Below are 136,991 nucleotides of genomic sequence, written 5' to 3'. Positions count from 1 at the left end.
GTACCGTTGAACTCGACTCGGTCTCCTGAGTTCAAATATATAATCAAAGTCCTGAAATTTCATAGGGAGTAATCTATAGTACACCCGTAAAGATAAATAAATCAAACATTAGTTATACGCGTATAAGTCTTTTTGGATTTACGTATAAACAGAATTTTATGCACAAATCTATTTCTAATGTTCTTCATATATCACCGTCAAAAATCTATCCAGTACAATCAATTCTGTTTGATAAGTATTATTGTGAATGTAGTGAAATAGAATGTAGTGGTGATGTTGCATCATGCTAAGAATGTATTGAGCCTCACACAGAAACCACAAGTACTCAAATACATAATGATATAGAACAAATTAATCGTTTTAAGAGAGAAATACCATTACATCCAGCTAAATATAACATACTGAAAACGAAAACAACCAAACTAGAAAATAAAAATAATGTATTAAAAATGCAACTATAAGAACTTAAAGATATATGTAATGAAACAAATATCAAAGATATCGTGTCCTTTTCTCGAACTGATGACATTTTGCAGAATTCTTAATGGCTCAATTGAAACACTTTAAAAAGCCAAAATGTAATGGTCGGAGTCCGTCTTACGTCATTGTATTATTTGGCAATCCGCAGCTCCAAATGGCTGTAACCATATAAGAAAATCAAATATACAGCACTGTATTAAATTTGCTACATCCTATAACGCTAAAAAGATATGTAGGATATTGTTCGGGAGAAGTGGATATGACAACATTGATGAAAAAGTATTTGGCAAAAGAAGCAGCAGAGTTAAAATCAATATAAAAGACAGTGTCATTTAGTAACAGATGAAAATTAACCTTCATTGACTTATCAGAAACGTCTTGACTGCTTCGTGGGTAACATTGACATGAGTGAGATAAATATAAATGAAATTGGACATCCTAAACTACTGGACTAAATACAAAACTGAGAATTCCAGCAGCATATTTTTTTCACAAATAAATTAACAGAAAAACAGCAGTATACTTTGACTTTAAAAATTCTTGTTAAAGTAGAAAAAATTTTTTTTTTTTTTTTTGTTGTTGCCAGAATTGTCACAGACAACTTCAGTGTAAATTGCACAACATTTCATTTACTAATTGGTGGTCACATGAAACCGGTTGTACCGCATCCCATAGATAGGGAACGACAATTATTTTAAAGTTTTGATTCAAGTCATATTATTAAAATTTTGCATTCAAATTTATTATCTCCGAATCGAAAGTTGAAAAACGAGGAAGGCGAAATTTCATCAAAATATTTACACCTTTTAAAATTACAATCAAATGAAGTAATAAAGCCTGTCCAAAATCTTACAAGAAAGCATATTTGAAGATTCTGGAGCAAGAATTAAATTCAGAAAATAATGTACAAATGGTAGACGTTACATAATGTTTCTAACTCAAATTTCTACATACATTCCAGAAACTCTGATGTAATGCCATTTTTTGCCACAGATGATCAATGCCTGTTGTGGCTTGAAAATGATTTTCTTTCATATTTAGAAAAATGGAAAGTCGTGTGTTGATCAAACAGTGGAATTTTTATAAATGGAAACATATAATGCTGTAAAACTGACTGCTCTTTCGACTGTAGCATGTATTCACTACTTATCGAAAGCTAGTTTTCATTACATTCTAACAAGAAAATTTAATAGTGATGATATTGAGTTGCTCTTTGGGTTTTTTTTATACTCTTCCGCCCTGTGGGCTCTAAGAGGGCTTCTTTTAGCAAGCCATTACGGGTCAGGCCAGGCCTACAATGGGGCGGCCGGATGGTGAGGGACGGGGACCGACATATCCGGACGGACCACCCCCGAAAAATTCCTGGGGATTTTTCGACCGGTCCGAATTCGATCCCTGGTCCCCCAGGGCGGCAGGCTGCTAACCTTGACCGCTCGGCCATCCGGCCGCTTCCACAATGGGCTTCAAGTCAGTTCAAGTTCAATTCTTATTGCCGTACAAAGGTACAAGCCCGGTACCACGTAAGCACAACCGGTCCACAATGGGGCTTCATTCATTCATTCATTTTATTTAACACACATAAAATACAGTGCATGCTTGGTACCGCTGGGCACAACCAAGTAAATACAATAAGTACATCAAAATATGAGTAATAACAGTAATAATACCAATATTAAAATTCAAATGATACACTAAAAGTGAATAAAATGCAATATATAATAATAGTGATACAAATATTAAAATACAGAGTGTTACTATAAGAGTAAAAGAAATATAACATATAATAATCAGAGTATAGTAAATAAAATAAGTATGAAAATAATAATACAACAATAAAGATACATAATGATACATAAATAAGAAATTAGATACAATAAATCAGAATACAGGGAATAATAATAGCAATACAAAATATTAAAAAGCAAAATGAAAACATTAAGAGAAAATAAGATACGATAACACAAAATATAAGTAATAATAACAATAATACAAATACAAATAGTTCAACAAATGGTTAGGCACTATGGCCAAAGGCAGAAGGAGCGGTGCAGATGCTATCTATAGTTTGGCACAGTAGTGGTTTTAAAGTATGCACTGATGAGGTCTATGAAGACTTTATGGATATCCTCATTACCTAGGAGGTGGCTAAGGCAGGGTGGCCAGCTGTGGCCATGCTGCATGATGACAGTTTTAAGGTGTTGGCGTTGCAGGTCCAGCATAGGACAGTCCAGGATGTAGTGCCTGCTGCCATCGACCACACCACAAAGAGCACAGTGGGAGCTAGCCGCACCAGTAAACCGTGCCAGGCAAGAGTTGAACCCGCCGTGGTTTGTAAGAAATTGAGTCAGATTATGATTTGGTCTGTACCACTTGTAGCTGTAAAAGTTCTTGATGTTGGTAACAAAATTATGAGTGATGGAGTGGAGACAACCATCCCATTCAAGCTGCCATGTGTGAATCAAGTTCTGCCAAAGAATGCTTTTTAGGGTGTGAATATTAAAACTATCATAAGAAATGGGAAGATCACTGTCTACAGAGGCAACCTTAGCCAGGGCATCAGCCCTCTCGTTGCCCTCAGTATCTTGGTGAGCACGGGTCCAATAGATATGGTAGTTATTTGTGGAGTTAGTGATAGTGTTGAGAATAGAGTTAGCGATGGGATGATAATTGTGGTTCTGCAGAAGGGTGATGGAGGGAGCACTATCAGTGATTATTGCAATGTTCTTGTTGGAATAGTTATTGGCTGACCAGCTAGTAGACATGTGAATGGCATAGAGTTCAGCTTGAAACAAGTGCAGTGCTCACCCAACCTGTATTGCCCGGTATGGATTTCAATGTTGTTCGTGTAAGCTACATGGCTGCAGCCAACATGGTCATCAGTTTTGGAGCCGTCCGTGAAAATCTCGATGTCTGCGTGTACGGGCCTGATGAAGTTAATGACAGGACGTGAGGAAGGGTTTCGAGAAAGGCTGAGATGAAGGTTGCGCTCAAAATTGTCTGCATTGATGGTAATGTTACCGAGCACGACATTTTGCCCCCATTTAATATGCCAGACTTTGGAGTGAAAGTTTATCAGCAAGTCGATGGGAGGCTTTTTGGATAAAATCTGAAGGCTGGCATTTGGCGCGGTGCGGTAAGCCTTGGTTAGCTGGATGAGGGCACGACGCTGGGTCGCAATAAGCTTGCGTTTAAGGTGCACCTTGTGGGCAGCCCAACCCCAGCTGCCACAGGCATATGTGACTATCGGAACAAGGATCTGGTCATAGATGGTGTTCAGAGCTTCGGTTGAGAGCCTCCTCTTCCTCCTGGCCATGCCAGCAAAAGCATTGGATATGAGACCAATGCGCCCAGAAAGGTAAGAGATGTGGCATTCCAAGACAACCTATGGTCCAAGATGACACCTAGGTATCTAAGGGTAGTTTCCACTTTCAGGCTGTGCCCACCCATCTTTATGGTGGGGACCCGACGATACAGGTGTGGTTCTCCTGATTTGTTGAAGATGATACACTTCGTCTTGCTGGCGTTAAAGTTCAACTTATGTTGTTGTCCCCAATTGTAAATCTTGCTTAATATGTCATTTCCTCTTTTTTCAAGAATGGCACAGGTACGACCCCCAATGAAAACAAGGACGTCGTTGTATTCGAAACTTTCGAAACTTTCTTATAAATTCCCACTGTTGTCCGTCCGCTGTCTTAAACGAATTTCTTGTTATCAAGAAAAATAGGAACAAAGCTCTGAATGGGCCCCTTTTCGCCTACAAAATTGATTACAAGAGCTGTATATCCGTTAAAATATTTTGTTTGTGTTATAAAGGAGGCAATTTGACAATACCCACCTGCGTGCACGCACGGCATACCTAGCAGAACTTTTCTTGAGTCATTGACGTTTCGCAACATCTGAAATGAGTGTCACGTCATTAGGTTCTGATCACTTTCACGCTAAAAATGACGAATTACGGCATAGTTAACAATTAAGATAAGAAAAGAATTATAATGCATTAAGTAACATTTATAAACAAGTTGAAGATTTTTCGTATTTTAACTTAATGAAATTAATTTAGCAATGGATAAAACACTTAGCACTTGATAAAACGGATAGCACTTGAGGATAAAAACAACCAGTGGCGTAGCGTAGGGGGGCGGCAGGGGCGGTCCGCCCCGGGCGGCACTTTTAGGGGGCGGCATTTTTTCACAATAAATAATAATAATATCTTGTAAAAATTTGAACCATTTCATTTCATATTTTTGTCGCACCTACGAAATGAGCAGGGAATTTTTCATTACTTATTCTGTGACGATACTGGGGAATCCCCTTTCTTTAAATGAATGTATAATAATGACATCTTGCTCGTTGTAGCGACTGACAACACCGTGGGTGCATATACTTTTGGAATCAAACTGATCCAAGATCACTTCGATCGTTCAAATTGTGTATACAAAGAAACTACTGCGATCCGATCAATCTCTGTTTGCGTATACAAACGCCATCTAGGATCAACTGGATCGCGATCAAACTAATCCGAGCGGAGGGTAGGATCGTTTGGATCGGATAAAAGAGATTAAAGATGGCGGCTTCCATGGTTGAAGTTAAGCTTACAGTAAATAACGAAGAAATACGTTTAATTGTTGAGAAGAAAACTTATTTATAACTTATAAATGACAAGTAAAAGCATCATTATTAAAATATCCGATAAACTGAGATGAAAAAATAAGTATTTAGAAAAAATTTTGCTAGATTGTACAGCAAAAATGTATGGCGTGCACTTTCACCTTTTCTGCAAGTTTTATTTTTAATTTTGTAAAATTTTTATTTAAATTGTATTTTGTGGAAAACAATTTTATTCACAGAGTAATACGATTTAAAAATTCGTATGAATGAGCACAAACAATTTTATCAAATAAATGTAAGGTTTGCCGACTTTAAAGGGGATACAATTAATCCCGCGTCAGGATGAGCTTAAGGGAACTCGTGTATGTGGGCGGTTGCGAAGGAGGCAAATGATGACAAGTGTTTACATGCGGAAAACCGTTTATTTGGACGAATACATGCTTACATCGGTTAAGTTGATCCAAATCTCGGCGATCTTCTGAACGTGAGAGTTCGGCAGGTAGATCTATCCAGTCCCGGACGGACGAGAAGGTTTGCAGGACGATGGTGACGGGCGGTGGCACACTTAAAGTTCCGAGGGACGACACTGCACACTCTGGTTTAATCCTCAAGAGGCACGTCCGTCATTCCGAAAAACCTCTCTTTTGACCTTGAAGTCCCAGTTTTTATACGTTTTTCCCGTGTCCTGTCCACCTTGCGGATTGGTCCCTCGTCCCTTTCCTCGCTTCCCGATTGGCCTCCCCTTTGTTTCCAAGCGCAAAACGAGACCATGTCGGGTCGCGGGAAAGGTCCGATTCGAGGTGTCTATTTGACACCCTTTTTCGACTATGCTCCAAGATTGTTGATAGAACCACAACACCTGCACTCATAATTTAATCCGTTGTTTGTAATTGATGTCATTTTGGAATTCTAACGATCACGCGATATTTTTCTCTCTCTCCAATTTTTCCCCTTTTCTGAAATTGTTTTCCTAAGTTCAATTTTTTTCCTTTGAATACTTGTGTCAAACTTAAACCTCTTTATGAGCGCGTGTGTCAGAGTTCTACGTTTGGATTGAACATTAACAGGTCGTTTAACACGCGTTGACGTCATCCCGAGACTCGTAGTTTACATTTTTTCGTTCCGTTGTTTTGATGAAGAGTTTTTTTCCCTCTCTCTCTCTCTCTCTCTCTCTCTCTCTCTCTCTCTCTCTCTTATATAATTTATCGTTAATTTTTTTACAACAGAATTCTGCATTTTTGCGATTTCGGACCTCGTCTGGGTCCTCACATAAACGATAATTCATAACAGCGTATGTCGTTTAGTACTAACTACTGTTGTAATATCGAAAAATAAAATGGATTATTTTAATTTAATTAATTGATCCTTGTTAGTTAACATATACAGAGTTTCAAAGATATTATACGTATAATATTTTTAAAATTCAGTATATGTTAACTAACAAGCAAAGACTATTATTAACTAACAAATGTTTGTCGCCATCTTCGATCCCACTTGTATATTTTCTGGTATGACAGAAGCTATCTGTATCACGTGACAAGGGCTGACCCGATTTTACAGATCGATCCATACAAAACAAAAAGTATATGCGCCCCGAAATTTTAAAGGGGCGGAGAAATTTTCCTCCGCCCCGGGCGGCTGACACTCACGCTACGCCACTGAAAACAACATATAATTATTGTTTTAAAACACTTTATTCATATAACTAAGTAAAATCAATTACAAGTCAGTATTTCATAAGTTTAAGGCCCACCAGAGGCCAAGCGGTCTTTGTACCTCGAACACTGGGAGTTGGGTCGAGGGTTCGCGCCTCGCTCGGAAGGGCTGCCCAGGTGGAGTTTTGTGGCTTTCCTCCACGTCTGTAACGCCTAAATAGGGGCTAGTTTCTCTTAAAAAGTTTTTCTGGAAGGCATTCTCCTAGCCCGAGTGTTGCGTTGCCATAACTTCACAAACATTACATACGTTTAAACGTTCATTTGTCAAATGTTAAATTCAAATGATTAAATTTGCTATAATAATAATAATAATAATAAACTTTAATGCTCACAAGACGTCGAAAAAGTAAAAGAAATGAAACATCACGTATATAGATTATTAATATTGGTCGAATGTATTTTATTTACATTTTAAAAATTAAATAAAGTAGTCCTGGTACGATTAAAATTAAATTCTCGCAATTGGAAGACTTTTTTATATTAAATTACATCCGAATAAACAAAGTATCCAATGAAAATTTTTAAAATAATATGAATTTATCTCGAAATTTGATTCTAATGTCGAAATTACATTTATTATGATATCGTCGCAATTCCAGGCTGCAATTTTTAATCATATTTAAAATTTATTTAATTTAAAATATATATTCTCGATTTTAGTAGTATCTCGCCCCCGTACATCATACTTTTCCTGTTAACAATCCAGTCATGCCGGTCAATTATCTAACTCAGTTCAGGAAAAAATATTTGAATTGATATAACGTGACTTCCGGTCAAAGCCGGAAGTTTGTATACAGCTAATCGGAAACCAAAAAGTACAAATTAAATTCTATACATTTTGTTTTAAAAGATATTTATTTCTTTTTATTATCAATTATAAATACACAAGTACTTATAACAGCTCTATTTTCTAAAGAATTTTTTGATATTCTGAAATAAGCATTTCTTTTCTCTTTATCATTATGGTGCTGAGGTATCAAATCAACCTTAAACGCCAAGTCAAATTGCTGAGCAAATTTCCTAACCCAGTGTTATTCACAGCCAGATTTGTAATGCTGTTCCTTCACTTGAGGATGAGTGCCAGACTCATATATTTTTCTATTTTTAATGTGTTGTCTTGAGAACAGAAAAAATTATAAATGTATTTTTCTTTCAATTTAGGCGTATTGAACGAACGTAAACAAAATGTTAATCGTCCAAAAGGCATTTATTCTGGACATACCACCAATGATTTAATGTCCAATCACATTTTCTTGTTTTAATAACTTCTTTTGTAACTTCGGCATAAAATTCTTCCGCAGCAATTTTGTAAAATGCATACGGTTCGTTGGCTTCTGCAAATTTTCTCAGAAAGATAGATCCATGAGCACCCGAAGTCAATTTTATTTTTTTCGGTCTTTGGAAAATCCATAAAAGACTCTCCTCTTCTAGACTGAGGAAAAATAAGACCATCTTCTCTAAGCCCAAATACTTTCTTGTCCTTATCAATTGATGAGGAATCAGCAAATGCATGAAGTGTAATAGCATATAATTCTAAGGGCTTATGGAAATACGGTACTTTCAAATTACTGTATCTAGTCTGAAATGAAAATATATAATTTTTGAAATTCAAATACATTAAACACTGAAAGAACTTTATGAGAATAACTAATTTTTTTTAAATGTTTGATTATATCGTATAATTGATGGATATATCATATTTGGAAAGTGAAAATAACATCATGTTATAGAAAATAATGTAAAAGGTAAATGTTACATCTTCATAAATAAAATAATTTACACTTGTTTTTCTGGAGTTTTATCAACTTTAATATTCAAATTTATAAAACTCCAAGTATATTTCATTTTAGAAAATAATGAATTACATTTTCGAAATCTAGAATTTAAATTATTTAAATTTTTTTAAAAGTAAAGTTCATCTTTTAATTGCTTTTCTGAATTCTCAAATTATGGTCAAATGTTTAACCAAATACAATTATTCTAGATGTTACTGTTGAATGTCTACAATAAATTCCTAATAATTCTAAAGTAAAATATAATTCTTCAAATTTATAGATATGCATTAAGTGTTTTTAATAAGAATTTTTCTTACCATTGAACACCACTACCTGTAGGTAACATTTTAAATACTCTTAAAATATCTCCCCTAGCATTTAAAGATTCAGTTCCACTTTCAAAAGGAAACTTTAAAGTAACATCTATATGTGTTTTTATTCCAGGAAACTTTTAATTTTTATTGTGAACATAATGAGTTTGATGGAATTTCTCTGGTAATAACTGATCTTCTAATAACTTGTGTGTCATTTTTCCTTCAAATTTGACATCGCATTTCTGAATATCAAAATTATCATATTGTGATGATCCATCTTTCAATCTTAAAAAGTAATTTTTTTACATTAATTAAAAAGAATCATCCAAAAGTCTAATATGAATGCAAAATTTTAAAAAACTATACTCACACAAGATTCTCAATTTTCATTCAATGAAATCACCTTTGTTCTTGATTAAGTATTAAATATAGATATTATGTCCTAGTAAACATTTAAATTAATCAAAATTTCCATGTTGGTTTTCATAATTTATCATTTAAAATTGAGTTAATTAACTGTTGATTCATAAACTCCATAAGGTTAAGTACACGGACACTTGGCAATGTATATCAAAACATTCATTTCAATTATTACGTACACCTGTATTTGTGCAGGTTTCGGGCTGCATAGGCCCCTCTACAGCCGACGAAAAAATATCAGTAAAGACTTCAGATCTTTAAGGATTTTCCCCGGAAATCTATGCAGTTTACATCATCACATCACCGCGGTCTCTGCCGGTTCGTGCGAAAGGTCTGGTAAGGCTAAAACCGACACAAATCAGTTAAAGTTAATTCTATATTATTCGGCATAAGTCAGTACTGTTAAACAGTCGATAGATACCTCTATGAACACTATTTGTAAACATTCTTCTCTGACCTCTATCTTACAAGAAGTACACAATATTTTGAACAAACCAGTAGAATTTCGCGAACCCTACTGGGCATTCGAATGTTTTAGAGGGAATGAGGAAGAGGGAATGAGGAGGGAGGGAATGAAAATGAAAAGGGAATGAGGAAATGAGGGGGATGGGAGAATGAGGGAATGGGGGAGAAAATGAGGGAATGGAGGGAGAAATGAGGAAATTAGGGAGGAGGGAATGAAGGAATGAGGGGGAATGGGGGAATGAGGGAGGAAGGAATGAAGGAATGAGGGGGAATGAGGGAATGAGAGGGAAAGGGAATAAAGGAATGAGGGGGAATGGGGGAATGAGGGAGGAAGGAATGAAGGAATGAGGGGGAATGAGGGAATGAGAGGGAAAGGGAATGGAGGAATGAGGGGAATGAGGGAATGAAAGGGACTGAATGAGGGGGAGGAAATGAAAAAGAACGGAAGGGAGGGAGGACGGGAGGGAGGGGATGAGGAAATGAGAGAATGAGGGAGGGAGGGAGGACGGGAGGGAGAACGGGAGGGAGGGCATTCGAATGTTTTAGAGACGTTCCTCTTCGAATGTTTTAAATGTCAAGAGAAACGTCTCTAAAACATTCGAATATAAAGTACGCGAAACTCTATGGTTTGTTCAAAATATTGTTTACCTCTTGTAAGATAGAGGTCAAAGAAGAATGTTTACAAATAGTGTCCATAGAGGTATCTATCGACTGTTTAACAGTACGGACATACACCGAATAATATAGAATTAACTTTAACTGATTTGTGTCGGTTCTGGCCTTACCAGACCTTTCGCAAGAACCGGCAGAGATCGCGGTTATGTGATGATGTAAATTGCATAGAATTCCGGAAAAAATCCTTAAACATCTTGAAGTCTTTTCTGATATTTTTAATCGGCTGAAGAGGGGCCTATGCAGCCCGAAACCTACACAAATACAGGTGTATGTACCGACTGAAATAAATTTTTTGATAAACATTGCCAAGTGTCCGTGTACCTAAACCTTATGGAGTTTATGAATCGACAGAAATTAACATCACGGTGTCGAAGTACGATAAAACTGAAAAAATTGATTAAAATTAGTTAATTTATCTGAAAAAGTAATGATAAAATTTTATAAGTATTTATTTCCAGAAATTTATTATTTAAATTTGAAAAGTTTAAAAGTTTATTGCTTTTTAAAAGCGATTTAAGAATTATTTTTAATTTTTCGTTGTAAATGATTCTATTCGACAGGATAAATGTAACCTTAATTAACTTTTCTCACGTGAATGTAGTATAAAACATAAAAATCCTTGACATACCTTCATAATTATTAATCATTTTACTTGGACGAAGACTTAAAACATGATGAAATCCAGGATGGAAGTTTTCTGAAGAATTGAATGAATCCATCCATGCAAGTTGGTGTTTCCTAGAAACAGTAAATGTTTTCATAAATCAAAAATAATAAAAGCAATTTCAAATATCATGTAAATATATCATCAAATGATACTGCTTAGAGTCTATGTAGAATTTCAAATTATTCGAATTCAGAATTATTCAAATTTACAAAATATAAATAATTAAACAATAATGAAATAATTCAAATATAGAATAATCAAGAGTGAAATGTCTTAATTATATTAATGACTTGAAAAGCTGCTGTTTATTCCAATATTTATCAACAACAACTAAATGTCAACAATTACTCTAATTACTAAACATTTCTAAATGTATTTAAATTAAATTACTTTAATTTTCAATGACCAACAACAACATTTCAGTACATCAGTTTATATGAATATAAATTAAGGAATAAATTAAAAATATTTACTAACTTCATCACTGTTCGTCATAACTGGATAAATTTTCATCCTCATAAATTTCAATTACTCCATACCGAGGGATCATCACCTTTGTCACTTTTCTGTTAGTGTTCCCTTTATATTTTGCATCTAAATATAAGTTTTATATTTTAAATCTTATTTTTACTTAATTTAAATTTATAGCGCTGTTATTAAATAGAAATGAAATGATTAAAAACATATAATACAGCACGATATTAATACTTTTCTTAAATTTTTAATAACATTGAATTTCAGAAATATCTTGAAAAGTAATAATCTAATCATTCTACATTTCTGTGTTAACTGCAATTTTGCACTTTTATTCAGAGTATATAAAGTGTAAATACAGTATATCATCGACCACATGAAATTTTTCAACACATGTTTTGTTTTCATGGCTGTCTGTTAAATCTGTAGTAAACGGGTAAAAATTCTATAATAGACGATCGGTAGTGTGCACATTAATTATCATTATCGTATCGAATGAAAATTAATATATTATGTATGAAAATAAATATTTGACAAAATAATGAATTATAATCTAAACGTTAAGATAATATCTCTTCTTGCAACTATTCAATTCGGTTGTTGAAATAATGTAAGTAGTTCTTGCCAAAGAGTAATTATTCAATGTTTAATAAATTTATACTGTTTATAATGTAAATTAAACCGCGCTTTCACAGTGACAATTATAAAAAACAAAAGATTTTTTTGCATTGAATAGATGTTATCCCTGTAATAGTAAATCCGGAGATTTATTTGTTTATTTTGAATATTTATGGTAATGATACATAAAAAGTAAATGTAAAAATATAAGTGTTAAGCTTTATAATTTAGAAAGATATGTTACAATTAATAATGATGTATTTTAGATGTAATAGCAATTTGTTAACAATTTTGAAATGAAATAATAATTTCAAATTTAACAATTTTCACATATTAAAATGAAGTTGAACAACGTTGAGCGATAGAAATAAAATGAGGCATACTTGCGATTGTATTTGCATCATGAATGCAAGATGCATTTTCACCAGATACGATGTTTTTATCTTCTTTGAATGAATCATTCTCGATATTCGATTCATTTTCCTCATAAATGACTTCGCTCACCAGAGAATGTTTTTCTAAATACAAAAATTGCCATTTTAATGGCCGGTGAGCATAAGCTTTGAGGATCACGGCTTGTAAATGTTCTGGAGCCGATCTTAGATAAGACTCCTGTCAAAATTATAAAGTATTATATTTACATGTTTCAAAATTTATTTTCAAATATTTTCTTTTAAAGAATTTACTAGTCTGTTCCGTACAGATGTATTTTAATTAATTAACATTATTTTAACTGAGAAACAAATTTTAAAAATGAATATTAAGATATATTTTATTCCATATAATTCATTAAGAATTCAATACTATATATTTATTAAAATAATGTGTAATACACACTTTGAAGACATTTAAGTTTATACTCGAATCCCTAATATATCAAACGTTAGAATTTGTAAATTATCGTGTGTTGATTGTATTTTTCATTCATACAATGCAAACAACAAATGACAAGTACAACATATAACAAATATTAAACAATACGTAGTTACAGTTACAAATAAATTAAGAAAAAGAAAGTTAAAAAGAGTCATTTTAGATAAATTGCCAATGTCAACAAAATCAAATATTTCACCTAGAATACTACTTTTTATCTGGGAAAACACGACACCCGAAACGTAAATATGGCTCCATACACACTCAACAGTACTTTTGCAGTAATTTCCATTATTAGAAATATCCGAGCGATGGCCCCTTATCATCATTCGGAATTTATTCAAACGTAACTGAATAATCGCGCTTTTAACGGAATAACCCAAATTATAATTTAGGTATTTTCCCACTTAAATGTTGTATTATAAACAGTTCTTTAATTCTTTAACATGTAAGACGAATCGTAGTTCATTATCTGGTACGATTTAACTTGCATTATCTCATTTAAATAAGTTCTCGGTTGTGAGGTGATTGATGCCGAAATATAAAGGAATGTCCCAATTCATTCAATATTTAATGAAAAAAATAACCCAGTTTTTCTAAGCATATTTTTCAGTCTTTAATAATAAATTGAAAACACTACAACGTCGCTCTTCAGAAGGTAAAGCTAATGTTTTAGACCAAAATATTAAAATATTTCGTATAATATTAATTTCCCAATTCAAGACTTAAAATCGGTCCAGGGGTCGATCGTTCTAATTTGTATAAGCGTTTAAAATACCTTAATTGTATTTTTTTAAAAGTTCTACAAGAAAATCAAGACTCCAAACAGGAATCAAATAATATAAATGGATTTTTTATTACATTCAGTTTTCGTTTTTATGTAATTTCGATATTTTACTTGATTCAGTATTAAATTATTCTGAAGAAAAAAGTTAAGTCCTAAATATTTTAAGCTAAATGAGAAACAAATTCCACTTCAGAATTTGTAAATATACAGACAAAAAAATATATTAATCTAAAAATTAATGATTTGCCAACAGGATAATTGTTGTTCACTTTATTAAATATGTTAATGGAGATTGATAACAATTTCTTTATGCATAGTTTCTGAAGGCAAAGTATAATCGATGCATTTCTTTGTATTCGAAAGAGTATGTTGACAGTTTAATTTCTCACACTAAAAAGTCAAAATGCATTTGTATATGCATTGAAATAAATCTGTTTTTGTTTTCAAAATGTTTTAAATGTAAGTCTATTAAAACAATATTGTTAACTTATTCATTTTCCTCAAAATCAATACATATTCATTTGCATCAAAGTTTATTAATAGACAAGTTCGTGAACTAATTTAAAGCCAGAAACTGAGAATTGAATGTTAAGGGAGTTGAAGAAATACAGTCTACTCCTTTAAAATATTTGAAGGAAAATAGAATGGCAGGTAATTTTATATGATGTTATGTTTACAAAATGTCTGAATGTTTTTAAAGAAAAGTACCAGCTTTGAAATCATATTTAAATAAAAGGAAATCTCAAAATGTCGTTACATATTTATCTATATATTTCACTTCTATTTCTATCTGAATATTATTTGCTCTACTTTAATTAAAACATACATCAAAATTTCCTGATAAACATACCTCAAAGTTATTTCTAGAAGAAATATTACTTCTATCGACCGATTCTGCGTAACCTGGAAATAATTATTCCATAATTACTATTGTAAACAGAATTACAAATACTAATTTATTTTAATGTATCAACAAAATATAAAATAACAAATTTTCAATTCATTTTACAAAATCTACTTCCATTCAGAAATAAAATCATAAAATTCATTTATATTTGCACTAATCTGTTCAATCTTTAAAATGTTGTATACAGAAAATTATACAGTACAGGGAATGTAATTGCGATTCATGTCATAATGTGCTATATGATACTGTGTTTTCATTGAATATTTTAAAAGCTTTCGTGAAAAAATTACGATGAATGCAACTTTTTAATATACAGTACATCATTAGCATACGATAAATGATTCTTATATTTATACATATAATAAACTAATTGATTGAACTTACTTTTAAAACTCATCTTTCAATAAATCGTTTTCGAATAAACAATCGCTTTGAAAAAATTCAATAATACTTCTGACAATGATCAAAATTATATTATTAACATTTACAGTATTGCTAATGTCACAATAGAAAATGTTCATACGTTATGCTTAGAACAGCGCGTGCGTTGAGCATTACGCTCGAGCTTATATTAAATCAGAAAACTAATACAAATATAAGGACACTTATCTATAACTTACATTAATTATAATTTATTGCTTTCATTCGATGAATCGTCACAATTATTTATTAAAACGAAAACGAACTGAATTTTGAAAATATAAATTTTCTGGGATTGAACACATTCGTGGCATTGAAAACTGTTAAATTTTTTCATAATTTTACACGCATATTTAGAAAAGTCATAATAATAGTTTATTCCAACTTGTACGTTTGTTCTCCTATAATATTTAAAAAACACATTCAATAATTTTCATGCTCTTCGACTTCATATCGTCTTTTTAAACATTTATTAACTGACTGTTTCAGTCAATACTTAAGGTGTGTGTTACACACCTATTTACATAATTTTAAGATCGCCTAAAATATTTCTTAACAATAATTAATAATTAGATTTATGAAGAAAACTTCATATTTGCATACTTCATACTCGTTTGTATCCTTGTCCAATTTGCACAATCTGGCATAATGCAGTTACTGAAGCAACTGGGCATGGTCAAAAATTAAGACAGAATCGGCGCAATTATTCAAGATATTACGAGTTCCGACAAGTAAAGAATTTTCGGAGTCCTGCTACAAATAGGCTACTCTTCGATTATTGACAATGTGTGACATGCCATAATAAGCAAAAATTTAAAAAACTAATAAGCAGGCTTTTTTAAAACTCTTTCCGCCCTGTGGGCATCAAGAGGACCTCTTTTAGCAAGCTCATTATGGGTTCGGCCAGGCACACAATGGGGCGGCCGAGTGGTGAGGACGGGTTCCGACAAATAAGCAGGCTTAAAATTAATAAATACAAATGTATTCTGACGGTTTATGAGTTAATTATACTTTCTATTTGCAAAATTTTCTCAAGTTTAACACAAAATAAGAAAAAAAGTGAATTTTTAAGAAAATTGGGGGATTTCCCGGAATGAGAAGAATTTCCCGGGTTAAAAAATAGCCGGGATCACGTTGGAGCAACCCTGTTCCAGATTATCAAAGGGTTTTGCACTAAAGATTTGTACAATTAGCTCACGTCGTCAGGGTTCAAAATCTTGGCGTTATGAACTGTTCTTTGATTCGTGCGGCAGCAGACTTGATATCGTTATCCCTTATCCAAATTTCCCAAATTCAGTTAAATTGATTTTATGTCTGTGGACCATTTACCATGCGGAGCTACTGGCAATAGAAAAGGCCGTAGATTGGTGTATCAAGAATCATCGGTTGGAAGGAATACGGATAAATACTGATAGTCGGAGTGCTTTAGAGGCCATGCTGGATAGGAGCTCGACTCATGCGCAAGTCTATCGGATCCATACTATGTTATGTGATAGTAATCTGGTGGATCATATCCAATTCCAATGGGTTCGGGCACATGCCGGAAATGAGCGTGCGGATTACTTGGCTAAGAATGCGGCTAATGGAAACGTTCCAGTTTTTCGTTATGTTCCTATCAGTTGGGTTAAGAAGGAGCTGAGGACTTTGACAATCAGGAAATGGCAAGAAGGTTGGATCCATAGCGATAAAGGACGAAGGACTTTTACATTTCTACCCAATGTTGAAGAGAGGCTTAGTCAGATGAAATGGTTCAGGCTGCAACGAACAATGATGGTGTGCCTGTCCGGTCACGATGGTCTGGGTAATTATAGGAGAAGGTTTAACTTATGTCGTGATGCTACGTGTGTCTGTGGAGAGGAAATTGAAACTCTGGAACATATTGTGTACGATTGTACTCAATGGGAAGAGGAAAGATATTACCTAAAGTGGACGGCTTTGGATGATGGGTTATCTTGGCCCTGTGAGTTTTATCATCTTATAATGAAGGAAACTACTTTTAACAAGTTAAAGGACTTTTTTCGAACCATTTTAAAGAGCAAAGTGGCTCTATTCCGATGTTAATTCTACTTTCTGAGCGAGGTGCTCAGTTTGGTACTTTCTTTATTTGTTATGTACTGTTCTTATGTTACGTTTTGGAAAAGGATTCCCATGTATGCTAGTTTCTATCCCCGTTGTGCGTTAGCGGTGCGGGGAGACTGTTCCCCGAGAGGGAAAGTGGTGATCTCTAATGAATAATAAAAAAATAAAAATAAATTTATGTCTGTGGACAAAAGTCCTTCAGGCATTATTTTACAGAATACCCTCCACTCTCGACTACAATCCTGGGTATAAAAAATTATCATAGTGCTTCACAATATCGATAATACTTTCTACTTTACATGCATTGATACTTACATTCAATAATTCGATATTTATACCACATATAATAATATTTTTGTTATAGATTTTATACTTCTATTTCTTCTATAATATAAAAAAATATTAAAGAAAAAATACTATTTTTCTTGAAACATTGAAACTTAATAAATATGTATTTTCGAAGCTTCTGAAAAATGTAAATTTATTTACCAAAATTAAGAATACTTTATAACCAGTAGTCTCTTTTATACGCTGAATTGAGAGTACTTGTATAATGAAAAATATATCTAATTTTGTTCTCAACGATGAGAATGATTAAGAAACTTATACCTAGTTATATCTGATGGGAGATCGATCAATTTATTATCTAAAAAATATATATAAACCAAAAGCCTAAAGGAACGGGTAAATTAAGAAATAAAACAATTACTTCGATCTTTTTCTAACTTATCATATTTGGTGTGCTCAAAACAAATCCGTCAGGAAAGAATTCCTAGGTTACAATTAACTTTCATTTACAAGTAATCACCAGGCATTGAAGCATTTGTCCCGCTGACCAACAAACTGGCGGGCGTCCTCGAGGAAATGCTATACTTGCTGGCAAATGAAATCCTGAACTACCTCGCGCATGTTAGTATCAGAAGCAAATAGACGGCTTTTCAATGCCTTTTACAGAGGTTGGAAGACCTGGAAATTGCGAGGAGAGTGATCTGAACTGTAAGATGGATGAGCCAAGTTCTCTACCAAAAGCCGACCAACCTGCCCTTTACATTGTTCGCAATGTGTGGTCTTGCAGTAAAGTAAGCTAACACGTGTCAGCTTTACTGGGTTGCTCGTTTTCATAGTCCTGCGAACATCTTCCGGGATTTGGCCAAACCATTTTGCATTCATAAAAATTACAGCACAATTATATTTACATGTAGATGTAAATATAACTGTGCTGTAATTTTTTGTAAAACGATCTTAAACAATATTTTTACTCAGTACACTTATAATATTAGGTAAATCTAAGAATCGAACTGAAGAGGGTTTTTACACCCGAAATGCATCTTCGTAATACGTACACCAAATAAAATTTTGTTTGTTCCTGTCGTCTCCAACGTTTACTGTTTGATAAGTCCGTAACAAAGCAACACCACTTTTTACATCCTACAATTAATATTAAAACGGAACAACAATCTTGAATACCAAATTTTGAAGCTATTCTACTGGACTTGAGGTGAGTAATGCTTATGTGAAGCTTTCATATACTTACTTCACTTGATTCTCAGGGGTTCCCGCTCCAGTATTATAGCTCCATGTGTCAAATAGCTTCACGCTAGAGTGTACGAGGTCCTGACCCCAAAACCCAGCGGGCGAGCCACGTCTTCGTGGCATATCGCCCACGTTGAACACACCACCTCCGCCGAAATAAATGTTTTTTGTTTTTAATCAAGGAAATCGATACATTTAACAAAATGTTTTAAGTTTTAATTATTAATTTTAATTATATTTAACTATTACAAGAATCTCTACGAACACGCAACTGTAAGATTTATTTTAATACGGTAAGTCGACTTATAAATTAAGTAAATATCGTATACATTTTAGTAATACTTGTTTCTTTTATTAATTCTTTAAAGATACATTATCAAATATACACATAAATAAATCATATTTTGCATTATTGTATTTAGTGTATTTAGGACAGAACGAGTGTAGAAAAGTGTAATCAACATCATCCCATATCACGGAGAATTGTATGAATGTTAAACTTCCATTAAACTGAAACATATTACATGAATCATTGTGAATGTTAATGTTGATTTTGTGCAATAATGTATTCATTAAAATTATGGAATTTACAAACAGTCAGTCTTCAGACTGAAAACTTGGTGTAAACAATAGGAAACATACGTAGGTACAGTCCATCAAGAATACGCTGGTACAAACTGTATAATGTTTGAAACATTCGAATCTCATAAACGTCTGTAAGTTGAATTTTTCGAGAATACAAATCGTCCGGACCTAACACAACTTTGGTTTCATGGGTGCTGGATTAACGAACTTCTACTGTTTAATGAATCAATCTACAATTTCACACGACTTCTTGTCTATTTGATTATAAATGACTTGATAATATAGCTACACATATATTTTAACGAGATGATATTTGCGTGGACAGCCATAAAGGACCATACGTATAATAGTCAAAAAGAAGAATGATTTGAAAAAAAAACAGAAAAAATTTATTCGAAATAAACAGTCATAACTTATTATTAGTCTATGGGTTTAAGACGTGATTCTTTTTATTTTTATGATACTCAATATACACTCAAATGCCAAAGAGAAAGAGAAAATTCCATCTCTAATGAATGTATGAAATTGTGATGGCTGTACTGTACATCTTAATGTACTAGTGTTGGAAGTTTTTAGTATTAAAATTACATTCATACTAATCTCATTTATTTAAATCAGTAAATTGCTGCATTAGAATACCGTAAGTGAGAATTACACTAGTAACAGCTGTTACAAAGTTTCTATCAACATGAAACATTTGCCACCCAGAAAATTTTGGTAAAGTTTCGAGAGACGTTAAATAAAATCGGAAAGTGGATTCTTTCAAAGATTTCACATTCTTCTCTTCAGATGTTTTATATATCGAATTTAATAGATTCTTTGCGGCTGTAGTTACATTCGAAGAAGAGAAACATACGTCAAAAAAAGAAAAGAGTTGAAAAACAGAAAAGCAGATAAATTCAATAAAACGAAGTAATTTTATCGAATTTATTGAAAATTTTAAAAAAAGACCAATATTAAAAACTGTATTTCCAATAATCGAAATACCCCAGAGAAATATTACCGGAGAATAAATAGCCTGAATTTCGTTGATAACACTTACAATCTGATTGTACTTAGTTGATATCAGAACAACTTTCTCAGTCGCATCATTCTCCAGCGAAACAGTTTTTTTAATTAAAAAATTCAAAGAATATTCGAACTCTTTGCATATATAAGAGAAGAACAGTAGCAAGAAATTATTCTGTATAAACAAAAATAAATAGAAGGAAAAGAGATGAATGTACGAAAATATAAATGATATATTCGAAATATAAATAGAATTTTCTTCAAGTCTTGATTCATTTTGAAATGTATAAACAATAAAAAAAGCAACTGTAATACCTATTATGAAATTTATCCAGATTATCCAGCATCTAACAAAGAGGAACCAATCTTTTGAGTTTAACTCTTCTTCTATTTCTAATACTTTATATATCTTTCCAAGTTTAGATAAGAGTTTCTTTTTGTTGAATTGAAAATGGTATAAAAAGAAAATAAGAATAAGTATTGTTATTAGAAAGTAAGAAAGAATAAGGCAATTAATTACTGAAAATTCATATATCAACGTCGCCAACACATGACATACATAGCTAATTAGTGTTATCTTTGCACCTATCAACATGAATATGACATGCAACGAAAATCCATTGTTTAACTTTAGGCCAATGAAGTTCATACATGTTATCAATGGTTTCCATTTATTCTTCAAAACTGTAACTTGATGTTCATTTTCTTTAAATTCCTTTTGATAAGGATGTATTTTTATGGAACTCATTTGCACACAGATTTTATTTCAGGCAACTAAAATTTAAAAAATACATTAAATTAGAATTTATAATGTAAAAATAACGCTCGGACTTGGTTCCTTACAATAAATATTAAATTTAAATAATTCTTACTTAAAAATACATCAAACCTTCAATACAGTCACCTTCGAACAATAGTCACTTTTTTATGTTCCTATCATTTATTTTTTTTTTTTTTAACTCTTTCCGCCCTGTGGGCACTAAGAGGGCCTTTTTTAGTAGGCCCATTATGGGTTCGGCCAGGCCCACAATGGTGCGACCGGGTGGTGAGGGACGGGGCCCGACATATCCGAACGGACCACCCCCGAAAAATTCCTCGGGATTATTCGACCCGTTCGGATTCGATCCCGGGTCCCCCAGAGCGGTAGGCTGCCACCTTTACCGTCGCCATCCGGACGTCATTTTTATGTTCCTATCAATAACCTTTGTTGAGAAGTTTAACTATATGTCTAATTTTGTTCGGAAGAAAACCTTTTTCGTTTCTTCAGTGACTAATCACTATAAAATTTATAAATTATAAAAAAATGTTATAAATGGAAACAAATACAAATAAAATTTGTATTACATTCTTCTTACCCATAAAGACATAATTATGACACAACTAATGTTGGGCACAATCGGGTCCGTCTAAGCGGGCGTGCAAGGCGTGCACCGCACGCGGGAGGCACGTCCAGGGGACGGCAAATTGGTATTGCTGGCAAGCTCAGCGTATGTAGTCGTAGTTAAACAGGGGCGGCATTATCGGTATTGCACACGGGCGCTAAACAGCTAGCGGCGCTGCTGGGCACAATCGATTGTAAACATCCGACTTATCGATTGTTTTTTCTTAGAATCGACAGAATCAGTCGAGTTTCTATGAATTTCACAGAAAAGGGGAAGAAAAATGCTAGAAAAGTCGTTAAGAAACTGTTATTATTTGGTGCAAACATTGTTTTTTTCTCAAATAATCAACTGATACAAAATAGATTATGCATATGTAGCGTTGCCTTATTCTATGAATCCAGTTCATACAAAGTAATCAAAAATTTTACAAATTACATTTCAACAAAATGCAAAATCTCTTAAATATATGTTTTTGACTTCCCGAAAAATTAGATCAAATACATAAATGCATTTTGTATTTAAAAATTTACTTATTAAAAAAATAAGTACGGTATTTACGACATGGAATAAAATTTAAGAAATTCTTACTAAACTCAACAGGAAAATAAAAGCTTTCAATTTCCAAAGTACTTTGTATACGTGTTTGATGGGAAATGCATTACATTATCCCGTGAGTGATGTCGTGGAAAAAAAATTAATTTTGATAAATTGATCGACGTAAGTAAATAAAACTCTTAATATAAATAACCTATGATGTTTACCAAGAACTTCAGTTCTGTTTTAAATCAAATGAAAAATTAATGCAAACATTATTCTATGTGATTATAAAAGACAACTAAGTTTACATTAAAAAAATAATAATAACACGAGTAAAATAAGAGTGAACTTAATAGAAAATGAAATTAAAATGAATTTTATTCAAGAATCAATCAATAGAAGTTTTTTGTTTTATATTTTAAACTCTTATGTCCTATGGGTACTAAGAGATCATTTACTCCGTATCATTGTAGATACGGCCTATTGTGTGAGGTTCCAGGACAGATCGAAACAAAAATTTAATTTCAAATAAATTAGAAGCGAAAACGCTAATTCTATTGTCGAGTCGGATCAAAACTTATGTTAGTTACGTAAGAGGGGGCAGAAAAGAAAACTGTAAGGCCAGGAACACAGGTGCGTAAAATTGTGTGGCAGAAAACTGAATTAGAAATCAGCTTTCAGTTCAGTTTCAGTTCTCTTTTATGCTAGAACACACATACGTAAAAATTCTGGCCGAATAGGAAACATCACTGCCATTAACAGTGCTAATTTTATTAATTTTTCCTCTCATATATCTATCCCTTTATACCTTCCATTTTTTCTCCGCTTCCTCTGCTATAATATAAAAAATTTAAATTAATACATTTGTATTCCGAATTCAAATAAAGAACGTGTGATCTAAACACTAGGCCTATATATCGATTCTACTAGACCTACCTGTTATTTAAAATTTTGCACCTATAACCATCCGCAAACGTTGTTTAAATACATTGTCTTTATACGTGACACTGATATGGTCGAACAGATTCAATAAACCCCTCTATTTCATTTATTTTTTGTTTTTTTCGAGACCGTCGCAATTATAAGGTTAACCCTCATTGCCGCCATTGTTAGAATAAAAACCACGTGTCGACTTTGACGTCACAGAAAAAACTTCTCTTTATTGGAGGAATTGTGGCGTAAAAAGTAGAGACATGCTCTACTCTTTTTTCAGTTCTGTTTCAGCCAAAATTTCAGAAAAATTTTTACGCTTTCTGTTTTATGCTAGATTTTACGCCGAATTTTACGCGAGTGTGTTCCTGGCCTAATTGTTAAACCAAACGTAGGGATCAAGTGAAATGTCGGCTGGAGAAGATGGGACTCTGACACGAGCGTTCATAAACAGTCCATTCTGGATTAAAAAGTCAAAAAAAAAAAAAAGGAAAGATTAAACAGTTAAGAAAACATCACATGTAGTCGTTAAAATCCAAAACTTGACAGAAAATAGAAACAACGGGTTGAATGATTCGGATTTATGAACAAAATCCTGCCAGGGTTGATAAAACGGTATCTTTTTTTTTTAAACTCTTTCCGCCCTGTGGGCACTAAGAGGGCCTCTTTTAGAAGGCCCATTATGGGTTCGGCCAGGCCCACAATGGGGCGACCGGGTGGTGAGGGACGGGGCCCGACATATCCGAACGGACCACCCCCCGAAAAATTCCTGGGGATTATTCGACCCGTTCGGATTCGATCCCGGGTCCCCCAGAGCGGTAGGCTGCCACCTTGACCGCTCAGCCATCCGGCCGTCTAATAAAAAGGTATCAAACAGACACCACAAAATGGACCTTTCTCGTGATTCGAACAAGTCTCGAGTTTTACCTAGAAACAAAAAGGGATACCAATCGGAAAGCGAAGAAGAGAATACAGAACCAATCAAAAGGCGAGATTCGAGGGAAAAATCATATAAAACCTCCGAATCTCAAGGTCAAGACGTCGGTTCTCCAATTTTGGCGGCGGTTGACCAGTGTGTCGCGTCTTCTCCGAACTATTCTAGCTTATCTCACAGATCTCGTCCGAACTAACCTGACCTTCGAAGATTCTGGAGAAGACCATCTCGCCTAAGTTGTCTCCGCCCCGGGGCTGCATCTTTACCAACGTCATCGACTGCAGAGCAACCCTGAACAATCGACGAGCATCATATCCAGCGCCTGATCCTCAAGGCAGTCTATTTTGTTCGTGGTGTAAGTTTATTTTATGTCAAAATAAACGGTTTTGTAAGGATATGTGTCATCATTGCCTCCCAGCATCACCACCCACATACAATCATTCCTAGGTTTTTTCTGACGCGCAATTAACTGCGGTCGCTCACCGGTGGCCCGCTCGCCATTTGCCCCCTGGTCCTAAGCTCATAGGCATCGAATCTCAAAGACCCTGATATACGTTACACGGGCCCCCCTTTCTCTTGTTAACGTCTATTCCCCACATTGCGTCCAGCCGGCTTTACCGCTGGACTCCCTCTTGCGGGATGACCACTACCCTCGCATTGTGTGTGGTGATTGGGACGCTCGTCATCCCTATTGGGATAACGAGTGCAACCGCCCAGACGGCGCTGGCCGCACCCTCTTCGATTGGTTCTCATCAGTAGATTTATGCTGTTGGAATTCGGGGGAGCCGACCTACTTCCACCCAAACGGCACGTCGGCCATATACTTGACCTTCTGCTCCCGGACTTATTGGGTTCCGCCTCCTGGCGCCCTTGCGCAGACACATTAACTAGTGACCATGCACCGATCTCTATCACTCTATCCCTCCCGGGCACCCCTAGCCCGACGACTGCCCCACGTCTACATCGTACCACAAATTGGGGTCGGTACTCCAATAATCTTGATCAGCTTTGGACCTCCAAGGATTCACACTCCACCTCTTACAACCCCTTCGTCGACAATATCCATGAAACGGTAACAATAACATGACAATTCGCTCTATTTCTTCCTCGGGTAAACCGCCGTGGTGGACCCCCGAGTGCGGCCGCATTAGAGAGCAAAAACATCGTGCGTTCCGTCTAGCCTGTGCGTTCCTCTACCGCATCTTCCGTCGTCTGAGGTCCCCACCGATGACCACGGTCACCCAACATATAATTCAAACGACGAACACTCTACTCAGTCCTATACAGCAGATTCCACCCATTAGCCACTGGTAGGGAGCCATTTGACTAAGCTTGAATTGTTTTAAGATTTAAAAAAGAAAAATTTTATGTTATTTTTATGTACGTTTCTTTACAAAGCTATAATTAATTATAATTCTCTTTAAAAGTATATTCGTACAATTGAAGAATATTTTGTACCAGGTATGTATATCCACCGCACATTTTATTTCACCAAGTAAGTTTTTATAATTTTATTTTTAATTTTAGCCCTTATATAATGGCTAGCGATGCAGAATGTAATTGCGATATTGAAAATTTATTCTAAAATGGCTTAGGCTCAAGACCATATAATGAAAAAGAAAACATTATTAAAAGAGAAAGCCCGATGCCTAAACGTCGTTCTAGAAAAAGAAAACGAAGGAAGACGGTCACGTGATCGGGCGGGCGAACGGCCATTGGTGGAGAATAGCGGTTAAGCGCGTCCACAGTCGTTGGCGTTTCGGAGTGAAATTGTTCGTCGTACAACGTACTGTATTTTCGTTAATCGCAGTCGCATTTTAGAAAACAGAGAATCGGGAAGGTTAAAACTTCCTGGACGTTTCGTGGTTTCGTTTATTAATAGAGCGGATGAAGGTTTCTAATAATTTGCCTGGAGAGTTCACCTTTGTCTGAAGGTCTATGAGACATTTGCGTCTAAGATTCGGTACCAAATGGAAATGATACAAGAAATCTGCGCCTATTATTGCCGTTGACACGTTGCAATAAGAAATTTCAGGCGAAAAATTTTCTTTAACCCAAAATCGAGAGTGAGTGTTCGTTGGTCGTAGACATGAATTGCAGTTGTGTTTGCTGCCATCAAGGTCATTTGAGATGCGCGCTTCTTTTGTGACGAGGAGGCTGGAAATATTGATACGTCGGAACCTGTGTCGACGAGAAAGTTTACGTTCGTTCTCTTGTCTAGGATGAACAGGCGACGAGATTGCTCCTGGCAAAGTGCATGTCGCCTCTACGCTTCGCCGCTCTCGTTTGTTGGAAAACTACACGGCGGAGTACATTTTTGTGCCTTTGCGTCAAAACGGTTGTGGTATCAGCAGTAGTTGTTGATACTGCGGTGAGTTGACTTGTTGCGATGTCCTGAACTGCTGCGGGAGCGTCAAGAAAAATGGTCACTGCGATCCCGATGTGCCTGCGTTAGTTTATCGATTCGCTTGTTAAGTTTATCTATTTCGACTAGTATTTTGTTGGTTACGGTATCGGGTTTCTCATGTTGCGACACTGAAGCTACCGTTGCAGGGGTTACTTCCACCACACTGTCCGCTACTTCCGCTGCTTTGTCTACGTCGAGTGGGGTAATTGCGGCTAGGATAGATTGAACGGAAGTCGGAAGGTGTTGTATGAATAACTCTAGTATAACTGCGTCCGGGATTTGAAAATTTTCCGCCCTACGCTTTAGAACACGCAGTAGTTCGGAGGGTTTGCGATCCGGCCAATAGTTCTTCTCCGACCAATAGTTTTCGTAACTCCTGTTGAGACGATTCGCCGGATCGTTTAATAAGTTTCACTTTTATGTGACCGTACGGGTATGTACGATCCGGAGAAATAATAATGTCTCTAACCGTTGATGCGTCTTCCGGTGGTAAATGGGCCACTACGTACTTGAACTTCGTGGCACTTTCCGTGATCGGCTTTGGAGATCCTAGAGCAAATGTGCTTTCGCACATGTGGAACCATAAGGCTGGGTCGGAAAAGTTGTATGGAGGGATTTTTACCGTTCCAATCTCGGCCATGATCTGACGATTGAGGTCTTGAGGAAAAGAACGACGTACCTGATGGAGGTTCCAATGGGTGGATACGGTAGTTTTCTTAGTCGAATTACGTTCTTAGTCCGGGTTCGGGTCACTAACCCGGGTGAGGTCGCAAAACTCAACAACCTATAGAGGTCGCTGCGGGTCACCTCGACCCGCGTTTTAGATATTAATTTTTGTCTGAACAGTTCAACTTTTTTTACTTTTTTCTTTTAAATATTATTTTTCATTCTGTTTAGTAATCTAATAAATATATATGTTTACTTTGTAAGCCTTAGTTAATTATTTATTAACATTCGAATTTACATATTAAATTTTGGGGAAAATTTTTATAAGTATCTGAAAAATTTTAACTATTTAAAAAAACATGAAACAATTAGTGATGATAGAAGTTATTTTTATCATAGAAAAAGTATGTCACTTTATGATTTTAAAAAATTATATTTATTTTATTTACATTACATTAATAATACAAACTTACGCAGACGTCAAGGGTCGCTGCCGGTCACCATGACCCCAAAGAGCAATTATCTCTTAACGCGTTCTGAAAAACTGAGTAACGGTGATATGTTTCGATAATAACAATAAATTTAGGAAGCTACTGTGAGTTACATCGGTAAAACTTAATTATTAACGATTCAGTCGATCATGAAATAGGGGGTGCGGGCAGTGGTGATATTCGAAATATTTAACAAGGGGTTCGCTAGCAGAAAATTTTTCTCTGACAATCACCGACAAATGAAATGGAAGTTTTGAATAGAAATAAATACAATACCTTTTCTTGCAACCGTATATCTAACAATCAGTGGCGTACTTGGAACGTACGAGCCATGGGTGAAGGGCAGGTAACGATAATATTTTAGGGCTGTCGACCTTTTTTTTTTTTTTTTTTTTAGGCAGGGGTAATCTTTACCGCGAAATCGCGCTTCTCCAAATACACACGTGTCATCATCTCGAGAGATACATTATACTTTTTCTTTCTCTGTCCATAGCCCGACACGTGTTCGACAGCCATCTTGTATTATCTCGCGCACGTGGCATTCTGGGATCTCTCTCATCACTGGATCTACTTTCAAGAACTCTCTTGAATCGATCGCGATTAAACCTCGATTGAAACGGTCGAGAGAGATCGCACCAAGACATACTCCCTGACCTTGCTCACAATCTAGATTGAAATGCTCGGTACGAACGGGGTATAAGGCTCTAGTTTAGTAGTATTACAGAGTATAATACGCATATTTTAATATATTTTTTTAAAAAAACAAACCCACTGAGAAATGTTCCGTGTGTTTAACAAGGTTCGGGAAACTGAAAATTTTAACAACGGGTTCGGCCGAACCTGTGCGAACCCGCCGAATATCACCACTGGGTGCGGGTCAGAATGGGTCATGCGACCCCTCCCGGGCTAATGTAGTGTTTTTACTGCTATTACTTTGCTTCTCGTCACTGCGCGCAATTAAAACGAATGAGACGAATCGTAACAAAAATTAAGTTTATTTTCTGCTCGCGTAACAGTTACATGACTCGACGGCGCGGCTAACACAGAACAACTGACTGTAGAGTTCTTATTGGGAGAGTCCGGTCCCGTTCCAGGAAGTGATAACTCTTACCACCTGGGGTTCGTTACGACTGTTAAGATGTGGAGGGTGACGTTCCCCACAAGTCAAACAACCGGATGGCCGAGCGGTCAAGGTGGGAGCCTACCGCTTGGCCATCCCTGAGATCCGGGATCGAATGCGAACGGATCGAAAAATCTTTAGGAATATTTCGGGGACCGGTCCGTCCGGATATGTCGGATCCTGTCTCTCACCATTCGGCTGCCCCATTGTGGGCCTGGCCGAACCCATAATGGGCTTACTAAAAGAAGTCCTCTTAATGCCCACAGAGTGAAAGGAGTTTTAAAATAAGCAAAACGATTCCATTGTTTTTCTTTCCTTTTAGCTCCATCGTGGGTGCCAAAGAAAGTTTCCAGAGCCAGAGCCCTTCGAATGCCATGTTAAATGTTCATTTATTCTCTACATTAGTCTTTTATATTCATTTTATATTAATTTCTTATTCTTTTTAGTATTAAACACTATATTTATTCTATATAAAATGTGTTTTTGGTATACTCTTAATAAGCATTGAACATCGCACCGATCTCGAAATTGACTCGTAAGCGTTGATAGTAAAAATTTATAATTAAGATTCATTCACGCTCCACTTTCTTTAGACTTTGCAGTTTTGCTAAACTACGTTCATACTGTATTTGATTGGAATTAGCATCATCATTATTTCAATAATATTAATATATTTTTTTAATATTCAGCTACCGACTTTATTAAATCTTTACAGTCGGTAATTATTTTCAATCTGATAATTTTTTAATTAATTAATGTTTTTAAAAAATTTTCGAAGTTTAGCAGATGGCGCTGGTAGTTTAAAAATAAACGTGATAAGATGGTGAGGTGATTAGGAAGTGTGTCACGCTGATATTAAACTGTGTTAAACGATTGTTATTTATCTAATAAAAATAGGAACAATTTTGTTCGATCGTTTTGAAACTCATAAGGATCGTTAAATTACATATACAATATGAGGCTGTATAAAATGTTAAATTCCCCTTTGCTGCGAAGTTCAAACTTCTCCAAAGCTGTGAAATATTTTACAACTTCTGATATCCTTTTTTAAAAACTAATCCATAATAAGTTTTATTTTATATGATAGTTTTAATCAATGATACGGTTAAATTGATGTTTAAATATTAATCATTTTAATTTTGTACATTTCTTAGTTAAAAATAAAAAACTAAACTAAAATGTAACCCTTTAGTGTAAATATAAATTTATAATTTCTATATGGAAAGATATTCAACACTTATCATTTTTCACTTTTGTCTTGATGATAAAAAAAATGTTTAAATGTACATGTTTTAATATGCATTGTATCATATTATATATTAAAGCATTATGAACAATGTTCTGCATACAATATGTTTTGTTTGTATATAAATGCATTTATATATTTGTATTCGGTTCCGTAAACATTATTTTTGTAGATTAGGTGGGTAGAATGTGTTTTGGAGTCAAGGACGTGGTTTTAAATCGGTCGAGGATAAATAAACGAGATAACTGCCTCGCTGGAGCATATAAAAATTTTATGACTAAATGAAATATTATTGGTGAATTGTATGATCTTCTGTGACACACAAACATATATTTGACAAAATACAATGATATAGAATATAATTTAGATGCAACGGAATTCCTTGTTTTATAATTTAAGTCTATTTAAATCAATAGACAGATCGGTCATGGGCAATTCACAAGATCCCGAAAAGAATCCTCTGGGACTTTGGCAACATTTTCCTGTTTTCTGCCTAGTGTCATTATGCAATCCTAATTAAGCTTATATTTGTGATGTTCCTACTAAAGTTGATTAAAAATATGTAAACTAATAATATAAAGTTTATTGTTATCATTAGTATTATTTTAGTATCAAATTTAGTGCCACCACTTGTCCATCTTTGAAATTGGCACTAAACCAAAGAACGCTGTGCAATGAAAATTATTTGAAGCAATGAGCAATCTACGTGCAACTTTGAGATTTGGGAGTTTGAAAGCTATGATTTGATAACGACGATACCCTTTGCTACTGCAAAATCCTACATTTGGTAATTTGGAGATAATGAAGGATACTATTATTTAATAGTTACGAATAGATCCGTTGATGAGGATGCTGCTAGATTGAGATTTTAGTATCCAGCATATTGGCAATTGTGGAGGTATGTTGGTACTCGGCATCATACCGAATGGGCTTAAAGCCTGCAGTTCTTTAAGGAAAAATGCATGCAACCCGTCAGAAGTTCATTTGTAGCCCACAGCCTTAAAGGTTGTTCGTCACAGATTTAGATATACGATTTAGGATGCATTAACATGAAAAATTAAATAGAATTCTGAATTACTATTTAAAATATCTATGTAATGTAGATATTTAATTATTAGTAACTTTTGTATTAAAGCATCGATAAATTTTTTGTTTTCTTATTAAACTCAAAAGACAGTTTTGTGATAATTTTTCATTTACAGGTAACCCCCGTATAACACGGCACTTCTCTAACACGGTTCGAGAATTGGAAACATCCCCCGTATAACACGGTGCTTTTATAGCACAGGTTCACTCTAACACGGTTCGGGAATTAGGTAAAACCTTCATACAACGTGAAATGTATTAAAAACTGTTACCAGTTGATGATTTTCATGCTGAGATCATCATATAGGATGAATAATCTCTGGTAAAATATTTACTTAAATAAGTATTTTACCCATAAAAAAATCTACTATATAAAGCTGAAAAACCGGATTCTATCACTGTATACCAAAAAATGACCACTAGACGCACCGCTAGCAATTATCTAAATTAATTTAAATTAACAATATAAATTATTTTATATATATTTTATATTTTTACAGTATAATATTCAGTATATTATTTTTATTTGTAATTTTGTATGCCTTGACGCTTGCATCGGCCTTTTGTGAATCATAAATCCGATTTAAAGAAGGATTTAACAGCATGTTTTTTAATTTTTGGAACCTAACCCCCCTTTTCGCACTAGTTCTTTGTTTCGTATAACATGGCAATTTTTTGGAACGTAACTCCCGTGTTATACGGGGGTTACCTGTATATATGTACAAAATTACTTTTTCAGTAAATTTACTTCAGTAATGATAGAAATTTGAAGTATTAAGGTGATTTTTACCTTAACAGTATTTTAGAAGCTAGAGGAAAGAATGAACATAAGTTGAAAGGTATGGAAAATTTTAACTAAGTTCAGTTTATGTTACTTAACAAACCTTTTTTCCATCTAAAAGTTGTTTTAAATTTATTATATTTTTTAATTAATTGTGTTATTTTATCAGAAACAATCTATTTAAAAAATATCAGTTAATTGTTTTATATCACACTGATTATTTAATTATTTTCTAATTGTAACTATATGAGTAAGCCAATAAAATTTTATTTTCTTATGTATTTCTAGTATAATATACACATATTTTCATGTTATGTTTATGCAGGATAAAATTTTTCATCTCGAAAAAACCATATAAATTGTAATATTTTTAAAATGATGTTAATTTTCTATTTTAGAAAGTTTAAAATTTAAAACACAGATTTGTACAGTTTCTAGAATAAACTATTTAGCATCTAAATTTATAATGTAGCAATTATCCTAGTTTTTTGACTTGGGGTAGTAGTAAATTATTATCTATGAAGATTTGATTACATAGGTTATAGGAGATAAATATTTCTATCTGGATCTAACTTAATAGCTGGCCAGATGAATCAAGCAGTTAGTGTCATTCTACCATTCTAGGGTATTCAGAATTGAATTTAGGAGTTGTAAAAATCATAGGAATTTTTTGCGGAAGGTCTGTACGGATTATGTTGGGTTCCATCCCTTGCCACTCGGCTGCTGCTTTGTGCACCTGGCCAAACCTACTATAATGGTCCCAAAAATAGACCCTCTTAATGTTCACGGGGCAGAAAGGGAAAAAAATAAAACAACCTATACCAATATAATTCGTAAAAACTGAAATGGTGGATAATTTATTAAGGATCATTTTAATTGCATACTTAATCACATAAACTAAATTTATTATTGTAAGCAGTTCATTGAACCTTAAATTTAATAGTTTTTGGTTGGCAATTTATTATTGATGATGATCTTTTTCTTATATGAGGTTGAAAAAAATTGTTTACTGATTTTGAAAAGGTATCCAAAGAAATTTTTTTTGAAAAGAGTTACAACTTATTTCTTTCATGTTTGATGATGATTTTCTGTGGACATTCTTAATTACTAGAGTTTTCAGATGATGCAATCTGTTGAATTATAAATTAAAACAAATTTTGAAATCGTCAGTTGGTCCAAAAGTCAGTTGGTCTTGTATTTAAATACTGTGCTTTCCTATCTACAAACTTTACAAAACTGTTCAGTGAAATCCTTGTTCTATATATAAATTACAATGCTTTAATAAATTTAGTTTAATTCATTTCACAAATGTGCCCAGAACATACAAAAAACAGTTTAAAAACTGACTTCTGAACCACAGTATATAGTAAATGATTAAATTTGAAAGATTAAAAATTTTCATAGATAAATACTGTTTATTTAATTGTATTGTTTATGTTTATTGTATATGTTAATAAAAAATTTAACAGTAAATAAAATAAGTATTTCATACTCATAATTTACTTCTATTATAGTGCAATAGTATTCAAATCTTATATTAAAATTTATGTGAATTTTTACTAAATTGGCAGAATTTTCCAGAAAAAATAGCTTAGCAATAAAAGTATTTTGAAGCTAATTATTGTGTTATTTATTTAAAGTTTTTTTCATAGTTTTATTCAATTGGAAAGATCCACTAAATTTAGAAAGCATGTTAACTGATGACGAAATTATGATGCGGGATCAGGTTCGCAATTATTGTCAAGAAAAATTAATGCCTCGAATATTGATGGCTAACAGAAATGAACGTAAGCTTTTATATATTGTTAACTCTCAACTATTATGTTCAAACAAATTATTTGTAAAGTTATTTTAAAATTTTCTTGCTCTAATATATGTAGGATTGTCTTCATTTTTATGTTTTTACTTTTCTTGGTAAGATCTATGATTTACATTTGATATGTATATATATATATTATTTAACATGTTTATTTTCATAATACAGTAGAGAGTCATTATCCGAATCAATTGGGGACTGGGGTTGTTCGGATAACCGATTATGTACGAAATTATATATTAACCTATCCGATGTTGAAATTTTTCTCTGTTGCGTGTCGCTTTGTGTTGAATTTTCGTCGATTTTAAGCCCAACAAAAATTTTTATAATAATAATCAAGGCTATTGTATCGTTAAGAATTATTTCTTTATTTTGTACAAACAAAGTAAATATTTTGAAGAATATAAAAACATAAAAATTATACTTTAGAAGTAAATCTAGTATCAAAAACGTTCGATTCAGCACAACACAGTCCAACTGAAGAGTGTTCGGATAAACGACTCTCTACTGTAGTTTAATGTTTATTGTTTTAGTAGAAGCTATTTTGATACTTAAAATATTGTCTTAGATTTACTGCTTAATCAAAATACTTAATTTTAGAAAGCTTAGAATTGTGTTAATCTGAAAATGGTTGATATACTTCAAAAGTTATTTTCACTTATAGATTTTGATAGAGAAGTTGTATCTGAAATGGGATCTTTAGGTATTCTTGGTCCAACAATAAAAGGTTATGGATGTGCTGGTGCATCATCGGTTGCTTATGGCTTAATAGCACGAGAAGTTGAAAGGTAATTTTTAACTTAATAATAATAAATTCAAATTATTAACTTACATGAAAAAGTAATCAAGTGACTACCTGACTTTAAAATATTTTATATCTATATGTATGAGTCAAAAATTTTCGATCTTAAAATTGGTTCCTTTTCTCAAAACTGCTTAAGGTTGAGGATTTTTGACTCTTATGTATACATTTAATTTCACATAACTATTTCATGTTTAAAATAAAAGTTTGTCAAGTAGTCTTTTGGTTTCCTTTACTTTTTTGAAAATAAAATAGTTAAGAAAGATTATTTTTTAACCAAGTTTATAAATACTGCAACATGTTTTAGCATAAAGCAAAAATTAAATTTGATCTGTAAATGAATATATGACATCACATTATAATGCTAGTATGCATTTTGAAATACAGAAAAACCCAGGATAAATTTCTCTATACATATTTTGCAGTTTTTAAACTTGGCCAAGATGTTTTTAAATTCAGAAAATTTCAGAAATTCTTTTTCTAATGTCTGGCCATGCTAGGATCAACCTCAGCTTACAAAGAATGCTAACAAATTATTAGAATACAATTTAAAATTCTTGTCCTTGGAACAAAATTATTTAAAACATCTGATTGTTCATAATTTTGTTTCATTTCTAATGAAAATTCAAGTTGATTAGAACTACAGTAGAACCCTGATTATCCAAGCTTCAATTAACCAAGGTTCTGCATTATCCAATGCAAACTTGTAAGTGAGTATACTACTATTTTGTAATTGAGAGACTTGGAGGAAAAACAACAAAAAACAAGTTATTAACAAATTTGGATTTGTGCATCATAGATCCATCTCCTAAGAAACTTTTGTGGTTCAGTTACATGTCCCACAGGTACACCCACATTAAGAAAACATATATTAAAATGCTGGTGATTTGTTTAAACAAATTCTCCTTTTTCTCAAAAACTTCCTAATGGGAGATATATCAGTTTTTTCCACCACTCCCCTCAATTTATAAAAGCTTTGCTGCAAAGTAATTCAGCTGTTTGCTAGTTTGACATGCCCAGCAGACCAACACTAGTTGATCCTTGAGTATTGCTAACACTGTTGCTAAGTTGTTCACAAGCTTTCCACTAAATTTAAATCTCATGCCTCATCAACTGGGAAGATATCAAGCTGAACACAGAGGGAATACAATATTAAAGAAAAAATAGTACAGTATCTTATAACACAATATTGTATAAATATAAAAATCAGTCAGATTACCAAGTGTGTACTGTATTTGGAATTTTTAATTCAAAACAGCCATGGCCATCCATTTTATACAAGTTTTCAATTATTTGAGGTAACATATTACTTTGAATAATCAGGATCCTATGCAGAGATGGAGCCACATGGAGTGGCAAGGGACAGCATTTCACACACTAATGCTCTTCCACCCCTCACTCTCTGCCAGCCCACTGCTACCTCCAAGTTTAAAAGTAAACATGTAAAAATGTCACAAAGCAGTTGACCACTGGATGAAAGAGAAAACACATCAGTCTCAAACACTAGGCTACATGATCAGCCATGAGGTAAAGAAGAATAAAATTTAATATTTGTTCTTATTCTGCCATTTATTTATTTGTTTGTATTGACCATTGTCATACATATTACTGATTTGCATATGACATACAAGAAGCTGCCTTACCGATATGACAGCTCCTGCACAATAATATATTGATAGTGATCTTGGGGCTAATGTGATTTTTTATGTAGTTTCCCAGGCAATGTCAGTGACCCATAATCAAATTTCTAGTTACATCCCTGTTATGTAACTGTTTTATGTCCTTTTCTTTGTTAATATTGTTAATAATACAACATCTGATCTTGCTGATGATTTCAAATGCTAAAGCCTTGTACAAACTAGAACATTTTATGTACCCTGAGCCAAACACTAACATGCACGATAATGTGTATGGGAACTGTAACACCCAAGCATTACAGAATCTACTTGGTAGTCAGTTCAGAGGCGGCTCCTTTCAAAAGTGGGTTTCACTCAGAAATATGAAAGGAATTCTCTCATTCAAGCTTGGCTTGGGGCCACAGTATGGGAAAGGAACCGATCAAAAGTGTTCCAAATGGTGGCACTGTGTTAGTGCCATCACTCAGAATACTTCATTCCTTTCCCACTTCTACCTTTGACTTGCTAGTTGTTACAGAAATTTATTAGAACTTGGAATTCAGTTGACCAGAAAAAGGTGTCCTAACCAGACAGAGCACTAAATCGAGAAATGGTCTGCTTAAAGCACTATTATGTTATAGAAAAAATGCTCTAGTTTGCACATGGCTTAAAATGTGACATAAAAATCCTATGATTCTTTTGTGTTGTTCAAATATTTACTGATGTTTGTTAAAAAAAAATTTTTCTTAATCTATTACTGTAATACTTTGATAGAGTGGATAGTGGATATCGTTCAGTGTTAAGTGTCCAATCTTCTCTTGTGATGCATCCAATTAATGAATTTGGGTCTGATGAACAAAAAGAAAAATATTTACCAAAATTAGGTAAGTTTTCAAAAATTTATGTTTAAATTAAGACAATTCTGATATTTCTGAACAATATTTTCTGTATAAAGCAAGTGGAGAAATAATTGGATGTTTTGGTCTAACTGAACCCAATCATGGAAGTGATCCAGGTGGAATGGAAACTAGAGCTAAATATGATTCAAAGGACAAAGTATATATTTTGAATGGTAGTAAAACATGGTAAAGTATTATACATTATTAAAAATAGTATATATCATCTGTAAAAAAAATTAATATTCATATTTATAATATAGGATTACAAATTCACCAGTTGCAGATATTTTTATTATTTGGGCCAAATGTGATGATAATGTAATACGTGGATTTATATTAAAGAAAAATATGAAAGGATTATCAGCTCCAAAAATTGAAGGAAAATGTTCTCTTCGTGCTTCTACCACAGGAATGATCCTAATGGATGAAGTAGTGGTGCCAGAAAAAAATGTTCTTCCTAAAATAGAAGGACTTAAGGTGGGTAAGTGAGAGTATATTTATTTGTTTTGATTTTTTTAAATATCAAAATACAGCATATAATCTTTTAAATGTACTTCAATAGTTTAATGGGATAAAAACAAATGATAAATATTTTTGAGGGTCGTAGGAAATAGCAAATTCTGCATTTCAGTGATTAATTATTCAGAAGAGAGTCTTGTTTAAACTATAAAATAATTAGTGAAAAATAATAAAAGAATGTGGATTTATTTGTGCATTTCATAGTCAATCAATATGACAGTATGTTAATTTGCTGTAAGTTGAAAATATATAAAATATATAACAAAATTATTTATGTTGTGATCAGGAAGAATTAATTTAGTCATATTTTATAATAGTATTTAATATTAAAAAATTATCTGCAAGAATTATTAGTCACACTAAAAATAAATGCTTTAAAAATTCTTCATGAATTTTTTCCTTTACTTGTGATTATTGCCTAATGTTAACATCTTCCTTTAACTGTTAAATTAATTTGGCCATAGTCTTTGTATCCTTCAAAACAACAATCGCAGAAGCAAGAAATATAAAAAATGCTTGTTATACTTATATACGTATTAAACATTTTTTGGTTACCTTGTTTCATAATAGAGTTTTAACCACCATTAAAATAAAAGACTGAATCAATTATATTATGCTGTAGAAAAACATTAGTAAAATGTAAACAAGAGAACTTTTTTGTGTTTCTGAAATTGTCTTGTTTATATAATTTTTTACTTGTTCTGTTTTTTGATTACAAATCTACTTAAAGCTAATTATTTGAATTCTTGGATAAATTCAGAATGCCAACAGTGGTAAGCAATTACTATAAATGCAAGGAATGAGACTAAGAAACTACTTCCAATATTCCAATGATGAAGTATTTAAACAAGCACCTATTGGTTAAGAAACAATGCTGCCAGACAACTCAGATTTTTTTCTGACGAGAAAATTTTTACTGTTAATGCAAAAATCAATCGAAGGAATGACCACTGGCTTGCCCACGACCCCAAAGATGTCCCCATTATTGAAAAAACAAAATTTCCAGCGAATATTCACATGCTAGGTGTTGTGTCCAGTGAGAGCAATGTCATGCCACTGTATTTCTTTAACAAAGGGGACAATGTCACAAAAGAAGTTTATTTGCGTGTTTTGTCAAATGTCGTAAAACTGTGGATGAAAACTGTGTTGTCTGGAAAGCTATATGTTTTCCAGCAGGATGATGCGCCCGCCCACACAAGTCATTTAGTGCAAAATTGGTTGTCAGAGACATCGACATGCTTTGGTCGAAAGAATTCTGGCCTCCCAACAGCCCAAATTTGAATCCTTTGGACTACTATGTATGGAGCGTAGTTGAAAGGGTCATGAACAAGTCCAGACATGCAAATGTTATATCATTGAGAGCCACTATTGATGCGGAATTTGCCGATATGGACCGTGACACATTAAAGCACGCCTGCGCACACTTCAGACCAAGAATGGAGGCGGTCATTGAAGCAAGAGAGGGATATATTGAGTAAATGTATTCTTTATGACCTTACAATGTAGTTAAAAAAAATTTGTAAACCTTTTTTGTTTTTGCAATAAAAAATGTGTAATTTGTCCAGATTTTGGCACCGTACCCTGTATATATAATATATAATATGAACTTCACTAGATAAAAAGACATTTCACAATAGCATTTTTTTTTTTTCAGCTTTAAAAAAGTATAAATGAAAATAAGAAACTTAATCATTGTTTACAAAGACAATCTGAATTTTCAGAAATGGATTTTATTTAAATAAAGACTGGAATTAATGATGTCTTATTTTGATAAAGACCATTAATTCCAGTCTTTATTTAAATTAAAATCCATTACAATTATCCTAAATTTACTATGAGAAAACATTGAAGAAAGTTCTAAGCTTCAGATTTTCCAAAAATCATTGTTTTAATTTTAATGCTTCAACATTTATCAAAATTTTAAAGATTTTATAAGTTATAATCTAATGTCTACCATTCAAGCTAAATTGGTTTTTTTTTTATTGTTTATATTTAAATATTTGAGATTTTATAAGTCAGAGAGAATACATGTTTTTAATTAGTCAGTCAGTTTGAGGGGATCAAAAGTGGCTCTAAAACTGTACTTGTAATTAATGGACAATCTCTAATGACTGATTTGAATCAATGTAAGATCAGCATATGTATTTTTATTTGTTACATAAATTTTAGATTTATTCAGTCTTGATCACCACTTAATATGAACTGTAAATTTGGATAGGAAAATCATTCAATCATAATTAATGCATTTGCATGGACATCAAAAAGAAGAATGGCCATGAACATTAATTTCTATTAAGCCTAACATGACATTCACAAAGAGCATTTTTTCCAAAGTCTTAACATTTCTACAGCTATGCATTGTAATTCTAAATGAGTTGAGTTGACTTTTTCAATTGTTTATAGATTCTTATATATTAGATGAGGCTAACAACTTAATATCATTTTCATCCAGATTTATTTTATAATTTTGTAGGGTCCATTTAGTTGCCTTACTAATGCAAGATATGGTCTTTCTTGGGGAGCACTTGGTGCAGCAGAATTTTGCTTTGAAACAGCAAGACAATATGCTTTGGATAGGTGAGTTATACCTAAATACTCTTTGGTAATATTTACTAAAATTAATTTTCTGTTTAGGAAACAATTTGGTAGACCATTAGCAAAGACTCAGTTAATTCAGAAAAAATTGGCAGATATGTTAACAGAAATAGCACTTGGATTTCAAGCTTGCCTTCAAGTTGGAAGATTAAAAGATCAAGGAAAGTAAGTAATGGCTATTCTACTTAATTTCAGTTAAACAGCTGTAAATGCAATTATCTTCATGTATATAAAAACATTTTTAAAAATAACTATTTCAATTAATTTTTTTATAGTTCTGAACTTTAAAACTTTCACAATTCCATTAGAAAAAATAGTATCAAGTTTTATTTATATATGTCAATTTCTTTTAGGTTTGCACCAGAGATGGCTTCCATTTTAAAAAGAAATTGCTGTGGTAAATCTTTAGAAATAGCACGAACAGCTCGTGATATTTTAGGAGGAAATGGCATTAGTGACGAATATCATGTAATTCGACATATGATGAATTTGGAAGCTGTTAACACCTACGAAGGTAAAGTAATTTATAGCATATTGTACAGTACATCATTATTAGTAATACAACCACAATTAATGTTTATATTTTAAAGGAACCCATGACATTCATGCTTTGATCTTAGGAAGAGCCATTACTGGACTGCAAGCATTCTCAGAAGATTGATTATGTAAAAATAAAGTAGTTTATATTTTTGATAAGCCAATAAACACTTCAACATAAATGATTTTATTAATTGACAATTTATAGTACAAGACTATTACCACATTTATTTTGACAAATTATAGAATCTGTACATTTCAGAAAGATTGAGTGTGATTGCTTTAAACAAACCTTTAGTGGATGTACCATAGTGAAAGGACAGAACTATAGTACTTGAATAGCCTAACTAAAGGTTAAAGCTTTGTTTTTACAATTCAAAGTGAAGTTTTTTGCTAAGATATAACATTTGTGCATTATTACAATGTTGCTTTTCATTCATTAGCTCGTATGAGTGTTAGCATCAATGAGGAAACATCTCCATTTTTAATAATAACTAAAAACTCTCTTATTTGAGAAATTAAATTTACATAATATGCAATTAAGAATTATAACAATAAGCTGCAAATTTTACAAAGCATACATCCACTTCTCATATTATTGTTAACATTTCTTCTTGTAATGAATTAAAATACTTTAAAGATGAATGTTGTATACTAATTGTACACATGGTAATTGGACAACATGAACCAAATATAAATATATATATAAAAAAAAATACATTAAACACTAAAAGAAAAATTTTAATCGAGATAAAAGGTTTCCTCTTTTTACTGTATTTATTCATTACATAAATCTATTATCCTGTCTCACTGTAATAAAAAAATATCTAAAAATTGTAAATATATTATGAATTACAGCTATTCATTTGGGATACATATTTGATGCCACATGTATGTCTAATCTAAAGAAAAAAAATCAGTCCACTTTTGATGGAGGTTGAGCAATTGATAACCTAAAATTCAAAGTAGAAACTCTCATGTATGAACTTCCTCATTACTGCAAATACCATATGAAAACAATTCATGTAATGATATGTTTCTTCATCTAGATGGTAATTTTTATAAAAAAGTTTAATAGGCAGCATAAATTTTTCTCTAAATCTTATAATTTAATACATAATTCTGAGCTTTTAGCACATTTGTAATTGAATTACCAAAACGTAGAGATGAATTTGGTCCAGAAAAAGAAAGCCCAGACGTTTTATTTTGAACATATTTTCATTTTGTGATACAGCTAATAATTAATTTAATGCTACATGAAACATTAAAAAAAATTATTCAAACAAGATTAGAATTTAGATATTCAATATTTCTTGAAAATCATTACCGACAGCTCAATAAACTGCTAAATGAGTTGATCTTCATCATTTGCGACACTCAGGTGACTTTGAAACCGACCTGACGTAAGAAAGTGCCAGTCATGATGAATAAGGAAATTATTAAATAATTTGTTTCATAGAAAAAATGTTAGAAATAATTTATTTATAAATAAAATATATTTTTTGTTAGCACAAACTGATTTGGAAACAAGTTATTTAAGATATATAAATAATAATTAATTAATTATTTATGCTAGCAGTTTCAAAAAACTACAGATAACAAGTACTTCAAATTATGAATAGTTTATATGAAATATTTTATATACATTTTGGAAAATAATAACACAACTGCTAATTCTTAGCAGTTTGTGCTAACAAATGAGGATTTATCATATATGGGTGTCAATAAATCATTGTTATGAATATAGAACCCATCCCAATTTAACTTTTCCCCACAGCAAACCTTTCACTATCCCTAGATCTGGACCGAGGATGGTTGATCGGGGAACGGCTCCTGGATTGAGATCTGCGGCGCCGGCTTCGGGATCTAGAATCATGTGAACTGGATCTGGCAACAAAAGTACAAAATGCATTGATTTAATGAATATTGAATATAACACAGTATTGCAAAAAGATACTTAAAGAAAGAAACGGTTAAAAAATTCTGATAAAATTTAATGCTTAAACAAATGCTACCCTATTAAAAAAGCACAAGATGCAAGATATCAAATAAAATGATATTGACCTTTTAACCGTTACCACCCTCCCCTGTTACCTGGACCTGGAGTTTGTTCTCTTGATTCTTTTTGCCAGACCACGAACAGGTGTGGCTGAACGAGATCTGGAGCGTGACGGGGAGGACGACTGAGATCGGGCAGAATTAGAGGATGTAGAAGCACTGCTGGAAGATCTTGAACGTGATTCTGATGATGATGATGATGATGATCTTGAATGTGAAACAGAATTCTTATCGTTCTTTTTGGGTGACTCATCTCCCCATCCACTTAAGTCATACTTTGATAGATCTTCATCCTCCTCTTCATCTTCATCATCCTCTTCCTCCTCCTCTAATTTTTCCTAATAAAAATTTTGATGAAATATTTTTTCTAACATTATAAAAACCATTAAACCAATCAAAATATCATAATTATTGACTATTATTGAAATGGGGTCAGAATATATTTTTTAAATATGGAGTATAAATATACAGTTAAATCAAATTAGGATTAGACAATAAAAAAATTCCTCCTCTAATTTTTCTAAAGCCAGAAAATGATTTAATTTAATTTTTTCCTATAATAATAACTATTAAATGAAAACCGTCACACTGTTTGAAGTTCCAAACACTTTTGCAGTATATAATAATTTTTCTCCCTCAGTATATGTAAAAACTATACTTTTCCTATATTTTCTAATAATGGACTGTCAGATTAAAACTGACAAAACATCATTCCAAAAAATTTTCTATGCAGGGTTCCTACTCAAATTTTTGTTTTAATATCCATGACTTCCCCTGACCAACTTTTTACAAATTCTGACCCTCAAGTCCCTTTCAGTTCAGCACATTGATGAAATAAAACAGAATATGATTTACTATGCAAATATGCTATTGCTTTTTTGACTTTTTAATTTGTTATAATTTTTATATTTGCTGAATAATTAAAATTAAAAATAAAATGTTTTATTAAATTAAAATAGTTTATTCTGTTATTCATCCACAATCATAAATCTATGTGGCTTTGGAAAAAAAAAAAAAGCCATTATTACTCATTAAAAAATCCTGTATAATCCATGTACAAAAGTATTTGTTTATTTCTTTTTAAGTTTCCTAAACTTTATAAAATATTAATAAACTGGGAAGAAAAATCAGAAATTATTTTGTTACACAATCAAAATTATTAAAATAAAAAAAAGGATAAATAATTTTAATTTAAATGGTATTATTTATCGTTTCTTGCAGTTTGTTACCATTTTTTTTTTTAACCAGTTCATTAACCACTCAGCAGTGAGCAACTGATACATCCGTCAAGGGCAATCACGTAGCACTGGTGAATCCTACACCCCTAGTACCATAAAAAAGAATACATATATTATGGACTTAAAGAAAATATACACTAGGACGAGCCAACATAACGAACGTCAAACTATGGTTGAAAATTTAAATCATAAATATATACTTAATAACTACCCCAAGCACTTATTAAATATCTGGCAATCACAATATTACAAACACAGGTTTAATATAAAAAACAAGAAGGAAACCAACCATAAACCGTTCCCTTATATATCTAAACATATTTATGAAAAATGCTCCAAATCCCTAAAAAATGACAATATTATTTTGGCCCCTTTGTTAACAAACAAAATATCGCAGCAAATCTGTAATGTTAAAAAACCAAATAATAACAATATATGGGAAAAAACAGGAGTCATTTATAAAATCAGCTGCAATTGTCAACACCCACAATATTACATAGGTGAAACTGGGCGTAAATTGGAATCACGGATCAATGAACATATGGCTGCCATCAGGTTGAAACATAACACCTCCCCTTGGTTTAACTACATAATAAACAATAGTTGCCAAATAGAAAAAAATAACACCAAAATTTTACATTCCGAGAAAAATATATATAAACGAAAGTTTAAAGAACACATAGAAATAAAAAAACATAGCAATAATAGTAACTTAGTAAATCTGTCAAATGGCATGCAAATCGACCAACAGTGGTATTATGTAATAGAGGGCGCAACAGACTAATAGCTTTATGTGTGGCACCCTACTGTGAACGTTCTAGTATTGTAAAAAGCGCAATGCTTTCCGAACAGCCTTAAAGATATATTTATAAAACTAAAATTTGATGTAAAATGTTTGTAATACATCCGGAAAAAATAGTAAGTACGTATTTACTTTTAGAAAAGTCTATATTAGTTACACAGATCTTTGTAAAAAAATTTTTTATATAAGAAAACTTTATAATTATAGTACTACTGTAAGTACACGGGAAAATAGGAATTAAAAACGAATATGAAAACAGATACCAGTGAGAAATGTATAGTTAATAAGGAGGATACGAAGAACTAAAAAAATATAAAAAATGTATTTAGTTAAAAATGTTCTTTAAGGAATTTTTTGTAAATCTTATTATGTACGCACTCGCGTCACCCATGTTAATAAAAAACCTTTGGTTTCCTGTAGCACTGATGAGGGACCAGGACTCATAAAACTGGTCCGAAATGCATTTGATGAAGTACCAATAAAAAAGTTTTAAGCCTGTTTAGCTGTAAGTTAGTCTACCAAATGTTTTCGGATTAAAGAGACAACCACCTATTAAACATATATACAGCTACTAAACAAATTTAATTAAAATCCTGTAAATATTGTAAGTGCCATTACTATTCGAATGATATTATATCAAGCCTAAATTTTGCATAATTTGTAACTGTGATTACAAATATAACTGAAAAATATTTTTGATATAAACACTGGACCATGATGATCAAATCAAAATTGTTAAATTATAAATTTTTCTAACATTTTCTGATCAAGTAATACGTAATAATACTTTTTTATATTGGTCTTGCCATATTCTACATATACTTTCTACATTCACATCCATTTAGTTTTATCTAATTACACTTAAAATGTAAAAAATCTACCGACAAATTAATTTGCTAATAAAGGGACTAACTACTTGCTAATTGAATGTTGTATTCTTCTTTGATGTTGTTTTACGTAATAACACTAAATCAGTAGACATGTCTAAATAACAGGCTTATAAACACTAAAAACATAAATGTTTCAAAATTAGGACTAGATAATTATAAGCACAAATAAATTAGTAGGTCTATACTTTCACTTAGTAGTAAGTTGTAATGGTAAATTACTGAAAGTTGTAATGGTAAATTACTAATCTTTGAACAAGAGCATTCTCAGTCTATCCCATAGGCAGACTACCATTCATTACCATTCACTAAGTATTATATCCAAAAATCAGTTCTTGCTAATTGTCAAAAATAAATTATCTTTCAACTTTTCTTCCTATAAAGTAGCATATTCTGAAACAAATTCTAAATTCATAGTAAAGTTTCCACCTTTTATCCATTAAAAACAATGCAAAATGTATCGATACACGTAATAAAAATTTATCACAGTGAACTTTGAAAAAAATGAGAAATGAGAAACACTAAACCTCGCACTATGAAATCTGGCGCAAAGTGCTGCCTATGGGATAGACTGAGAATGCTCTTGTTCAATGTCACCTGAGCAAAAGTTTTAGTGTTTTTCCAGAAAAATTTAAGTTTCAAAAAATTCTTCCATGAAACCTGATGAATTTAATTAATATAGAATAACAAAATCTGTTTAATAAAGATTAGTAATTTACCATTACAATTATGCAAATTAGATATGAAAAAGATCACTGGGAAATCTCCCGCCAAGATGATAAATATAGAACGATCACTTGACCGAAAGCTAACATCAAGGAATATGAAGATGTATGTTTAAAATTTAATGTTTGTGTACAAATTAATAAATTTTAACAAATTTCATCAAAGATGACAGAATAATTTTCAGCTTACATAAACTACAATAAATGATTATTTCTTCAAAAGAAGTCAATATACACGAATAAATAATAATTATTTAATAATGCTTTTATCCATTTTAAGTTGATATTGTAAAAATTAAGCTAAATTGTGAGACTTAGTTTGATCCTTTGGCATTTTGCAATGCTCTCCTCCCTGTTGCATTTTATAATTTTTCACATAAACAATCAATATTAGTTTTCAAAATTAATCTGCACTATCAGTAAAAGAAGTCTGTAATAATTGTATAAATTGTATAAATAATTGTGTAAAACATCTGTAATAATTGTATAAATATTAAAGACTATAAAAAAAAAATACACAAAGTGATTACAATTTATAAGGTCTGATTTTGAGTGAGTGGTTTTAAAATACAATCTTCCAATGCAATAGAATAATAAGTCTTATATGTAATAAGACTTACTTATTAAACCTAAAACTGTAAAAAACTAAAAAATTAAAACTAAATTTTGGCTGACAGTATTTACATCAAAATATATACCGTATTTTACGGACTATAAGATGCACTTTTTTCTTCGAAAAATTGCCTCCAAAATTCAGGTGCGTCTTATAGTCTGTAACGTCTTATAGGTATTTTTTTAAAAATTGTTTAAAAATTAAGGTGCGTCTTATAGTCCGTAAAATACGGTAAATAAAATATATTGAAGCAACAAGATTGTCTTTGTGTTCCATTTAATGACAGAACATGAAGACAATTTTGTAGCTTCAATATATTTTATTTATTTATATTTTGATGTAAAAATTAAAATTAACTCATTTGATATGGTTTGCAAAGTTTAAGAACTTCTTACGAACTTGATCTTTAGGTATAGTATCAAAAATAAAAATTGATGAATAGCACTTGTGCATTCTTTACATTTCTATTATACACATTCCACACATTAAGTCAACATTTCACTGTAATAGTTTTAATATTCTTATTATTAACAGTGCATCTTTATTTAAATTGTAAAAAAAACCCTAGTGTTTCTCAAACTTCACCTTCCAGTAGACCTGTTTAATAAATTTTAATGTGCCATTTAGCTAATTTGCACTGTTTGCTGTCAATATATTTGCCTAGACTGACAGGGATCTGTGGATCACATATTATTGAAAAATCTGCTATCTGAATTATCTCAATCACCTGGACATGAAAATATCTACTATTCAGTACTACACACTGAAAACATTTTCAGTGTTTTCGGATGATGCTTTCAATGATGTCAAATAAAGAAAACACTTAAGTATCTCAGAATGGATAGATTTATGGGAGATGGCAATGCAACCCTGCAAGGAGGGGTGTCTCCCAGGAAGACCACAGGAAACTGACTCTATTTAGGTGTTAGATTTGTGACGAAAACCTGAAAAACTTTGTGGCCAGCCCATTGGTGAGATGCTGACCTGCAACAAACATTGATGGGGCTAAGTTCATAAGGAAGTCAGTATTAATTACCATGGCCAGACCCAACTTGTGTTATTTTAAAATTTCAAATAATTTCAAAAAATTATAATGTTTTAATGAAATTATTTAAATTGTAAATGTATGTAATTTTTCTTATTAACTTTAGTTAAAATAATTTGACTTAAATAATGTAAAGGAGTGTTTTAGAAGTTAGACAAAATGGCCATGGTGGGAAAATAATTTCAATATGAAAATTTTCCTTTTTGCAATATTTTTTGATGTTTGTTACTTGAAGTTCATCCTTAACTGAAATTTTTGAGTCTTATAAAAATTCATTCTGAGGTCATTGTCAAATAAATTTTGTATTTTTGGATGTCAAAAAGTCCATTTTTTAGTGTCTGTGCAAAAAATAAAAATAATCATTTATGGCACTGAATTCAATTTTATTTCTATTAATCAACATATTGCATCAAGTTTATAATTGTATGATGATGAAAACATGTACTTAAATTAAAGCATTCTTTTAATCTAAAATATTTATGTTAACTTATCAGCTTAGTGTTGCATGGTAAATTGTATAGTAGGCCTACTTACTTATATGTATGATTTAATTTGAATTTTCCAAACCACAATAATAATAATAATAATAATAATTAATCGGTTATAAATTATGGTTTTATTTTGTGAGCAATCATTTTTGGGGAAATTTTGGGTCCTGAAAATATTCTGCATGCCTTTTGATAAGTTGCATTGTACGACATTACTTCTTGCTGCCTGCAGACAACTGCACTTTGTCTACCTAACTGTGAACAAAAAAAATCAACAAGGCAGCCAAGAAGGCAAATTCCCTGACTTTCCATGACTTTTTCTGAACACTGAAAATCCCCGATTTTCCAGGTGCATAGGAACCCTGTTTATGCCTATATATCTTGTGCAGGTTTACATAAGCTTGCATTATATTTTATTTACATGTATGCATATGGGCATATGGGCATATGTAAGAACACATACTCTTATTGATACATACTATGGCTAATTTACTAAATATGTCATATATTTAATAGCATTTTTATTGAATTATTTCATTTATTAAAAAATCTTACCTCTTCAGATTCAATTTTACTTTTAGGTACTTCTTTTTCAATTTTAACTTCTGACTTTGTTTCACTTACATGATTAGAATCAGATTTACTACTTATGCTGCCTCTAAATTTCTTCTTTTTCCTTCCAAACTAAAATAAAAATAAATCTAATTTAACATTTTAATGAACTTAGTTTTAATTTTTATGAGATCAGTTTAAAAATTCCTTAATAAAATTATACATAATTATTATTAAAATTTAGATCATTTTGATATATTTATCAATTATAAAACTTCTATTAATATAAATGATTAAAAATATCAATGAATTAAAAATTAATTGGATAAAATGAACTTCACATTCATAAAAAATGACAAACAACTAATTTTGAATAAATATTTAACTTTACCAAAACTAACTATAATTTAAAATTCTTTTCCATGCAGATACAAAATTAGTAGTGTGGGTAAAAAAATCAATGTGTTCAAAAAATGGAGACAAAGTTAAACAATGAGTGAGATTTATTTGGTAGATATATATATATGTACTTGTGTATACAACTTACATCATCATATTCACCATCAGATTCTTCTCTTTCAATATATTCAATATTTTCTCTTTCATTATAACCACCTCCTAAACCTATATAAGCAAACAACAGCAAAATTAAAAATATGATTAACTGAATAAAATTGATTAATAAATGAAATAACAAATAAATAGAATCTAGATAGTCAATCAAAATGTCAAAATGCAAGATAAGAAATAATTTCTTAATAAGAACATAAGCCACTTTTAACCAATTAAAATAATAATTTAGCACCTAAAAATGGAATTATAAATTTAGAAACATGAAAACAATATTTACAATTATTATTAAATATTTACAAATATTTACAAATAATTAGGATAACAAAATTCAAATCTTTAACTGAAAGTTAACAAAAAAATTAATACAATTCTTAATTCAAATACATCTCTTTGAATATGTAAGGATTGTTTCAAATATAAAATGAATTTAATTTTTTAAAATACTAAAAAGTACAATAAGGTAAACTTAAAAACTTTTTAAAAGAGGTCACAGTTGGTTATTATATTGAATAAGATTTTAAAATAGTTTTATCTTGTATGAACAATTGGAAAGAAAACTTTTATTTTTAACAGTTAATTATCTTATTCAATTTAATTTTTTCTTTTGAAAACTATTTATCCTATATATATCCAATATTTACTTGTATATATACCTGTTCTCTCTTCTACTTCTCCATATTTTGGTGCATTACACATGTTACATTGTTGTCTGCGTGCCCAATTCACATTCCCACACCTAAAGATTTTGATAAAAGTTCAACTGTAAACTATAACAGAAACTAAAATAAATTACATCTATTTTTTCTTCTTTTATTTATTATATTATATATGTGAATATGTTAGGTTCAAAGACCGAAATTGCTCAGAGCGAAAAAACGACCACAAAGCAAAATTTGTGTTGTGGCTTTCATGATATTTGACCATGACGTGCTGTAGTGATTAAGAAAAGCCATAACATGTTCTGAACGTTAGCTGATGCAACCACGATAGAGGATCATATGATACACAGTGGTTTGTAACTTTAAATATGGATTCTAGCCTTGAAACATTTTTATTTACAATTTTTAATGCCAAACAACATTAGTTCTAAGTTTTCCTAGAAATTTAATTTTCATACTTAAAAAAATTTCAAAGAAAAATGTATGGAGAAAAATACACATTTATTTCTTTTGTTTTGCTAAAAAGTGCTAAAGGTCTATCTACTTGTAGGTGCTTGATATACTATACTCGATGAAATAAAAATCAGCTGCTAAAGTTAAAAACCACTGTGCAATGGATTTATTATGGTTAAAAGTCACCACACATTCTGGATGTTAACTAATAACAAGGTGATAAGAAAATAAAACTTTCTTTTTCATTATGATTTATTTATCTTCAATCATCTTATATAAGTAGGTAACAAAATTATTCATCACATACAGAAATGTAACTTTGTTACTTTCCAACATTTAATCATTCAGGAAAATCTGTTGTGGTGCTTGAGATGTCAACATTTTCTAACAACTAATTTACTAAAAATAATTACTTTGTCAGGAACTTTTATTAATAAATCAGTCATTTTTATGAGAATCGAGAATGTTGCAAAATTATTTTCGCTGATTGTTTTCGAACGGATTATTGACGAAAACTGAGGTATCACTGTGTAGTGTACACCCATGTACCTAGCATCAGTCTGAATTATTTCTTTAGCTTCTGTTGTCCTATCCTAAAATCCTCCAGTTATAGGGAAAAACAGAATGGTTTTAGGCTAAAACTTTTTCCAGCAAAACTTGTGGCATGATGAGTAATAAGACCACAGAAAACAGGGTAGTTTTACCCTAGATTTACCCTGAATAATACTACCCAAAACATTACTCTGAGAAGTTTGAAATTACTCTAGAAAAGGTAATTACCATAGAAACAGCAGCACTGGTGAAGAATGAACACAATACAAACTCTGCAAGTGTTTGCAATGTGCCCGTTGACAAGTTACAACCTATCCTTCAAATTGTGGTTGCATCAGCTAATGTTCAGAATGCATTATGGCTTTTCTTAATCACCACAACGTGTCATGGTCAAATATCATGAAAACCACGACATGAATCTCGCTTTGTGGTCATTTTTTTCACTCAATGAGCAATTTTGGTTTTTGAGCCTAACAAATACATATAGAAGTTAATAAAAATATTAATATTAGTCTAATTAAAAATCTTCATACCTTCCACATTGCCAATCGTCTGCACTGAATAAACCCCTACTTTTCTCTGCAGCTGCTTTTCCAATCTCATGACCAAGTTTTTTCCTTTGTGGTATAGTTGACTTTTCTTTTTTAAATAAATTATAATTATTGAAATTTTAAATTTTATAAAATTATTCTTTAATATATGTAAATTATAATCCACAAACTTAATACTATTATCATAAATTTAATTTTTGTAATAAAGATATCTACAAATATAACATACTTACATAATACATTATTTTATGGTTTGAATATTTTTCTCATTAATATAATTTGCATTTTGTTCAAAAAAGAAAAAATTAATTTAATGTTTTGATGGTCACAATACATTTCATGCATATAACAATTTTGATATTATTGATCACATTTGCATACAAACTGGTTTAGATATTTATGTGTCTCACTATCATAAATATGCAATCAATATACATTCTGGAATTGTAAGGTTATGACAATTTTCTGATTCAGTCTTTTCTAAATTTCAATATTAAAATTATAAAATTTTAAATGATATCTTCTATGGACCTAATAACATGTTATTTGACTGTACTTTTCAAAAAAAAAAAAAAACTGTATGTGAATATGCTAAGTACAGTAGTTTTTAAATATTCATCATTGTAAAAAATTCAAAAAATTGAAATACCTATATTTATTTCAGAATAATTCATAATATATTAAATATTTTATAAAAGATATTTGAAAAGTCATTTAATACTTAGTTGCATAACCTTTGTTTTTAGTTACATCACAAATTCTTCATGGTATTAAAGCAATTAATTTCTGATAATCACCAAGTGTAATCTCAGATCAAATTTTTTCAATTTTTCTTTCAACGTTGAAGCTTTTTCATCCATCAATCTTCATTTCATTATCCCTCAAAGATTCTATACAGGATTCAAGTCTGATAAATTGATATTGTTGTTTATAAAACAAGTTAGGGTGACTTCACTGCATGAGCTGGTCCAAGATCTTGTTGGAAAATAGCATTCTCATTTGAATAAAGTTCTTCCATTGAAGGAATAAGAAATACCCTAACAACTCTTGATACTCTGGGAAATTTAAAGTATGTACCTTTAATAATTGTCACACTTCTTGCAGACATGCACCCCAAATTATCACATTCCTGGATATTTGACACATTGCTTTAGTGTGGATGGATAAAAAGCTTCTTTAGTTTTCCACACACACACACACCCTAATCATATGATACACAAAACCTTAATTTGTCACTAAAAATATTATTATTCCAATCTTTGCAGGTCCAATTAATATACTGTTTACACCACTGAACTCTTTTCAGTCTTTGTTTCCTAGAGAGGAGTGGTTTGTGTTTTGAAACAAGTTCATTTTCATGAAGTCTGCAAATGGTTTTACTATGGAACACATTTACATTCTTCTTTTTCCATGATGATATCTGCTTGTTTTAAAAGAATTTTTTCTTACTATTGCCTTTAGTTTATGATCATTTCTTAGAACTTGTTGAGCATTTTCTTCCAAAATTTTCATGACTATTTACAATTTTCTTTTTGGAATTCATTTGTTTTAAGATTTTTGATACTGTATATTCTGAATAGTTAATGATTTTGGCAATTTTCAATTAAGATTTTATTTCATTTTGTAAAATTTGGGTAGTTTTTCTCATTACAGAAGATAAGTCTTTCTTGCTTCCCATTGCAATGTAAATCTCACCCTTTTATAACAAAGGTGTCAGAACATCTTAACTCTTTCCGGGCGGCGATTGACAGAACATTTTTGAATGGCATTCGTCATGCGGCGCATCTTTTGCATTTTTTGGATAATTTTTAAATTGCGATATTTTGCTTCAAAATCGCACTATGTTTAATCTGTTTTTTGTGTTTGATCGAAAACATATTACAGTTTATGTTTGTTTAATTTATAGTTTAATAAAAATTTAAAATAATATTAAAATTTGAAGTTTACAACCAAAAGAAAAAAAAATTAATTTACAGAGAATCGCTGAACTTTGTGCATCTATTAGGTAAACACATCTGTCTTCTTTTAAACAAAACAAACCCCATCTTTCTAGCTAGAGTGGGGGAGAAGTTATTGTCATTATTTACACTATGTCTCTAATTACTTAGCAGGGAGAAGAGTCCATTGTTATTGTAAAGCAACATGTTCAAGTTTATCATCATATATTTCTGCTTAAAATAGTGAATATTTGACACATTTTATATATTTTTTCAATGCTTTATACAATAATACATTAAAATAAGCAATTAGTTAATTTTTTCCTGCAATTACGGAATATCCAAAAATAATGAGTTTTCCGGTAAATTTTTCAGCTAGACGCTTTTGATAAGAAATCTTCTTGTCTAAGTAAAGTCAAATAACATGAAAACTAATAGAATTATGGCTCTAAAATGAAGAATATAGCAATTTTTTAACGCTTATTTACATTCTGATTTTAATCACATGGACTGGATCTTCGCAGGAAAATCCTGACCAGATAGGTCTAAAAAAAACTCTCATTTATTGAAGTTGATTCAGTCATAATATAAATTACCAATTAGAGTGTAATAGGCATAGAAACAAAAACTTTAAAACCAATTAATGGCAAAAAGATCTTTCATAGACTTACTATAGGGAGGTTGAGTTTCCCGGCAATATTTATTGGTAGAAAGTTTTAAAAATATATTTATTCGCTTAAATATTGTCAAATTAGCTAATTTAAGTGCATTAAATTAGTTAATTAGAGCTAAAAAACGATTTAAAAAGCGAATTTATTGTGATTGTTTACATTTTACTTGAAAGGTTGGAGGCGGGGCTTTTCACGGCAATTTTTTCCTTTCACAAGTCTGTGATTAGTTAAAGTAATGTCAACAAAGACAGAAGATACCCAATAAAACTGTATAAGAAGTTTTCCTTTGATTGTTTTCAGTCAACTGTATAGTTAACTGCGAAGATTTGCTGTAGAATGGTAGGGGGTCCTTTTTACCGAAATATTTATGGCCCAGGGGTGGTAACAAAATACTTATTGGCTTAAACAAAGTCAATTGACCTACAGAAAAGCGAATCAAAGCTAAGAACGTGGAAAACTCTAATATAATGCAAATTAATCGAATTTTTTGATTAATTACACCTAAAGGCGTATCTTGCATCACGAATTAACAGCAAGTCATGGTGACATACACCTAAGGGCGTATACCAGCATGGAAAGGGTTAAACAATACATATGTGTAACAAGTGATTTTAACAATTATTATTTTAAATATTAAATTTTTTGAAACAATAAATAATTTATTCAAATTTTTCAAATTTCTTAAAAAGATGAATATTTTGTGGCTGTATGCCATATTTTGTATATATTAATTTAAGTTTAGTTGAAGTCTTCTTCTTTGTTCTTTGTTCTATTGTTATATTTCTTCTAGAATTTTCTTTTCTAACCCTTTCCCCTTGGGTGATGATGACCAATTCTTAGCTAGCCCGGGAGGGGTCGCATGACCCATTCTGACCCACACCCGTATTTCATGATCGACTAAATCGTTAATAATTAAGTTTTACCGATGTGACTCACAGTAGCTTCCTAAATTTATTGTTATTATCGGAACATATCGCCGTTACTCAGTTTTTCAGAACGCTTTAACAGATAATTGCTCTTTGGGGTCATGGTGACCCGCAGCGACCCTTGACGTCTGCGTAAATTTGTATTGTTAATGTAATGTAAATAAAATAAATATAATTTTTCAAAATCATAAAGTGACATACCTTTTCTATGATAAAAATAACTTCTATCATCACTAATTGTTTCATGTTTTTTTAAATAGTTAAAATTTTTCAGATACTTATAAAAATTTTCCCCAAAATTTAATATGTAAATTCGAATGTTAATAAATAATTAACTAAGGCTTACAAAGTAAACATATATATTTATTAAATTACTAAACAGAATGAAAAATAATATTTAAAAGAAAAAAGTGAAAAAAGTTGAACTGTTAAAAAAAAAATTAATATCTAAAATGCGGGTCGAGGTGACCCACAGCGACCTCTATCAGTTGTTCACCTTTGCGACCTCACCCGGGCTAGAAAAAAAAAAAGGAAGAGAGGCCTAAGGGTTAAGTAGTGGAGAAACAGTCACTCTTGGTTTGGACTTCGACAGGGAACGACGTGAAAGGTCATGCTCCAGGTCACAATTGGCAACAACTGGGGATGAGAAGAGGATCTGAAAGACCAAGGAGTAACTCTATTGTGGTTATGATAGAAGCAGAAGCCCATACAAGACACAAAGTAAGATTGACAACAAGAAACCATTTTTCTTCCCAAGGAAACTAAAACTGGCATACCATCCAAGTCGTGAATTACTATGAAGCCTGGGTACCCAACTTTCTGCTAATCTCTATTTTTATGTATTTTTTCCTCTATACCTATCACCTTCTTTCTTCCCTAGTTTTAGTTTAGTATTAGTATGCAAGCCTTAGTTATAGTTAAACAAAATTAGAGTAAACAGTCTTTATTTTTCATCTGGTGAAAAATAAAGAATGTTTTACTCTGATTTTGTTTTTCTTATTTTGCAAAACCAGTCCTAAAGTATAAGTCCTAGTAGACAATTAAAATTATAAAAACTTAGTTATAGTTGTTTATGAGTATTATCTGTACAGATATATATGTTGCAAACCATCAATTGTCATTTTTCCCTTCTTTTTTTTTATCATTAACATAGGCTGTATTATAATTTTTTTGACTGAGGAGTTGGAATCCAAAAGAACCTTGTTCATAATATGCAAAAATAAAAATATATTTTTATGTTTCCTTTTTGTCAGTATAGGTACTTTTGTGTGAACATCACAATTTAAAAATTACTTAGCATTTTCACATACAGTTTTATTTAAAAGTACAGTTAAAAACCTCTTAATTAGGTACATAACAAATTATAAGCAGATGTGACTTAAAATTTTATAATTTTAATGTTGAAAATTAAGACTGGAATTGTATAGTTATGACAATTTTTTGACTCGGTTACATGACTTTTAACAATGAATCATTTAAATTAAGCAAAATATAATTTAATGGAAAACTACTTATAAATATCAGGTGATAAAAAAATTGTACAATTTCTTAAAAATTATAACATTTTACTCTGGAAAACAAGAACAATACAATCAAAGGTGTATGATAAGTTTGATAATTATATCAATAAGACCAGGCTTGTGTAGTTATTTACTACTGTTAAACAACTAATAACCTCTCTCTAACAAGATACAAATTTATATTTTTTCCACTTTCAAAAATAGAAAATCATTCAAAAGCATTTCCAATGTTTCATAATTTGAAAATTATTAACTTTGCACATTTTGTGCATAGTCAATAAATGTTCAGCAATATGAAACAATGATAACAATGACAAGAGATATTTGAAATGTGAAGGATGGAACAGAAGTTTCAAATAAGGTTATGAACACAAATGACTGAAAGTTTGTCATTTTCAGACAATATTTCAAAACATTGAAAATGTTTATTAAAAATTAATAAATAAAATATTAATTCTAAAGTAATAGCTTACAAATTGACAATATAAAACTCCTAAATCATGATCCAATCATTTTACAAACCAATCTTAAAATTCTTTCTTTGGCTTTTAGTCAAGTAAATTTAAAAATCAATATTTGTAAAACTGTATTGATGTGTTGGAGGTGGTGGACTCTGATTAGAGATCCACCACTTCCACATTTAGAAACATATTCTAAATTATGTAACTTTGATTAGTGATCTGGGAGTCATCTTTGACAATAAATTAACCTTTAAAAGAAGAAGATTAAATTAGCAAAAGACATATATAGAAAAAATAGCAAAATCTATCACAATCCACCGGGGAATTTTTTGGCACTTTTGTAAACCCATATCATCAAAAACTGTACTAAGGACAATACTTTTTACAAACTTCCAGTCTTTAATAGATTATTGCTTACCAATCTGGACAATGGCATCTCCTTGTTTACTAAACAAGGTCATTAAAGAAATACATAAAGTTTACTTCCTTTTAAACAAATTTTGCCATCTCCCTTACACTCATAATGCCGATGTCACAAGAGTCAGACGGGGACTACCCAATTTCAAAGAAAGAGTTAACTATTTTGACCAAATTTTAACCTATAAATATTTTAATAGCATCATAAACAATTACAGGCTTATGTTGAAAGTTCCTGTGATCTAGTTAGATCACAATCTTGTTTACATACACATTTTTATTGTTTAATATTAAGTCACAGATCCTTTTTTTCTCGATCATATGTCACCCAAAAGTGCCTCCCTCTAATGTCAAATTCATTTATAATTTATAATCATTCTTTCCAAAGTGTAGCCCGATCATTTACTTACTCTCTAGTTTGTATATTGTATTCAGAACTCATGATTGTCATAAAGCATTTATTCTGCATTGATAATGGTCTTAAATTTGAATAGGTACTATTGAGGAAAAAAACAACATGAAATACAAAATAGTTTCAATGAATTTAAGAAACATATTATAAAAACATATGAAATTCAAATAATAGGTACTAATAAAAACAATAATACCAAACACCTAAAGAAATTGAATGAAGAAAAACTTAATGTACTGTAGCTTCAGATGTTTCAAAATATTTAATGAAATGTATAAAAAAAATCTTGAATTCCGAGATCTTAATAATTTGATAGAATTAGTTTTCTAGGAACTACAACTTACAATGCAATGAGTTTTATTATAAAATTATGAATAATCAGAACTCATTAAACAAAATAAATCCTGTTGTGTCCAGGTATGCCTGTATGAAAAGGACATTATTCCCAGCTAACAGAATTTAAGTATGTTTCATTTGACTCTAACACTTACTACATCAACCTAACTATTAAATTTGATATCATAATGTAATAAAAATACAATTTTTTTAAATATTAGATTTTAAAACAAAATCTTTTAGAGAAATTTATGCATTCTTTTTATGCCACAAAATAGTGGTAATAATGTACTAACAAATTATTGATAATGTTCATCTATATTTCTTGACAAAATTTTAATACTGAAGGACTGCATTTATCAGATGTGATCCTATCCCATTTTGGTATAAATTATATAAATGCCTCTGTACAGAAAATACTTGTTAATTTGAACTCAGAAAGTTCGAAATCCTGTTAGTTCATAACTGTTCTTTTGTCCCAGTTGGGGATAAAGAGATCTATATGTTAAGGAATTCAGTTAGTTCAAAATATGACTACTTCAAAATTTGAAGTAAAAATTCTGTCTGAACTATGATATGCATGTATTAACTCATTCATTTAGATCAAAGTGCCTCCATGCTATAAGAGAACAATAGACTAAGAACAACTCTAATCTGGTCAATATTGCTTTGCTTTTATAGTAACACATTTTCAGATGTCACCTTACACATGGACTACCCTTTTTTTTCTCTTATGTCAAAAATAAAGATAGTTTTTGGGATTGCAAGATTGGGTTACAAGCAACAAATTGAGATATTTGTAGGATCTAGGCTACTAAATTTGGGCAACTTTAAAATAATTTGGACTGCATTTAGAGGAATTCTGCTTTACATTTTATAAAACCTATCCTGTAATCTGTGAGGTTTTTACTGAATACAAGCTGTTTATTTATTTCATCCCTTGAATTTTGAACTAACAAGGATTTCCTGTATAAGGCTTTGCATTATCTCAAAAATAATGGATAGATGATACCAGTTGCATTCAACACAAACACAGCATTTATCTTTTGATGATAAATTGTTCAATTGATTACATAACACAAATTGAAAATTGATTGTATGTTAACCAAGAATTGAATTACTTGCTACCGTATATAAGTCATTTTTCATTACACATAAAATTAATGTATTGTCAATACTTCAAAACTGAAGATAATATATATATGTTGATGTTGTACATATATGTTGTATCATCACTTGTGTTGATGGTAATATGAGCACTCTTCTAATGAGGGCAACAAAAGCAGCATCGACATACCATACAGGTTGGAAAACATCTGCCGAGATGATATGAGGCACCATGTATGGAAAACTGATAATAGTAACCCTTCAGGGAATCTATGTATGCACAAATCCAACAATATTATTGCCATGTCAACCTCTTTCTGATAAGTGAAGCTGATAGAGGAGTATACACTGGACCTCTATTGCTTTAAGTTAAGAAACATCTCTCATCTGTATCCTCCCATGCTATGAGAATATCATAAACATAATGCAAATACAACAGTGAGTAGTAGATGGCAAGCAGGAAATTAAATATTCTGCATTCAACTTCTCTCATGATCAGTTCTGCTAGAACAGCAGATAACAGGGAACTCATGGGGACTCCCTGTTTCTGTAAATAAGCTTTTCCTTTGAAATAAAAGTAGCTGTGCTCCACGATGAAGATCAATACATCATATATATATATATAGTATCTGTTGAGCACTAAAGCTCTTCTTGAAGAGTAGAGAATTGATAAGCATTACAGCTTTAAAAGTAAGCACCAAAGGGTACAAGGATATTATGTCCAATTTGAAGATGATGTATCCTCTGGTTCTTACCACACCAATGCCCAAAGTGATGGTGAATTTAGCAACCACAGATGAGGGAGTAACATAGGACAAGTCTGGGATCAGTGTGTGGAGAAACTTAACTAGTGCCTTTTTTTAAGAAATAGGTAGGATGGGACCTCTTGTTTACAAGCAGTTGCAATGGCCAGTCCACATTATGCATGGGACCACATAACAATATGGGACATTCAAGACACCCAGTTAGGACCAATATCACACCTGATAGGATTATGATTTTCCTCATTTTCCATAGGACCATTGGTGTAGGATCTTCACTTGTCACCAAGGATTGTGATTGGGAAGAAACTTGTTGGCCCTGAGGAGGAAGTCTTCTTTACACAGCACAAATTTCTTGTCCTTATCTGAGACTAGAAGTCTAAAGGGCCCTGGCAATGAGGTGCATTACTGTTCAGTAGTCTACACAATGTTTAAACATAGATACTTGTCTTGCCAGTGAAAGTTTTCCATTTGTGGTTACATGGTTGCAGCCTGGCAAGATTTGAGTGCTGCCAATGAGGACAGGATCAACTGGCAAAGGTTGGTGTTAGTAGAGAGATATATTTAGGCCCCTTTTGAATTCTACTGCAGTAGGCATGACTTCATCCATGTAATTGTAATATGAAGTGTTGACCACAACCTTGCATTGTTTGTAAGCCAAACATACTAACCACTGGAGTTTATTGTCTAATTTCTTTAGTAGTACTTGCATGGTTGATATACAATGAATTTTACTCAACTGATCATAAAATGTAGACAAATCACACACTTGGATAAACTGGAGATGCACCACATAGAGCTTGAGTTTGACTTCTGCAAGATATTTTCATTTGTTCCTAATCAGTTTTGCAAAGAAAGATCTTTCCACATTTGGAAGGGTCACTTGTAGACATGGTGGAAATGCCATGTACAGTACCTGAGTGAGATGCACTTGGAATAATGTTGTGTGTTCTGCATGGTAAAATAGTGATATACATCTGCTATCACACTTTTAACGTGAGTCTATATCCACACACACACTGCAAGACATCACATCATCTAGCAAAATCAAACTTTGTAGCACATTCATAACAGTTTTTAATATGTGTTCCATTTACATTAAAACATTGTATTCTATATATATACAGTAGAGCATCAATTATCCGACACCCGATCAACCATCACATCAGTTAACCGACCACGTTCTAGTCAAGAAATTCAAATGTCCGCTAGTGATGTGCTGCTACAAAATTTGGCTATGTCTTGGCTACTTTAATATTATCTTTGTTAAATTTTTGTGTGTTTTAGCTGGAAACACTGGCTAGACCACAAAAGGGAGGCCAGTATTTAAACCAGGCTTAATTTTCTATTTTTTCTTTATTTCTGTATTTATTTTGTCCAAAATAAAGAAATAATTTAACGATGATTATTATTTAAAAAAAATTTTGTTAGGCTTAACATCGATGAAAATTCAACGCAAAGTAGGTTAATAGTGATATACTAATATGCTTATTACGTGGTATATACTAATATACTAATACACTATACTAATAATGTATTTTTTCATACTTTTCGGTTATTCGTTTTTTCAGTTATCTGACCAACCTCAGTCCCCAATCGAGTCGGATAATCGATACTCTACTGTATATATGTATGTATATATGTGTGTATATATATATATATCAATGTTTATCTGAGTTAACAATTTAAATAATCAAAATGGTTTTGTATAATAAACTTCCCAAAGCCCAATACATTGATACTCAACCAAATGACTGCTGTAATTAATCGGGCTAGAAATACGCTATTATTAATGATTAGATATTAAGTAATTTGGTATTAGAGATAGATGTTAGATGCCATGTCTTATCTAAATTAATAATTATAATTTTTGATAATTTATTAAATAATTTAGAACTATTTGGAAGAAAAGAACTTGCCCAGAGCAATACTCGAACCTGCAACCTCAGCTTACTGTGCGGTGTGCTTGCCAGTTACACTACTTGGATCTCCAAGCAATTCTTCACTTTCAGATGTACTGTACTTACACTTTAGATATAACCATATACAGTTAGTTAAAGCACTGGCTGGGGACAACTCCTATGCCCAAATAAATTATTAAAATTATAATTATTAATGTAGATAAGAAATGGCACCTAAATCTACCTCTAATACCAAATTATTTAACATATAATCCTTAATAATAGCATATTTATAGCCCAATTAATTATGGCGATCGTTTTGTTAAGTAGAAAAATGTCTTTGATCTCTTAAAAGCTACTCTCAGCGTTTACTAGGTAAAATACCTTTTCAAAAAGAAAGAATATCAGTATCAGAACAAATATTATCTTGTTTAAATGTGGAACATTCCATAAATGGAAAGAGAAAAAACAAACATTTCAGAAGTTAGATCTTGTAATTAAATATCCATTCTGCAGAATTTAAATAACTTGTTAGTAGAAAGCCACTGTAGGATATGGTGAGATGGATAAAACAAAAATTAAAATAAAATTAAGTAAATTAAAAAAAATTATAAAATATTTCTTTTTTATTTACTTAATATAAAATATATTAAAATTCAAACATAGCTTTCCAACCAGTAGAGATAAAGTTTCTGTCTTTATAATTGATGCATGTTGTTTTCTTTTCAACCTCATATATTTCCAGTTGTTATAATGGCTTTACATCTATTTACTATCTACTAGTATATTTTTTGTGGGATGGATTAGAGTAGGCAGCTTCATTAAACAGAAGGATTTAAAGCAAATGTGGCCTGGACTGTGGTGTGCAATCCTTTCTTTATATCTGCTAGATATGCACCTATTCTTGAAACTTTATGCTCCCTCTTGTCAAGAAAATGTAAACATCCAGATTAAATGTTATTTATATATTTTTAAAAAAGCTTACCTTTTCCACACCTATTACAGGTAGCTCGTCTAGCAAAATTTACATTTCCACATCTAAAAGAATAAAGTTATCCATTTTAATAAAAATTATTATTATTTTTGATTATTGATTAACAAAAATTAATTATAATTAAATTAAAAGTCAACCAAATCTTAATCTTATGGATATGTTGTTTAATAATCTTTATATATATAATCGAGACGAGTTGATAATAATAATAATAATAATAATAATAATAATAATAATAATAATAATAAGTTGACAAAACTGCGTCAAACAGCTGGTTAGCTCGGGGATGCCTCTTTGGGGAGACGGAAGGATTCATGATTGCCATACAGGATCAGGTCATAAATACTAAAAACTACAGAAAACACATACTCAAAGATGCAACACTCACAAATGACACATGCAGAAAATGTCACATCATGCCAGAAACTATACAACACATCACCTCTGGTTGCAAGCTCTTGGCACAAACAGATTATTTACACAGACATAATCAAGTAGCAAATATAATACACCAAGAGCTTGCAAGGAAACACAAATTAGTAGACATCCACGAACCATATTACAAATACATTCCACAGACAGTATTGGAAAACAACACGCACAAAATGTACTACAACAGAGCCATAATCACAGATAAAACAATTTACCACAACAGACCAGACATCACACTCATTGACAAACACAATAAAATCACATACATTATAGACATATCCATTCCAAACACTCACAATATACAAAACGCATGCACTGAAAAAATTAGCAAGTACACAGAACTCGCCCAGGAAATAAGGCATCTGTGGAGGATGGATAGGGTGCTTATTGTACCTGTTGTTCTCTCTTCTACAGGCGTCATACCACACACACTACACAAAAGCCTGGGCACATTACAATTGAATAGAAACACATACATCACACTACAGAAGGCCACTATATTGAATACATGTCATATTGTGAGAAAATTCCTGAATACAGACACACACACTGATACACTTCTTTAATTTCTGTTTTGGTTACTTGCCTTGACTTTGGTCCGGCATAGTACACAGCCACCGGTGTTAACCGAGTATCTCTCACTTAACCCAACATGATAATAATAATAATAATAATCAGTGCAGAGCCCAAACGGTTAGGAGTTGAAAGTTGAAATTTGGTACACAGTTAGGGTATGTCACGAGAACGCACACTAAGAAGGGATTTTTCGAAATTCCTCTCCACGGTGGAGAGGGACAGGATTAAAGCTTCTATATACATTATCGAGACGTGTCCAAACGGTTAGGAGTTGAAAGTCGAAATTTGATACACAGTTAGGGTACGTCATGAGAACGCACGCTAAGAAGGGATTTTTCGAAATTCCTCCCCACGGGGGAGAGAGACGAGATTAAGTATTAACACTTCCATCAACAATGGAAGTGTTACGTAACAGTGGAAGTGTTGAGAGAAAGTGAAGTGCAAGACGCAGATGCAGTTTTTTTCATTTTTGCAGGAAATCAAAATATTTTTAAACCCAACAAAAATTCTCTAATTAGTCTGGAAACAGGGGAACCCAATTCTTGCATTCTGTGAAAAGGTTGACTATAACGTAATAATCTTAATCTTCGCTATCGTTGCTTTTGCCCGAGCAATGCCTGGCCTATCTGCTAGTAGTTATATAAAAACTTCAACTTTATACATAAAAATAAAATGATAATTTAACATAAAAAATTCTTAGCATGTATTTTTTAAAACTGTATTTAAAAAAATGTATTCATAATCCAGGAAAATCTGAAAAATTTAATGACTTTTCTATAATATTATGTATAAAATTATGTTTAATATAAATTGTAGATATAAGTATGTTTGTGAGAAAATCTTTACCTATTAATATATCTATTCGTATATTACAAATACTTTAATATTTAAAAATACTTATTGACTCAGCTAACCTATAAGGCTAGGCCTATTTATAATTCAACTCAAGCTGGAATTTCAAGTTCACTAACAGTTGCTAGCATGGTTTACTAGCAGTAACAAATTCATTGCAGTATAGTATTGACATAAAAATTCAATAATAATATCATTCAACTTTAGTATTAGGTTGCTAGATAGATCATCATACAGTTAACTCACGATAGAAATGGAAGTAATTCAATAAAAAAAATCAGCTATGTTACAAGCAAAAGCACTTAGCACTTAAACAATAATTAAATCTGTTTTCTTGCATTTGTGTTTTAACACCATATTCAAATTTTTGAATTGAATAAAATTACATTAATTGGGAAAGGATCAGAAAGTAAATTTACAAGTGCTATTATTTGAAACACCTAACTCTGAAATTTAAATACTGTATGCACACACATACATGCATTGTATATATGTATATATAGGGTGTCCATAAATTATTCACCAGATTAAGAAATTTGATTAAAAAAAAGCAAAACTGAGTCAAATTACAAGAGAGCAAAAAATTTCACACCAATAGCCAGAAGAGTAAGATAGTGCCCCTGAAGCTTCCAGAATCAACTCTGGGAGGTAGAAAGCTTAAATAGCATGATTAAAAATGTTTGACTATTAGAAAATTGGGCTTCAGTTATTTGTTTGTATCTATTAATTTTAAGCTAGGACTAAATAAGCAGCACACTTAACTCCAGCAATAAATCTTAAGCTAGAATACAATCATAATATCTATGATCATTCTGTCTTTATAAAGTTATGGAAGATTAAGTGCCAATAGAGATCCATAGGTGACAAATATTTCTGATCAGACAATGTAAGACAAACTCCATTGTTGTTGTTCTGTTTTTCTCCAGATGAAAAATTTATAAATTCTGAGAAGGGAGTAGGAAATACCAATTACATGTATCTATCTTCTCTATATATGCTTAGGGGATAAAAACCATCATTGGGCTACAATTTGAAAAAATTGAATACCTATAAAATTCCCACTGTCATCCATCTGTCTGTCTTTCCTTAATCTCAAGAACAGAGTTAGATAGATGAAAGCTGTGACCAGATATGGAAAGATTAGGGGCAGGAGGCTGTGGTTAACTATATACAAATGTCTGATGCAAACTAGAAGTTATGTTATTTCAAAAATTTTCCCCTGAAAGGAGTTAGATGACTAGCATGACTCTGTTACTAACAGGAAAAGTATGATGTACAGGGGCCTGCTAACAGGAAAAGGATGTACAGGTGAAGAACACTACTAATTTGATGTTAAGAGCATATATTTTAAAGTAAATAAATTAAAAAACATGATTAAAAATTGCAGCTCAGCATTCTACTTTTTATGTTCATAACTATTTGAACAACAAGAGTGTTTCAATTACATTGTTTTTGGTCTTGTTTATATACTATAATAGCCTTGGTCCCATTTAAGTATTCACAGAGAAAATAAAAACTTTTTTCTTTAGCATAACAGTATTTAAGATATTTGCAAATATTTACTCTCACTGCATTGTATTTAAAATTCAGATGTTTCAGAATCCAATTAACCTTACTTAAGTTACATACAGAATAATTTGTTTTATTAATTAAACAATGAAAGGTTCAGTTTATTTATAAGCTTTGATTTAAAAAGTAATTTTGGGAAAAACATATCCTAAAAACCAAGGTGGATTAAATTTATTTTTTAAAAATTAAGAAGATAGTATTTAAAATTATGTAACTCAAAGGGTTATTACTAAATCATATGTTATTGTTAGATGAAAATTGATAACTAACAATTGATGATATTAAGCTTTCAAAATATAAACCATTTGTTTTATCTATGAAAAGTCATTTAAGATTAGATTTTTAAAAACCATCTCTGAAAAAATAAAACACTGTAGAGTTCTTTTACTAATTCCTCATATTAGTAAAAGAACTCTACTCAAATTACTTGTCCTGACTGACTGATTCATCATTGCCCAGAGCAAACCACTGAACCTAGAGGTGAAATTTGATACATAGTTAGGGTACATCATAAAAATGCACACTATGAAGGGATTTTTCGAAATTCCACCCCGTGGGGGAGAAAGAGAGCATTAAGGCTTAACCTGAAGAATGTCTTCTACTGTACTATTTTAGATGCAATTTTTTGTTTTCAACTATGTTTAGTCTTCATTGAGTACTTAGGTGTATTAAATTGATAACATTTCAGACATTTTTATAAATATTTTTATATATTTTGATTTTTTAACTAAATGTTTGAACCGTTTTAAATTCGAATTTGTTATTGCATATCGGTTTGATTATAGAATAATTGTAACATTCCAGAAAATTGATCAAATTGAAAACAGTTTGTTTGATTCTCAGCAATTCTCATCATTCTCAGCGGTAGGTGTTATATAACAATTACTACGGTTGTTGAAATACTAAATATAAATGGTGTTTGTTTGCAAAATCTGCACGGACGAAGTCGCGGGTAACAGCTAGTCTTTGATAGTTTTAATGAATAAATAATAATTATTGCAATTCATTTTACTATTGTCACCTAATTCAATATTTATATTAAAGTCTATCTGATCACTGGCCATATGTATATTTAGTTTTTAAATAGTATGTTTATTAAGTTGGCATTCCAAAGTTTTGTTGACATTATAATCTTTTTCTAACATCTTACCATAGAAACTAGAGCTGTAGAGTTGAAGTCAGAAGCAATTTTGAATGCAAGTCGTAGTTGGTTGGTACATCTGCACCAACTCCAACCTTCATGTAATCAAACTTACAGTCCTGGAAAAAGTTTGAGACCACCTGGGTTTTCAAACTTTCCATTAAAATCAATTGATATCCTGTAAATATGTTGTTGTTTAGGTATTATAATAACCATAAACCAAATATAAATAAAAACTTTTCATATTTAAGTAATTCAAAGACAAGTAATTATTGCTTGCAATTTGTCTGGAAAAAGTTTGAGACCAGGATCAAAAATTTATATTTTTATAACATTCTAAAATACAATAGACATTGTAACCTAATTTGTATACATCCATGTTGTGTGTTTTCAATCTTCAACAAAAGTCTGATCTGGTAAAACATTAGCAGATGAAGAAAATGGCAAGATGCATTCAGAGACTAGGAAATTAGAATGTTCATTACAGGCCTACTAGAAAGATCAAGATGATAGTTTGCAAGTACTTAAAGGACACTGACAATTATGGCAAAGGTAAACATTGTGGTAGGCCAAAAAACTTTCTGCCAGAGATAATAGGACAATATTGAGAGCAGCTACATCCTCTGATATGCCATCTAGTCAGTGTTATAGGTAGCTTTTCTACAGCTACCTATAACACCAAGAACAATGAGATATATTCTGCAAAAGTCTGCAAATCATCATACATTAAACTCATAGCCAAAACTGACAACCTCCCATATGGAAAGGTGGCTAGACTTTGCAATGTGTTATGTTGATTCCATTCAGATTTATGGAATCTCACAGCTTTTACCAAAAAGAAATTTAACCTGAATGACCCTGATGATGTGCAATACTATTAATGTGATGTACTGTATGTTACCAACTCCATATTTTATCATGTTGTGTAGAAAGTAGAGGATCTGTGACAGTATAGGCAGCTTTCAATCATCAGTTAAAATCAGTTATTGCTTTCATTTCTCCTTGTTGACAATCAAGATACGTTGGGAAATTATCTTCTATCATTCAGAGATGAAGCAATGGACAAACATTTTATTTTCCAGCAGGATAATGCTCCTATTGATAACATTGCTTCAACAATGGCAAAGATATCAATGTTTTGCCATGGCCACCATATATCCCGGATTTAAATCCAATAGAAAACCTTTGGGGTGATTTAGTATGAGTGATTTATGCCAATGGAAAACAATTTTTAAAAATGCAGCTTAAGGTAAATGATGTCACTGACACCATTGCAATGTAAGTGATATTACTGAACTAAAATTGATAAAACTTTTTGTATGACTAATAGTTAATATTTCTGCAAATTAAGTAGCCTATACTTTCTGTCAAAACATAAAGAAAACCTATGCAAAATTTCATCTGGATTAAATAAAGACAGAAGTTATATGGAATTCACCCACCCACACACATTAAGGCTACTATATTATACTAATTATAATAATAATAAATCAATATCCAAATTCTTTTTTGATTTTCTGTACATCACATTTCATTAAAAACTTTTCGATTGTAAAATTTTTCTTATACTTTGTATTATGGAAAGCTAACATTATTATTTAAATACATAAATAAAATTTAAAGCTACAAAATTATCTTCTTGTTTCGTCATTACAAAATGCCAGTGACTTCCAAAAACAATTTTCAGTTACAGAGACAATCTTTTATTTGAGGTTACACCTCTGCAATAAAATGAAAAATGGATTTAAAAAAATGTCCTCTGGTAATTATGCCATTAATATAATTTATAATAAAGTTTATTAAAATAATTTTAATGAACTTTATTACAAATTAAAATGGGATTGGTTAACGAACATAATCCGTTCCAAGACTGTTCGTTAACCGAGTATCGATTTACTATAGATTTCTATGGGAATTTGATTCTGGAGATCCCAAAAAATAAAAAATTATATACTTTCATACTACGTTTATTTATATGTAATAATAAAAATACATATATACGCAGTCTTGCATTTTTATTAGTCATGTTTCTTCCGTTTGTGGGGGTTAAAGAATCTGTCTAATATTGATTGCTTTTCTCTCTTCAGAATTTTTCAGAAGTGAATAGCATTGTAATTGTAGAGATCCCCAAGCCTATTAACCTCAACCTGGTTTGGATGCCATTCTAAGACCATTGTTCTGACATCCTCCCACTTCTTCAAAAGATGTTTAATAGCAGATATCAGTATTAATAATCTTTTTCAGAATAAAACATATCTCACTGAGTTTCTTGGCATTCTTCTGTTGTTAGATCAGTTTCAGGTTCCATTATGAGTTCTTCAATGTTCTTTATTTCTCAGATGTGATTTCCATTACTCCTTCAGCTACTTGACCCTCCTTGATTATACAGTATCTTTCTTCTGCCCACTCTCACCTTTCGAAAATAAGAACCCAACGCAAATTTTAACAAGTGCCTGCCTGACAGTCTTGCGAATACTATTAAAAAAAAAATTGTTTCTGTCAGAAAAATAAAAGACTGCAATTACAAGGGAAAGTTTCACAGTTTAGAGGAATACTATCTGATTAGTATATACTGGATTGAACGAAAAGTTTTGAATTGTTGCCTGAAAACAAGGGAAGACCAATCGATATTCATTATTTTATGTTGCTTCTTCTTGTGTTTGTTCTGTGAGGTTTTGTCTGAACACAAAAATCTTTCGCAAAAGTGTTCGTTATCCAATTTGTTCATTAACTAAACTGTTCGTTAACTGATCGCTCACTGTATAATTATTTATTAAAAAACTTTATTATGAATTATATTAATGGCATAATCGCCAGAGAATATTTTCATTCATTTTGCATTTTATTGTGGAGGCATAGCTTCAAATAAAAAGTTATCTCTGTAACTGAAAATTGTTTTTGGAAGTCACTGGTGTTTTGTAACGATAGAACAAGAAGACAATTTTGTAGCTTAATGTAAATTTTATCTATGTATTTTAATGTAAATACCATCGGCCAAGATTTGATTCCAGCATTTTCAATACACATAAACAAGAATTAATACATCACATTTACACTTAGAAAATAAAAATAAATATGTGATAATTATAGTTTTGTATACCATGCTAATCACAAAATGAAAGCCAGAATGTCTCATATAATTCTTGTTTTTTATGTGTATTGATAATGTTAGCTTTCATTAATACAAAGTTTGAATATTTATTTAATCAATTAAAATTTGAAATGTAAAATATTCCAAAAAACAGTTCTGTTGATAGAACTCAATTCAACAAATACCTGAAAAATTTAGTTCTGGAACATTTGGCTTCCAAATTTTGTTTTTATTAGATTAAATAATCTGAAAGAGACTTCTCAAGGTTTTGTAAAAGCATACTAACTGTTAATAACTACAGTGCAGTCATAACCATAATAACTTACATAAATTTATATCTATACAATATTTTATAATACTGTTCTTTAAACTGATTACTCTTATTTGCTTACTTAACAGAGCAAAATATTTTGGTATGTTCTCATTTGAAAACATTGGCATGCCATGTAAATATTTTTGTAAAAGATATAAAACCAAGATATAATATTTTTCTCTTACTCTCTGTACAGAGTACACAGTACACAAATGAAGAGAGACATACAATTTTTTTTATATTTTCATTTTTTTATGAGGGAAGAATTCATTATCTGGGAGAGTTCATTATCATTAATGTTCTCAGTATGATCTGACAAGTTTTATTGCATCATTTTTTGGAACGAAGCAAAAAATGTCAAAACATTGCCTAACTTTAGAAGAGGCTGTCCAGTTTTTGGATGAATTATTTGACACATTGAATATTGAATTTGTGTATCTTACTCCTCAGAAGAAAACAGAAATATTACCAGAAAATAACGGCAAAATATAATAAAACAGAACAGCTGCTGCTAGTTGATTGTAAAACAGCTAAACATTTGGACCTGATGAAAGGATCCCACATCCCAGAAAGTGCTTTATCACATTAAAAACTGGACTCCTTTAAATAATTTAAGTTATTTCTATTTCAAGTTTAACCATGGAATCATCTGATTCAGTTTCATAATTATTTTTTAATTGATGACAATGTAACCACTGATAGAAGGATATAAAACACAGAGGTTAAGTTCACTAAACTTCATAACCACATTGACATGAATAGCACTATTCATAGTGAATGAAGAGAACATAAATGAAACAAAGAAAACAGAAACTGAAATCTATGAGCCATGTAATTGGAGAATGAAGAAATTGTGTTTTCTTGATCAGAATATTAAATTCTTGTAAAAGCAGTTCAGTGCTTGTTGTATCAAGTATCCTCTCATAAATGGAAAAGCAGAGAAGAAAAAAACTGCTCATTAAATTTAATTGTTATAAACCAAGTACAATACTCATAAATAGGAGTCTTGTGTTGAAGTTTCATTGTATAATCAGGTGAGTTACTCAGTTTTAATTTAGTAATTGTTTTATTTTAACTTACTTGATTTGAACTTTCTGCTGTAGAAAAGCATCCTCTACAAATATACACTAGCAGTAGGAAAGATTCTTTTGAGTTTTTTAAACTGTCCTCAATAAAGTTATAAAAATATTTAAATTTTCAAGTACAGTTGAAAAAAAATACAGTTTTAGGAATCACATATCAAGAAAAATGTTAACATTTCATTACACTTCACAATTATATAACAGAATCAAAACGTTACATGTTAGAAACTGTTTTCAGAATAATTGACCAAAAGCTGTAAGCCAGAGGCGTAGCGAGGATGTCAGCCGCCCGGAGCGGAGGAAAATTTCGCCGCCCCCTTATTTAAGTATTATTATTATTTATTGTGAAATTTTGCCGCCCCTGCCGCCCCCACTACGCTACGCCACTGCTGTAAGCTTCAAAGGAAAATTGTTCCTTGCCTCTTAAAGAAAATCTAAGTTTACTCCAAAATCCATTAAGCCTATGATTAATAAAATAGGTCTGTATTCTGACATTACTGTGATATTAATACAGTATTAAAAATATTTAATAATAAACATGTTTTTATTAATATTGTGTGTACCGTCCTTGTAATCCAAATAATGATACTGGTAGACGATCATACAGCAATGGTTAGGGAAAATTTTCGTTTATTTACTCAAATGCATTTCGGGTTGGTTTATCTCCCAACCCCTCTTCAGTGCTGCACAAAGAATACAAAATACGATAAGGTTTCTGACAATATTAAACATCACGTAAATTGGAATACAAGTATAAACTTACATATCATACATTGGCACACTTTTACAATTATTTTTCCATATTTATTAAATGTTTTTTAATGGTACAGTGGAAACTTCATATTCACAGTATGATATTTACAACTATTTTTCTCATATTTGTAAAGCTAAAATTCATTTATTTGTGAAATTATTAACAGAAAATAATGTAATAATAGATAAAAAGATAATTTAATAATTTTTTTTATACTTTTGTCTTAACTGTAATTACAGCAATTTGTGCTATCAATTGTTACACTGTACTTACTACTGGATAATATTTAGTAGTTTCTAATGCTATTATAACACATGAACTTATGCTAGTAGTAAACATCATGTTTTATATTGATATGTATTATGAATGTCAGCACTGTGGTTTTTGAGTGGGTTATAGTTAATTTTTCTTTTATCTTTTCAAATCAACAATTTCATCTAAGTAAACAGACTTTAGTGAAAAATTAATAAAGAAATGTATTAGCAGAGTGATCAAACATGAAAAATAATAATAAATTTACTTGCAAGCACTTTTGAGTCATAAACCCATCAGGCCTCTCACATTTGACCGGTTACAAGGACAACAATTTCAAATATGAGAGGCCTGATGATGGGTTTACAACCTGAAAGCATGCACATTGTTTTTATGTTTGATCATTCTATTAAAGAATTCTTCCATTAATTTGTTACATATAAATATTTATCTTTTATTTCCTACAGAAAAAATATCAAATACATCAAAGAAAATAATGTTCCTTGTTTGTTAAAGACAAAATTAAAGTGCTAAATAGTTTACAGGTAGGAAATTCAGCAGATTCATTCTTTAAAAGTAAATGAATCTACCATTAAGAAACAAGAGACAGAAATTAGAAATGTGATAGCAAAACTTTGTATAAAGATGTATTTTTATTTTCTAATGATATATTTTTTTCAATCTCTAAGCTTAATTTTTTTTATGTATTTCTCCTATCCATGTTTATGGAAGTTTTGTAGAGCAATCTTTGTGAATGTGTAGTTTCTAATTGTAAGAAATTTTGAGCACCAAAAACTTTTTTAAAATTTATATCAATATGAAAACATCAGCAAATATTAAATGTTTCTATTTGATGCTATCGTAATATAATCAGAACACAATATTTTAAGAATCCCTCATTAATATCTACCAAAAAACTGCATAATTTATAAAAAAGTTTAATATTTTCTGATATGCATAAGCAATCATCTAGCTCAAGTTATTAATATTAAGAAAATTACAGCCAAATACTTAATTACCAAATTTATTTGGACATGTTTAGACTATTAATTTGATCTATTATATAATTTGTCTAATGGCAGACAGTTAGATCAATATCAATTCTTAGAAAATAAATAATTTAGAATAAAGTAGATCAACCCAGAATGGTATGCAAGAAAACAATGTAAACCCCACGTTTCTGCATACCATCCAGATGGATTACCAGTTAAAAGCTGCCTAGACCAAAGAAATTTGGATGGAGGTTCTAGTAAAGTAATTTATAACACATATGCATGGTATGCAGAAGATGCAGCCTCAGTTTGCATCTAGTTTATTCTAAAGTATTTAATTTATAATTATTAATATTGATACAAGATATCAGTTTGTCTAACTTTCAAGAAAACCAGTAATTAAGTATTTAATAGTTTAAACTACCACTTCAAATTATTTGTTTAAAAAATGCTTGCATTAAACTTAAATACATACAAAACCTCTTATCCAGTAACAGAACTTCAACGAAAATTCCGAACATTTTTCGGCCTTCACCAAGGCCTACCTCAGGTTTTTAACGAAACCGAATTCCAAATAAATTTGCCTTCTGAAACTGAATCTGTATAAATTTGCCTTATGTGATATTCAAAATTTTAAAAGATCGATTTTTGAACATCATCGTCCTGACATTCAATTTTGGAATTCAGTTTCACGAAAAACCTGGGGCAGGCCTTGGTGAAGGCCGAAAGTGTTCAGAATTTTTGCTGAAGTTCTGTTACTGCATAAAAGGTTTTGTGGGTATTTAATTAATTACTCCAGTGATTTGTGAAGAACATAGTTGCATTGAACTATTCCAATATATAAAAAAAAAATTCTCCTAGTCATTATTATATCCACACTTATTGAAAGTTATAATTAAAACAAAATCAAATTTTATATTATTTAGAATTGTACATTCTCTGTATATCCTCTTGCATAAAAATAAACAACGTATAATATATAATCAATATATAAAATTAAAATTATAGTACACATCAAGCAACATCAACATGCAAGTAAATCAGTCTGAAAACCATTCCTTAGAAATTCTAACAAACTAATATAATTTGAATAAGATATATTACTTAATTCATTTATCTTACAAATCAACAATGATAATAAAATCTGAATAAATGAATTATCACAGACATACAAAAATGACAGGCAAACATTCATAACAACAATAAATGAAAAACTGCAAATTATTTTTATAAAACTTTAATATCAAAAAATGTTTATAATCTCCCATTCTATTTTGATAAATAACTGATATTTAAATATGTTTCTATTCATTTACAATATTTATAAAAATCTTGATAGAATGAAGATTAAATTTTACCAAATATTTTTAAAATAATTAACATTTTTTGAATTATTATACATGCTATTTATAGCGAAGTTATATAATCAAATGGTTTATTTTATCATATTTTTGATGTTTCCTCTTGTTTTTATTTTTCATATTTTGTATTATTATTATTATGAGTTTATTTTGTACGTTGAAAAGCATTTGCCAATAGTTTAAGTGTAGACAAAACAGTAAATGGTTTTTTTTTGTGATAATTTATTAAAAATGTAATGGGATGCTTTAAGTTTCTTACTGTGAATCACTGCAAATCCAGTCGCCTTCGTTCATTCTAAACTTCTTTTCTGAATTAGATACAGACATCTTGGAAGACGATCTACAAAATAAGATGGCTGAATTAGTATTGGCCCCCTTACGGTTATTTCACTGTAAACTTTCCAAAATTCATTTATAATATTTTGAATTATATAGTAATTGTATTTATCAATTTACATAATATATTCTAAAACAATATGTAATTGAAAAATACATCGAATAATCCATTGTAATGATAAGTTTTTCAGACGAATTTATTGTATTTGTTGCATGTGTATTACTGTATTATTAATTCTTTCCGCCCTGAAAGCAGTAAGAGAACGTTAGTCTATCTCCTTCGTTGGGGTAATCGAGTGATGAGGGATGCAGTCCTTCAGAATTGGTTCAACCGCCATGAAAATTTCTGAACTGACAATAATGAAACCCGGTCCTCTGGAGCAGTGGTTCTCAATCTTTTTGAAACCGGGGAACAATAAACTTTGACATTTTTTTCCGCGGAACACTTACAATACATCAGCAATACTTGATTTTAAAAAGTTTGCTGCCCTTGCTTTAAAGCAAGGGTAGCAAACTTTTTAAAATCAAGTGCACTCGGTCTAGTTACCTAGTAGATGACGATATCGGCATTTGCTAATTACATTCCCATACAAAAATTATTTTACATTGTATTGATTTTTCTTTTGCAGCAGTTTTTAATTGTATATTTGATTTTTCGTGGAACACTTGAAGTGGCTTAACGGAGCACCCGTATTCCGCGGACCACGGTTTGAGAACCACGGCGTCTAGAGTAGAGTGACCATAACATATCGAAGCAAGACCGCCCGTACATTGAAGTATATATCCCCCCCTTTTGTCGTTAGGTTGCCCTTTTCTTAATCCCCAAGAAAACTAAGGTTTCATTTTATTTTAAAATTAGTTACTCATTTTTATCACATAAAACTATTTTACTGATAGCAAAATTAAATAAAAATATTTGTTATTAATCGTAAATTTGTTCTAGAGAGTCATATTGGTCGGTCGAGTACCGAGGTACCACTGTATTTTATTAAAGCCCTGGTCACATTATGCGATTTCCAGCCGCGCGGGCGACTGCAACAGCGACGGCTGTTCCGGTTAATAGTAATCTCCCTCGAAAACCGGCGCGACTGCAACCGCAACTAGAAACAAAAAGTTTGTTCTACTCGCGCCGATTGCAAACGCGCATCCATCATCAAACGCCTTAGTGCCACGTCATACGGTGACAACATTGAAAATAGTACGTCCTCATGGCGGATAGTTAGAGGATTGATACTTTTACAGAATCGAGATTGAGCGAGCTTATCCGGGCTCACGAATACCTGTGGGGTTTTAATTCTTCGTTTTAGCGAAGATTTTCTTTTTGTGTATTCTCGCCAGCTATATCAAAATAATTGCCTTTTTTTATTTTATTCATTCCAGAAAAGGAACTGCTTACCATTTTAATAAGAAAAGTGGCTAAAATTCCGTAAATACTATGAAGTAGAACGTAAAATGTCGGTAAACTCACGGAAGTAGTCAAAAACAAGTTACTGCAATTTTATTGGTTTATTATAGGGTCACGTGTTTCCGAGTTGCAACGTCAACGAACAATGTGTGACCACGAGAAGACGCGCGAGACTCGCGCTTGTTGCAGTTGCGGTCGCCTGCGCGGCTGGAAATCGCATAGTGTGACCAGGGCTGTAGTCACACATTGTTCGTTGACGTTGCAACTCGGAAACACGTGACCCTGTAATAAACCAATAAAATTACAGTAGCTTGTTTTTGACTACTTCCGTGAGTTTACCGACATTTTACGTTCTACTTCATAGTATTTACGGAATTTTAGCCACTTTTCTTATTAAAATGGTAAGCAGTTCCTTTTCTGGAATGAATAAAATATAAAAAGGCAATTATTTTGATATAGCTGGCAAGAATACACAAAAAGATAAAATCTTCGATAAAACGAAGAATTAAAATCCCACAGGTATTCGTGAGCCCGAATAAGCTCGACCAATCTCGATTCTGTATAAGTATAAATCCTCTATCTGCCATGAGGACGAACTATTTTCAATGTTGTCACCCTATGACGTGGCACAAAGGCGTTTGCTGATTGGATGCGCGTTTGCAATCTGCGCGAGTAGAATAAACATTTTGTTTCTAGTTGCGGTTGCAGTCGCGCCGGTTTTCGAGGGGGTTACTAGGGCCACGTTTCTTTATGCAGCGAAAATGTAGCGAAATGACGTCACGAGCAATGTTGGCCAATTAGAAACCAGTTTCAGTGTGTTGGCTGTAAAGTGCTTCTCCAGCGCTGCATAAAGAAACGCGGGGTAGTTAACGCGAACACCCGTCGCTGTTGCAGTCGCCCGCGCGGCTGCAAATCGCATAGTGTGACCAGGGCTTAACAGTCCAAAACATGTCCTGGTCGCGTGGACAAGAAGAGGTCAACATCTGCTTCCCACATATTGTAGTATTTCCATTATCAGAAATTGCTTCAACAACAGCTATCGTGAGAAACTAAATTCCACATTAGATAAATGTTCTAAAAACTGAAACATGAGAAATAATTTCATCGGGCTACAAAGTATTAATTAATCATACCATTTATCTTGGTTCCAAGAGTGATCACCTTAAACAGGTCCTACCGTATTTCTATTTTCATATAAAATTTCAAATTATATGTCTGCAAAGACTTCAACTAAGTATGAGTATATTAAACACTAGCTGACCTGGCCACGCGTTGTTGTGGCTCAAAATGTGTCTATTATAAATGTATAACACTTCCTCCGTGGAGAGGAATTTCAAAAAATCCCTTCTTAGTGTACATTCTCTTGACGTATCCTATTAAAACGCAATCAAAAACGCATCTAAAATAGTATAATAAAAGCCGAGTTCTTCACGGTTAGCCTTAATCCTGTCCATCTTCCCCCAGTGGGGGGAATTTCGACATGTATATTATATAAAAACAAGTGCGTATTCGAATGCAACGTTGTGTCAAAATTTCAAAAGAATCGGTAGGAACAAACGAACGTTATATTTTATTTATATAGATAGATAGGAAATGATCTGCTTTAGTCCATTCTCACAGAAAAGCATAATGCCTCACAGAAAAGCAAACTTAGGTCGTCAGATTAGCGCCATCTGTTGGCCTTAATCCACATATAAAGATATCTTTGGAAGGTGGGGAAATGGTAGTCTTCACATATGTCACAAACCTTCGCAGGAGTGTATTAAACAACTTCCCAAAGTTTAATGGCAATCGGATAAATGGTGTGGTAATGCATGAAGGACAAACACACAGACAAACAGACAGACATTCGTTTTTATATATATAGATTAACTAAATATCTGGCCAAAAATATGCTTTTTCCGAAATTCGTTAAAAATTTTATTTAAAACATTAGTTTATTTTTACTTAAAATTTATTACTTTAAATAAATAAATTATTAATTCTTGCTGTATTCATTAACATTAAGATAATTAAATGGGCAAAATTAACTATATACAGGGTTCCTACTCAAATTTTCGTTTTAAATTCCATGACATTCCTTGACCAACTTTGTACAAATTTTCGGACAGTACAGCACATTGACAAAATAAAACAGCATACGACTTACTATGCAAATATGCTATTGCTTCTTTGACTTCTTAGTCAGTCATTTTTTCTAATTAACAGTTACAGAATATATATAATTGCTGAATAATTAAAATTAAAAATAAAATGTTTTATTAATTAAATTAATCCACAGCCATAAATCTACGTGGCTTTGAAAAAAATAAATAAAATGCCATTATTTATTGATCCAGAACAAAAGTAAATTTATTGAATTTATCTCTTAAGAAATTTCCTGGACTTTATAAAATATTAATAAGATCAGAAATTGTTTTTATAACAAAATCACAAAATCACATAACAGATGGCGCCACACCCGATTCTATTTATTATATCGTAGTTAGACACAAAAGTTATTTTCTAAATAAAATCTCACAACAGCCGAGAAAGTTGCGCAACTCGTTGCTGGGTTTTTTGACTATAAAAAGAAAATTAAATCGTTCGTTTCGAGCAGTAGGCCCATCACTTTTCTCCACTTACGTACAAGAACAACTATAATATTTTGATTCCTTGGTGTAGAATACGTACAGTACACGATATTTTCTTTGGGGCAGGTAGATTCATAAAATTCGCTTATTTAATATATAAGTCACTTTGATTAACATTTACGTAACTAAACTATAATGCGCATATTTCATATAACCAACGTCCGATGACGTCAGATGACAACTTTTAAAATGGCGTCGGATAAACGAAATATTACGAAATTTAGTAAAAATTGCGCTGTCGGTCAATCGGAGAATACTGGACGAACGAGAGGAACGATTTGTTCTAGTTTTGGGGGTGGCGAGGTAAAGATGACGTTCGATTATAAAAAATCTTGTTTCTAACCCCTTGTGGAGAATGGAAACAGAAGGCGGAGGGTGGTAGGGAGTCTCTCGATCCCAATATGGGTTAAGAGGACGCCAGTAAAAAATTGCAATCAAAATCGCGTTTTTGAATGAAATTATCTAAATAACAATAGACTAATAAATTTTACTCTAAAAAGAAGAAAAATTACTGTTTAAGTTGTAAAAATGAAAAAAACATCAAGAAAGATGATTATTGATATCACCTCTCCTATTCTAGCAAACAGAAGAAACAGTGGGGACGCACGTTCTAACCTAACCTAACCTAACCTATTCTAATAATTTGGTTGATAATAATTATAATAATTTATTAGAATAGGTTAGGTTAGGTTAGAACGTGCGTCCCCGCTGTTTCTTCTGTTTGCTGGAATCAGAGACGAGCCGCCATTTTGACACCATAGGTAACATTAACCGTTATCTGTAATCGTAAGAAGTAATCAGTTTTTGAAATTTGTTAAATATTAAAACTAACCCTTTTGTACATCGTTAATTTATTGTTTGATTTAACAATTGTTTTAAATTTAAAAAATAAAAACTTGCATTATTAGGAAAAATCGCAATTTCCGACTGACGTCCTCTTAAACGCGTTAGTAACGAATCGTTCGAAAAGTAGTAGTCTCGCTCAGTGCGCATGCTCTGTGGTGATGACGTTTCGAGCGAAATTCTAACGAAGCTCACGAAGGAAAGCGATAATTTACTTACTTAAGAAAATAGCGCCCGACGATATCGATGTTTCTAAATCTACTCGAGTGTTTAAATTGTGAATTAAAAGGTGAAATGATCGAAATAACTGGCCACCCGAAGCAATCTAAGAAAAATATTTCGGATAAGGCTGCACTAGCAACATTCGTATCTACGATTTTAGAAACAGCCATTTAGTTATAAACGAATCGTTCCACAAGTCTAACGAAATAAGAATAACGTTGACGTCATTCTCGTTTAACTCGTTCGACTTTACGAATGTACCCACGATTTTGCGTCACTTTGCACGTTTTTCGCTTGCCGAACGGATGTCTCCGCTTTTTGCTCTGGTTTTTGCTGTGTTTTTTGTCTTTCTTCAGTGTTTTTTGCTACCCGAAGTGGTTTTCAGAAGACTGTTAATGTTACCCTTGGTGCCAAGATGGCGGCTAGTCTCTGATTCCAGCAAGGAAACAGTGGGACGCAGGTTCTAACCTAACCTAACCTATTCTAATAATTTGATTGCTAATAATTATGGTAATTTATTAGAATAGGTTAGGTTAGAACATGCGTCCCACTATTTCCTTGCTGGAATCAGAGACGAGCCGCCATCTTGGCACCAAGGGTAACATTAACCCAGAAGACTTTTGGACGCCGACATTTCACCAAGTAAGATTTTATTTTCGTTTAGTCCAACTTTGGCAATATGGCAGCTTGCAAAGGGAACTATGCAACAGGACCAAAAGTTATTGGTTTTAGTTTCCCTTTAGATGAAGTTTTACGGCAGAAATGGATATCTGCGATTCATGGAGATAACTTTGTACCTACAAAACAGTCAGTGGTGAGTAATTTAATTCTTTTTTTACTATTTAAGATGGAATAAACCTCATAAGCAAGCTGTTTTTAGTTGGTAAACAGTACTTTAGAATAGCTTACTTTGTTTTAGCTTTGTTGTTTCTTTTGTTTTAGCTCATAATGGTAAGTTTGTTTAATGAGAGAGAGAGAGATTCTTTTTAAATTGTTTTGTTCATAAAAATTTATGTCAATTTATATTTATATAAATGCTTTTGTTTTAGATATATTCAATTTTTAAAACATTTTATATGGAATGGCTATTCCAGAAGGAAAGATCCAAATTAGAAGTTAGCAAGTATAAACCAAAGCATGTTCTGCTTAGTCTATATTGTAGAGAATATGCAGAATATGAATACGAATTCTTTAATATATTATTATTTGTATTTATAAACATGGAAGTTCAGAAAGTACAGTACATAGAGTTAGGAAATGGAAATGTATGGATTAGCATTAGTGACTTTAAACATTAACAGGAATTAACACAATGCTTACTTTCAGGTATGTGAATTACATTTTCACCCAGATGACATTGAACGAAGCACAAGTATGTACGACCCAAAAAGTGGAAAACTTCTTACTGTTCCATTAGATCAGCCAAGAATTAAAAAAGGTAAGAAATATTTTAAAATTAAATTTTACTGCATGTGATTGTCAGAGTGATTTTTTTTTTATTATTAATCAAGTATCATTTCTCACTTGATTTATTTAAACTGTTACATTGTTTATTTTTAATAGGTGCTGTTCCTTCATTATTACCAGGATGTCCTTCATATTTATCCAAGTCAGCCAGTAAAAGAGAAAATCCAGAGGATCGATAACAGCTGTTGGAGAATACTTTCCTCAATAACGCAATGGAAGAAAGCATGGAGTCGTATGCTAAACTGGAGGAAAAGTTCACTTTCACTACTTTTGAAGAACTTCAGACCAAGCTAATTTTATGTGAAATGCACAAAAACTGGGTTCGCATTCCAAAGGATAACTGTGTATGCCTGATTTTAATTAATAATGATTCCTACCCTAAGGTATTGTGCTGTGCAATCATCGAAGAAGACTTTACGGTATGTATTTTTGCACAGAACGTCATTGTTAAATTTCTTGGTAACACTAAGGTGTCCACAAAGATAAATAATGTAAATGAATTAAGTGATATTCTAAAACTTGCATATCAGAAGTTTTCTGGAGTAACAGATGATAGTATTATTGAAAATATAAACACTGTTGACAACATTTTAAAACAGATTTTAGAAGTACTTTCAGAGCAGGAAGGTAAGATTCGACTTTTAAGAGAACAATTATTGTTAGTTAAGTGTACCAGTACACAGCTAAGATATGAATGGGATACTGTGGTTCTGTGGTCTCTTGTGCATTCTATTAGTCCACATGCATATAAATTTTTGAGAAGCAGTAGTGTGTTGACAATGCCAAGTCCAAATACTTTGGTTCGTGTTTGTAGCCAACTTAATACAAATCCTATGCGAGAGCACATTCCCAAAACTTTTTAGGTTACATATCTAGGAAAGTAAATACATTGAGTGAAGAAGACAAAAGTATACTTTTGCTAGTTGATGAGATCCATTTAAAATCACACTTAGACTATAAAGATGGAAATATAGTGAGTAAATCTCATGACTCTGCTAAATGTGCCAGTAGTGCATTTGTTTTCATGATCCAAAGTTTGGATTCTCAGTACAAAGATGTATGCTGCATTCTTCCAGTTAAACGCATACAGGCTAATGTTCTTTTTGCATTAATAAGAGATATCATTGTAAAACTTGAATCATTTGGATTTGAAGTTTGTAGGTGGTGTTGCAGATAATAATGCAATTAATAAAAAAGCAATTTCTTTATTTAGTAACCCTCCAGATTTTAAGATTAAATATGATCAGTTTAAAACCCAAACGGAAGATCATTATATTATTTCTGTGATACAGTGCACCTATTGAAGTGCATCAGAAATAATTGGTACAATAAAACAGACAAAGCTCTGAACTTTCCAGATTTTAGTGAAGAATTGAAGGGAGGCATTGCATCTGTTAAAGCTTTAAAGATGCTTCTTCTGTTAGAAAAAGAACAATTGTTAAAATATGGTAGTGGTTTGCCACTAAAGTTCCTCTATCCTACTTCTGTTGAAAGGCAGAATGTAAAGTTGGCTATTCAAATATTTAACAATAATACAGTTGTAGCTTTGAGACAAATGGAACCAAAGAACAGTATTGAAGAATGGGAATCAACTGCCATATTTATTGAAATAATATATCAGTGGTGGTGTGTGGTGAATGTGAAGACATTTCTTAAAGGTCAGAGGCCGAAAAATCCATTACAAGAACCAGTAACTATGAATTCAAAACATATACTTGAATTTCTTAATTGTTTTCTCTTGTGGCTCAACAACTGGAATCTTTTAAATGATGATAAAAAATTAACCAGAGAAACATATACTGCATTAAGGCACACTACAGCTGCTCTTATTGATTTTTGTGATTATTGAATTAATGTGAAAAAAAGAAACTATCTTCTTCTTAGTAAAATTCAAACAGATAGTCTAGAGGACAGGTTTGGCAAATACTGTCAAATGTATGGTGGAAACTATCACATATCCCTCAGACAGTTATTTGAAACTGAAAGTAAACTGAGGGCACAAAGTGTATTTTCATTAATATTGAAGAAAAATGGTAATATACTTATAACTAAAGATTATATCTTTGTTGAATGCACAAATGTAGAGGATATTCAAAGTATTGTTGTACTTGATTCTTTAAATATTGTTGTGGAAGAATATGATTTTGAAGAGATAGGAGAGTGTACATGGCCTGTTCTTCATTACATTGCTGGCTACTACTCACATCATGTCATTAAATCTGTAAACTGTGAGTATTGTAAAGTCTTTTTAACCGCTGATGATAGTAGAACAGAAGACATTAGCTTAATACTTTCTATGGATAGAGGAGGTTTAACATATCCAAGTGAAGCTGTTGTTTTGTGTACTACTTATGTTTATTTTACAACTCAGAAAATGATATCAGAGAAGGAAAAGTTATTTTTAGAGCAGGGCAATCAAAGAGGCATACTGATGAAAGTAGCTTTAAATAATCTGTCATCTGATTTATTTGCAGGCCATAGATGTGTAAATGGACATAGTATGGACTTGATAATTAAAAAAATTTTAATGTGTTCTTCAAATATTTTGCTAAAAAATTATGCAAAAAGATCAATGATATTTTGAAGCAAAAGGATGTTACCACCTACAAGTGTCATAAACAAAACAGGTATTTTATTTACAGGCAAAGTGATTCTGTATGATGTGTTTTAAACATATTGTTATTTTAGATCTGTTATATTTTTTAAATAGCAGTATCATCCTTTTTGTTTGTGTTTATGTACCTATGTAGGTATGTATAAATAAATTTGTGTGTATATTATGTAATGGTGAATAAAAAGTAATTTTAAAATAAAATCTCAATTTTTTTTAAACTTGTTCAATTATTATTTAATTTTATGTTCTGAACATTCTGAAAGTATTTATACTGCTTTGTATAATAATGAATTTAAAAAGTGTGTATTTATTTGTAATTTTTTTACTTAGAATTTCCTGGATATTTGATAATTACTTTAAACCAACTGAATTTAGTGTAATCTTCCATTAATAAAATGTTGAAATATTTATCGGTCATCTTTAATTTAATTTCACTTTTACACATCAATGTTAATGCAGTTTGGCATAGTTGCACTATTTATTTTCTGGAAATTGTTTTAAAAACGAACGAAGGAACGATATCATTTACGAATTATCCATAACAGCATTGGCTGCATGCTGCTACGTCATCAGTGTCGTTTGGAGGCTTTATTCCTAGGTGGAGTTGCCGAAGCGCCGAAAACGGATTAAGTATTTGCTCATTTTCGTAATTAATTCCTTTATATTTTATAAACACTGTCAAAGAATAAGGATTATTTATAGAAATTCAATTAAAAATTATTTAATACTAACTTTAAATACGAATTCCATCGTAATTTTAACTAAAATATACTCTGGTAACATTGATGGACGGAGACGGCATTCTGAAGAATTGGATGTTCCTTCGACAGGTCAAAAATTTCGCCCTTCTCCATGCAATTTATGTATTAGCTACAACGCTTTTCAATGGCTTATTTTGCCAGAATTAAATTGTTTGCAAACACATCTAATACTAATACATTTAAAACAGACAAAATCGGAGACAACTGATCATCATATCTAAAGCCAAAAAAGGCGCGTTTATTGCCTCGGCCGTCCAAATTCGATTTATATTTTTATTTATTTATTATTATTATTTTTTAAAAAAATATTTCTGCTTGAAGACACTGAGAATGCTTTCCTAAAGCTAGATTCACATTGTCATAAGAACCACTACGAAGTGGATACGAACTGCCAGTTGGTTAGGAATTGAAAATATCTCAATTTCTGCCGAACTTCGGTTCGTTCAACCAACAAACTTTCACGTCTGGAGTTTGTTTATCCAACCATCAGACAGCAGTGAAAGTTTTAATACAATAATAATAATAATTATAATTATTATTATGTTGGGTTTAGTGAGTTGCTACTCAGTTGACATCAGCTATGTGCTATGCCGGATCAGAGTCAAGGCATAACAACCAAAACAACATAAAAATTAAATAAGTGTGTCAGTGTGTGTGTCTGTATTAGGAATTTCCTAACAATGTGACATATATTCAATATAGTGGCCTTTTGTAGTGTGATGTATGCGTTTCTATTCAATTGTAATGTTTCCAGGCTTTTGTGTAGTGTGTGTGGTATGAGACCTGTAGAGGAGAGAACGACGGGTACAATAAGCATCTTATCCATCCTCTACAGATGCCTTATTTCCTGGGTGAGTTTTGCTGATTTTTTTCAGTGCATGTTTTGTACATTGTGTTTGGGATGGATATATCTATAATGTATGTGATTTTATTGTGTTTGTCAATGAGTGTGATGTCTGGTCTGTTGTGGTAAATTGTTTTATCTGTGAATATGGCTCTGTCATAGTCTTATGCGTGTTGTTTTCCAATACTGTCTGTGGAATGTATTTGTAGTATGATTCGTGGAATGTATTAGTATTCGTTTCGTTCGTTGATAACGGATCCATAGTGTATCCATCGTAGGTTCGACTTGGTCCACAATTGATATTCAAGATCTGCAATACTTTTCAGGTCTTGAAATCAATTATAAAAATATAAATATTGTTTCTCTTTTCTGCACATCACAATTATCATAAAGCTCGGCAACGCTTTGTAATAGACTTAATAATATTAAAGTGTCAATTTTGACCCTTAATATCTCCAGGACCAATACATCGATTTGAATGAAATTTAAAATATTTAGTGTCCATGATGAATATACAGACTTCTTAAATTTTGAATAAATCCATTGGATCGTTGCAATTAGCATTTTGTCGCCTTGATTTACAACGACAAAATAGTGACACCAAGCTATCAAACACTTTACGAGTCTGCATACGTTTAATAGTTTTTTTGAGAGCTGGCCGCCTCTTATGTGCCCTTTTGAAGGTTTTATTTAAAAATATTACCTATTTATAAAATAATAACCCATTTTTTAAATTTTAACATATTATTGGTCAATCTGCTATCACATGGCATGACGTAGTGCAGGCTATCACGTAACTTTACGTTTTGAGATTACTTTTAATCTATTAATTAATATAAGCCTAATGTTTTAATAATGTAATATTTATAAAATAATGTCCCATTTAACTTTCTCGGCAGTTTTGTATACATAACAAAAGAAAGTATTGGAATCGTGTCAAATTTGACACTTCGAGTTTTACAAATCTCCACGTTTTGAGACCTTTGAATCCAAAAACTCAAACGGGGAATAATTCCCTGGATATGTGTGTGTATGTATTACCATCTATTTCGTTTAATGTCAAAGGATAAAGTAATGATTAAACTTTAACTAAAACAGTACACTTGGTTTATGGACGAACCGATAGTTTAATAATTGAGTATAACTTTTTTGTATTGTTATTTATAAACTTCGAGTTAAACAATTATTTTAGACCAATAAAAAAACTCGAAAAGCATAGAAATGCATTTCAGGTTTGGTTCAAAGTTGAACCATTTGTGATGATATCTTTAAGAATGATATGATTTTTTTTTAACTCTTTCCGCCCTGTGGGTACTAAGAGAGCCTCTTTTTGCAAGCCATTATGGATTCGGCCAGGCCCACAATGGGGCGACCGGGTGGTGAGGGACGGGGCCCGACATATCCGGACGGACCACCCCCGAAAAATTCCTGGGGATTTTTCGACCCGTCGGGATTCGAACCCGGGTCCCCCAGAGCGGTAGGCTGTCACCTTGATCGCTCGGCCATCCGGCCTAGAATGATATGATTTTCATGCATTTCTTAAAAATTAAAATATACAGATAAATTATTGCAATAAATAATAGCGAGGTTGTGGCCGAAGTTTTCATCTCTAAAACGTGAACGTCGAACGTCGAGCGCCGCTATCTTGTAATAAGCGGCGACGTTCACGTTTTAGAGATGAAACCTTCAGCCGCAACCTCGCTAATATCTACTACAGATTACGAGATATTATTACGTTTTACAATATTCAATGATAAAATAATAAATTATAAAATCATTGTTGTTCTTAATCCATATAACAGTTACTGAATATTAGTTGTCACATTCGAAAATATCGTATAGAGAAATATCTTCCTTTGTAAATTTTGTTAGAGAATTGGAACGATGACGATTCAGACTTTGCCTCTTCCAGAGCTAGTAGATTTGGCTTTAAGCACACCTGAGGTAGGAATGGTTAATTTTCAAATTTTAAAAACTGTCCTACATATTTTAATTAAAGAAGTAGGATTAGAGAAATTATGTGCAAAAGTCAATCTCGTTGATATGAAACCACAAAAGTTTCAAATGCCTGAACTACCGCGAAGACCATCTGAAATTGTAGAATCAATATCTTTAGATTTATCAGATCGTGCAGAATCGGAAGTTATCAATCAAATTAATTCCGTCGAAGCAGCGAGCGAAATCGGTTCGCAAAATAACTTTAGAGACATAGTTAAAACACCTAGAAATGTAACTACATATTTAACAGCAAAATCTAGTGAAGATACAGAGAGCAATAGTACCAAGGATTCGTCGGATTTAGAAAGCGCCAGTGAATTATCGACTTCCATAAAGGATAAAAAATTAGTTGAAAATGATATCAATGATTTTTGGGAAGCAACGTCTTTAAATAGCAGAGTAACTGCTCTCGAAGATGGACTTGAAAAGGTTCATTTACTATTTATAACTATTGAAAACAAAAATTTTTAAAACAATATAATAGTAAAAAATAACAAATTCTTTCAGATTGTGGATATAATCGATGAGAATGTAAGAGACGTTCAACATTTCAAGAAAGATATAAAAAGAAGATGCGAAAAAGATGTAAAATGATTTTTAAATAATATCTGATTAATATTTATCCTATTTTATTTACATAAAAATGTCATTTTCTACTTATATAGAATGAATCTAAAATACTGCTACAATTAAATTTTGATGAGCTCTATCAGTCACAGGTTGGTAATTCCAAAAATGCCTGTTATTTATTTAAAATAACTAATAAGTTATATTAATATAAGATGTAGATTAATAACAAGTATTTGCATTTTGCTTAAATATAATTTGCAATTAAAATAATGAAAATGAATTAAAGAAATCTAGTAACGAGTTGTGTAACTTTCTCGACAAGAGTTAAAAATTGTGCGCTGTGTTTATCTGTTATGAGATTTTATTTTAAAAACTTTTACGTACGGTAATTAATTATAATAAAATGTCAAAAGATTTAATTTTGGGGTAGAGATGAGTTTCATAAAAAATTGTAAATGCTAATAACTAGTAAAATCTTCATTAAGTCTATCCCCACTCGAAATATGATACATAATCCCTCTCTATCTTCCTATCCTTAACCATTAACTACCAAAATTGTCGGCCGGATGGCCGAGTGGTCAAGGTTAGCAGCCTGCCGTCCTGGGGGACCCTGGATCGAATCCGAACCGGTCGAAAAATCCCCAGGAATTTTTCGGGGGTAATCCGTCTGGATATGTCGGTCCCCGTCCCTCACCACCCGGCCGCCCCTTTGTGGGCCTGGCCGAACCCATAATGGGCTTGCTATAAGGGGCCCTCTTAGTGCCCACAGGGTGGAAAGAGTTACAAAAAAAAAACCACCGAAATTTAATAGCAATAATCCCCTAATACACAAATCTCCCTGTAAAATTTCAGGAATTTTTGACAAAAAGCACAAGAATTATTAAACTTTTCTCTGTATACTAAACTATACTAAACTAAACTTCTCTCTGTATACTAAACTTCTCTATATATAACAGTCGGAAAAGTAAAAAAAAAAAAGCAAGTTGATAACACATTCAATTCTGCCGGATGGCCGAGGCTGTTAACGTATCAACGTACCATTCTGGGTGAGTCGGGATCGAAGAAGTAGGAAATTTTTCGGGGGTCTTCCCGGATATGTCGGCCCCGTTCGTGACTTTATTGTGAGCCTGGCCGAACTCATAATGAATAAGAGTAAAAGGTCTTCTTATTTCCCACAAGGCAGAAATAGTCAAAACTGAAAAAAAAACAATCAAATTTGAATAATTCAACTAAAGCTGTAGAATTTAACTCTTATATGCTTAAGTAATTATGTTTATTCACTAATATATTTTAATATTAATTCGATGGAAACTAATGCTAAAATATGATATGAAATGAAATATTGATCGCAGTATGAATAAAATTTAATGTATAAAAACATAAATTGTATAAGTTTTTCTGTTTTCATTTAGAACGAAATAGTTGAGAAAGTGCAATATTTTGTAATGAAAGAGAATTTTGAAGAATTACGCGATGCACATATACAAAGCAAAAATGATATCTATAACTTAATACAGTCAGCTGATGAAAGATTCAATATACTTTCTAAAAAAGTAAGTGAAATTAATTTCTTTTAAAAGTTTAAATTTTCTGATATTAATAATGTAAATGTGTATAATCGTAAACTACTTTATTTAATACATAACATTTCAGAAATTAAATATATATTATAATTTTAAAAAATATACAAATTATTTATTGTAATTGTGCTGCAATTTGAAAAAAAAACTGTAGAGCTGTGAATTAGAATTACCACTGTCGTCCGTCTACTTCCTTAATATCTAGAACGGTGTTAGATAGAGAAACGTTGAGACCAGATATGTAAAGCTCAGGAGTAGGAGGCCCCGATTTACTACAAACGAACTTCCAGGTTAGACCGGAAGTCATATGATTTCAATTCAAAAATTTTCCCCAGAATGTTATGTTACATATATGACCGGGCACGACTCTTGTTATCAGGAAAAGTACGGCGTACAGGGACAAGACATTACAAATTTCAGATTGAGAAGATATATTTTAAAATGAAATAAGTTAAAAATATGATTATAAATTGCAGCCCGGCATTATGAAGATGTCGCAATAATTTTTGCTCGTTTCTATTTAAATTTCTCTGTATTAGGTTATTTTTCTGTTCTTAGATGCACATATTTTTTTCTTTAATGAAAATAAGTATTAAAAAATTTATTTTAATGTGTTAAAATTCCCCAAAGGCGGAGTGCCCAATAGTCGAAGGTTCGCACTTAACCAAAGGGCTGGCCGCATGGAGTTCTTCGGGTCAAGCTATAGTATTTACTTTATCTCCCACAGACTGGTCATTCTCATTGTGGACCAGTGGCGTAGCATGGGTGTCAGCCGCCCGGAGCGGAGGAAAATTTTGCCGCCCCCTTATTTAGGTATTTTTACAAGATGATGATATTTATTGTGAAATTTTGCCGCCCCTGCCGCCCCCACTACGCTACGACACTGTTGTGGACCTGCCGAATTCATGACGACATGCAATGAGAAAGGCTCTTTTAGTGTCGCGAATCGGAGAAAGTGTAAAAATTACGTAATATATAATGAAATTTCAATTTTACGATATTTTAGTATAACAATAATTTTGTGTCGCTGGAATTTGTTACATTGAATTTTAAATGTACAAGTTTTCAATAAATCGAATCGAAATACAAAAGAAAAACAAACAACACGAGATCCAACACATTGTGAATGCCTATGCCAGACGCATATTTTTTATTTGCTAAAGCTCTAGATATAAAAGTAAGGACACTTCGTTTGTAAGACGCCATTTTCTGGTCAACATTCACGATACTTACAACTTGTGAAACGCAATATTTTCTTTAAAAAATATTTTTCATTTGAAAATCGTTTGCAATAAATCAATTTTAACGTCAAAGATAAATTACGACTTTATTACTGAAAATTAAATGACTAAAAGAAGGTGTATTAATTTTAAGTGAAGCAATACTTCGGCTTAAATTGTGAAATGTTTGCAATTTTGAGATAACATAAATAAGTGCAAATAAAATAAAGTAAAATTTAAGGTCCTTTCTAATCAAAAGAAAACTGGAAATATACATTGTTGATATTTTATCAAATATTTTGTTGAATATACGTTAATTTAGGGGATGATGCTTTCCAGCATCGCACAGTAGAATAAAGCTGAAGAGCAAAATACGTAAATTGTAATACAGTATGCTATATCATAATTAAGCTGCTTCAAATATAATGAACTCTAATTATAGCAACTTTATTATATTATTAGGCTGCAATTTTCAAATTGCACACTTAGATTCCCACTGTCGTTCTTCCGTCCGTTCTTAATCTTGAGAACGGAGTTAGATATATAAAAATTGAGACCGGAAAGCTTAGAACTAGAAGCCCCAATTAACTATATACGAACTTCCGGGCTAGACCGAAAGTCACGATTTTAAAAATTGTAGCCCGGCATTATGACGATATAAAAATTCGATTTTTTAGTTTTAAAATTATCGATTGTAAAAACTGAAAATATTTTACTTAATTAAAAGCGTTCATGTTATTAATATATTTAGCACTTGTCAGTTTTGTATACATTAAATTACTATACAGGCAGTCCTCGACTTACGAACAAAGCCGACAGATGGCGGGTTAAAGTACAGTTGGTTATTTTTTATGTATAATCAAGTTTATTTTTGAAGTTTTACGTTAAAACATTTACAGTACATACATATGTACATTTGTAGTTGTTTTAAATGAGTAATTTTAATAAATAATGTACAGTACATGTGATTGATTTGAATTTATACTTCCCTTTAACAATCTCAATTCAACATTATTCAAGTAGCCTAAACATTACATAATTGTAAAAACAACGTTGTATTTGAGTTTTTGCGCCAAACATCGTCTTTTCGAGTTACGAACGACCGCTACGAACGGATTAAGTTCGTAAGTAGAGGACTTACTGTATAATTAAAAAAAAAACTGAAAATTCTAATTTAACTCAGTTGAATACAATAAGAGTTTATAATAATAATAATAATTTCTTTAAAAAATTGTTTTGTGTTAAACAAATATACAGTATCTTTGGAACATTTTCCACCATGACAACACTGCTTAAATACAGGCTCTGTGTTTCTTCTCACGTTACATGAGTTACACGAAGTTGCAAAACGTAACACTTCACACACGTTCTTTTCTATTGTGTTTATGCAATGTAAAAGTTTTATCAAAATAATAGGCATAATTTTAAAATATTATTTGTTGTTACATAAAGAAACCAAATAAACACATTAATTCCTCTATAATCATTTTTTATTATTAAAATATCATAAATTTCTTATATTGCTTTTCAATTTAATAAAACAGATAAACTTGATTGGGCTGAAATTTTCAAAAATTGTAGACCTATAAATTTCCTCTGTCTGTTTGCCTATCCTTCTTTAAGCTCCAGAACAGCGCTAGATAGATGAAAGTCTAGATGTAGAAAGTTAAGGGCAGGATGCCCCGATTAACTATATATTTAAAAATTTTGTTCTATATTCAGAAACATCAAAATAAAACGTCAGTAAAAACACATTATATATGTACCGGTTTGGGGAAGTCACGTTATTTCAATTCAAAAATTTTTTCATGAACGGAGTTAGATAGATGACCGGTATGACTCCATTGTTAACAAGAAAAGTATAATATACAGGGGAAAGACTATTAAAATTGAAAGCACTGTGAAGAAAATTGCGGCCCGGTATTGTTACTTTCGAACAAAAAATTGCGCACGTTATCATATAACTTGGCGCAATTTTCTGGTCAAATGCTAGATAAAGCTCATTGTTGCTTGTGTATAAGTTTAAGTATGTTGCAAAAATTGCACCGTGTTACATGATAACATGGCACAATTTTCGATTCCCTCGACCAATTAACAATTGTCGGCAACGGCCACGGAAAAACGTGTCGTTACTTTTACATCTAGGATTTCACAATTTAAAACCGGGGAGCGCCTTTCGGGATAAACTAATGTCAGAATGAAAGGAAACGATTCTTTAATTTTAGCACCTAAATTATATACTGTACTTTATATATTATATAACGTGAAATTGTAAAAAATTTAAATTCACAAAAAACTTTATTTATAGACTGACTTATCTTTATTAAAAAGAGTATATAGTATATGGAGTACTAGAGTAGTGATAATTTTGTATATGGAGCTTATTAAAAATAACTATCTTTTAAAATATTTATATTGAGGTTGCTTATCCTAAAACAAAAAAATAATTAATTAAATTCGAGACTCAATTATAAAGATTTAACAAGAAAATTCCAAACTGTAAATCGTGCTATTGTGATTAACTAACTGAAATTATACAGGCTAAAGCAGATATACATTCTTTTGTAAAACAAAGTTGACGCACTTTAAAGCTAACATTCAATATTAATCAAATACTGCGCGTGGAATGGAAAAGTTTTTTAAAAATTCATTACAATATTGTGAGGTTCTGGACAGGTCCGAATCCTCATTAAAATTCACTTTAAAATATTTTTGAAAGAAAAAAGAGAAAGAAGCTAGAGAAATTTTTTGGTATGAAAAACGCGACTCGAATGTAAGTCCTAAGACCAATCATCTCCGGTTAGGATCGAATTAAACGTCGATCTTGACCTCTGCCGTGATCTCAATTGAGATCTCGTTACATTTGTTAGCAGCGAGAAAACGACCGCTTCGAAAGCGAGGTACGCAACAAGCAAGAAAGCGCAACAATTTTATAGTTTAAATAAAAAGCTACGGATCCTGGGCTCGGATCTCTTTCACTCTCCTAATTTGATGTTCTCCGTTTATTGCAATTTTCACTTTCTTTGTGCATTTGAAATTACATAAATTAATTTTCTGCATTTTATAATTAAAATTTTATTATACTGATTCCGGCCTGGATCCCAGGCGTTGACTTTTAGGCCTAATACTAAAACAGACAAGACTACCCTGTATAGTAAAACTGATATCAGGTTTGATTATTATAGGTAGACCTAATCCACCCTAAAATCTGACAGCATGTTAAGAGATAGAAAATGATGTCCCGATCTGAAATAATATTGACTCCTACTTAATTTATAAGATTTAGACCATCATAAAAAATTTTCAAACTATTATTAATTTTTAAAATTAAAATATTTTACAAGTTTTCTATATTATTCATTATTTACAGCTAGAAGGAGACTATAAAATGTCCGATATTCTCTTTGATATATCCGAGATCAGAAGTATTTTAAAGGTTAGTTAATGAGAACTTCACAAAGAAAATACATTTTAGTAAATCATATTAATGTAATAATCTTCTAGGTTCCACGGAAAAAAGCAAAATCTTCGACACTTTCACCATGTAACTATCATAATTTTCTTATAAATTAGCATAAAGTTTTTGAATTTTTTCAAATAAACCATTATACATTTTTTAAATAAATGCATAAAGGTAAACTAAATTCCGAAATTGCACCTGAATTGTCACATGCAATGGAAAATGCCACGGAATTTGAAGAGTTTAAAATAAGAGTAAAATTTTAAATAATTTTAATATATATTAAAAATAAGTTTTAAAACGTAAATGCTAATTAACACAAGTTATATATATAGTTAGAAAATACAGAAGAGAAAATCGAAAAGCTGGAAGAATCGAATCGAGAAATGCTTAAAAATCGCGAGGAAGAAATTATGTCATACGAGGAAAAAATGGCAGCAAAGGAAGAAGTTATCAATAAGTTAACATCATTTATGACCAGCTCAGAGGAGAAAATAATTAATGTAGAAGAACTGTTAATGGCTTATGATGAAAGAATAACAAAATTAAAAGAAGCCATTGTCGAAATTGCGAAAATTCAGGATAATATGGCTGAAGAGGTTAAATACACTTACTATTTAAAATACAACACAGTCATGTTTTATGCGGGGTTTTTATCCGTGGATTTGTTTTTTCACGAATGGCAAACAGTCAGGTTAATTCATTCTTAGTGTCACTAAATTTGACTCTTACGTCGACAATCCGTGGTTTTCAAATTTCTCACAATCCATTTAGGAAAATTACTGAATGCTACTCAAGGTCATCGAGAACCTATATGAATATAAATAAATAGCAGTTTTAAAGATTTTAGTTTTTGCCAGAAAAAATAGCATAAAGTTACAGTTAAGTATTACTACGGACCCTTACGTTTTCTCGGGGCCAGAGAAAAATCCCCAGCTCTCGTCCCTCATGTTATTCATCTTAGTCAATACCCTAACTTGCATATATCACGTATGTATATATATCACGTTCTCTTGTAGTATAATCAATTTCGTATAATAAAATTTTGTTCTATATTCAAAAATATCAAAATAAAACGTCAGTAAAAACACATTATAACGTTTTTCTGTTAATTATAAATGATTGCATAAGTATCTAGGCCAATAGTTTTCAATCGGTTGAAGTGCTGAGAAATGGATTAATGGAAGGCGACAGAACAACACAGAGGTGATATGCCGAGTAGTGCCTCCTGGGAGGACTCTCTATACGGAAACGGGCTTTTTATACAATATTTACTGATGTCAAAATGAATTTTTCTTAAATTTTATTAGGTTGCAATTTGAAAAAAATTGTAGACCTATAAATTCTCACTGTCGTACATCCGTATTTCTTTAATCTCGAGAACGAAGTAAGATAGATGAAAGATGAGACCAGATAGGAAAACCTTAGGGGCAGAAGACCCCGCTTAATTATATACGAACTTCTGACGCAAACCGAAAGTTACCTTATTCCAATTTAAAAATTTTCTCCTGAAAGTTATTAGATAGATGACCGGCACGACTCTATTGTTTAAGGAAAAGTATGACTTACAGGAGCAAGCCACTACTAATTTGAGGTGGACAGCATAAATTTTAAATTAAATTATTTAAAAATATGATTAAAAATTGCAAACCGGCATTGTGACGATGTCACAATAAATATCTGCTCATTCATATTTATTTTTTCTCTTTAGCAATTAAAATTAAATAAAATTGTTTTTTTTTAAATTGTCAATTTAAAAACAAATTATTTAAATAAATAATTCTAATAGATTTATGTATCAACTGATTTTGATTTCAGGGTAAAAAGAATGTCTTTGATATTAAAAACAAACTTGAAAAAACATTTATGGAGTTAGAAAAGTTTTCTTTAATAGAGGTAATTATACTTCTCTCTCTAATATTTTGGTAAAATAAAATTTTGCAGTACCTTTTCTGCTCTTATATTCCATATCTGCATTGTATTATTATATTTCCTGTATAAAAACTATTTCTCTCCAAAAAGTATTATTTTACAAATACTGCAGGAGAAAGATAACTTTTTTCAAACTCGTTTAGAACAATAAAATACAATTTCCAGTTTTAATAAATAAAATTTTAATTAAATTTTTTTTTTTACCTGAGACTTCTTCATTCAATAAACATTGACTGACTTCACCTGTCTTTTAAAATTTTTCTTCTTTCAATCTCAAAGAATTCTATCCATCTTCAGACTGTTTACTGAATGAATTAATTCCAAATTTTAAAGAAAAATAACACTTTTAATTTAATCTATTTGAATTAAAGTTGTTAGTCCATTTTGTTATTTTAAAGCCATCTAGGAATACTTGAAACTGTTTCTGGTAATATAAGATGAAATTTTACCTAAATGTTTTTTTTTTGTTATATAAAAGATTATCATCAAACCCAGTGTAATTTATTATATATAATTTAAGTAAAAGAAGTTTTTAATAGGAAATCCACACTCATTTGGAAGATATCAAAATGAATAAAGCAGATAGATTTGAAATGTTTGATGGACTAGACAGAGTAAGTAAAAACTATTGTAAATATTGTTGATATTAAAGATAAAAACTGACAAATTTTAACTCTTAAAATTTATTTGGATATTTAGAAATGCGATAGAACACAAGTTGAGGATAAACTTGATAAATCTATTTATGAATATCACTATGAAAAACTTATATCTGATATTAGCAATTTGAAAACAAAATTAGCTGATCAGGTATTTTAATTTGTTATTTATTTTATTTTTTAAATTCACTTCTAAACATCAAATAATTTTGTCAGAAAGAGGAAATTGTTAAAGCTTTTAAAAATTTAAGTGATTTAATGGATGATAAATTTGAGAGAAAAGAAATGGAAATTTTTCAAGAAAATTTAAAAGAACAGTTACAATTATTAGCATCAAAATTAAGACATTTGAAGAGAACAGTTGAAGAAAGGCCACTTGCTGCTGGAATTAAAATGTAATTTTAATATAATAATAATATTTTTATTTAATGTTGTTTGTTTATTTTTAATGTGAAATTACTGGTATTAATTTTAGTCGATGTGTTTCCTGTAATACTCCAGTTCAGCAACAAGCAAAGTAAGTAGAATCATGAATCTATAAAAAATTTTTCCTATTTCTAATTTTATTTTATTATATTTCAATATACAGAAATGATACAAATATTTCCATAACTTTCACAAAATTTTCTATGTATTTATTCAATATTAAAATATTTTTTGCACAGCTACTAAACATTTACTTTGACAAATAGTACTATTTAATCAATTTTAATGAATTGATTTAATAAATTTAGATCAAATCATTAAAATTGAAAAATCTGAAAAAATTTACAGAAACAAATGTTATTTGTCTATAATGTGTTAAACTTTCATTCAACATTGATGTGATTAATATATTATTTTAATATTGATTAATTACTTAAATATATAATGCTCTATAAATGTTTTTCAACTTAAAAATTTTTCAAAATGTAATTTAAAACAAATTTTACTGTAGAAAATACCATACAATATTCATAATTTTCATATACAAATATACTGTATATCTTGGTGGATAAGACGATAGTTGAACCGTAAAAAATGGCCCCGAAAATCCGGGGTTATAGGACAGATACAAAAAAATTAGATTTAAATTTATATAAATTAAAACCATTATAAAAAGACAGACAAACTGTAATTATTTACTAGAAGAGAGTAGGGTATGTGCACAAAATAGAATAGCCCATACAATGTTTTTGTGAATAGTCATGGTCATTACCCGAATTACTGCGAATGTTTGCAAAATCGCCAGATGCAGGAAAATAAAATTTGTTTATTTGAAAAATTACAAATAAAACATAATTCCATATACGCTGTACAGTATTATTATTCAGATAATGATTGCTGATCTAAACTAAATTCATAGGCCATTGATAGTTTGGGGGTTGTCTTATAGGACAGATATATGCTAAAACTATAAAACTTCAATGAAAATTTATACATCGTCTTATCTGAAGGTTGTCTTATCCGCCGAGACATACGGTAATTTTTCCACTATACAAAACAACAGATTAATTATACAATTATCTTGAGTTAGATTGTCATTTAGATCAATCTTTGACCACTTCAAATAAATAAAAGTTTATTATAATAGAAGTTGGCTTGAGTTGATATTGTTGAATTCCCAAATACAGTATATATTATTTAATCATCATATTTTTATTTATTTCTTTAAAAGTTTATTATTTTTTTAAATTAAAAATGAAATCCTGTTGTTTATACACTATGTTTTAATCAAATATTTAATATAGCATTTTATTTTTCATTTTTCATTGACTTGCTTTCATATCTAATATAAAATAGCATTAGAATATATGTAATTTTGAAAATGAATTTTAATATAAAGCAAACACAATTTTTATTACAGTGTTGTCATAAGTGATCCCAATAACAACAAAAAGATTCCACGGTCTTCTGAAAATAAAAGGTAATTAAACTATCAAATCAACTTTATTAAGTTGATTTATTATTATTTATATTGATTTTTTGATTATTATTATTTAATCTTTCCTTAATGACATGAAATTGTAAATTATAAACAAGTATAATTAATATGTCTTAAAGTCATTAAGACAGCAATTAGAAGTTTAACTTTTGGGAATTAAATGAAATGCTTACTATTGTTTTCTTAAAAATTACAAAGAAATTTTTCAGAAATTGCAAATTTTAGTTTTGAGCAATTCCAGTTTCTAATGGACTTGATAAATAAGAATACTGAAAACTAATATGGGTAGACCTTGACTTATGACAGTTCTTATCTTGGGAAAGACTCTAGTCATAAGTAAAACATAAAAAATCCAGCAACAATTGCTTAACTTTCCCAGTAACACTGAAAATTTTGGTGGCACCAGCCATTATGATAATTTATCATCAAAAACTTTTTATATTTTTTAATTATTATTATAAAGTGGAAAAATGCTTAATTTTGAGGGTAGGGAAGGGTTTTATAAAAAATTGTAAATGCTAATAACAAGTAAAATAGTCATTAAGTTTGATGCTACTTCAACTCCTGGCAAGAGTTGATTGACAATACAGTTTAACCATTCATTGAATCTCAGTAGGGCAACTGAATGTGCAGGCGTGACATGGTTTTTAATTTTTCAAACTTATATTCAAACACTTGTTCAAATTTTTATTCCAAAAAGCTTTAACAAAGATCCATCAGGTAATCATTACAAAGTCTGATGAAGAACTCAGATGGAGTTCGAAAATGTTTGTTTTTATTTTGTTTATGTGCACACTGTAATTAGTTTGGAGGACGTGATTAACTATATGCCGGTGTGGTAAGTGGTTGTTTACTCTAAACTGATGATAATACCTTGAGAAGGGATCGTTCAACATACACTAGCCAATCAATACTTGTGCCTGAGTTGTGAGCATTTATTGTGTTTAGTGGCAAATTTTAAATTCTTGTGATCAGTAGTTAATCTTGTGCAACATTTCAATTTTACTTTTGCCTCTTAAAATACTGTTTTGTTCTTTGAAAAAAGTAATGATCATAGAGCAATCATTAAGTGATGAATAACTGCTTCAACAACTGATTAAATGAGCTAATAACAGTAAAAGGTCAAAGCAGTCAAATTTTTACAAAACCAATGTATTTGGCAATGATATAAAAAGTGAAAGAATCAAAAATCAAAGTGACTTCAAAGTTACCAGGAGAATATCAGTGTTTACCTAGATGTGACGTATCTATCAAAGAAATAGAAAAATTAATTGTGCCTGTAAAAGAAGGTAATTTGATTAAATATTATGTTTACACTTTAGATATATTTCAGATATTGCATGATGACCATATTGCTAGTGACCATGGTGGTAGAAACTGTAAGGAAAAAGAATTAAGTACAAAATATAAAAATATTACAAGCAATACAAGATATGATCATAATTTACTTGAATTTATGTGAAATTTGTCAGAAAAACAGAATGTTCCTAAGAAAGGCTTGGTGTTAAACCAATCTTAAGTAATGAAATGAACTCAAAATGTCAGGTTGACCTACATAGATATGCAGTCACAAGTCGATAAGCAATATAAATTTATACTGATGTACCCAAGACCACCTGACTAAATTCATTCAACTACAACCATTAAAAACCAAAAGGGCTGAAGATGTAGCCTATGTTCCTTTAGACATTTTTACAATTTTTTGTGAACAGTGTATTCTGCAAAGAGATAACAGCAGAGAATTCACCAATAATGTCATCAAAGAACTATGTAATATGTGGCCAAGTTAAAACTGGTGCATGGAAAGCCCAAGCACTCACAAACTCAGGGTTCAGTAGAAGGATGTAATCAAGACATAGAAAATATGCTTATTTCTTGATTAGAAACTAACAACACTAACAAATTGTTGGATTATGTTTTGTTCAATTGATGAAAAATCAAGCACATTATACTGGTATAAACTGCAGCTCCAATGAGGTCATGTTTGGAGCAAAGTTAAAAGTTGGACAAAAGAATTTTATATCTGACAAATCATTGACCAATATTAATAGAGAGGAAGATTTAGAAACTCTTTTTAAAACTAACAATAATGTATTTCTTATATAACAAAAATGACATCCCAGAAGTTTCCTTTAAGTTGATTTTTTATTGAAGTATAAATTTGTTAATACTTTTTGTTAACATTAGTTTAATTAATACAGTTAATAATACTTTTGAAAGATCTCATGTCATTTTTAAAATACTTTGAAATAATTCTTAATTAAAAAAGTGGAGATTTTAAAAAAAATCAAATTGCCCAAAGGGAATGTAGCTGTATTAATAATGTCTGGTCAATTTAATACATTAGTCACTGGACTTTATAAATAATGCCCTATTAATCACTTGGTCCCTATCATATATAACAGAGCAGGAAAGTAAAAATAATAATGATAATGTTGTTTAGGTTCATCACCCTTTAAACTAATACTTAACATTAACTGAATATGTTATTTTATTAACAAAGATTCATAGTCACATGCAAATAACTAATCACATTCAAAGGAATCAAAAATCATATCAAGAGAATATTGCAGTCTTTGTGTGGAATTAATTTAATTTTTATTATTAATTCACTTTAATCTTATAAAAAAATAATTTTTTTACTAAATTAGTTCCAGTTGTTGTAAGTATGGATACTCATACATTCATATGTCAGACCGACTATAATTCTAAATAATAAAAACAGAAATTTATAAGTGGCAATGCTCATTATTATTTAGTCTAAGTGTATATACACTTTTACATAAATAAATGAAGATTAATTTAACTTTTTCATACCATCAAATTTTGAGAATTAATATTATTTTAAAATTTATTTAAAGTAACAACAGGCTATTAATACCAAAAATCTGCAGAAAAGTAAAAAAATCTCACATTAGCAAATGTTTTCTTCTATATTTTAATGGTCATCATCAAGTTGTTCTCATTGAAAATTAGAAACACGTGTTCAAATGTATTGAACAAGAACACCTGATGATGACCATTAAATATGGAAGAAAATATTTACTAATGTTTTTTTTTACTTTTCTGCTTATTTGGTATTATGAGCCTATTGTCACTTTAAATTTAGCCAGTATTTTTGTGTTGTTGCCTTAATTTATTTCAAATTATTAACATATAGTAATCTGATCATTCTGTTAATTCATTAATAAAAAGATTTATCTCAACGACTAGATTTTGAGATTTTGTAGAATATACTGTATGGCAACCTCAGAGCAAGAGTGCTCCAAGTCAAAGTTTTTGGTGTTATAGCTTTAGTATACAGGGATTTGTTTAAAAACAACTGCTTTATCTAATGCAATACAAAGTCAAGTCAAATTTGCTGTTACATACCAGAACTAGAAAGAAATAAACAAAAGAAGAAAATATGGAAAATATTGTGTAAAGTTTTTTGTTAATTATCACAAAATTAGAATTTATTGACATGGCTCATTCTTACTCTGAGGTTGTTATATCTGATAGTGACTTTAGCATTACATAAAGATTTATTTAAACTTGAAAAACAATTCTTTGCACATCATTTAACTGAAGTTGTTTTCTAAAATTTTGTTAACTGTGGCTCTTATCAGAAACACTAAAGCAATGCTTCTCAAAACAGTGGTCCTGGATTAGTGTCAATCTTAGCAAGTGCAGAAAGATCTTTTAATGATAACATTTATAAAGTAAAAACTTTGAAGGAGTAGAGCATTGTGCATGCTTATATATTTTGTCTTTTTTCTAATTACATATGAATCTTTTCTTTCATACTATCTTGACTTATTCTTACAGCAGAATTCTCATGTGAACAATTTGATTCAAATATGTTATTATTCTCTGACACATAGGAAGATGCTGCTGGTTTGCTATCTCAGGCAGTTTAAGCAGAAGTTCTGTATGATGACAATTTTATTGAGCTTCAATTTGAAAAAACTGTACATCTATAAATTCCCAGTTGTCCATCTGTTTGTCTGTCCTTTCTTAATCTAGAGTGTTAGATAAAAGTCAAGACCAGGTATGGAAAGCTTGTTTGTATATAGTTAATTGGGGCAGGAGGCCCCCAATTAACTATATACAAACTTCTGCTTTGGGTCAGAAATCACATGATTTCAATTCAAAATTTTTCTCCCAGAGTTAGATAGATGACTGGCATGACTTCATTGTTAATAGGAAAAGTATGTTACAGAAACCATACACTATTAAACTCTTTCATTTTGATGAAAAATTGCAGCCTGGCATTGTGACAATTTCATAATAAATAACTACTCATTTATAAATTTCATATTTATCCTTTTATCTATAGTATATCTTGATCATAATCAATCTTGTAATATTACTATTTTTTACTTTCTTTCTTACATATTTTAAAACAATGTCTGTACTAATAATGAAACAAATTAATTAGTATAACTACAAATTTACATAATTGAAACAGTTTTCATGATATTTATTAAGCAATTTAATAATTAGAGCTTAAATATTTTACTGTAACAAATAATTTTGAAATTTATATTATTAAATAAAATGAGAGAAAAAAAAATTCTTTTTAATTACTCTTTTAAGTGTTTTTGATCTCATTTTTGTTTTTATAATGGATGCTTTTATTTTGAGTAAACTTTGTGTTCACATTATGTATAATCTCAGCATACTACTACATTGTATTATTGATTACATTTTAAACATTAGAATCTCTTCAGCTTTAATTTTATTTTAAAATTTATTGTTATGTCATAATTGCAAAAGGTTAAACCATTTACTTCACATTGCTAAAATTATTGAACAATAGATATTCAATCAGAAAGCTTTGTATCATAAAATACAAGATATTCATTCTCATTCTGGTTTTATTTTACTTGGTAAAATAAAAGAATGAAAATGAATAGCTGTAATTGAAGATTTTTGCAATATAGGATTATAATAAATATTCATACAGCAGCAGTGGCGTAGTGAGGGGGGTGCAAGGGGGTGTATCATGCACCAGGCGTCACTCGCAGAGGGGCGCCCAAATGGTCTCCAAGACAAACTATATGTGTTTCTGGAGGGGGGAGGGGCGCCAATAAAATGTCGTGCACCGGGTGCCAGTTATGTTCGTTACACCACTGTACAGCAGCATCAATAAAATAAATTTTAATTGTTATAACCTTTTTTTATTGATAGCACTAATGCAATAGATTAAAAAACTCAATGCAATCTTTAAATTATTTTTAATTTTAATTAAATAAATTTAAAAAATTTAATTTACTCAATGTTTTTGGTTTCATAGGAAAGATTTTCCACCAATACTATATAATGAATTTAGTCGTCCTGTAGGAGGTTTCCACACTTTAATTTCACCAGTACATACTAAAAATTCTTCGAAAATATTGTTAGTATTTAATTTTAGAATATATAAGTTATACCTTTTTTCAATAATTTTTAAAAACAATTGTATTTAAATTTTTACAGTCCTCAGCCAGAAAAACAATGGTATGTACTTATTTTTTATGTTATAATTATAAATTAAATTTTAAAATTTATAATTATTTTCTAATTTTACATTTTAGTGATATAATTATATAAATTCTAGACTCTGATAATCTAATATAAAAAAGAATACTGCTAACATTGTATTATCAATCTTATTTATGTATTAAACACACAATTTTCATAAGTTTCTAATTGCATTTTGTCATACACTCATATACACACACAAAACTTGTTAAATACAGACAAACATGATCATTATTCTTTAAATACCTAAATATTGCCATTTATATACCATATATGTATAAACCTCCAAGATCTTTAGGCAGGATCAGCTATTTATGCATCTATCTACTGCTAAGCAAATAAAAATCTGATTTCAAAACACACAAACCTCAAACATTATTTGGAAGAATACTATTTTGAAGAATTTATATGAAAAAATTATATTTATCATTTGAAAACTGTAATAGAAAACATTTAACATAATTTGGAAATAGAATATTTATAAGAATTAATTCATTCTCAGTCTAAAAACCTTGGAAATAGTAATGAAAATAGTAGTAGCTAAACTAAAATATTAATATTTAATTGATTTTGTTTACTTTAAGAAGTTTTTGCTGTGTACCTATCATTCTAAGATAACATTATTATAATTTTTCTACTTTTTATTTTAAAAATCAGTTTGAAAGTAAAGTTATTTTTTTTATTATTATACCCATATTAAGATTAAAAAACTATGGTATATAAATATTCATACATTATTTCCATATGTTTTTTATGTACTGTACCTGTCATTTTGAAACAGACTATCATACTACAAATACACACAACTTTAAGCTCCAGTAGTATAATTTAAAATGCAAGCATTTTAAAAGATCAATAAATTCTTTCTATTATTTGATCTTTTATTTTATCACTTTCTGTATGAAAAAAAAACAAGATAAGTAACTACAAATGAAAGTTGAAAATCATTGATATTTTAAAGTGGGTCATACAAAAAACATATTTAAAAAAATAATTTATAATTATTTTCTTACTCATATAAAAAAAATTACAGACATTTCTAATAGATAAAAAAAAGCCACATCTAAAAACTAAGAATTTAACAGCCATATAAAATAATATAAAAACAAAGTAATAGTAATAGCCTTTGTTTTAATTTTTAATATCATCCTGGAAAATTTAAGTAAATGAAAATTGTAGAATAAAGAAAAAAATTTCAGTTTAAGCAGATTATTAATAATAAATTTGATATAACAAATATAATTGAGATTAATATATATTTTTAATTTATGAAATTTCTATATTTTAATGAAATATTTAGAAGTTAATATATAAATGCATTCTGTCATATTATATTTGTAACTTTAATAGGAAAGAAGTGTCATTAGAAGGAACAGACAGACGTATATATCAAGGCTGTATAAAGAAAGAAATAAAAAAATCACTTCAATGAAAATCAATGTAAGTTTATATTTTTAAAAAAGCAAAACAAATAAGAATATAAAATATGATTTTATGTTCATCCTTTATATCATTGTAACCGGGGGGTCGGCACCTCTTTGATGCCTCGTCAGGACTGACACCACGTCTTAGCTGACACGGAAGCCGCAGTGGTTCAAAGATCGGACACGCGAGCAGTTGCATTATGGAGTGATCAGATTCGGGATGGAGGGTGTGACAATGCACTGGAAGTAACAGAGGCCTCGTTAACTAAAGTACAACGTTTATTTACACTGAGCATGACTCTATGTACAAAGAAAAGCTAAGGGGAAATAGGCCTAATGTCGCGATTCTTAGAGAGAGAGTTTACATAAGATCCGCGTGGCGATAAATACCTTATTGAAGCTGAGGTGAGTTGACCTGTCAGTCTGATTAGTCCATAGACAAGAGGAAGGGTGGCAAAATTCGTAGTGATGACGATAAGCTTAGTCCAGGCGATTAATCCAATGGACAACAGATTTAATCCAGGGACCAAATTTTTCACATACACAAAGGAAATTGGCGCCCTATGAAATTTGGATCTTGGCAAATGTCGATCAGGGCGGCAACTGACAAATTTTGAGGTGCTGTTTGTCTTTCGATGCAACTTAGGTCGAAAGGTGATGAGAGAGCGTCATTTAGGCATCCGAGAACTAAACAGATGGTTCGTTCTCGGGTAAAAGTTGACAATTAGTCGCTAGGTAGTTGACAAAAAGGCAACAAACTATGATGTTATGACATGACATGGAAAATACAATGTAGGCCAATAATTCAGATACTCACATCATATTGAACACATTATATTTTTTTATTTCTGATTTAGAAAATTATAAAATCACATTATCAAATTTTCATTTTCATCCTTTTAAGACATAACAATAAATATTAGAAACAATTATTATAAGTCACAAAAAAATAAAAATTTTTTATTAACGTGAAATTTATTTTGAAATTAAAGTTTAAAAATTATTTTCATAGTTTAATGATGATAAATGAAAAATACTGAATATTTTATAGAACAATTCAAAATTTTCCCTACCAAGAGCTCATTTTATTGTGCTCTTATTTATAAGTCATGAAATATTATCTATGTAGTGCTACTTAATGGAATGCACACACAAATGCATTCCTCCCACTCTTGGCAAATGAATGTTAACACGTTTAAGATTCATATGCATCTCTCCTTTACAGGATGCACTTGAGATGGTACCTATTTTGTATGGCAACTTTGAATCTACTTCAAACATTTACAACATTCCAGGTTTAAGAACTAAATTATAACTATTGATAAAATTACAATAGAACTCTGATTAGTTGAATGCTGATTAACCAAACCACCATTTACATTCCCTTCTCTCTCCCACTGACATCACAATGCAATTCTCTCATGTCATGCAACTGCAATGATCAGTAGGATATTACTCATAAACTAATGAATAAATGCAGTAAGGGTACAATATCTGGGCTGCTACACTGTAATTTCATTCTTTACATGTTAATCCACTTATCCAAATCGTTGATTATCGGAATCACCTGCAGAACGCAAATTGGTGTGTTCTGCAGGTGATTCCAATAATCGACGTAAGTAGACAATAGTAGATATACAACATATAGTAGAACTCTGAATAATCAGAGTTCTACTATATGTTCCACATCTACTTAAAATTTATTATTAATCATGGAGAATATTGCACAATAATAAACTGAAATTTAATTTTAAATATAAATAGAATAAGTTGAAAATAAAATGAATTTTAATTCTGTTTATAAGAATTTGAAATACTAACCAAGTATTTTTGTCCATTGAGTAGCTAAAATTTTTATTTTTAATAGTAGCATTTTTTATTTTTTTTTAAAGTCTTAAAAGAAATGTATTGTTTCTTGATAACATACACTACTGGACTTGAGATTTCAATTTTTTATTAACATGAAAATAAAGTTTATTTTATTTTTCTTTGATGAAATGGGCCATTATTCAGTTGAAACTAAAATTTCAAAAGATTATAGAAGTTGGTTTATATCAGTTAAAATATTTTATGGTAAAATGAAAACATTACAAAAATAATTGTTTTTGACAATTTTTTCATTTCAAATGTAAACATATAATAATGAATGTATCTGTTAATATTTAAATTTATAATATGTTGAAAAAATACTAAGATGGTATTATTTTTCCTTAATTTAGAATTCAGAATTTCATAAAGAAAGAAGTCTAAAAATATTGATATGCAAGTTCACTAAAATTTCATATGTAAATTCAATAAAGTTAAAGAGCACATTAATTTCAGCATTACAAATATTTTTTAAATTTAATTTGTTAAGCTTATTGTACTGAACAAGTCAGGAATAAGTTTTCATAGGAAAACAATTCAGGAGAGCACTCCATTTCTCTCAACAGACATCTGATAACTTTACATGAACCCCCAGCAACAGCAGTATTCTGCGTTGTGCCCAGGGGGCCAATTTGTTAGCAATTTAGGAGTAATATTTGATGATAAGCTTACTTTTAAATACTATATGGAAAAATTTGTTAAACATATTATCTGGCAGGAAATTGTGGCAACACGGCAGAACTGTTTTCAAAAACAACTTAGATCACTCTTTTTTTATTAACTTTCAATCTATAACTGATTATTGTCTTCTGATATGATCTTCAACTATTCCTTATCCAAGTCAACAATTCCCTCCATAAAGTTATATTCTATACTTCTGATAAATAGCACTGAGTTCAGCGTTAACGCTGAACTCAGTGCTATTTATCAGAAGTATATACAACTTTGGCGTGAATTTACTTTTATTTTTTCTACAAGTTATATTCTATTTTAATAAATTAAGCAACTTTATGAAAAGTTGCTCATATACTGATTTTGGTTAGATTACAACTAAGACTACCAGATCTTTACTTCAGAATTTTTTATTTTGGTCACAAACGTCTGGAACACGAAATTAATAAATGATGGTCCCTATTTGGGCAGACTTGGTAGGAAGTGTTTGAGTAAGTTAAATGGTGAATGAGTAGACATGTAGATATGTTATAAAGTCAAAAATAGTGTTTACTTTTGCAGAAAGGATGGAATTTGTTCTTCAGTACACTAAAAAACAATAGTGTAAGCTGTACAGTCAAAGAATTTCATAAAGCTCATTCAAACTGACAGATGCCTTTCCATACTGCAATCTTAAAAATTTATTAAAAGTTCTGTAAAAAAATTCTTCATGTAATGTGATGTGATAAAGTCCATCATTATTGTATAATACACATATACAGTTTGTAAGGCCAGAATTAAGAAATCTTGTTGGTATAAATTGTACAAAATTCCACTCTTTTATCAGTTGTCCTCTGATACTCATGTATGATTGTGATTCAGTGTTTATAGATATAGGATGCAAACTTTTGGGCAACTCAACACAATGATTATTTTCTTCGGTGGTTTTGCTTCAGTGGAAGCAGAAGTTTTGCTACCCAAGAGCTTTTATCCATAACTGGATATTGCATAAATAGCATGAACAACAAATCAAACTGGACAATCAGTTTGATTTGTTATTCATGCTCATGAAAAGAAAAAGAGGAATAAGAAATATTTATAGAAGTTTAAAATATCTATTGTAAAATCTCTTTCTTATTTTTTCTTGTTTGACTTAATTTTAAAAATATTTTTTAAATTTGTAAAGTGTTTTATGTATTTTAGATAAAACATGATTAATTTTCAACTGAATTTATTATCCAAATAAATTTCATCATAAATTTGTTTATTCATAAATTTTTCATAATCTGGGAAGTGCACCATTTTGTAACCTTTCGTAGAATACTTTATTGTTTCCATGATATAATTCTCTGTCATATTTATTCATAGATTTTGTTTTGTTAGTAATTAAATTTTACCAGTAAAATAAAGTTATATTAAAAGAGCAATAACTCGATCAAGAGTTTCCAATCTCTTGCATCATTTAATTGCATACATGCCCTTTAAATGTTATTCTCTAGGAAAAAAAAAACAATACTTGTTGGCTCAAAATTATAATTTAAACATTAGAATTGATATAGTTATTAATATCTGTTTGTTAACAATTACATAATGTATGACAAAACAGAGTAATAAGCCATTTTTAAACTTACAGTTTAACAATTTATTCTGAGGTAAACAGATATTTAAGAGAAATTTATTTTAAATTCCTTGAATAAAAATAAAATTATAACTTTCTTGTAATATATTTGCAGTCATTAAATTATCTTTATATTAATTAAAAAATGATTATTAAACATATATACATATTTACATATTTTTGTAAATAAAGTATTTTTAACATTTACTATTTATAAATATATTAAAACATCTTTCTAAATTATAAAATTTTAATTTTTAAGTCACAAAAAATTAGAAAAAATGTGATTTCTAAAAAGTATATTCCAAACTGACCAGAATTTCTTTGCTTTCTTGTTATCTTCACATATTTTGAATCATAATGAAACATTCCATTACTATATCCTAAATTTAATTAAAAGAATATATTAATTTTCTTACTGTATTTTATATTCTAAATATATTATTGTATATTCATATTTGACATTAAACAAAGATTTTATATTAAAATAAATGATATTTTATGTATTCTTCATAAAAGTGACTAAATAAATAAATATATAAATCCAGCAACAACTTGAATAACTTTTCCCACTATTATGAGATCTTATTTAGAAAATAACTTTTATAATTTTAATTACAATATAGCTTAATAAATTGTGTGTAGCATCATCTGTTATGAGATTTTGTTATAAAAAACTTTTTATATTTTTAATTACTAAAATGACAAAAAGCTAAATTTTGAGGATAGAGATAACTTTTATAAAAAAGTATAAATGTTAATAACAAATAAAATGGTCCTATAAAAGTCTGATCCTACTGGAGATACACACAATCCCCTTTATCTTTCTACCACCAATTTTTAACCACCAAAATTTAATAGCATCAGTCCCCTCTTATACAAGCCACCAGGCCAAATTTCATTACTTAATCTTTATTCCATCTTAAGTAAAATAGATGCCAACACACACACATGCAGAATTTTTTTGTCTTGTTTTGACTTAGATTCAAAAGTTCTCAAAATGTGAAGATTTGCAAAGATCAAATTTGACATGATTCCAATACTTTTCCTTGTTATGTATACATAACAGCTGGGAAAGTAATACTGAAAGCACTTATTTTAGAACATTTATGAAAGTGAGATATTAGAAGTATATATTTAATAATAAACATGTTACATTTAATTCAATGTTATTAATTATTTTCAAAAAATTATTGTGTTTCTTTAAGCAAAATTAAATAAGCTTAACTTCATTATAGTTTAGGTCCAAAACACATAACAATACCAGTAATATCCAGCACATAATAAACTTACTAAAAATAATAAAAACAAATGCTTTTGATGATTTTAAATAGTCATATTCAGGTTAAAAGCATTCACAGGCCAACAAAAACAGGCTATTAATTACAGAGATGCCAAAACATTCCCTAAAGCATGGAGGTGTATTTTTGAAGTACAACTACAAATTTAATCTTATTATTTAAACAATATTTAGTTTCGTCATTGATGTCAGCATTTTTTCAACCAAATAATTGTTCCATGCATTTTTAAAATTAAATTCAAATTTTCATGTATATGTTCAACTGTTTTTAACCTGATGACGACGATCTTTAAAACATCAAAAATGTTTGTTTTTATTATTTTTAGTAAGTTTATTATACGTTGGATATTACTGATATAGTTATATGCTTTGAACTTAATTAAATCCAGTTTTTACATAGTATATGGAGTTATCATTATAGTTTATTTTTTAAATGTATTTACATAGATAATACAATATTTTATAAAGAAATTTCAAATTAGAAATTTATTCCTCCCCTCTTTTAAAACTCTTTCCACTCTGTGGGCACTAAGAGGCAATACATTCCTATTGTTTAGAGATGTACCAATTAATAGTTTGCTAATTTTTAATCATACTAATCAGTATGATTAACAATTAGCAAACAATTAATCAACCCCTCTACTAATTATCATTTAATAATTAATTCTCCAATAATTGGAGTAATCAGTAAATAATCATTCAATTAGAAAAAGAATTAGATAATTTTTTAATTTAAAAAGTAATAAATATTAAAAAAATTATATTTAAACGATAACTTTATTAATAATAATATTTCAGGATAATCATGACAATACATCCAGTTTGTTAGAAACCACTAGCTTTTTGTATTTGTGTTTCAGTTTTTATTCAAACTGAAAATGTTCTATTATGGTAGTTTTTAAAATATATATATGTTTTTAAGGAATAAGCTTCAATCTCATTCATAGCCAATTATCATATCTGATCACTTAATTTTCAGTATCATCTGCATATTTTTGAAATTTTTTTTTTCATTTTTAAACAAGCAGATTGTTAATACATTGCCAATTATATCATATTGTTTTTCCAACTACAGTGCACTGAAAACAATGTCTGACGTGTGGAAGTAATTGTGACATAAGTCAATTAATTTATCAATTAATAATGGAAAAACATCACCACCAGAAATGTTAAAATTTTTTCTATTACCTTAGATTGGTATCAGTATATAATCCACATCCTACATTTAAAAAAATAACAAAACATTACTTGAATCAATGACAAGAAACTTAGTAGTCAAACCTGTCTATAACAGAACTCCAAGGGACCGAACAACTCTTCTGTAGTAGACAGATTTCCACTATATACAAGTTACCTACTATAGGCATCCCTTGATTAATGAGATTAATAAATTTCTCAATGTTACAGTATATATCAAAATCGCATTAATCAAAGACAGTGGCACCTTGGTATTTGACTGAACAATCACTACCCGCTAGAACAAATTTTTGGATTTTTTTATTAATGTGTAAATTTGTCAGCCTATATTTTCAAAATAAATATTTTTATTTTAACTTTAATTTTTTTCATTCATCCATAGAAAGTTCTCTACGATAAAAATGAGTAACCAATTTAAAAATTAAATAAAACCTTCATCCAATAAAATTATACTCAATTCAGTTTGTTTTTTTCATATATGAAAAAAAATATCTGAGTGCGGAACACAATCATCAGCATGTTTTACAACCATTTCAATTGGATGAAATATTTCAACAATACATGTCTGTGATACACTAAGATTTGTTGCAAATTCATGAGTTGTTATTTGTCAATCTTTAACTATTTTTTCCCACAGTTTCTTTTCAACAGCCTTTGGGACCCATACATTTTGTATCCTTTAGTTCAAAATTTCCCAAACAAAACTTTCAAAACAACATTTGACACATTCAGAGTTTAGAAGCATCTTCCCCATACACGATACAAGTATTTTTTACTGTTTGTATAGTGTACCCTTAGAACCAGACAGTTTGGTCTTGTTGGCTGTCATGTAGGCTCATTTTTCTGAGAACTATTCACATACCTAGCACAAGTTCTTGGGAACAACAAAAACGTTTTGCAATTATATAGTTCTCAATAAATTTAGAAATTTACAAAAATTCTCAAATAGACAATACTTTAAAAAGTGTCTTCTCTCTTCATTTTTTGTAAATTTTCTGTATTATACTTATTGTCCCAGTCATTTAATTAAATGAATAATTCTCAATTTTCACATTTCAATACTTCCATCTTTACTTTGGAATAATTTGGTTTAAGCCTAGTAATAAAATGTTTTACGCACATAAAAGTGATTTTACTATAAAAAATGAACATAACTCTGTGACATTTATATGATGTAGTAAAGATAAAAAGAAGAAAAATAAATACTAAAACTGTTCAAAAGAAAAAAATAATTCAGTACCTTGTGATTCAGATTTACACAGACTTTATTGTTATTACTATTACAAAATATAGTTATTGTTTATTTGTTCATAAATTTTTATAAATGCTGTAATATTAATTGTAAAATTTTAAATTATTGTCAAGACTAACCTCATTATCTTAAATCATCATTATTATAAATCTTTATATTTCATCATCGTCATCTTGAAATTTCATATATCTTTATATAATAGATCAAATTTTGGTATTTTTGTACGATCAATGGGAGAGTTTATCATCAATTTCCCTTGCATTGCACCTCTATAAATAACTTCAATTAAATCAATAAAATCTTGTTTTTCTTGGAAACATCCTATAAATTTTGTATGATCTTGTGTCCTGAAATAATTTAAAATATTTAAATATAAATTGATTTATAAATTATTTATATTGACATTCTATTAAAAATAATTACTACATATATAATTAATATAAAACTGATACATTTACCCATAATCAACTTTAATATGCTGTCCATTGAAAAAAAATACTGTAGCTGGTATTAAAGTGATATCAAAATATTGTGTATATACAGGAACATCATCAACTTCAACTATATAAATATCAGCCATCTTGCTTAATAAAGGAGAAGTTTTGGCCAACTGAAAAATACATTTATAATCTATGTTTAGCTTGTATTGAATATATAAAATCAAACTTTAAATTCAATTTAAATACAAATACAGACTTAATTCTTTCAGATAATATTGTCAGTCTCTCTAAATTAAAAAGCTGAGGTTTACAGATCAAATCCAAAAGTACTTTAGTTTTTTGTACAGTACAGTAGATAACATATCGAAATAGTGAGAGACACTATGTTAATACAGTAAAATCTGCTTGTTTAATTAATTTGGGACTTGTTTATACTGATGGTGATAACAAAGGTATGTAAATAAGAAAATTAATATTAATTCTGACATTAAAAAGACACATTGAAACAATTAAAACTATTTAGCTTGACAATTTATTAATTATGATTATTAATACAGTATATAGTAATTCATCCAGTGTTGTTTGCATATTATTTCTTGCAATACCATTTTTACAAGCCTGTGTATAATAGAAGCAAGAAATTCTAGCAATTTAAAAGCAATATTTTAATCAAATAACAAGTAAAACAATTAACATTTAAAATGCTAAGACTAATAATAGCTGATACCTAAGTGATTGCACATTGCCAGCCACATTTTAAGGCTGATAATGTGAAAAGGTAGCTCAAAACTACCTATTTACCTGATAATTATAGTCAAAACTGATTACAATAAGCAAAGTTTTATAAGTTTACTTTAACTTATGTTTTAGGACAGTTAATTCTTATAATTTTACATAACTTATAACAATATCTCTAACTACAACCTGTATCAGATGATTAACTAATATAACATATACAAACATGATAAACTTCACTAATCAAATGAACAGATTAACTAATAATTGTTTACTTTAGAAAGAAACACTTTCAATAAAAGAAACATTTTTGTCATATATCTTCAGTTTACAATAATTCAATTGAAAAATTAGTTACAGAACAATTATTATTCTGAATATTATAATTTGAAAAATTATATTATATACAAATGTGTACAGATTGATGCATACAGATTGTATTCAAATGTGTTCTACATTATTATAGTCAGTTGATTCAGTTGTTGTAAACTGAGGATGTAATTGACTAAAATAAATTTTATATATAAACATCTCAAAGCCCAATGTTTAATAATAAACCAAACCATTGCCATAAAATAATTTCATTAGGGTGGATTATTAAATTTTCATGACACAAAAATGTAGAGTAAATAACTGGTTCTTTTGACTCATGAAAGTCAATCACTTCGCATTATAAGTTGGCCATGACTGCTATAGAAGATTCGTTATTATATATATTTACATATATATATTGTATATTCTAAAAAGAAATAAAACAAATTTACTATTTTAAGAATTTGAATTCAAAAAGTTATTCATAAAAAATAAAAGAAAATGGAAAATTACACCTTTATAAATAAAAATATCTATCAATAAATTATTATCATCCCTTGTCCTGTTTAAGTAAATTGGATTTTAATATTTTAACTTTAAGATTAGTTTTGTGGATATCAAAACTTCTATAACTAGTCACTCTCTCCTCTATCCCTAACTCTAATATACCTTTCCTAATAACTATCTGTCAGATTTTTTTTAGCCTATTTCTAGTTCTCTTAAATATTATAATTAAATTTTTAGCATTCTTTTTATAATTTTTGTCTCATCTCTTTACACACTATGATCTAACCATCTAAAAATATTTTCCTTCAATTTATTACTTATATCAATTAGACCTATATTATTTTTAATCAAACTACTACTGATTATCTTTCAGCACTATCCCATTCTTCTAATTAAGCATTCTCAGTTGTTATTTGCATAATCTATCTGTTCTTTATTTCTCAACATTTCAATCTGTATAACACAGTTGGTAAGAACCATATTAAAACTACATTTTCTATTATTAGGTAGACTGGCTTGTAATAGAAATTGATATATGTTTATATTATATCAGTGTTTCCCAACCTTTTTTGTGCTATGCCCCACCTAAGCCTTTCTAAAATTCTTATGCCCCCTAACATATACACTTAATTGCCACACTGTTTTATTGTAACCACGATAAAACCCGATCCTTTCATCAAAGTCTCTTGCACTTTCCAGTCGTTGCACAACGTGACCTGGAACACCACAAATCATGTCGGTCCACCACGAGGTCTGGGAAAAGAATGTCCTTTCTCCTCTTTCACCAGCATCAGGGCTTCGTTCATCTCTCTGTTCTCAATAGTTTCCAGAATTGTTAATCCCACACCAAGGGAAAAGGGTTATAAAGGAAAGTTCTAAAAGGAAAGGGAAACAAAGAACAAAGAAAACTAAAACTAACTTAAATCAATACTTACAATAAATATAGCGTACAACAGCTATTCGGTTAACTTAAACCCTGGACGAGTCATTTTTGAACTGCCCCCCTTAAAAATCGAATTGCCCCACGTTGGGAAACACTGTATTATATGCAACACAGATGTAACGAGGACTGATTAGCAGATGTGAAGGTTAGACAACACCTATAAGCATGAAAAACTGAAATGAGATTAGATTGAATTTAAACACAAATCTCTTACAACAGTTTGAAAACTTACTACATGACAAAATGTCAAATCTTTGATTCTGCATACAATGTTATTAAAAGATCCAAAAGGATTTTTTGGATCAAATAGTATTTATTTTATGCAGAATCAAGGTTAGACAGTTGGTCATGTAGTAAATTGAAATAGAGAGTTTTTAGGCTAAAGATAACACAAGGTGTTCTTGGACAAACAAGATGCAGATTCTGCTAAAACACAATAAGCAACTCTGAACAAGTCTGCAACTGACTCATTATATGCATAAAGCAGTTTTAATTCAGCATTGATATAGATATCAACATAATTTTAACACTAGTGTTTATTGATATTGAGACAAAATGGATTTAGATAAAAGAATTTATAACAACTTTAGGCATATTATACAAGCTGAAAAAATAAAATATGTGAGAACATGCTATTAATACAGAATGTAAAATCAAGAGCTACACTATACTTTGTGAAAGAAAAATTGATAATGCAAATTTTTTAACTTTGTTATAATGTAAAGAAATCATTTGATGAACTATTAAATATTATGAGAGATAAGCTAACTAAGAAGACTCAATAACGAGATGTGGCTTGGGGTGAAAAACAACAAAAATATAAGACAAAACACTTTTGCATGGTAGACAAACGCACTGCTGAATCATTTAAAAAATGCTTACATTTCTACGATTAACACAGTACTATTTGCCTAATCAGCAACTGATTCATTCCGAGTGTTTTGGACAATTCTGCGTCCAATTCATTGTGGACTGCTTCATACGTCTTTCACCTATAATTTACATGATATTTGTTACCGAATCAGCAGACAATTCGTCAGAAAAGCGCCTCGTGTACCCTTAGCCTTAAAATTACAATCAATTCAATAGTGTAATGACAAACGGTATGTTGATAATTTGCCATGGATTATTATTTAATTTTCATTACAGCCTACAATGATCCTGTATTTACCAAGTAAAGGTAATCATTGATCATTACGACTGAATTTGTTTCTTAACCCTACTTCGAACCAGTGAATGAGCAATATCATATCTGTCGATATTAAAAACAAAATTTCAATTGTATGGTTTCTAACTCTTAAAAAACAATCACCGAAATATTAGCATCGTGGCACTCACAATATCATCCAAACGTAAACAACTAGATTCGTTTTTTCTTCCAAATCTCAATGCTAAAACCTTATCTTCGGTTTTCTTAATAGCTTCATCAACATCTTGCTTTGTTTTCAATTCGGGAAGAAGAAAACTCATTAGAATTAAATCGTATTTCTCACGCGCCAAAATTACAGATGTTTAAATTTCGACTTCAGCGCCCTCTGAAAAATAGAAATGAAATAGCGAAAGTATTTTTCAGTGTTCACGCTTAGTTTCGGATTTTCTCCGACGGTGATCTCCAATTGGACCTGTCCAGTATAAACATCGCATATTTTCAATGATAGAAATATTACTTGAAGAAAATAAAACAACATATTATTTAGATTAAAAGCTGTCAATTTGAATAAATTGTAGTTATTATCACACGTATTCGTGAAAAAATTCTTCCGATTTTACTAAAAAACAAAGATATTTAAATTATTTGCCGACACGCTCACCAGTTCGTTATATCATATATATATATATATATAATGCGTTATAACTGCCAAATAATATTTAAGTTACAATTTAATATTTTTAACGTCTCCTTACATGAATAGCAAATAATCGAAGAATATTTAGAAGTAATGTTTAGTTTATATAATTCATTTTTTACGCAAAAGAAGCTTTTATGTTATTTCTTCAAAACTTTACTTAGTTTTTTGGTCGATACGACACTAATTTACATATTAATTTCTATTTAGTCTACGAATACAGTGGCGTAGCGACAGGGGTGCAAGGCAGCAGCGCCGCTAACTGTTTGAGCGCCCGTGTGCGATAGAGCTAGTGGAACTGAGTTGAGCGCCACCTGTACGCAGGCAAAAAAAACTGCTTCGGGAAAACATGTGCGTTTTTGGATTGGATACGTACTGAAAAGGAGTGGTTGTTTTCTTCCTGTGATAATGAACCACGGCTTTCTGCCACACAAAACTTCAAAAACTAACTATTGTGTGGTCGGTTGTAGTGTTACCTATATTACTGCGCCGTCAGGTACAAAGTTTTATTCATTCCCGAATGAACAATACCCTGGGAGGAAAGAGAAATGGCTGGCTGCAATTTAATTCCTGAGGTTAATTATATAATGAAGATGTGTTGCATTCTAACCAATCTCCTGTTATAAAACCTTAGTTGGCTCTATTTTAAATTTAGTTCTCTAATGTAAAGTTTAGTAATTTTTTTTTCTTTTTAATATTATTTTGTTAATCTGACAGATATTAATTGACATACGATGTGATATTTGAATTTAAGAGATCTGTGGAAGAAAAGGGTAAGAAGCAAAATTAGTATTTTGAGGAAATGAAAGTAAAAGTTCTCCCTGTTAATACAATACTATTAGCTACATTTACCATGCAATGGATATATAGTTTACTTCCACACCAACCTTTAAACTGTACAAAATTAAAAGTATAATAAATATCAGTATATTAATACTGCTCAGTCCTGATGATCTACAGTCACTTCTCGACTTACGACCAGTTCGACTTACGTCTGAAGTTGCGGAACCGAACCCCGTCGTAAGTCAAGAAGTGACTATACAGCATTGACTAATGCAGGCATTCTTTGACCGTAAAGTGCTGAATGTAGTACGTATATATTATATATTATTTAAATATATAGTTATAAATAATATATAAATTTATAATTTATCAAATTTCTATTTATTAAAATATATATAGTGTTACATGTAACATATAAAATTCATACAGGATAAATTCATATATTGTAAGAATGCTATTATTCCTCAACAACAATCAAATGAACAAAATGTTGAAACAAAAGTAATGAACATGAAATACTAAACTTTAAAATTATCACATGGTAAGATGATCATCACCAGAATCTTCCTCACTAGAATGTTTTTGTATGGTTTCCAAGTGTAACATTTTATCGTTATTGCTTTTAAGTAGCTCCTTTGCTATTGACAGTGCTTCACAGGAATCAATAAGAACTCGATTTTGTAGTTTAGCTTTTATTAAATTTAACTGCAAAAAAAAAAAAAAAAAAAAAAAAAAAAAAAATACGTTTAACTGCTGAATGAGGAAGCAATAAAAACATCTATTTACTGCCAAACTAAAGTAAGAAAATATAGCAATAAGAATAAAAATGAATGTTTTGAAAGGTATTAGGATTTAATGAATAGTACTAGAAAAATGGTGTTGGGTATCTTGGTACTGAAACAATTAAAAAGGTACTAGATTAGTACAAAAGTACCAGATGCAACAACACTGGCGCCGGCTTTATAGCCCCGATTCTGTTACCCGGCGTCGCCGCTAGAAGCGCATCGATCTAGTTTCGTCGTTCCTTCCACTAGCTCTATACCGATTATGCTGCTCCTGTTTAACTACGACTACCTACGCTGACCTTGCCAGCAATACTAATTTGCCGCCCGCGTGCGGTGCATCCCTTGCATGCCCGCTTACGGCGAGCCTGGTGTAAGGGAATCTTTTTTTAAAAACTCTTTCCGCCCTGTGGGCACTAAGACGGCCTCTTTTAGAAGGCCCACAATGGGGCGACCGGGTGGTGAAGGACGGGGCCCGACATATGCGAATGGACCACTCCCAAAAAATTCTTCGGGATTATTCGACCCGTTCGGATTCGACCCGTTCGGATTCGATCCCGGGTCCGGTATAAGGGGGTCTATCATACACCGGGCGCCACTCGCAGAGGGGCGCCCAAATGGTCTCCAAGACAAACTATATGTGTTTCTGGAGAATGGAGGGGAACGCCAATAAAGTGTCGTGCCCGGGCGCCAGTTATGTTCGCTACGCCACTGTACGAATATAAACCATTTTAAAACGGTTTCTATTCGAAATTGTTTATTCTTATACGATATTTGTGATTATCTGTTTGGCTTATGGCCTATTAAAAAAATTATTTTTGTGAATTTAGCAGTTTTATTCTTAGACAATTAATAATATAAATTAAGGAAAACAGACATTTCGTTAATCTTTATTTTAAACGGTAAACGAATAAAACTTATTATTGTTAATTGTCTACTTGGACTTTACTTATTAATAGGACTTTATACTGGTGTTTAAAGGTTGGCACAGTAATGAAAGTTAGTTCAGGAAAAACCAAAATTTCTTTATTATATCACCTGTAGTAATAATTTCTGTAACACCAGTATAAAGTCCTATTAATAAGTAAAGTCCAAGTAGACAATTAACAATAATATTAGAATTAATCAATTTGACGCCTCAGTTCGTCTTGGTCCGCCAGTGTTAATTTAAATTTGAAACTTTCGCTGGTATCTCACGCTATGATATTTTCTTTTCTGGCGGCTAAAAATTTTCCTTTATGTCTTCATTACTTAGAACGCGACAACTTTGCTTTCGAAGGAATGCTACATTTATTTCCAAATTTTGTCATGTCTACGAGAGTCAGAATCGAAGCTGGATTTTTCTGATTGACATTCTAAACATTCCAATCCATTAGTTGGTGTCGACCCGTGACCTCACGTTGCTGCAAATTGAAAAATTTGTAGACAAATTCCCACTGTTGTCCGTCCGCTGTCTTAACAGCAGTCGCTCACCAGTGGCCCGCTCGCCATTTGCCCCTGGTCCTAAGCTCATAGGCATCGAATTTCAAGAGACCCTGATATACGTTACACAGGCCCCCCCTTTCTCTTGTTAACGTCTATTCCCCACATGGCGTCTAGCCGGCTGTACCGCTGGACTCCCTCTTGCGGGATGACCACTACCCTCGCATTGTGTGTGAGGATTGGGACGCTCATCATCCCTATTGGGATAACGAGTGCAACCGCCCAGACGGCGCTGGCCGCACCCTCTTCGATTGGTTCTCATCAGTAGATTTATGCTATTGGAATTCGGGGGGCCGACCTACTTCCACCCAAACGGCACGTCGGCCATAGACCTGACCTTCTGCTCCCCGGACTTATTGGGTTCCGCCTCCTGGCGCCCTTGCGCAGACACATTAACACGTGACTGCCATCTACGAGATGACTCGTAGTTACCGTTTCTGCCTAGGACGCCACCTACGAGTTATATCGTAGTTTGTTTCCTTGCCATATTTGTGCAGCTACGATGTAATTCGTAGTATATCAGTGTAAATATGAATAGATAGCTTCAGGGGCAAGAACAAAAAATCAAGTTTGGCTTACATGAACAGAACATTTATTAATAAATGAACAGAAAATATAATCATAAAAAGTTTATTCAAAATCGAAAGCAAAACAATATTTTTATTGTTCGTGATAATTTATAAAACAGAAATATAAATTTAAACGAACAGAAAATATTATAAAATGTTTATTCAAAATCAAAAGCAAAACGATATTTTTATTGTTTGTGATAATTTTTAAAACAATCTTCTACGCAAAGGGCTGGCTTCTCAAGACAGATTGGACAGAAATAACGCGTTTCTCGGCGTTTTTTAGCTTTGGTACAAATTCGACATGGCTTTGTCAGATGTTGTTTTTTCTGAGTAGATGGGATACTCTGTAAATAGTGGAGCTTCTGCAATTTAATTTTTTTTGAAACTGGTTGAATCTCTTCTCCAATCAACGCTTCGACGAATGCTTCTCTAAACTTTATAAGTTTTATTTTAGAAGAAGTTGCTTTTTGAAAGAGTTTGTGCGCATTATGTATATATATTTCTATAATATGTAATGCAACCTTTTTGGGCCATCCAATAGTCTTTCTTAGAGCTGTGTAGTACGATAGCATTTGATCTGATCGTCAATGCCAGACATTCCATGATTATAATCTCGAATTATATTCGGTTTCATCGAACATTTTCCATTGCGATTGAACACCTCTACCATTTCAACAACGTGCATGTTTGAAATGGTAAGGACTTCTCGTTTGTCTTTCCATTTACATACAGTAACAGGACCATTTCGCTGCCAAATAAACTCCCCCATCCTCACCAAAAATTTTGTCAGATTCTGAATCACTTAGATTAGTGTAGTAATCAAGTTGTTTTTTAGTTAGTGGTCTTTTCTTATCCATTTTGGGATATTTATAATTTGATTATAAAAATAAATAAAAAATAACACTCTCAAAAAAGACGTAAATGTGATGTGCTTGCCTCTATATCCGATTTATTACTAATGAATTTAGACGCACATCTCCGATTGGCTGTAGCGAAGTGACAGGACGAATCGTGTCTGTGCACGAATTAACTCGTAGTTTGGCTTTAGCGAAGAGCTTTCTGTTACATAAGCCAACTACGAGATAATTCGTAATACTTTTATTTTAAGAAAAACACATTCTATATGCTATTTGATTATTACTATATACTCTGATTAGAGTTTTTAATAATATAATATAATTAAATTAAGTTGGCGTTTTACAACAGAATCCTAAAAAGTCACGTGGCAGTCAACGTGTTAACTAATGACCATGCACCGATCTCTATCACTCTATCTCTCCAGAGCACCCCTAGCCCGACGACTGCCCCACGTCTACATCGTACCACAAATTGGGGTCGGTACTCCAATAATCTTGATCAGCTTTGGACATCCGGGGATTCACACCTCACCTCTTACAACTCCTTCGTCGACAATATTCGTGAAACAGTTACCGATAACACGACAATTCGCTCTATTCTTTCCTCGGGTAAACCGCCGTGGTGGACCCCCGAGTACGGCCGCATTAGAGCGCAAAAACGTCGTGCGTTCCGTCTAGCCTGTGCGTTCCTCTACGGCATCTTCCGTCGTCTGAGGTCCCCACCGATGACCACGGTCACCCAACATGTAATACAAACGACGAACACTCTACTCAGTCCTATACAGCAGATTCCACCCATTAGCCACTGGTAGGGAGCGATTTGACTAACTTTGAATTGTTTTAAGATTTAAAAAAGAAAGATTTTATGTTATTTTTATGTACGTTTCTTTACAAAGCTATAATTAATTATAATTCTCTTTAAAAGTATATTCGTACAATTGAAGAATATTTTGTACCAGGTATGTATATCCACCGCACATTTTATTTCACCAAGTAAGTTTTTATAATTTTATTTTTAATTTTAGCCCTTATATAATGGCTAGCGATACAGAATGTAATTGCGATATTGAAAATTTATTTTAAAAAAGCTTAGGCTCAAGACCATATAATGAAAAAGAAAACATTATTAAAAGAGAAAGACCTATGTCTAAACGTCGTTCTAAAAAAAGAAAACGAAGGAAGACAGTCACGTGACGGGCGTAAGGTCATTGGAGGAGAATAGCGGTCGTTCTAGGTTTTGTTTGTCAAAAAAGTATACGGAAAAATAAAAATCAAGTTTAAGTCATTTTATTCGACTTTACATTTGTCCGTCACAAATATTGAAGTCGCAATATCACTATAAAAGCGTTAAAAGCACATAAAATCATATTAAAATATATACATTTACTATAAATGTTAATATAATCATCATAAATGTTAGAAAACCAAACATGAAAACATCTGTTTTTCTGTGTTGTCGTCTTATTTAGCGGTCTTTAAGTGCTCATTATTGGCGTTTTCCACTGTAGTTTCGACTTAGGCCATAACTACACAAGTAAATTCGTCTTACGTCGCCTTCCTGGAACCAATTATTGACGTAAGGAGAGGTATACCTGTATATGTTATCAGTTAGTGACTTTTTTTAGTGTTTTATATCATAAGAATCATCTAAATCTAGTGTCTTATATCATAGAAATTTGATCCAATAATCTAGTCCAATAATCCTGATATAAGACACTAGATTATTGGATCAAATTTTATCCGTTATTATTAAATACAGTACGTCATCAATATATGTCATACTTAAGTTCTTAAAACCCGCCGTGAACGAAATGGTGTACACCGAATATCAATTTCTCACCGAAATAATATATTATGTGGCATTGCCGACCAACTAAATACAATTTATGTGTATCTTTTTTTTTTTTTTTAACTATTTCCGCCCAATGGGCACTAAGAGGACCTTCTTTTAGTAAGCCCATTATGGGTTCGGCCAGGCCCACAATGGGGCGGCCGGGTGGTGAGGGACGGGGACCGACATATCCGGACGGACCACCCCCCGAAAAATTCCTAAGGATTTCTTGACCCGTCCGGATTCGATCCCGGCTCCCCCACGGCGGTAGGCTGCTAACCTTGACCGCTCGGCCATCCGGCCGTTTGTGTAAGTATCTAGTGTACAATAAAAAACTGTTTATATGGAATTGTCACTACTTTCAACACCAAGAAAACAAGGTGACAGCCAGATGTTTGAGCGATTAAGACTTCAGTCTACCGCTCTAACTGTTGAAGAACCCAGGGCGGTCTGTACCTGATGTGTCGAGTTCCGTTCCATGCAGTCCGGCAGCCCATATTGTGGATCTTAAGAAACCAAAAATGGGTAAGATTAAGACAGTTCTCGATGAACAAAACCAGCTGCCATCGATGCTTGCAAGTATGATGAAATATACGATAAGCACGAAGATACTTAACGAGTTAGCAATACTGAAATACGAGCGAGATTTGTGCACAGATAATTTCTTACCACACTAAATTTAACAGAAAAATTCATCACAAAACGATTATTGATTGCTAATGTGTGAAATTCCATTTAATCGTTGCAAGATGTGTGATTACCAGAGCCCCTTCGGCCGCCAATTTAAAGTCTTTTAATCTTTAAAATTGGCGTTTCCACTTCCCGGGACGAGGACCCAGGGGTTGGATTTGTGGGAAGCGAGTGTTCGGGTTGTTTCATTGTGTCGAATTACACAGAACGAGGCGCTTGACATGTAAGTGCGTGAGTGCGAGAATTCGAGTAAAGGTTAAACGGTGTGTATCTTCGTGTAAAGTGATGTTGTGCGTGTGTGTGTGTGTGTGTTGTGTGTGTGTGTGTGTGTGTGTGCGATCGAAGAACATCTTCGGCATGTCTATAAACAGAAAACAGTAAATTACGATACGAGAATAAGATGTGTTAAAAAATAAATCGAAAGAGTTCTTACCATCGGAGATTTCGGAAAATATTCACTTGACTACTTGGTCCTCTACGTGGTAAAGTTGGCAAATGTTCCTATAAAACACAAAGACAATGAGAAAAGGAGAAGTTGATTCATTTATTACCTAAGGTTAAAATTATTACCTTTGTCAGATAGTCTTTCTTTCCGAACAGTGTTACGAGAAGAGCCTGACCTGACCTAACCTAACCTACTCTACCCTAACCGGAGGCTCCATCCTCATAACAACTGTTTGGGAAGAAAGATCGGCCGAATGTCGCGTCCGGTGAGTAAACGTGTCGCGTCCGGTGAGTAAACGTGTCACGTCCGGGTGGTCACAATCGGGAATCAAATCCGTTTTTGTCGACTGAGTGTCAAGTTCGGGAGACAAGTCCGTGTGGGTCACGACCGGGTAAGAGAGGTCACGTCCGGGAAAAAGTGTCGAGTCCGGGTAAAGTGTCGAATCCGGTAAGAAAGTCGCGTCCGGGTGAAGAAGAGGAAATCGAAGAGGATCACCGCCTAGGCCAAGGGAACCGCAGCCGTCCGCAGCAACTAAACCACGGACAGCCCGGTCCCTCAACTTCGGCAGCTCTCTCCTTCGACTCCTCCCCGTTCCGACTTCGGCAAGGCGGTGGCGTCACCGTTGCGGACGAACGGGCAGAACGCGACCAACCAGAAAATGTCAGCTCAGACGAGTTGTCACTTTCAGCATCCTCCACAGCAAGGTCTGTGGCAGGATGACTCCCGAAGACCTTGGCCAAGTGCACTGGACCCAGGGTGTAGCGTCGCATCATCCCGACTCCGGGAGGATGCCACGCCACGCGCACTTGGGGAAGGTCTTCTTCACCCGCTGCCTCTCGCTCGTCGAGCTTTCGCTCCTCCAACGGCACGGAACTACAGACTCGTTCCGCGTCGTCCGAGGAACCCCCTCCCTCTGGCGCCACCGTCTGCCTCCGCCGGAACCGCCTCCAAAGCCGCACCAACGTCTTCATTCTGTAAAAAAGAAAATTTGCAATTAGTCCAGTGAAAACAAAAGCTTAAATTAATATAGACGTAGAAATATTACACCTTAATTTGTTGCTGAGAGAATATATAATTGAAAACACAAACGTTTTCAGCCCGATTAACAGGCCATCATCAGGTCAAAAACAAAATGGAACAGATACGTTCCATGTATAGAATACAAATATTTAAATCAAAATTTAGAACAAAAAAATTTTTAAAAATATCCAAGAGAAACGGAAGAACGTATAAAATTAACACAAAATAAAATTGAAAATATCATAAATCTTCCAATAAACTAATTCTAGCTTAAATTAATGCTCACCGCAGCTGCCTTTTTAAATCTAAAAGATTCGAATCCGAAGTGCAAACGGACGACCATAGAACGATGTGCCGAGATGTCTTCTGGGACCGATTCTCCAAGTAATATTAAATAAATTCTTACGTCTAGGGTCAATATGCATTAAGACTTACCTGAAAAATCTTCAATCTTCTCCGCAAAAGTCCGCAAACCGCAAAAAAAACCAACGCAATCCAAGAGCACGAGAAAAGCACGTCCGACCACAACCAGAAACACAATCGAACTGCGAATCGTCATGCGTGACGTTTTTCGAACAAACATTAAAAGACGCGTCAACAATGTTCGAATTTAAAAAATCAATTTTATTTTTTTTAATTAATTTAATTATATATTTTTTTTTTAAATTTTGCTTCAATCATTTTCTTGTGTTCGGAATTTGATAAATAAATTATCTTCTGCATTCACATGATGCAGAATGTCCAACGTGGAGATCTTTTTCAATTCTACGTCTCGAGGCTTGATCATCTCCGAAATTCGTGTGAATAAACATCTTTTTCGTCCATTTTCGGCCATAGCATGAAATAAACAAAATTCTTAGGATTTCGCCCAATATTATTTCGCTTTTCGGAAAGATTCCTCGGTCGCCGTCGGGGTTGCGGGTTTCGCGTATTAACGCAACATCAAACTGTATAAAGTTAATATTAAAAATACCGAAAAACCTTTATAATACGGCCGAACGAAAATGAAGTCCGACACAGAGGATAAACAGATTGAGCCAGGGAGCAACCATTCTTTCTCTTCGAATTTCTGGCTTTTTAAAGGATCTCTTTCCTAAATTTTTAATTTGATGGATTAAGGATAGTAAGGCTTTTACAATGAATAGAACTTATTTTTAAATACTCCACAAACAAAACATTTAACACAGTCCTGTATTAGAAATTCGAGGAGAAAGAATGGTTGCATTCCTGGCTCAATCTGTTTATCCTCTGTGTCGGACTTCATTTTCGTTCGGCCGTATTATAAAGGATTCGTCTAACACCTGATATTCGCAAATTAAATCCCATTTTGCATATTTAATATGTTTTTCAATAAATGAAGTAGAGAATATATAGTTTTTCCATAGGATTTCCCAATTTAACTTATCGGCGAATTCAGAAATGAATGTGAGAGATAAATCGTTTCGTTGACTGATGATATCCCAGTCAATATAATTTCTTAAATGACGAATATTATTTTCTTCTAATGGCGAAAATGAAGAATCCCCCCAATCAATTAGCAGTTGAGTATTGTCTATAAAGAAACAAAATTGTTTTTTGTTAGGAAATATTTATTTAATTAATTACATAATACGATACAGTATTCATATTAATAACATTTTATTATATGGATATCACAATAGAATACATTATTATTCAAATTGAATACATATGTAAATGGATAACATTATTTAAATTGAGTACATATATTAACAGATACAAAATTATTTATTACATTTCATACAGTCACATCTTGTAAAATATTTGTCATATATTGGTAATGTTATTTTATCATTTTATTACAAAAAATTTACATTCATGTGTTTTATTCCTAGACAGTTTTAATGATGCTGCTTTAAACACAGATAACTTTTATTACAAACACTACGTATTACATAAGTATGTTTTCGTTTGCTTACTATTAAAAATCTGTATTGCGAAGATGATGATGATATCAAAAAATCTGTAAGAATTAAGAGTAGAAGCTGTAATGACCGAATGATACCACATCTATTCCATTATCTAGAATGAATTTTTTATCATAAAATGGAGAAAGCGAAATTTTGTTCTGCAGGTACGTTGTTACTACATGATTTTTGCTTTTAATTCCATATTGCTGATGTCTTAATAGCTCTGTGTTGAATAAAACTTCTTTATATTTATCGTGATTAAATGTTTTTATAACAGATTTTTTAATACCTTTAGCGGTTTTTTTATTTTGTTTATCAAAAATATAAGAATACATCTTTGGTTTTAAAGAACAAAATTCAATTATTGGTTTCGAAAGTGTTTCATCTTTAAAATATCCTAATTTATTTTTGTTTATTTCATTATATAATTTGTGAGTTTTAGGATAGTTACTAAAATCAAAAATATCAGGGAATGATTTAAAATCCTCATAAATATCATTTGTATAAATTTGAAGTGTTAATGAATCTGTGTCGGTATATAATAAATGTACGTTTTCACCATATCTGTTTTTCAGTGGCGTGCCGTGACATTTGATGATAGGGAAGCTGTGTTTCTGTAAGAAGCCGACTTCCAGGGGCAATCAGTTAATTGCGCGTCAGTAATGGTCTAGGGTCCATTCGTTCCATTCGTACATGGGTGATGGCTGTAGAGACAAAGACGACAAGTATCTGACAAAAACCGTTTATTTTAACATAAAATAAACATATACTATGTACAAAATAGTTTGCTTTAAGACAATCAGCCGTTCGGACGTCCTGAGCGTCGATGTGGTTCTTCGATGGTCGATCGAAGGTGGCCCCGGGACAGTGGCGTCGACGAGTCTGTAAGGTACGGGGAGACTTCGTCCGTTGGAGTAGGGGACACGATCTAAGTCCGAAGTGGCACGGGTTACAGGTTGGCACAATAGACGAGAAATTGTTTTTTTTTTTCTTTTTTTTGCGCCTTGACACACGGCGTTTTGGTTATTCGGAACGTTAACAGAGTGCCAGGTATCCTCGATTGGTCAGAGATTATATCAATCTCCGTTCTTTCTTTCATCCATTTTGATTGGTCGTTCTCCCTCAATCACGCTTCCCGAATGGTTGGTCACTCGTTACTAAACGTAACGAGACTCTTACCTGGAGCGCGAGAAAAGTCAAAATCGAAGACGAATTCGATCTTCCACCGATCATAGGACGACTTCCTTCCGCGATTTATGGTTTCTGCCTGGCAATTTGATATAAACAATGGGTGTCCGATTAAAAGCGACTTTTACCTATGTTTTTTTAAACTAATAAATTTTTCTCTAAATTAACCATTTTTTCGCGTCTTTCGTGACGGGTCAGACCTGTCCGGTACGTGACATTTCCATAAAAGTTTTAAACAAATACTGGAAATGACAAAAATAAACAATTTATGTATTTTAATTCTAAAATACAAATAATACATACATAATACAAATTGATATGATACAAACAATGATAGAAAAACTTGTTTTTTTAATTTTTTATAAACTAATTCTATTCGGCGATTTTTTCCGCAAAGTCGTTAATTACTTTATCATGAAAGTCGCTGGTCGTCGACTCCATCAACGTATTTAAAAGCACTTTTTCTATCGAAAGCAACGGACCCACTGATAGATGGTACCGTAAAAATTAACGATATTAAATCATATAATTCTTTTATTACGTCTTCGTTCGGATCGACATTAATTATAATACTACTGTCTACGTCTAAGAGTTACTTGTCAATATAGTCCTGACACGAATATAAATATTGCGATTCGCTACGTAATTTAGATAAATCAAAAAATTTCCCATAAAATTTACTTAATTTAAAGAATTAAAAAAACACTTGGAAAAATTGTTAATAATTTTAATATTATGAAAAACATCTAAAAGTGATAAAAATTCTAAAGATTTTATGTCTAAAAATCTGTCAATATAATTATAATTTTCTTTTAATTATACTGTAATTAAATATAACTTTGCAAAAAAACGTACATAAAAATAACATTGAATACTCTTTACTTTTTAAATCTTAAACAATTCACTTAGTCAGATAACTCCCTACTCAGTGGCTAAGGAATAGAATCGTTGGAAGCATTACATGTGTGTAGTTTCCACTAGCTAAACCAGCCGAGGTTGGTGCTCTGTAAAGCGCATACGCCAATGCCCTCTGGCTGCTTTACACCATTCAGTTATTTTCGCCATGAAAGCTGTCTCGTAAGCGCTTCCATTCCGCCACTGACATTCGAATATACAATAGCAATCTTATCGTTTTTTTCACATATAGTATAGAATTTTTTAATAAGATACATAATGCGGTTATAATAAAATATTAATTAATTAATTAATTATTTATTTATTTAATTATTTAATTAATTCAAAGTACGTTAAAATATGAAAATTTATATTTTAGAAAATACAAGGGAAGATCATTGGAAGGTGGAAGCGGCGCTTCCACCGCTTCCAATGATGGCACGCCACTGCTGTTTTTAAATACTTTATAAAATGTTTCATAAATATGTAATTTGCTTAATTCTAATACACAAAAACCTATATAAATAAGTTTGTCTAAGCATAAATTAGGTTTCTTCATTTTAAAAATTGTGAGATTATCATTTATAATTTGAAATTGTTCTATACATGGTTTAGATAGATAGCGACGATATTGATTTAATGTTGTAGCTGCTTTTAAGTTAATACGCTTTCTTACATTTTGACATGTTTTGCCAAAAAACTATTATTCATTAATTTAAAAAATGATTTGTCAAAATCATTAGTTGATTCTTGTCTTTTTTTATTATTAAAATATATATATTTTTTAAGCCATGCACTTTGACAAAATGCCAATACTCTATGAATTTTAGTTACTATCAGGCCCTCTTCTAGATAAAATTTTAAATTTCTATAATGAACCACATAGTTTGTTTTATCAAAAAGAGTAGGAATTAATTTTTTACTATTAGTATATTTTAAATTTAATTTATCTAGTACTGTTTTTCGATAATTAGATAATAAATCATACGGAATGGCAGTGTGTTCAACAGCTAGCAGCAAATTATCGTGTCGGTCATGAATATATTTGGGATATTTTAAATCAACTTCTAAGATATATCCTATGCTATTTTCATCAGATATATTAGCTATGTCTAAAGCATCTATTTCATCTTTGTGCAGCCATCTAAAATTATTTACAGGTAAGTATGCACTCATTACAAACCCATAAAGATTATTTGCATCTATCGACAGAATATAATTATGAGGTTGATTTTTATCATATGTTTCGGGTATTAATGGATTATTAGCTTGCGCAAATCTTTTCCCCGCTAAACTTACTCCCCCCTCATTCCATTTTCAATAAATAAATACATATCAAGATCATTAAATAATTCTAATTCAATTTTTGTCATTTTTAAACCACAATTCCATGTTAAATCAGGTGTTGTTATAAAATATACAGGATCTAAATTATAATATGCTAAACTTAATTTTCTAAAATTTTGGAATATATCTGCTAATAATATGGTATCGACATATGGATATAATTTTAAATAGTCCTTGAAAGTTTCACAGCGAAATTTTTTCCAAACTAATTGTGCATGATTATAATCATCATCATCTGTAATATTTTTTCCTGATAATTCGTTATAAAAATATTTTTTTGGTGGTAGTTGTATTTCATCTAATATTTGTTCATTTTTAAAATAGGAATATGGAAAAATTCCTTTTCTTTTTAATAATTCTCTGTATTTGTTATTGCGAAAAAAATGATTAAAAATTGGAAAATTATAATTTGCATTTTTTTAAATTGTCTGTTAAAACAGAGAGGAAAGAATTTAAAAACTGATAACTGTCAATAAATTTAAAATAATCTAATGAAAATGTGTAAATTTTTCTGAATTTATTGGAATAATTCTAATTTTTGAAAATAATTTAGAAGGTATATTTTTAAAAATTAAATGCGAATCATAACCTGAAAAATTGTGCAATATAATTGGGATAAACGTTTTTAGTCTATAATTTAAATTGCATTTATTATGAGCCCACCCTCTAAAAAATCCTGTTTGGTGATCGTGGTCCATTACACGGATATCATCATCATCAAATTTTTCTTTGCAAATATGACATAAATGTCTTGAATTATTAGTAACAGTATTTAAGTTAATTTCAACATAATGATTTATTTTATCTAACAAATTATTCAACTGGTTTTGAATATCAATTAAAAAATTATTAACGGCATTATTACCACAATAAAAATTAGCATATATTATTTTATCCTCGTTTTCAATAATTATAATCGAATAACATATAGGTTTATGAATTTCAACGATTTTAGTAAAACTTTCTTTAGGATCTATTTCATTAGAAGAAACCTTTTCCAAAATTGATTCAAAATCTGCATATATGCAAATTGGATGAAATAATGACTTTTCATGAGAATGAAATTTAGTGGTTGCTTCTTTTCCTTTCGGGGTGGATACTTTTTGATATTTATGATTAGAACAAAATTTGAGATGGTCATTTAAAGTACATTCTCTTTTAAAGCCGTTTAAACATCTTTTGCAAAATTTTCTCAGTGAAGATTTGTCTGACATTAGTCTATTAAAATTTCTAATTAAAAAATAATGAGATTTATATAATAACAAATTAATTTCTTTTTCAAATTGAAATTTGCTTATATAAATCGGATAAATTAGTTTGTTTTCGTATCCATATACATTAATATTTAAAGAATTATTTTTTTCAAATATCGGAATATTTTTAACATTTACAGGAAATTTTAAACTATTTATATTTAAATATTTTAAATATTTCCTATACAAATATATAGAATTTTTGTTGGTATTAACTGTCAGATACATATTAGCAATTATCAGTGGCGTGCCGTGACATTTGATGATTAGGGAAGCTGTGTTTCTGTAAGAAGCCTACTTCCAGGGGCAATCAGTTAATTGCGTGTCAGTGATGGTCTAGGGCAGTGGTTCTTAACCTTTTTATACTTGCAGCCCACCAAATATTTCATAATTTTTTGTGACCCTCATTTTTTAAATAATAATTTATATTTGATAATTTATCTATAATAAATTGATTTTTTTTATTATTGCTTTATTTTTTTTATTAAATAAATGTAAATCATAACTTTATTATTTCATTTTCTATTTAAATAATATTCAAACTTTACAATTAAACATAAAACTCATTTATTTATAACAAAAAATAAAATAAACAATTAAAAATTCATAGAAAAAACAAAAAATATTCGAAAATAATTTAACGAGATTTCTTGTGATTTTGTAATTCCTTGAACTTCTATTCTTACGAACCCATATTTGATATAATCACGATCGTATTTTCTAATTTTAATGTTACTTAATTTTGTACCTTTAGTTTAGGACTTGTAGTTTTTTTTCGTTGCGTTTTTCACTGTATCATTGTTGGAACTTTCACTAGTCTTTTCTTCAGTATATTTTCTTTTTGAAGGTCCCGGTCCGTGATTACTTACATTAAAAAAATTTTCTAATGTTCCTTTCTGTTTTTTTGCTCAATTTTGTGGGTTAATTATAAATAATTAAAACTACACACACAATATAAGAAAGAAATGCACTATTATTAGATCCAAAGCCGATGCAAAAACTAAACTAAAACACATACAACTTGTCGTAAAGATTTTGCATAACTTTTGCAAAAATATTTAAATTTTCTAACCCTTCTACTAAGCCTACTATTTTTGCATAATTATTTTTAAATTCCAAGCATTAATAGTTTCTTAGAATTACTTTGGAATAAAAGAAGTAAATACTGCGGTGTAAGTAGCATATTTGCATTTATTTCTTCTGTACTAACAAAGTTGTATGTAGGAAGAAATAAAAAACAAATAAAAAAAACTAAATAGGAAAACTTTATCTTTCTTATTTCACTTTTCAATACGATATTCGGTTATACATCAATTTTCTTTTTATTATATTTCGAAGGAAATTTTGCATAATTTGGTGGCCCCCCCGGCAAACTTCTTACGGACCCCCAGGAGGCCGCAGCCCCCCTGTTAAGAATCACTGGTCTAGGGTCCATTCGTATTCATTTGTTCGATAAGCCAGTAAAAACTGTAGACTTCTCTAAATGTATTTTTAATATCACAATTACATTCTGAATCGCTAGCCACGATATAAAGGCTAAAATTAAAGATACATTATAAAAACTTACTCGGTGAAATAAAATTGCGATGGATATACATACCTGGTACAATATGTTGTTCAATTGTATTAATATATTTTTAAAAAAAATTATAATTAAAATATAGCTTTGTAAAGAAACGTACATAAAAAATAATATAAAATATTCTTTACTTTTTAAATTTTAAAACAATCCACTTAGTCAAATAGCTCGATACGAGTAGCTGATGGATGTAATCAGAGATGGTCCAGGTAGGTATGTAGTGTGTGCGTGCCAAATCCGGAAGGTGCGGATACCGGTCAATGTCAAATGCCTCTTTTGTCGCTTCACTAGTATATCTGAAAGGACGCCACAGGGCTGTTGTTAATTTTAAACGTTTCTCACCATAGCTGTAATAATCTAACTAAGTTAAACTTAATAGTCATTTGTTTTCTAACTAATTCGTTTTAATACCAGGTGTACACAGAAATCAGTTCCCCACTGTACTGAGCGAGTG

General features: G+C 31.2%; 5 protein-coding genes and 1 long non-coding RNA gene across 7 annotated transcripts; 4 read left to right on the top strand and 2 right to left on the bottom strand.

The window, feature by feature from the left end:
• Positions 1–29,662: 29,662 nt before the first annotated feature.
• LOC136977140 (glutaryl-CoA dehydrogenase, mitochondrial) lies at positions 29,663–40,949 on the top strand. Its single transcript, XM_067272578.1, has 11 exons — positions 29,663–29,908; positions 32,010–32,041; positions 33,636–33,770; positions 34,464–34,587; positions 36,992–37,101; positions 37,173–37,302; positions 37,377–37,593; positions 40,109–40,212; positions 40,270–40,395; positions 40,584–40,744; positions 40,821–40,949. The coding sequence occupies exons 1-11, from the start codon at positions 29,826–29,828 to the stop codon at positions 40,889–40,891; spliced, it is 1,293 nt and encodes a 430-aa protein (XP_067128679.1). The 5' UTR covers positions 29,663–29,825; the 3' UTR covers positions 40,892–40,949.
• On the bottom strand, positions 40,939–76,184 carry LOC136977141 (zinc finger Ran-binding domain-containing protein 2-like). Of its 2 annotated transcripts, XM_067272579.1 has the most exons (9): positions 76,081–76,184; positions 63,398–63,450; positions 51,946–52,051; positions 50,402–50,484; positions 49,723–49,799; positions 49,179–49,307; positions 42,862–43,163; positions 42,550–42,654; positions 40,939–42,165 (listed from the first exon to the last, which is right to left on the bottom strand). In XM_067272579.1, the coding sequence occupies exons 1-9, from the start codon at positions 76,146–76,148 to the stop codon at positions 42,132–42,134; spliced, it is 957 nt and encodes a 318-aa protein (XP_067128680.1). In that variant the 5' UTR covers positions 76,149–76,184; the 3' UTR covers positions 40,939–42,131. The 2 variants fall into 2 exon arrangements, with proteins under 2 accessions (XP_067128680.1, XP_067128681.1); XM_067272580.1 differs by lacking the exon at positions 40,939–42,165 and having other exon boundaries at positions 42,522–42,654; positions 42,832–43,163.
• Positions 76,185–81,885: 5,701 nt separating this feature from the next.
• Positions 81,886–85,002, top strand: LOC136977146 (THAP domain-containing protein 1-like). Its single transcript, XM_067272584.1, has 3 exons — positions 81,886–82,074; positions 82,587–82,698; positions 82,824–85,002. The coding sequence occupies exons 1-3, from the start codon at positions 81,940–81,942 to the stop codon at positions 82,904–82,906; spliced, it is 330 nt and encodes a 109-aa protein (XP_067128685.1). The 5' UTR covers positions 81,886–81,939; the 3' UTR covers positions 82,907–85,002.
• A 3,703-nt stretch (positions 85,003–88,705) lies between these two features.
• LOC136977142 (putative leucine-rich repeat-containing protein DDB_G0290503) lies at positions 88,706–98,764 on the top strand. The gene is made up of 12 exons (XM_067272582.1): positions 88,706–89,373; positions 89,452–89,529; positions 89,610–89,663; positions 90,927–91,067; positions 95,685–95,750; positions 95,819–95,858; positions 95,949–96,028; positions 96,110–96,373; positions 97,593–97,670; positions 98,246–98,320; positions 98,406–98,516; positions 98,582–98,764. Exons 1-12 carry the CDS (start codon positions 88,831–88,833, stop codon positions 98,762–98,764), a joined length of 1,713 nt encoding a protein of 570 aa, XP_067128683.1. The 5' UTR covers positions 88,706–88,830.
• A 1,447-nt stretch (positions 98,765–100,211) lies between these two features.
• LOC136977145 (uncharacterized) lies at positions 100,212–109,541 on the top strand. The gene is made up of 5 exons (XR_010881044.1): positions 100,212–100,271; positions 105,568–105,669; positions 105,750–105,770; positions 107,145–107,234; positions 109,438–109,541. It is a non-coding gene; the product is annotated as an uncharacterized lncRNA (long non-coding RNA).
• A 1,408-nt stretch (positions 109,542–110,949) lies between these two features.
• On the bottom strand, positions 110,950–119,562 carry LOC136977144 (thioredoxin-like protein 4B). Its single transcript, XM_067272583.1, has 4 exons — positions 119,378–119,562; positions 115,561–115,712; positions 115,222–115,449; positions 110,950–111,736 (listed from the first exon to the last, which is right to left on the bottom strand). Exons 1-3 carry the CDS (start codon positions 119,507–119,509, stop codon positions 115,284–115,286), a joined length of 450 nt encoding a protein of 149 aa, XP_067128684.1. The 5' UTR covers positions 119,510–119,562; the 3' UTR covers positions 110,950–111,736; positions 115,222–115,283.
• Positions 119,563–136,991: the final 17,429 nt, after the last annotated feature.

This window comes from Centruroides vittatus, unplaced genomic scaffold (assembly GCF_030686945.1).
Source record: "Centruroides vittatus isolate TY-2023 unplaced genomic scaffold, ASM3068694v2 contig_446, whole genome shotgun sequence".
In the NCBI taxonomy this organism is placed as follows: domain Eukaryota; kingdom Metazoa; phylum Arthropoda; class Arachnida; order Scorpiones; family Buthidae; genus Centruroides; species Centruroides vittatus.
This window is presented reverse-complemented; position numbering and strand designations above follow the sequence as displayed.

Bases quoted from the DNA above. Each gene is read 5' to 3' on its own strand.
- LOC136977140 (XM_067272578.1), top strand. From the start codon at position 29,826: ATGAGGCTGTATAAAATGTTAAATTCCCCTTTGCTGCGAAGTTCAAAC. The intron at 37,303-37,376 runs GTAAAGTATTAT...TTTATAATATAG, and splicing joins TTGAATGGTAGTAAAACATG to GATTACAAATTCACCAGTTG. The intron at 40,396-40,583 runs GTAAGTAATGGC...AATTTCTTTTAG, and splicing joins AGATTAAAAGATCAAGGAAA to GTTTGCACCAGAGATGGCTT.
- LOC136977141 (XM_067272579.1), bottom strand. From the start codon at position 76,148: ATGTCTGTATCTAATTCAGAAAAGAAGTTTAGAATGAACGAAGGCGAC. The intron at 50,485-51,945 runs GTATGAAGATTT...CAAAATCTTTAG, and splicing joins GACGATTGGCAATGTGGAAG to GTGTGGGAATGTGAATTGGG. The intron at 42,655-42,861 runs GTAACAGGGGAG...TTTTGTTGCCAG, and splicing joins AGAACAAACTCCAGGTCCAG to ATCCAGTTCACATGATTCTA.
- LOC136977146 (XM_067272584.1), top strand. From the start codon at position 81,940: ATGGCAGCTTGCAAAGGGAACTATGCAACAGGACCAAAAGTTATTGGT. The intron at 82,075-82,586 runs GTGAGTAATTTA...GCTTACTTTCAG, and splicing joins TACCTACAAAACAGTCAGTG to GTATGTGAATTACATTTTCA. The intron at 82,699-82,823 runs GTAAGAAATATT...TATTTTTAATAG, and splicing joins TCAGCCAAGAATTAAAAAAG to GTGCTGTTCCTTCATTATTA.
- LOC136977142 (XM_067272582.1), top strand. From the start codon at position 88,831: ATGACGATTCAGACTTTGCCTCTTCCAGAGCTAGTAGATTTGGCTTTA. The intron at 95,751-95,818 runs GTTAGTTAATGA...ATAATCTTCTAG, and splicing joins AGATCAGAAGTATTTTAAAG to GTTCCACGGAAAAAAGCAAA. The intron at 96,029-96,109 runs GTAAAATTTTAA...TTATATATATAG, and splicing joins TTGAAGAGTTTAAAATAAGA to TTAGAAAATACAGAAGAGAA.
- LOC136977144 (XM_067272583.1), bottom strand. From the start codon at position 119,509: ATGAGTTTTCTTCTTCCCGAATTGAAAACAAAGCAAGATGTTGATGAA. The intron at 115,713-119,377 runs GTGAGTGCCACG...TGTATTTTTCAG, and splicing joins GTTTACGTTTGGATGATATT to TTGGCCAAAACTTCTCCTTT. The intron at 115,450-115,560 runs GTAAATGTATCA...AAATTATTTCAG, and splicing joins CATATTAAAGTTGATTATGG to GACACAAGATCATACAAAAT.